The following is a 144,179-nucleotide window of genomic DNA, read 5'->3' on the forward strand; positions in this document are numbered from 1 at the left end:
TTTTAAAAACTAAGATCTCACCATTGTTATATTAATTCAACAAATGGAAAACTGATGTACAGGGGAGCTTCAAACTTAAAAATGGGTTCTACATGTAAAATGTACTTGTAAAGTATTTTCATTTTGTCATTCAAACATCACTCAATCATACAAAAATATTTATTGAACAAAATTTAGTAGGCAGGCACTGTACTAACTTCTGGGATTGTATTTAGAATATCATTAATTCTACTGATCAACTTGGGGAAAACTGGTACCCTTACTACACTGGGTCTTCCAATCCATGAACAATGTCTCTCAACTAATTTAGGTTATTGACTTCTCCCACCATAATTTTGAAGTTGAAAGGTTATTTAACTATAAATTGAAGTTCTTTCATTAACACGAACTTATTTAGATTTTCTGTTCTTGGGAGAGTTGTAATAGTGTTTTAATATTTTTTAATGTCTTTAGGATACCCTAAAGTAGTAATGTCACCTCTTTTACTCCTAATTAGAATAATTTTGTCTTGTCCCTTTTTTTCTTGAAGATTTTGGCTGGTATCAAATGTATTGGTTTAAAAAACTTTTGCTTTTGTTAATTTCCCTTTATTGTTTCCCACTTTCCAATTTATTGATTTTTTGCTCTCATATTTATTATTCATTACTGTTGCTTGCCTTCACTTTAATTTGTTTTTTCTAGCTTTTTCAAGGGAAAGTTTCAATTGATTTAAAACCTTTCTTTAATTCCAATATAAGCATTCAATGTTAAAAATGTCTTAGTTCTGTGTTAGAAACATCCCAGTTTTGATATTATATTTCCTTTTTATTCAGTACAAAACATTTTCTAATTTGCACCAAAATTTCTTAGACCAACCAGCTTTTGGACAGGTTGTTGCTTACATTCCAAATATTGTGGTAATTATTACGTTTCTGTTATTGATTTCTACTTTAATTCCATTATTGCCACAAATAATGCTTTCTGTGATTATATTAGATTTGATCAGATTTTCTTTTGGTCAGGTATATGGTGAATACTGCTGAATATTTCAAGCTACTGTTGTGGAATGGAGTGTTCCATAAATGTCATTTAAGTCAAGTTGATTGATAGTGTTCAGACTTCCACATCCATATTTTCCGTTTTAATAAATAAAAATGAGACAGTGAATGAATAATAATAATAAAGTAATGAATAATGAGAGTATAGCTAAACTCTCCAAGAATAATTTTGGATCTATTTCTTTTTTCATTTTTTGTTTCATGTATGTTGAAAACCTGCAGTTAGTTGCAACCAAATTTAGGAATAACTTAGGAAATTTTCTCATTCCACCCTTCTTTTGATTCATGTTCACAAGATTTATCATTTTTCTTCCTGTTACTTGTAATATAACTTAGTTATTCTATTTAAAGTGGTATTCTTAGGACACCTGGGTGGCTCAGTCAGTTAAGTGTCTGCCTTCGGCTCAAGTCCTGCGTCAGGCTCCTTGCTCAGTGGGGAGCCTGCTTCTCCCTCTGCTTGCTGCTCCCCCTGCTTGTGCTCTCTCTCTCACTCTGACAAAAAAATAAAATCTTAAAAAAATAAAGTGGGTATTTTTTTCTGGGTGATTTATATTTTTAACAAATTTAAATAATTATGGAGACACAGAATATTGCAAAAATAGTACTGAAAGTTACTCATACCTCTCATCTAGTTTTCCCCACAACACTTTACCATAACTCTAGTACAACATCAAATCCAGAAAAGCAATGTTGATACAAAGTGTGTGCATAATTCCGTGCTATTTTATCACATATGTAGATTGGTGTAGCCACCATAGCAATCTAAATTCAGAAATATTCCATCATTACAAAGATTTCCCTTGTGCTATTCCTTTATAATCACACCCACCAATACCCTCTGTCATACCTAACAGATGACAAGTAATAATCTGTTTCCATCTGAATAATTTTGTTAAGCAATCATGCATATGTGACCATTTGAAACTAGTTTTTCATTCACTATACTACTCTTGAGAAATATCCAAGTTTTTGTTTATGTCAACAGTTCATTCTTTTTTGTTGCTGAGTAGTATTCCATGGTATGGATGTACCACAAAATTTTAACCATTCACCTGTTGATGGAAAGGTAGATTGATTTCTGTTTGTGACTATTCCAAATAAAACTGTTGTAAATATTTAAATACAAGCTTTTGGTTAGATACTTTTCATTACTCTAAGATAAAAACCCATGACTACAATTATTGATTCGTACTGTGTGTTCAGTTTTAAAAGAAACTTCTAAAGTGTTTTTTAAAGAGTGGATTTGACATACCCATCAGGAATGTATGAGTTCCAGTTTCTCCACATCTTCCTCAGAATTGTGTATGGTCAATGTTATATACTTTAACTCTTGTAACAAGTATGTAATTTTATGTCATCATGGTATGTTTGGATTTCCCTAATTGCTAATGATCTTCAGTATCTTTCCATGTTCTTAGTGACATTTCTCTAGCCTCATCAGTAAAATGCTTTTACATGTCTTTTGCCCAATTTCTAACTATAGGGTTTGCATTTTTATTGAGTTTAAAGGTTATTTATGTATTTTAGGCACAAGTCCAATGACATATTAGTGTTTTCTGAATATTTTCTCTGAAACTGCAGATTGTCTATTTTCTTCATAGGAAACTATGCAGAGCAAAAGTATATAAGTTTAGCATAGTCCAACTTACCAATTAATTTTCTTTAATGGGTTGTACTTTTGTTTTCATGTATTAAGAACACCTTGCCAATCAGGGAAATCCAAATCAAAACCTCAATGAGATACCACCTCACACCAGTCAGAATGGCTAAAATTAACAAGTCAGGAAAGGACAGATGTTGGCAGGGATGCGGAGAAAGGGGAACCCTCCTACACTGTTGGTGGGAATGCAAGTTGGTGCAACCACTCTGGAAAACAGTATGGAGGTTCCTCAAACAGTTGAGAATAGAGCTACCATACGATCCAGCAATTGCACTACTGGGTATTTACCGCAAAGATACAAATGTAGGGATCCGAAGGGGTACGTGCACCCCAATGTTTATAGCAGCAATGTCCATAATAGCCAAACTGTGGCAAGAGCCAAGATGTCCACCGACAGATGAATGGATAAAGAAGAAGTGGTATATATACAAAATGGAATATTATGCAGCCATCAAAAGGAATGAGATCTTGCCATTTGCAACGACGTGGATAGAACTGGAGGGTGTTATGCTGAGTGAAATAAGTCAATCAGAGAAAGACATGTATCATAAGACCTCACTGATATGAGGAATCCTTAATCTCAGGAAACAAACTGAGGGTTGCTGGAGTGGTGGGGGGGTGGGAGGGATGGGGTGGCTGGGTGATAGACATTGGGGAGGGTATGTGCTATGGCGAGTGCTGTGACTTGTGCAAGACTGTTGAATCACAGATCTGTACCTCTGAAACAAATAATGCAATATATGTTAAGAAAAAAAAAGAAGATAGCAGGAGGGGAAGAATGAAGGGGGGGAAATCGGAGGGGGAGACCAACCACAAGAGACGATGGACTCAAAAAAAACTGAGGGTTCTAGAGGGGAGGGGGGTGGGGGGGACGGGTTAGCTTGGTGATGGGTATTAAAGAGGGTACATTCTGCATGGAGCACTGGGTGTTATGCACAAACAATGAATGAACACTACATCCAAAACTAATGATGTAATGTATGGTGATTAACATAACAATAAAAAAGAACACCTTGCCAAGCCTTAGATCCTATATTTTCTCTTATCGTTAGGTCTAAATGTTTTATGTTTTGCATTTACATTTAAGTTTATGATCTATTTTGAATTAATTTGGGTAGAAGATACATGAGGTTTAGGCAAAGGTTAGTTTTAAAATTTATAAATATTTGACCCAGAACCTAGTATTGAAAATACCATCTTTCTTCTATTGAACTGGTTTTAGAAATTTGTCAAAAGCCCAAAAATAGGTATATTTCTGTGGGTCAATTTCTGGGTTCTCTATTACTTGATATGTCTCTTTCCCTTCATCAAAACCATGCAGACCCAATAATGGTGACAATTCAATGTCTTAAAATCAGGTAGAGTGATAACACTTACTATAAAAATCTTTTAATAAATTGTTTAGGCCATTCTAGTTACGTTGTCTTTCCTAGAGGGACATCTTAATTGCTTCTAAGTTTGGGCAATTATGAATACAGCTGCTACAAATATACATGTGCAGGTGTTTGTGTGGACATAAAATTTCAAATCCAATGGGTAAATAACAAGTACAATTGGTGGGTCATATGGCAAGATTATGTTTACTTTTTTTTTTTAAGATTTTATTTATTTGATAGAGAGAGACACAGTGGGAGAGGGAACACAAGCAGGGGGAGTGGGAGAGGGAGAAGCAGGCTTCCCACCAAGCAGGGAGCCTGATGCGGGGCTCGATCCCAGGACCCTGGGATCATGACCCAAGCCGAAGGCAGATGCTTAACGACTGAGCCACTTTACTTTTGTAAGAAGCTGCTGAAGTATCTTCTAAAGTGGCTGGCTGTACCACTGTGTATTCCTACTAGCAATGTATAAGAGCTCCTATTACTCCAAACCCTCACCAGAATTTGGAGTTGTGTTCTGGATTTTGATTAATTTAATAGGTGTGTAGTAGTATCTTCTCATTTTAATTTGCATTTCCCTGATAACATATAATGTGGAGTGTCTTTCATGTGCATATTTCCCATCTGTGTATCTTCTTTGGTGGGATGTAAGTTAAATTCTTTGGCTCATTTTAAAATCAGATTGCATTCTTACTGTTGATTTTTCAGAGATCTTTGTATATTTTGGCTAATAGTCTTTTCTCAGATGTCAGTGCTTGCAAATGTTTTCAGTGTCTTTTATCAGTGTCTTGCAAATATTTTTTCTACCAGTTTCTGGCTTGTTTTCCTACTCTCTTGGCATTGTCTTTTGCAGAACACATGTTTTTAATGCTAATGAAATCTAGCTTTTCAATGATCTCTTTCATGGATTGTGCCTTTGGTGTTTTCCAAAAAAAGTCATTGCCATATCCAAGATCATCTAGGTTTTTACCTTCTAGGAGTCTTACAATTTTGCATTTTACATTTAGGTCTACGATCAATTTTTAAATTTTGTATAAGGTGTAAGGTCTGTGTCTAGATTCATTTTTTTCATGTGTAAGTCCCAACTGTTCCAGCAACACTTGTTGAAAGTACTATCTTTGCTCCATTGTATTGCCTTTGCTCCTTTGTCAAAGATCAGTTGCCTATACTGGACTTTCTATGCTATTCCGCTGATTTGTCTATTCCTTTGCCAAAACAACACTGTCTAAATTGCTGCAGCTTTGTAGTAGGTGAAGATGAGTATCTTCAGTTCTGACTTTGCTCTTTTCCTTCAGTGTTTGTGTTGGTAATTTTGTCTTTTGTTTTTCCATATAAATTTGGAATTCGTTTGTCAAAATCCACAAAATAACTGCTGAGATTTTTACTTGGATTGCATTGAATCCATAGACCAAGTTGGGAAGAACTGACAACTTGGCAATATTAAGTCTTCCTATCCATGAACATCAAATATTTACTTATTTATTTCATTCATCAGTGGTTTGTAACATACTTTCTTAGATATAGACCTAATTATTTCATTTCAGTGTGTGTGTGTGTGTGTGTGCGCGCGCACACACGCTAACATAAATGGTATTGCTTTTAACTTCAAATTCCACTTGCTGATTACTGATATATAGGAAAGCATTTGACTTTTAAATATTAACTTTGGGGGCACCTGAGTGGCTCAGTTGGTTAAGCATCTGCCTTCAGCTCAGGTCATGATCTCAGGATCCTGGGATCGAGTCCCACATAGGGCTCTTGGCTCAGCGGGGAGCCTGCTTCTCCCTCTCACTCTCCCTCTCTCTCTCAAATAAATAAAATCTTTAAAAAAATATTAACTTTGTATCATACAACCTTGCTATAATCACTTATTAGTTCTATAAATTTTTTGTTGATACTTTGGAATTTCTACATAATGATGTCATCTCTGGCAAAGATAAATGCCTCCTAATCGAACTGTATAACTATTATTTCCTTTTCTTGTACTATTGTTGGACTCCCAGCATATTTTTGAAGTGATGATGAAATATCCTTGCCTTGTTTCTGCTCTTAGCAGAAAATTGGCATATACCATCATTAAATATAATATTGCCTGTAGGTTTTTTGTATAAGTTGTTGATCAAGTTGAGGATGTTATGCTCTATTTTTAATTTACTGGGATTATTTTTTATCATGAATGGGTTTTAGATTTTGTGAAATGACTTTTCTACATTTATTGATATGATCATATATTTCTTTTTTTAGCTTGTGATGGTAGATTATAGGAACTGATTTTTGAATGTTGAAACCATCTCACACACATAATCTCATATGGTTGTGGCATAAAATTTTTATACATTGTTGAATTTGATATGCTAATATTCTGTTGGGAATTTTTTCATCTGTATTCATGAGAGATATCGGTTTGTAGTTTCCTTATACTGTCTTTGTCTGGTTTTAATATATAGTAATGATGATTTCATTGTATGAGTTAGGAAGTACTTTTACAGCTTCTATTTTCTGAGACTGTAAAGTTGAGGTATAACTTCTCCCTTAAACGGCTGATAGAATTCCCCAGTGAATCCATCTAGACCTTCTGGTTTTCTTTTGGGAATGTTATTGATTTAATTTAATACGTAAAGGCTTTTACAAATCGCCTATTTCTTAAGGAATTTCACTATATTTAAATGATACTAATCTGTAGTTTAATTATATTTTTACTGCCTTTGCCTTTTGTATAATAACACTAGCCTTACAAAATGAGTTAGGAAGTGTTTTTCCTATTTTCTGGAAGACATCACATACAAATTGGTGATAATTCCTTAAATACTTGGTTCAATTTTCCAGTAAAACAAACTGGGCCTAGAGATTATTTTCCCAGGAGTATTTAAATTATAAATGTAATTTACTAAGTTGGTATTGAGTATTCATTTTCTTTTGTAAGTTATGATAATTTGTGTCATTTGAGGGATTGGTCCATTTTATTTAACATGTCGAATCCAAAGATGACAATTACTCAGTTTTCCCTTATTATCCCTTTAAGGTCTTTATGATTTATTGCTATCTCATTTCACTTCTGTTATTAAGGTTTTGTGGCTTCACCTTTTTGCCAATCTTAGTAGGTTTGTGAATTTCAATCTTTTCAATGAAACAGCTTTAATTTTTTCCATTGTTTCATTTAATTCATTTAATTTTAATGATTTTCTGATCTTATTTTCATTTCCTTCATTCTTCTTGCTTTGGACTTAATTTGCGATTTCTTTCCCAGTTTCTTAAGGTGTTTTGTTTACTGATTTGAAGTTTTTGCGTTTTATAAGTATTCAGTGATATAAATTTCAGCACTGATTGGGCTGTGTCTTTATATTTTAAATGTAATTAATTTTCATGTTTTTATTACTGTTAAGACACCATCTTTGACTAATCGCTTGTTTAAAAGTATGTTGGTTAGTCTCCAGGTGTTTAAAAATTTTCCTGTTATCTGGGCATGTGGATGGCTCATTCGGTTAAGTGGCCAACTCATGGTTTCAGCTCAGGTCATGATTTCAGGGTCCTGGGATTAGAGCCCCATGTCAGGGTCTGCACTCAGCAGGGAGTCTGCTTGTGGCTTCTTTCTCCCTCTACCTCTGCCCCTCCTCCCAGCTCCTGCATGCATGCACTCTCTCTCTCAAATAAATAAGTCTTTTTAAAAATAATTTCCCGTTACCTTTCAGTTATGTATTTCTACTTTGATACTGTTGTGGTAAAAACACTATATATGATTAAAACTCTTTCCAACATGTTGAGGTTTTGTGACCCAAAATATGATTTTCTACATGGCCTATGTGCATTTGAAAAGAAAGTACTTTGGTATTACTGAATGGACTGTTCTACACATGTCAATTAGATCAAGGTAATTCATAGTTTTGATCAGGTCTCTATTTTCTAACTATTGTGAGAAATGTTGTACTTATCAATTCTATTTGTTAATTTTATTATTTCTGTATCTGTTATTGCTTTCTCTATTCTGGAGCTCTGTTGTTTGATGCATAAAATTTAAAACTGTTATATATTCTTAGTTGTTTTGTAATGCAACCTCTTTCTGGCCTCCACAGTTTCTGATGACAAATCTGTCATTTGCATTTTTTCCCTACAAGTAATGTATTTGACCCCCTCTGGCCACTTTCACAATTATCTTTTGTTTTCAAAGCTTTCATTATTAATGTGCCTCAGACAGATTTCTTTGGGATTCTAGGGTTTAGGGTTCAGTAAACTTTGTGAATCCATACGTTTATGTACTTTCAAACATTGGAGGAATCTTTGGTCATTATTTTGTCAAACACATTTTGGACTTACCGCTTTTTCTTCCCCCCTTTTACAACCCCAATGACAACAATGTGGACTTTTTTTTTTTATGGTCTCTAACACCATTGAGGCTTTCTTCATTTTTTTCGTTTGCTCTCTGTTGCTCAATCTGAATAATTTCAATTGCTTTAAGTTCACTAGTAAGTCTTCTCTGCCATCTCCATTCCATTTAGTTACCTATTATATTTTTCAGTTGTGAAATTAAACACTTGTTTTTTCATATCCTCTTTCCTGAGACTTTCTGGTTATTTTGTTTCAAGTGTTTGTAATTGCTTGTTAAATCATTCCCATAAGGACTGCTTTAAAATTCTCATCAGGGGGGTGCCTGGGTGGCTCAGTCGTTAAGCGTCTGCCTTTGGCTCAGGTCGATTCCAGGGTCCTGGGATCAAGCCCCGCATCGGGCTCCCTGCTCAGCGGGAAGCCTGCTTCTCCCTCTCCTGCTCCCCCTGCTTGTGTTCTCTCTCTCTCGCTGTGTCTCTCTCTGTCAAATAAACAAAATCTTTAAAAAAATAAAATAATAAAATTCTCATCAGGTAATTCCAACATCTGTGTCATCCTAGTTTATTTAATAATGGGTGATTTTTTAATCCTATACTAGACATTCTGGGTATTCGAGACTCTGCAATTAATTTGAATCTTCTCTTTTTACAGACCTCCTTTGAGACAACTCTGGTAAGGGAGGGAGTTTCTACCATCTAAGTACCAGGTAGGGGTGAAAGTACAGATTCTCCCCTTGGCATTCTTTAAACTGAGTGAGGAAAGGCTCATTGCTGCTGGCCATATGTAGGTATGAGAGAACAGCATTTTTTAATTTTTTAAATTATATCAAAATCTTTTGTTTTTTTAAAGATTTTATTTATTTATTTATTTGCTAGAGAGAGAGTGAGAGCACAAGCACAGGGAGCGGCAGGCAGAGGGAGAAGCCGGCTCCCCGCTGAGCAAGGAGCCCGATGTGGGACCCGATCCCAGGACCCTGGGATCATGACCTGAGCCGAAGGCAGCCGCTTAACCAACTGAGACACCCAGGCATCCCGAGAACAGCATATTTTATTAATGCTCCTCACCATATGTCCTCCCCAGGTACCAAGATGGATGGACCTTAATGAGAGCTGGATGGTCAAAGTACCAGCTTACCACATGCATCTGAAAACCAACAGGGAGAGGGAAGGGCTCTTCATTTTGCTGGATGTGAATATAAATCCAAGATGTCCGCAAGGCCTCTACTTATGCTGTGATGGGATTAATGTTAACACTGTGAAGTAGACTTTGCTGTGCAGTGGATTTTCTCCGATACCATCCTGACACTGGTTGAGGGGGCGATGAGAAGCTCATTATAGCTTGGCAGTGCTGAAGTCTATGATCTCCACTCAGCCTTTGCTGATGGCAGTGTGGATTGAGTGATTTTTATCCTGAAGTTTGAATGGAGTAGGGCAATATTATCTAAAAGTTATTTGATGGGTTGTCACTGTCTAGAGAGAACCCTTTCCCTAGGGCTTTGTTCTGTTTTGATTTTGGTCTCTGCCTGGAGACCTATTTGCCAAATTCTCCAACACTTAACCTGAGATATATTAGGAAAAAGAAAAAAAAAAAAAACAACAAAACCCGGCAACTCAGCACCTAGTTTTCCCTTGGGTCCCATTTGTCTCTTGCTGATGTCCACTCATTTCTTCTTCTTCCTATTTACTTATATTTGTTATAAGTAGGCTCCACACCCAATGTGGGGCTTGAACTCATGACCCTGAGATTATGAGTTGTGTGCTCTACTGGCTCTATCTGGCTCTATCTGGCTGGCACTCCTCCATTCATTTCTTTTTCAGTCTTCTTATATGTCTTTTATATATAATGTCCAGGGTTTTGTTTTTTTTTTTGCAAATATGATAATGCATTTATTCCACTAATCTCGAGCCAAAAATTATAGACCATGTAGAATGAATGGATTTGGTTGCTATATGTCCATTCTTTTATTATTTATCTCTCCACTTTCTAAAACTCCATTTTTATTCTTTCTTCTATTCCTTTGGATTATTTGAATATCTTGTAGTAGTCTACTTTAATAAATTTTTTAGTATGTCTTCATATTTTTGAGAGGTTTCTCTAAGGATTACAATACACACACCTTATATTTTCCTGTCTACTAAACATTAATATATTACTACTTAAAATAAAACCTACAAATCTTAGAACCACATATGTCCCATTACTATCTGTGTCATAAGCTGTTAACTGTGATTTTGTCATACATGCAAGCTAAAAGCTTGTTACAGTTTTATGAATTCTGGCAGAAGAGCTAAGAATCATGCATCAGTGACAGAAGATTTTATTACTCATGACACAGTAAGAAGCATGAGCATCTTCACATTAATTTCAAGAGGAGTCTACACTGGTTCTTCAAGCCTCCCAACACATTCCAAGAGGGCAATGAGAAGTGGTCTAGGTGGATTATGCACAGGTAATAGTTTTGCATCAGGTGAGGAATCCCAAGTTTAGGAAACCTGAATATTTTGGCTTCTCCATATACTGACTTTTCCAGTAGGCCCAAGGGATTAATCCAGGTACCACAGGATGTATTAGTGATTGCAGAGGCTTCTGCTTTTGCCTGCAAGTTGGGACCCTAGGTCAATTCTATAGTCCAAAACAATCCTGGCCAATGAGTTGAAACTGACCTGACTGCCTTACAGGGACTAGATGAAGGAATCTTAGTGACTTAAGCACCCCATTGATTCAGCTTTCCTTGATGCTTTGTTTCAGGTGGGGGAGCAGGAAATAAAGTTTCCCAGAGAGGGATAGCTGCAACATTTTTAAGCAATGAGATAACCCTAGGGCCAGGTTTTCTGCATTCTTAAAAACACTAATGTCATCTGACAAACAAGGTTTGTTGGACTCTTCTCCCAAAATGGGTAATCTGTATGTTTTAAGAGGTTTTGGACATTCCCTCTGTCCCAGAAAGAAACATTATTATTTGGAAATTTTAAAAACAAAACTAAAAAACCTGCTCTCTGCTAAAGTTACCTACATAGGTGTTTTACCTATGTGATAATTTTCACGTATTTTACCTATAAATATATTGAAATCCCCCCTCAGACATTATAATTTTGTTTCCAAGAGTCATGCACACATAAAAGGAATTAGTAGAAAAGGTTATCCTATTTGTCCAGACATTTACTACTACTGTTGCTCAAACTTTATCCCTGAAGTAACAAGTTTCTCTGTGGTATCATTACCTGAAGAATATCATTTTTTTTTAAGATTTTATTTTCTGTGAGAGAGCAAGCGAGTGCAAAGTGGGGGCGGGAGGGGCAGAGGGAGAAGCAGACTCTCCACTGAGCAGGGAGCCTGATGTGGGACTCGATCCCAGGACCCTGAGATCATGACCTGAGCCAAGGCCAACGCTTAACCAACTGAGCCACCCAGGTGCCCTGTCATTTCTTTTAGAGCATTTCCATGATGAAAAAAATCTCTAGTTTTTCCTTCATCTGAGGGTAACTTTATCTTGAATTCATTTTAAAGGATATTTTTGCTTGTTATGGAATTCGGGATTTATTCTTTACCTTCAGCACCTTAAAGATGTCTTGTCTTCTGGACTCTATAGTATCTGACAAGAAATACAATCATTCAAAATTAGTTATCCTATATGTAATACAGTGATTTTTGGTAGGAACTTTCAAGATTTTTTCATCATTCACTTTCATCAGTTTGATTACATTGTGTATTGGTATACATTTAGGTTTATTCTCTTCAAGGTCACAAGTCTTCTCAAACATGTACATTTGTCTTTCACTGAATTTTAGAAATTCTTTCCTCAAATTTTTTTTCTGTGCCTATCTCTTTCTCCTATCTTTTTGGGACTCCAACCACACAAATGTTGAACCTTTTGAAATTGTCACATAGATTCTTGAAGCCCTAATTTTTTTTCAAAATGTTTTTCAAATTTGATAGTTTCTAATTTTCAGGTTCGCTGATCATCTGTCACCTTAAATCTGCTATTGAACTCATTCATTTTTTACAAGAAATCTTAGACATTTTATTTTTCAGCTTAATAAATTCCACCTGGTTCTTTTAAAGTTTTATTTTCTGAGAACTTCTATTTTTTAATTCATCTTGAAAGTATTGACATATCATGGAATATAGTAATAACGGCTGCTTTAAAATCTCTAGGATAGGGATGCCTGGGTGGCTCAGTCGGTGAAGCGTCTGCCTTCGGCTCAGGTCATGATCCCAGGGTCCTGGGATCGAGCCCCGCGTTGGGCTCCCTGCTCAGCGAGGGGCCTGCTTCTCCCTCTCCCACTCCCCCTGCTTGTGTTCCCTCTCTCGCTGTCAAATAAAATCTTAAAAAAATAAATAAAAATAAAATCTCTATGATAATTCCAAAATCTCTAATATCCTGTGTCTGGCACCTATTCATTGTCACGTATTTCCCCTAGTTCTTTGTATTTTTGGATTGTTGGGCATTTTGCACATTTTGTTGTAAGAATCTGATCTCTTTAAAAATCTCCTGGACAATGTATGTGTGAATGCCCTTTTAAAAAGGCAATCAATTCAGTTAGGTTCAGACCACAACTTCGATCTCCCCTTTTATGAGAATTGTTTCCAATATCTAGTTTTCAGTCTTTACCATGATGATTTGGGTCTACCTCACATATGATTCTCTGAGTTCAGTCTGTAACATGGATGGGGCTTCATATTATAAATTCCAAAAGCTATTTCTATGTTTTATTTTGGACTATCTCATACATGTTCACATTGAAGATGAGCTCAAGAAACTGCTTCAGTTCATATACAAAATAAGGAGATCCCCTTCTTCACCTCTCTCATCTCTAAAATTACTCCAGCTCCAAAGGGCTTCTTTTTCTCACTCCAAAGTAGACTAGATGCATGCCTTGTCTGGATATTAAGCCACATTTGTTGCCATGAGATCTGCACAAATGGAGTCACCCTTGGGAAGAGCAAAAAATGGAGAATTAACAGAATTAACAGAATTCTATGCACTCTTCTATTCGCAAGGGTCCCCTTTTGCACGTTGCTCTAATAAAGATGGCTTTTCCTCCTGCAGACTTCAGTCCCTCTGCCATCACCATCATGCAATTCCAGAACTGTAGCTGTCTTTAGGGAAAATCCAGGAGGAAGGACGCCAGAAGGAAGGGAGAGAGATGGGGATGGAGAATAAATATGAATAAAAGTATTTCCTATATACTTCAGCTTACAAGTACCCAATAGCCAGTGAGCTGGCCAGAAAGATAAGGGCTCTCTAAGATTTTCTGTCTATGCTCATTTACAGTTCTGTACTAGTGATGCCCTCAGACCAAAGCCAGAAGTAATTTATACATTTTTCCTAGGTTATACAATTTGTTGGCATATAATTGTTCATAGTAGCCACTTAGGATCCTTGTACTTTTGTGGTATCAGTTGTAATGTCTCTTTAATTTACTGAGTCCTCTCCTCTTTTTCTTGGTTAGACTATCCAGTTTGCCAATTCGTTCTTTTAAAAAAGCTCTTGGTTTCATTATCTTTGCAGTCTCTATTTTATTTATATCTGCTCTTTATTATGTCCTTCCTTCTTTGAACTCAGTCTTAGTTTGTTCTTTGTCTAATTTCTTAAGGTATAGAGTTAGGTTGAGATCTCTTTTTTATTAATGTAGGAATTTATTGTTATAATTGTCTCCCTTGGAGCTGCATCCTATAATTTTTGGCATGTTGTTTTTGTTTTCGTCTCAAAATATTATTTCCTTTGGATGTTTAGGCTAATATTTTTCATAAAACATTGTAGTTTTCAGGTATCACTTCTACAAATGTCATTTTCTAGGTTTCCCCCTCTATTTCTAACACTGGCATAACATACATGTTAGTACGCACAATGGCATCCCACATTTCTATGAAACTTTCCTTTTTCCTGTATTCTTTAAATTGTATGTCTGTCAATCTGTATTCAAGCCCACTGATTGTTTATTCTGACAATTCATATTACTGTTGAAACACTCCAGTGATTTTTGTTTTCTATTTGTCTATACTTTTCAACTCCAGATTGTCCCTACGGCTCTTTCTACAATTCCTACTTATTGATACCATTTGATGAAACACTATCTTCATACCTGTACCTTTTAAAGCATGGTTTCCTCTAGTTCTTTGAACATATCTTTAACAGCTGATTTAAAATATTTACCTGCTAAATCTGATATGTAGGCCTTTAAATGTGGGTTCTGCTGCCAACCTCTTTTGCTTTATGGTGACATTTTCTTCTTTCTTTGCAGGTCTTGAGATTTTTCAGCTCAAAAGTACGCATTATAAATGATATATAGTAGCAATACTGGCTAGTTAACCACAAGATGAATCCAGGGCTGGTAGTTACTGTTCAAATTTTTAATATGTTAAGTGACTGACTGGACTTTTAGTGGTCTCTTTCTCCCATGATATGATAGGAGCCTATGTTACTGCTCCTCAGAGGGCACAGCCCCAGAAATGTCGTTATCCTAGGATGGCAGTGCACAATTTCTATTCTTGTACATACTGAGCTGCTAACCTACACTAATTGTAAGTTAATTTTCCTATCACTTATAACAATGCTCTGGGGGCATATCTTACTGTATATTCTAATCCAATTAAACTCGGGCCATTTGCAGGGGCAGTTTATGATGCCAGTCTTTGTTCTGACAACAGGAATGCTATTCTTAACTCTTTACCTGGTTCTCTGTGGCAAATTAGCCTAGCCTAGGGACAATCTGGAGTTTAGCAAGTTGCTCTCATTAAACTACCAGCTAATTACTTAACACCAAATTATCATTTTTTAAGACTGCCCATAGGCCTGAACATCCCCCTGCTCTTTTAAATAAAATTTCATCAGGGAGGGCTTCAGAACTCTGTTCTCATGTTCTGCCTGTTCTACTCAGCAACATTTATCATCCAGATGCACTGAGCTGTGCGTGGCGGGGGGATGGGCGAAGTGACTACCTTGGCTTAAAGTAACAGCCCAAATTTATAGGGATTAGCCTGTTCTCAACTTGCCTCACCTGGTATGGTGTATCAATGGTCCAAACAACCTGGGGTGAGGATAAGAGTATTCTGAGCATATCAGGCCTGAGGAAGAGCTTCTGCTCTATGTGTCTGGGTTGGGAGAACAGAAGTCCTCTTCCTATCAGCTACAATTGCCTGGAAGTGAGGATCTACAAAACTGAGCTGTGGGGATATGGAATTTTAGCATCACTCCATTCTGGACAATAGACCTCAACTGTTAGCTAAAAGAGAGGGATCCCTGTATTCCTCACTGCAAATGCTTGGAGTGGTCCCACTGTCTTGCTGAATTGAGATGGGAGAACTGAGTGGTGGTTCAAATGCCAGAGAGTCTTGTTTTTATTCTGTTTTAGTACAATTCTCAAAAGTTTTTCATTTGCTGTATGCCATTAGAATTTCAAGAGGTGTTAAACTGTTGTAAATTTTGCTCATCTCACCAGTTGTATTTGTTTCCCTGGAGAGTAGATTCAAAAATCCTTACACTGTCATTTAAAAAATGGAAACACCTCAATTTCACAAGTTTTTATTCTTATCATTGTCAATTCTTTGATACTTTATTCTTTCAAAGCTATTATCTTTATCCAAGGAATTAATCAAATTGGCATTTTAAGTTTAAGGGGGGGGGCATTAGATAGGTGTTTTAGATTCCCAAACTAGAAATGAATTCCTTCTTTGGTAAAGCAAACTTGTCTTTTGAACTTCTTTTTCTTTTTTTTTTTTAAGGACTACATTACTTACGTTTATTTTAATATAAGTTCTATGCCCAACTTGGGGCTCAAATTCACAATCCCAAGACCAAGAGGTGCACTAAGGTGTCTCAATAAGTAAAGGACAGAGCTTGCTTTTCCCCCCAACTTTTTAAATCTTTCATATTTCACTCTTAAAGCTACTGTTGTCCAACAACATTTATGTATCACAGTACTTACTTATTGCAGCATACCCTACAATGCTTCCTTTTCTTAATTATTGAATTCCATCATATGGTCAAATTTTACCATTTTTCCTATTCCTTAAAATTAACTTGCACTTGGGGCGCCTGGGTGGCTCAGTCGTTAAGCGTCTACCTTCGGCTCAGGTCGTGATCCCAGGGTCCTGGGATCGAGCCCCACATCGGGCTCCCTGCTCCGCGGGAAGCCTGCTTCTCCCTCTCCCACTTCCCCTGCTTGTATTCCCTCTCTCGCCGCGTCTCTCTGTCAAATAAATAAAATCTTTAAAAAAAAAAATTAACTTGCACTTGCTAATAAATTTCTTCCCTTATTAACAAAGACAGTAGATCTAACCAAATTTCTAGATTACTTTAAGAATCTCACCACAGTGGGAAGAAAATAACCTAAGCAATCCAGATACTACGGAATTTCTAATAATTATATAAGCAATAGATAGAGAAGACTGCACATATATCAAATGAAGTGAATATGGACCAAATATAATGCTATGCTAATGTTTTTCTTGCACAGTAATGAGTAATGACTGGTGAGTGGTTTGCAAGACTCACTGTAATTTACGTTACTTTTACAATTTGTACTATTTTTCAATTTTCTTGTACTAATACTAGTGCCCACACTCAGTATCTATTGTACACTTTCACATTCATACAAAACACAGAACATCTGTCACATTATCACATTTGATTCACATTTAAATCATTAGAGTTCATCCATGTATGGATGAACACATGAAACAATGATTTAGGAGAAAAGAATAGGTATGTAAATGGTTAAAGAGCTTTTGCCTATCAGATAGTGCAACCAACTTAATCAAAAAATAAGGAAAATGGTAACCATAATAAACTTTAAGTGCCCCACAGGTGTTCATCAAAAAAGAAATAATAATTCCACTTTTGGAAATGATTGGAGAATATATAGTACACTCTGGAGAGGATCTTCAGTAATTGGTATTTTAATGTAGTTTTAAAATTACAAAATCTTATACACAGAAGACAGTATAAATTATATGTATATTTAAAGACTAATTTGATGAGCTTAATGAAGAAAATATTTCTAGTATCACTAAAGTGGCATGTATTCTACTTTAATTATATTTTCAACCAGAGGAACCACTTTCTTGAATTTTGTTAATACATTCGGCTTCTTTGCTGAAAAGAATGTGAGATACATGCATAATGTATAGTTACAGTTCATTATTTTTCATTGCCATAATCCACTAAAAGAAAACACCACAAAAATTAATATATCTATTCTGGTGATAGACGTTTGCATGTTTTCCAGTTTAGAGCTATTATGAATAGTGATGATATAGACATTAACACGTCCTGAGGTGAACATATACGTATCTTTGTGGTCATATACATGTAAGTTAAATTTTGGAATCACAGGATATGTGCATGTTCATTAAAAGGTCTTCTAACATGACTTTCACCAATCATACTCCCACCATTACTCTATGAAAGATAATTGTTAGCAAAATACTCACCAATATTTGGCATCCTCAATCCATTTCATTTTAGCCTTTCTAGAGGGTATCAGTACTGCTTATAGTTTTTGTTATTTCTCTGTTGCCAAATGAACTTGAGGCCCTACAGCTGTGTTTTATGTGGAAAATGCTCAAGTCTTCAGCAATCTCCTATGGGATCGACTCCCAATTTCATATTGATCCCAAGAGTTTAGAAATTCAGAAAACTCAGCATTTTGCAAAAAGTTAAGATATACCTATTATAGTCTTTAGATAATCTCATAAAATTTTAATTAGTTGTAATAAATATATTGCAAATTACCTTAAATAGACCCAGACCAAGGATTAGTAAACTACACCATGCAAGCCAAATCTGGCTCTCCACCTATTTTATTTTTTAGGTAACTAATTCCTTTAATTTTTTAATGAGGTTAACACCCACATACACAAAATTCACCATTTTATTAAAAAATTTTTTACTTAAAAATTTTTTAGTTTACACACAATGTTACATTGGTTTCAGGTGTAGAACAAAGTGAGTCAATGCTATACATTATGCTATGCTCACCACAAGTGTAGCTACCATCTGTCACCATACAATGCTATTACAATACTATTGACTATTCCCTATGCTGTAACCATTTTAATAATTTTAAATAGTACAATTCAGTGGCTTTTAGTACATTCACAACCTTGTGCAACCATCACCATGGTCAACTATTTTAATAAGGCAGTAGAAAACCCAAGACTTATTAAGCAGTCATTCTCCATTCCCCATACCCATACTTCTTGACAACCACTAATTTGCTTTGTTTCTGTGGATTTACCTCTTTCATATTTCATGTAAAATGAATTAGGCCCTTATATGTTTGTTTTCATTCACTTAGCATAATGATTAATAGGAATATCCATGTTATACTGTGTATCCATAATTCATTCAACTATAAAGTTGAGTAATATTGCATTTTTTGGATATACCAATTTAAACATATAGTACATCATTAGTTTTTGATGTACTGTTCAACGACTCATCAGTTGCATATAACACCCATGCTCATCACAACACGTGCCCTCCTTAATGCCCATCACCCAGTTACCCCATTCCCCGACCCACCTCTCCTTCCGCGACCCTGTTTGTTTCCCAGAGTCCAGAGTCTCTCATGGTTTGTCTCCCTCTCTGATTTCTTCCCATTCAGTTTTCCCTCCCTTTCCCTGTGGCCCTCCACACTATTCCTTATATTCCACATGAGTGGAACCATATAATTGTCTTTCTCTGATCGACTTATCTCATGTAGCATAATACCCTCCAGTTCCATCCACATCAATGTAAATGTAGGTATTCATACTTTGAGGGCTGAGTAATATTCCACTGTGTATATATATATATATATAAACACCAAATCTTCTTTATCCATTCATCTGTTGAAGGACATCTTGGCTCCTTCCACAGTTTGGCTATTGTGGACACTGCTGCTATGAACAATGGGGTGCAGGTGCCTCTTCTTTTCACTACATTTGCATCTTTGGGGTAAATACCCAGTACTGCAATTGCTGGGTCATAGGGCAGCGCTATTTTTAACTTCCTGAGAAACCTCCATACTGTTTTCCAGAGTGGCTGTACCAGCTTGCATTCCCACCAACAGTGTAAGCTGGATATACCACTTTCATCATCTCATGAATACTGGAGTAGTCTCCACCTTTCAACTATGATGAATAGTGTGGCTATACACATTTGCATACAAAAATTTTATTTAAAAATGGATTTCTTTAACTTAGGGACATAACTTGGTATGGAACTGCTGGGTCATCGAAATTTTATATTTAGTTCTTTTTTTACTTCTTAGTACCAAGCACTGTGTTAGGTTATTTATTTTATTGAAGTATAATTAACTCACAGTGTTATATTAGTTTCAGGTGTACAATATGATGATTCAACAATTTTACACATTACTCAGTCATAAAAAAAAAATGAGATCTTGCCATCTGCAACAACACAGATGGACCTAGAGAGTAAAATGCTAAGTGACAAGACAAATACTATATGATTTCACTCATATGTGGAATTTAAGAAACCAAACAAATGAACAAAGGAAAAAAAAGGGACTCAAGCAAAGAGAACTGCTGTTTGCCAGAAGGTAGGTGGGCAGGGGATGAGTAAAATGGATAAAGGGGAGCAAGAACATACTTACTGTGATGAATACCAAGTAATCTCTTTATTTCTGAGGAACCACCATCCTGTTTTCCACAGCAGCCTCACCATATGACAGCTCCCCATAGCAAAGACCAAAAATTCCGATTTCTCCACACCCTTGCCAATATTTACTATTTCTCATTTTTCATGTAATAGCCATAGTACTGAGAGTGAAGTGATAGCTCATTTATTCTAAATTGAATTTCTCAAATAAAAAGTAATGTTAAAGATTTTCATGTACTAATGGCTGCTGGTGTATCAACTTTCGAGAAATGTCTTACTTAAGCTCTTGGTGCATTTATAAGTTGGATTTTGTTTCTGACTTTTTTTTTAAAGATTTTATTTATTTGACAGAGAGAGACACAGTGAGAAAGGGAACACAAGCAGGGGGAGCAGTAGAGGGAGAAGCAGGTTTCCCCGCTGAGCGGGGAGCCCGATGTGGGGCTCAATCCCAGAACTCTGGGATCATGACGTGAGCCGAAGGCAGACGCTTAACGACTGAGCCACCCAGGCACCCCTTGTTTCTGATTTTTAATTGCAAATGTTTATATATTCTGCAAGCTAGTACTTTCTCAAATATGTATTTTCCAAGTATTTTCTATTTTGAGGGTTGTCTTTTCACATTCCTGACAGTGTTCTATGGTACACTATGGTTTATAAGTTTGATAAAATCCAATTTAATCTATTTTATCTTATCATGATTTTACTTTCAGGGTTATACCTAAGAATCAACTACCAAATTAAAGATCAGGAAAATTTAACTATATTTTCTATTAATATTTTTATAGTATTAGCTCATACATTTGATTGATTTTGAGTTAATTTTTGTAAAGGGTATAAGGTAAAGGCAACAACATTGTTTTCTAAGTTGCTATCCAGTTGTTGAAGGACCATCTGTTGAAGACATTATTCTTTCATAATTGAATGCTCTTGGCAACCTTCTAAAAATCAATTAGCCATAGATGTATGGGAGTATTTCTGGACTTCTAGTTCTATTCCTTTAGCCTATATATCTATCCTTATACAAATACCACGCTGTTCAGATTACTATAATTTTGTTGTAAGATTTGAAAAAATTAAGTGTCAATCTGAAATTGTTTTTCAAGATTGTTTAGGCTATTCAGGGTCCTCTGCAATTAGGTATCTATTTTAGGATCAGTTTTTCCATTTCTGTAAAAGAGACAGTTAAGATTTTGATGACTGTATTAAATCTGTGTATCACTCTAAGGGCTTACACCATGCTAAATTATGCTTTCCAGTAAATGAACACAGGATCTTTCCACTTGTTTAATTTTCTTTCAACAAAGTTTTGTAGACTTAAATTTACAAGCCTCCCACCTACTTGAATGTACCCTATTTTATTCTTTATGGTAATATTGCAAATGGAATTGTTCCCATATTTTCCTTTTTGCATTGTACATTGCCAGTGTATAAAAATACAACTGATTTTTGTTTATTTTGCATATGCTCTGAAACTGCTGAATTTCTTTTAAGCTCTTTTTCATGCAGATTCTTTAGGACTTTCTACATGTAAGATCAGGTCATCTGAGAACGCAGTTGTACTTCTTCCATTCCAATTTTATTCTTTTTCTGGCTAGAACTTCTAGCACAAAGTTATTTACCAGTGGCATCCTAGTTTTATTTGTGGTAATCAAGGTACAACAGACTTTTCCCATTAAGTATGTTAGCTCTTTTTCATAAATGCCTCTCAAATCCTGTTGAGGAAATTCCATTCTATTCCTAGTTTGTACAGCTTTGTATATCATGAAAGGGTGTGGATTTTGTCTAACGGTTAATCTGAAACACATTATGTGGTTATTTTCCTTTGTACTATTAATGTGCTGTATAAAATTAATTTACATATGTTGAACCACCTTTTCAATTCTGGAAAAAATCCCATTTTGCTCATGGGGCATAATCCTTTTAACATGTTGCTACATTTAGTTTACTTGTACTTTATTAAGGTTTTTGGCATTTATAGTCATAAGGTACACTGACCTATAGGTTTTGTCTTTATGTTTGTCCAACATTGGTATCACAGAAATGTCTCAAAATGAGTTAAAGTGTTCCCTCATTTCTATTTTCTGAGAGAGGTTAGAGAGGTGTTAATTCTTCAACATCTGAAAGAACTTACCAGTGAAACCATGTGGTACTAGGCTATTTTCTTTTGGCATATTACATTTTAAAACATAATTTCCTAATGTGAAATCTATGTAACATTAAAGTAACAATTTTAAAGTAAACAACTTAGTAGCATTAAAGCACATTAACTCAATCTAGTTGCAAAATGTTTACCTCACTCAAAAGTAAAACACTATAGTCATTAAACAGTTTCTCCACACTCCCTCTCTTCCCAGGTCCTGGCAGCCACCAATCAAAATTGTTTTTCAAAGGAATTATCTATATGTATGGAATCATACAACATGTGAAGTTGTGTGTTTAGTTTCATTCACTTAGCGTAATGTGTTGTAACTTCATCTACACTACAGCATCTATCAGTAATTCATGACTTTTCATGACTAATATTTCCTTTTATGCATATACCAAAATTTTGTTATTTTGTACATTTGCACTTTATTCTACAATAGCTGAACCATTTTAAATAGCAGTTATGTAGACAGGTTTTGATATATGCACATTTTTGCCAACGCTTACTTTTTTCATGCTTTTTATTTTTTTTATTTTTTTTTATTTTTTTTCTCCTTTTATAGCTTCAAGAACCTAAAAACTATATAGCCCAAATCTTCCTTATGTTTCAGATGAGGAAACTGAAGCTCAGAAAAGCCAAGTGGTGGAGTGCCTGGGTGGCTCAGTCATTAAGCGTCCGCCTTCGGCTCAGGTCGTGATCCCAGGGTCCTGGGATCGAGCCCCGCATTGGGCTCCCTGCTCAGCGGGAAGCCTACTTCTCCCTTTCCCACTCCTGCTGCTTGTGTTCCCTCTCTCTCTCCGTCTCTCTCTTTTTATAATAAAATCTCTTCGCTTGACTATTGAATCCCTTTTTCTCTGATTCCGGAATTGTTGAAGTCTGGCTTTTAAAAGGGATGGAGGATTGCGTTGGATATGCAGCAGTAAAATCTTTCTGTAATTTGTTGGCATGGCTGGAACATTTTTTGTCAGGGTGTTGGTCTTTGTGTGTCGAGTTAACCATCTTAGCAAAGTTCTGTGACATGTTCCATTTGTCTGATGAAAAACTCTACTACATGTTCTTCTAAGTACCTGTGAAGCCAATGAGAGCGGGTGCAGCCCAGGTGTGAACAGAGCACTGCCCAAATGTGTCCTACTGGCAAAGTTCCTTGTGTCAATGTTCATGACAGGATGTCATGGGCCTAGAATCTCTTTGGGTCTCCCTGGGCTGAATCTGGGTTACCCAGCCTTCTCGTCGCTCTTTTTCATGCTTTTTAAATTACAAACTAGTGGATGTGAAATGATCTCATTGTGGTTCTGATTTGCACTTCATTTATGTCTAATATGAAGAATCTTTCATGTTTTTTGTCCATTTACTTTGAAAAAATGCCTTCAAAATGTTGCCCATTTTTATTTTTTTAAAGATTTTATTTGAGAGAAAGAGAGCACAGCAGGGGGAGGGGCAGAGAGAGAGAGAGGGAGAAAACAGACACCCCACTGAGTAGAGTTCAACGTGGGGCTCAATCCCAGGACCCCAGGATTATGACCTGAGCCAGACGCTTAATGACTGAGCCACCCAGGTGCCCCAAAATGTTGCCCATTTTTTAATTGAGTTGTCAATTTGTTGTTGAGATGTAAGCAGGTTTTAAAAAAATACATAATATATTCTTGATACAAGACCCTTATTTAGTATATGGTTTGTAAATATTTTCTCATCTTCTGCATATTGTCTTTTTACTTTCTTGGTAATGTCTCTTGATGCATTAAAGTATTAAATTTTGATAAAATTGAATATGTCTCTTTTTGCTTCTGCTTTAGGAATCACAATTAAGATACCATCATCAAATCCAAGGTCATTAAGATTTATTCCTGTTTTCTACTAAAAGTTCTAGAGATTTAGCTCTTGTATTTGGAATGTTGATGCATTTTGAGTTTTGCAGAGGGTGTAATGTAAGGGTTCAACTTCATTTCTTTGCATGTTGACATCAGGTTGTCCAAACACTATTTGCTGAAGGGACTGTTCATTCCTGTAAATCATCTTGGGACCCTCATCAATAATGAACTGAATATAGATGTATGGATTTATTTCTGGAACCTCAATTCTATTCCAGCTCTATTCTAATCTTTGAAAGAAAAACTTAAGTCCTCTGACTTTATTCTTTTTCAAGATTGATTTGGGTATTCAGAAACCCTAGCAATTCTATATGAATTTATGGATTAGCTTTTTCACTTCTGCATAAAAGGCTGTTCAGCTTTTGAAAGGTATTGCATTGATTCTGTGGATTACTATGGGTGACACTGACATCTTAAGAACATTGTATTACAATGCATGAACACAGGATGTTTTCCCATTTATTTATATGTTCTCTAATTTATTCCAGTAAAATTGTTTTTTGTTTTTTAAGTAGGCTCCACGCCCACCACAGAGCCCAATATGGGGCTCAAACTCACGACCATGAGATCAAGACCTGAGCTGAGATCAAGAGTCAGACGCTCAACCAACTGAGCCACCCAGGCACCCCTATTCCAGCAAAGTTTTGCAGTTTTCACTGAACATGTATTTTACCTCCCAGGTTAAATTTATTCCTAGGTATTTTCTTTTGTATGCATGAAATTATTTCCTTAATTTTTTTCAGGCTATAATTAGCTAAAAAAATGCAACTGATTTTATGTATTGATTTTTTACCCTTTAACTTTGCTGATTCTGTCTTAAACTGTGCCCTATAGGTGTTACTGAGGTTGAAACTAGCAGAAAATTTAGGCAGAGAATTTAGAACTTGTGTTTCAGAGAACTGTTTTCCTCTGATAGTCATTGTGTCTTTTCAGACCCCAATAACAAATCCACTAGCTGTCTCTGCAGAAGCCTGGACTTTCAAAAGTCAACTGATATGGTTCCAACCTATGAACATGCAAAGTCCTACATTCCTTACCTAAGATAACGAGCCCAAGATCCTATCTAGTTTGTACCAGTTCTGAGTGCATGCACAGAGCTCCTTTTCCTTGTCTTAACCTCCTGACCGTCAGGGTTTGAAGTCGGCCTCATTCTCATGTTAAATCTCCACACCAAAGTGAAAAGTGAACATGGATGTATGTTCCATATGTTTGCTCAATGAGCATGTTCCATCTTTCCTCATGAATAGTCACAAGTTTCCCCAACCATTTCATCAATATATATGTAATCTCAACCCTTATGATTATAAAAAACTTGTTCTCTCCCACTTTGGGGAGGCGGATTTGAGGCTTGCCCTCCTGCCTCCTCATTTGGCTGCCTCTCAAATAAACCCTTTCCTCACTGCATACTTTTATTATTTTAAAAATGCATGGATTCATCTAAACAGCACCAACCAAAAACTTCCATAACCAACAAAGTAACTTGTCTACACTCATTTCATACTTAACCTCAGGAAAACATCAATTTCTTCTGTGTTGTTATACTTGGCTTTTACCAAAACATCATCTTTGTGTAGGCATTTTCAACATAGATTCTTTCACCTACCAAAATCCATTTGAAATTCAACTATATTGCTCATGTATCAATAGTTCATTATGCATTATTGCTTAGTATTAAATTATATGGATGTAGCATATTTTATTCATTCAATACCCTTTTCAGGGTCATTCAAGTTCTTCCCAGTTTGGGCTGACAAAAAAAAAAAAACTACTATGTTGAGATGGTACACAACACTAATAAGCAGTTCTGTTATTATTTTAACTTGGATAAATACCTACGAAAGTAACTGCTTGGCCATACAATGTGCTTGTATTGTATGCTTGGCCATACAATAGATGTAGGTTTAATTTTGTAAGAAACTGACAAACTGCTTGTACAAAGTGCATGTTCCATTTGATAAGCAATGCATTTAGCAGCACTTGGAAATGTTGGTTTTCTCTTACTCAACCATTCTAGATGTTTAGTGATATTACAGTAAATTTAATTGCCATTTCCTTAATGACAAATGAATGCTAAGTATTTTTCTATTTGCTTATGCATTTTCTTTAATAAAATGTATTTCTATCTTCTGTACATTTTATTGTGACATAATTCATATACCATAAAACTAACCCTTTTTTACTACCCACTTATCACTCTTTCTAATCTCTGAAAACTACTTGTGTGTTCTCTTATCACATAATAAATGGCATTTTGTGTCTGGCTTCTGTCACTTGTGTAATATTTTCAAATTCATCCATACTGTACCAAGTATCAGTACTTTATTCTTTTTATTATAATTTCACTTTCTTGACATGTCTTGCTTCAAGCATAAAAGTTATTGATTTTGATGAACTTTATGTATTTTGCCTTTGGCTGTCTGTGCTATATGTCATTTCAAATCCAAGGTCATGAAGATGTACAAATGTTTTAAGAGTTTGGTAATTTCAGATCTTAAATTGATTCATGTTGTCATCATTTTTACAGTGTTAAGTCTCTGGACCAACTTCATTCATTTGGAACGGGGATATCCACTTGTCCCAACATTATTTGTTGAAAAATATATTGTTCTCCACCGCGCTGTCTTGACACGCTTGTCAGTAATCAATTAATCATATATATGTGAGTATATTTGTGGACTTTCAAGTCCATACTTCCATATGCCTATGTAACCTATATGTCTATCCTTACAATATTACTATTCTTAATTACTGGATTTTTGTACTAAATTTTAAAGTGTTCTCCATTGTAGTCTTTTCAAGATTGCTTGTCTATTCTGTATCTGTATTTCCATGTGAATTTTAGAATCAGCTTGCCAATATCCACAAAAATGCCAGTTGGAACACCAACATGAGACTCACTAAATCTCGGGATCAATTTGGGGAGTAGTGCATTTGGGGGGGGGTATTCATTTCCTAGAGCTAACAAACTACCAACTAGAAAGCTTAAAACAAGAAAAACTGGTTCTTCCACAGTTCTAGAGACTAGAAGTCTGAAATCAAAATATTCATAGCCATGCTTCTCTTGAAGGCTTTAGGGGAGAAAACATTCCATTATTTCTCTAAGCTTCTGGTGTAGCTAGCAACCCTTAGTGCTCCTGGATCTTGCAAAAACATTACTCCAATCTCTGCCTTTGTAATCACATGCCATTTTCCCTGTGTATCTCTGTGTCCTCTCCTATTCTTATAGGGACACCAGTCACATTGGATTAAAGCCCCAACCTACTCCAGTGTGACCTCATATTAACTTAATGACATCTGCAAAGCCCCTATTTCCAACTAAGGTCAAATTCATAGGAAACAGAGGTTAGAAAGTTCATGTATCTTTTAGAGGTACATAATTCAACCAATGACACCACCTTAACATTACTAATTCTTCCAATTCATAAACAAGATCTCTGTCAATTTACTTCTCGAATTTCTTGTAATGTGGTTTTCACTGTAAAAGTCTTACACACTTTTGTTCAATTTATGCCTAAATATCTTATTCTTTTGGATACTATTGTAAATGGAATTTTCTTAGTTTGATTTTCAGATTCTTCATTGCTACTGTACAGAAATACATCTTATTTTCCCATAGTTTTCTTATAACCTGCAATCTTTCTGAAATCATTTATTAGATCTTATTTTATGTGGGTTACCTAGGATTTCCTACATAAAAGATCTTTTCATCTGTGAATATAGTTTTTCCTCTTCCTTTCCAATCTAGATGCAATTTGTTTTTCTTGCCATAAATAGAATTTCTAGTATAAAAAAAGTAGTGAGAGCAGAATTCGTGTCTTGTTCCTGATCTCAAGAGGAAAGTACTCAGAACATTTAACATTAAGTTTCTTAACTGCAGGTTATTCCTTAATATCCATTAACTGGTTGAGCAAATTACCTTCTATTGCTAGTCTGTGAAATGTTTTTAACACAAACAGGAGTTGGATTTTGCCAAGTGCCTTATATGCATCTACTGCACTTATGTGTATTTTAAAAAGTGGGCTAATGGGGCACCTGGGTGGCTCGGTCGGTTAAGTGTCCAACTCTTGGTTTCAGCTCAGGTCATGATCTCAGGGTCCTGAGATCAAGCCCCGAATCTAAGTCTGGCTCTGCGCTCAGCAGGGAGTCTGCTTGAGATTCTCTCCCTCTGCCCACCCCCACTCACGTTCTCTCTCTAAAATAAATCTTTTTTAAAATAACAAGTGGGCTGCAGCTTTTAATGCTGTTGAGTTTTAAAGTATTTCATATATTCTACACAGGTATTTATCAGATAAATGTGTTGCAAATATACTCTCCTACTCTGTGGCTTTTCATTTTCTTAGCACCTTCCCTTGAGAATATAGTTTTCATTTTGATAAAGTCAAATTTACCTATTTTTCTCATTTATGGAGAATGCTTTTGGTGTCCTATTGAAGAATTCATTTCCTAACCCATGGAGTTTCTATTTTACTGCAAAAGCACCACAGATTTATTTACTTTTACATTTAGTATATGATCAACACTGAGCTAATTTTTTATAATGTGCATTAATTTTTTCTAGGTTAATTTTGTCAAGGTTGACTTTGTATTATATATAGCCAGTCAGTACCAGCATCATTTGTTGCAATGACAACTCTTTCATTAAATCAACTTCAAACCTCTGTAAAAAGTATCTATGGACCATATTTGTATAAGTCAACTTGTAAACTGTCTTCTCTGTTCCATTAATTGATGGCTTTATCCTTAGGCAAAAAACACACTGATGTCATGACATAGATTTGTACACAGGATTTGAAATTATGAATTTTTTTTAAGATTTTATTCACTTTAGAGAGAGAGAGAGAGCACAAGCAGGGGGGAGGGGGAGAGGGAGAAGGATAAGCAGACTCCCCGCTGAGCAGGGAACCCAACGTGGGGCTCGATCCCAGAATCCTGGGATCATGACCTGAGGTGAAGGCAGACACTTAACCAACTGAGCCACCCAGGAGTCCCTGAATTGTGTTTTCTTCAACAGTTCTACTTTGAGATTTTGGCTCTTTCAATGATGATGACTTTCCATATAAATTTTAGAATCATTTTGTCAGTATCTAGAAAAATACCTAATCTTAATTAGGATATTATTAAATCCATATAAATCTATTTGGGAGAATAAACAATATTGAGTTTTCAACTCATGAATAATCTGTTGCTCCAGTTATTTGGGCAGTGTTTTGTACTTTTCAGCACACATACACAGTGTATCTTTCACTGTATTTTTACTTTCCTATAGATAGTATTCTCTTTGTGGAGTTCTAATAGTCACAGATTTCTGTTACGATGCCTTAAATAAAGTTTGAAAATACCACTCAAATTTCAGTTACAATGGTGTAGAAACTGAGTAAATGGGTAAAGTAAAAAGATTCCCTGTTATCTTCTTTCCAAAAATTATGTAAATAACTAATGCACATCATGTTCACTGACTACTCCTGTCACTTCTTAAAGATAAGATTTTTTTTTTCTGAGTTGATGCGGGTTCACAGAAAAATTGAGGGGAAGGTACAGATATTTCTCATATACATGCTGTCCTCATACATATCCTCCCCCATTATCAACATATCCCAACAGAATGGTACCTTTGTTAACAACTGATAAACCCACACTGCCATATAATCACCCCAAATCCCCAGATTACTGTATGGTTCACTCTTAGTGTTGTATATTCTTTGGCTACATAAAATGTGTAACATTATCTATCATTAAGATAGAGTATTTTCATTGCCTTACAAATCCTCTGTGCTATACATATTCATCGCACTCCTCCCTAACCCCTGACAACCAGTGATCCTTCAATTTTCTCCACAGTATTCACCTCATATAGTTGGAACTATTATGCAGCCTTTTCAGATTGGCTTCTTTCACTTCATAATACGTACTTAGAGCTCCTCCATGTCTTTTCATGCCTTCATATTTCATGGTTTTAGCAATGAATAATGTTTGTCTGGATATACCACAGCTTATTCAGCCATTCACCTACTAACGGACATCTTTGTTACTTCCATCTGGGCAATTATGAATAAAGTTGCTATAACCATTCATGTGCAGACTGTGTAGACATAAGTTCTCAACTTTTTGGGTAAATACCAAAGAACAGGATTGCTGGATTGTATGGTAAGAGTATGTTTGCTTTTTTAAGAACCATTCTGAATCTCTACCAGCAATGAAGGAGTTACTGATATTCCACATTCTTACAGTGCTTGATATTGTCAGTGCTTCAGAATTTGGCCATTTCGATAGGTCTGTAGAGGTATCTCATTGATGTTTAAATTTACATTTCCCTTTTCTTATGTTTACATCATATCTGTATATTTTCTTTGGTGAGGTGTCTGTTAAGGTCTTTGGCCCATTTAAAAAATTGGGTTATTTTCTTATTGTTGAGTTTTAAGAACTCTTTGTATATTCTGGATTAACAGTCCTTTATCAAATAGGTCTTCTGCAAATATTGTCTCACAATCTATGGCCTGTCTTCTCATTCTCTTGACATTGTAGTTCACAAAGTAGAAATTTTTAATTTAATAAAGTCCAGCTTACCAATTATTTCTTTCAAAGACCATGCCTTTGTTGTTTTATCTAAAAAGTTACTGGCATACCTAAGATCATCTAGGTTTTCTCCTATATTATCTTCTAGAACTTTAGATTTGCATTTTAAATTTACTATAAAATGCTTGGGAACCATTGAGTTAATTTTTGTAAAAACTGTTTTAAGGTCTGTGCCTAGATTCATTTTTCTTCCCTATGCATATCGTTGTTCCAGCACTGTTAGAAAGACTACTTTTGCTCCATTGTATTGCCATTATTTCTTTGTCACAGATCTGTTGGTAATATTTATTTGGGTCTATTTCTGGCTATCTATTCTATTTCACTGATGTATTTGTCTATTTTTGGATAATACCACAGTCTCTTGATTACTGGAGCTTTAAAATAAGTCGTGATGTACAGTAGTATCAGTCCAGCTCTGTCCTTCTCCTAGAGTAACGTGTTGGAAATGTAGGATCTTTTGTCCCTGCATACAAACTTTAGAAGTAGTTTGCGGATATACACAAAAATAAGTTCCTGGGATTTTGATTAGGATTACCTTGAGTCTATCAATCAAATAGGAAAGAACAGACTCTTGAAAATATTGAGTCTTCCTTATCCATAAACATGAATCTCTCTCCATTTATTTAGTTGAGTTCTATCATCAGAATTTAAAAATTTTCCTCAAATAAATCTGATATATATTTTGTTAAATTTATACTTAAGTATTTCATTTTGGGAGATGTCAAAGTAAATGGCACTGTGTTTTTAATTTCAAATTCCACTTGTTTAGTGCTGGTATATAGAAAAGCGATTGACAAAAACCTTGTATCCTGTAACCATGCTAAAATCATTTTAGTTCCAGTTTGTGTGTGTGAATTTGGATTTTCTACATAATCATGTCATCTGCAAAGATAGTTATATTTTTCCTTCCCAATTTGTATTCCTTTAATTTCTATGTTTTGTCTTATTGCTTTAGCTAGAATTTCCAGTACAATGTTGAAAAGAAGTGGTGAGAGGGAACATCCTTACCTTTTACCTGATTTCAATGAGAAAGCTAGTTTCTCACCATTAAGTATGATGTTAGCTATAGGTTGGTTGTAGACAGATCATGTTTATGAGGCTGAGGTAGTTCCCCTCTAATCCTAGTTTACTGCAAGATTTCTTATCACAAATGGGTGCTGGATTTTGTTAAATGCCTTTTCTACATGTGTTATTATGATCATTTTTTTTAGTCTGTTGATATGAGGGTTTACATTAATTTTCAAATATTGAAATACCTTGCATACCAATTCCAAATTCTACTTAGTTACCATGTGTAATCATTTTCATACATTGTTATACTTGACTTGCTAATTTTGTTGAGGATTTTTGCATCTATGTTTATGAAAGATATTGGTCTGTAGTTTTCTTGTAATGACTTTGGTTTTCACAGAAGGGTAATGCTAACCCCATAAATGAGTTAGGATAAATTCTCTTAGCTTCTATCCTCTGAGATTGTTGAGTATCAGTATCCTCCTGTCCTTTAGAGTTCAGAAGAATTTATCAGGAAGCCACCTGGGACTGGTGCTTTTGGTTTTGGAAGGTTATTAATTATTGATTCAATTTTTTCATAGATATAGGCCTAATGAGATTGTCTATTTTTATTGCTTTGGCAAATTGTGTACTATCAGACAACTGAAGTTGAAAATGTTCCTTTAGTATCTACCATATTCGTTCCTCTTTTCTATTTGTTGCCCTTTTTCTCTGTTTCTATTTTGTCTTCTAATCATTTTCTGCTTTTTGTGGTTTTAAAGGAGTATTTTTTTTTTTTAAAGATTTTATTTATTTGAGAGAGAGAGAGAATGAGAGATAGAGAGCACGAGAGGGAAGAGGGTCAGAGGGAGAAGCAGACTCCCCGCTGAGCAGGGAGCCCGATGTGGGACTCAATCTCGGGACTCCAGGATCATGACCTGAGCCGAAGGCATTCACTTAACCAACTGAGCCATCCAGGCGCCCCAGAGTATTTTAGACGATTCAGTTTTCTCCCCTTTATTAGCATATCAGTTACACTTCTTTTGTAACTATTTTTTAGCATCTGTCACAGTTTGCAATATACTTTTACATTTACAATTAATCTAAGTCTGTTTTCAAACACCACCATATCATTTCCTGGGTACTGTATCTCATAATAACAAAATAATCCTAATTCCTCCCTTCCACTCCTGTATCACTGCTTTATTTCACTTATATGTAAGTATATGTAAGCATATACATATGTGCATATGTCAAAAACATATACATATATGTAAATTTATTGTTAATATTAGCAAACTATTTACCTGTTGGATCAAGAATAAAAAAAAAGTTTTTATTCACCTTCACTTATTTCTTTGATGCTCTTCCTTACTTTATGGGAAATCTGAATTTAATGCAAATGTAATTATAACATAACTGGCTGACAATGGGAATGATTACATTATCATAATATGAGACCTCTACATAAGCACCTGTAGGAACTTATCAATATAAATGAGAATAATAATTGTGCTGAAAAGAATGAAGATGTCCAATAGGGAGTGACATCAGCAAAAAGAAATTTTATACTAAAGAAAATTTCATAAATACATGACATTGAAAGCAAGATAGATGAAATGTTGAAAGGAAATCTGAATTCAGAAAGGGAGAGGGCCAATTCAGCAAACTGTAAGATACTCCTTATCATAAGTTTAACAGGAAGAAAGCAAGCGCTATTAAAACTTGGTAATTTTTAATGAAATAAAGTACTCTTAATTTTAAATGATTCTAATGTTTCATATTGTAATATGAAAATTACTTTAAATAGTATTCTCATTTCCCTATACATTTATAATTAACAGTAAGAGAATTTTTTGTATTTTGACAAAAAATTTTTCAGGTAATGGAACTGTTATTTTTCCATTAATAAATATTGATTTGCATGGTTTCAGCTAGCAGTCATTTTTACAGTCCCACAATATTCTGCAAAACAAGACTTACCCATATCTCATGGGGTTTTTTGGGGGGGAGGGGGTGATACTGTAAATTAAATTTTGATTTCTAAATATACATGGCTAGTATATCAAAATACATGCTCTTCATTGTTTTTTCCTACCTTACGGTCCTGGGTAGAACTTCCAGTGCTAAGCTGAATAGCAGTAGTGAAATCTGAAATACCTGCCCACTTCCTGTTCTGAGAAAGAAAAAACAATCTTTAATAATTAATATAACATTATCATCAGTTTTTGAGATTCTGTTTATCACATTAATAAAGTTGCCTTATTTTCTAAATTTGCTAACAATTTTTATAAGGAATGGGTTTAAATAATGTCAAATGTTTTTCTTTTTTGCATCTATGGAGATATGTTGCCTCTTCAGTTTGCTGGTATGATGAATTATATAAATGACTTCCAAATACTCAATTACTCTTTCAGTTCTGAACCAGACCAAATGCCGTCGTGTATTAACCTTATTATATATTGCTGGATACAATTTGGTAATACTCAGTAGAGAATTTTTATGTCTATGTTCATGAGTAATATTAGTCTACAGTCTTTATTTATGATACCTTTCTGTGGTTTTGATATCAGGGTAATGCTGGCCACATGAAATGAAGTTGGAATATAACTTTCTCTTGTACTACTGGGTGCCTGGGTGGCTCAGTCATTAAGCATCTGCCTTCAGCTCAGGTCATGATCCCAGGGTCCAGTTCAAGCCCTGCATAGGCTCCCTGCTCAGCGGGAAGCCTGCTTCTCAATCACCCATCCCCCTGCTTGTGCTCCCTCTCTCTCACTGTCAAATAAATAAAAAATCTTTAAAAAAAATGCTATTATGTCTTCCTTAAATATTTAGAAGCATCCATCAATGAAACAATTATGGTTAGGAAATTTTGTTAGAAATATGTACCTCAATTTAATTTCTTAAGAATGATAAAAATAGTCATGTTTATTTCCTGTGAAGTGAGTTCTGGTAGCTTCTGATACTTAAAAAAAAAGGGGGGGGTCAGCAATGCCTGGGTGGCTCAGTCAGTTTAAGTATCTGCCTTTGGCTCAGGTTATGATCATAGGTCCTGGGATCGAGTCCCGCATGGGGCTCCTTATTTAGCCTGCTTCTCCCTCTGCCTGACGCTCCCCCTGCTTGTATTCTCTCTGGCAAATAAATAAAATCTTTATAAAACATAAAAATAATATTACCTCTACAAGGAAGAAGCTTTTGGCTTAAGTGATTTTTTTCAGTTTTTTTGTTTTCAATTTCATTGATCTCTGCTCTTTATCATTTCCTTGTTTGCTCTGGGTTTTAGTTGCTCTCTTTTCCTATTTTCTTAAGGTAGAAGCTTAGATTAATGGCTCAAGACATTTTTACTTTTACTAACATAAACATTAAATGCTGTAAGTTTCCCACTAAAGTACTGCTTTAGATGCGTCACAATAGTTTGATATGTCAGACTTTCATTCCTGTGAGGCTTCTTTTGTGTACTGATTTTAGAAATCTGTAGTTTAGCTTTTGAATATTCAGAGATTCTCCAAATATTCGTTATATATATCACTTGTTTAAATCTGTTATGGTCACAGAACATATCTCACATTATGTCAACTATTTAAAATCTGTTAATGTCTGTTTATAGCCCAAAATAGGGTCTATCTTGTCTAGGGTCTATGTGCACGTGAAAAGAATATATTCTACTGTTTTCAGTAGACTATTCTAACATACCAATTAGGTCGATTGCTGGTAATTTTTTTCTAGTCTGTCAAATACTGTTAGCAATATAGATTCTCCAGTGTAACCACAGATTTGTCTGTATTTTTCTTCAGTCCCACCAGTTTTACTTCATGTATCCAGGATCACTTTTATTAGGTACATGTACATCTATGATTATTGTCCACTCTGTCCATTTATCATCAGGAAATAACATCTCTCCTTAACATTAGTAATAACCCTTTATCCTGAAGTAAATTTTGTCTGATATAGCCACTTAAATTTTTTTTTTAAATTGAAGTGTAGTTGACATACAATGTTGTATTAGTTGGAGGTGGACAAAACAGTTACTCAACAATTTCATACATTACACTATGCTCAACATGATAAATGTAGTTAGCATCTGTCACCATATCATGTTACAATATCATTGACTGTATTTCCTATGCTATATTTTTTTCATCCCTGTGACTTTATTTTATACTCGGAGTCTGTAACCTTTTAATCCCCTTTGCATATTTCGCCTATCCCCCCACCCCCTTCCTTCTGGCAACCACCAGTTTGTTCTCTGTATTTATGATTCTTTGCGGTTTTTTTGTTTTTCTTCATTTGTTTTCCTTTTTAGATTCCATATATACATGGAATCATATTAACTGTCTTTCTTTGGCTGACTTATTTTACTTAGCATAATAACCCATAAGTCCATCCATGTTGTCACAAATGGCAAGATCTCATTCTTTACAGCTAATATTCCATTGTATATAAATACCACATCTTTATCAATTCACCACCTATTGAGAGACATTTGGGTTGCTTCCATAACTTGGCTGTTGTAAATAATGCTACAATAAAAACAGGGGTGCATATAACTTTTTGTTTCTGTTTACTTTAGTAAATACTCAGTGGTGGGATTACGGGATCATACGGTATTTCTATTTTTTTGAGGAGCCTCCATACTGTTTTCCACAGTGGCTGCACCACTTTATTTCTAATCAGCAATGCACAAGGGTTCCCTATTTTCCACATCTTCATCAACGCTTGTCTTTTTTATATTAGCCATTCTGACTGATGTGAGGTGGTATCTCATTGTGGTTTTGATTTGCATTTCCCTTATGATTAGTGATGTCAAACATATTCTCATGTGTCATTTATCTGTATGTCTTCTCTGGAAAAATATCTGTTCAGATCCTCTGCCCATTTTATAATGGACTGTTTTGTTGGTACTTAGTTCTTTATATATTTTGGATATTAACCCTTTCTCAGATGTATCATTTGAAATATTTTCTATCATTTAGTAGGTTGCCTTTTTATTGCATGGCTGGTTTCCTTTGCTGTGCCCAAGTTTTTTATTTTGGTGTAGTTTCAATACTTTATTTTTGCTTTTGTTTCCCCTGCCTTAGAAGACATCTAGAAAAATGTTGCAATGCTGATGTCTAAGAGATTACTTCCTATGTTTTCTTCTAGGAGTTTTATGGTTCCAGGGCTCACATTTAGATCTTTAAGCCATTGTGAGTTTATTTTTGTGTATGGTATAAGAAAGTGGCCCAGATTCTGGACAGCTACATGTAAAAGAATGAAACTGGGCTAGGGGGCTGGGGCTTGCTGAGGCAGCAGGCCATTTAGGGTGCCCAGACCCTGCTACTGTCTGCACTACCAAAGTGGAAGGAAATATAAACAGTAGTGCTCCACCAGCCCTTCCAACCCTGAAGAGAATTCCAGCAAGCCACCTACCATTTGGTGGAGGATTAGTTCCCTTATATTCTAGTTGCCTTTTTCAAATATAGTTTTTCTGTGGCCCAGGGCAGATAAATCTGCTCCTGGTCCCTCAGTACTATACTTCTCTACTGCGGTTGTTAAGCATCAGGGGTGGGTTTCTCAACATTACTGTGTCTCTTCAACTATTCTCTATGTTGTCTCTATCCTTTGTTGTGCAGAAGCCCTCAGTTGTTTTTTTTTTTAAATTTTATTTATTTATTTGACAGAGAGAGACAGCTAAAGCAGGAACACAAGCAGGGGGAGCGGCAGGCAGAGGGAGAAGCAGGCCTCCCGCTGAGCAGGGAGCCTGATGTGGGGCTCAATCCCAGGACCCTGGGATCATGACCAGAGCCAAAGGCAGACACTTAACGACTGAGCCACCCAGGCGCCCCCTCAGTTCTTTTTCAGGGGGAATTATTCTATATCTAAGTACAGATTTAGTGTCTGTGAAGGAGGTGAGTTCAGCATTACCCCGTGTCACCATCTTGGAACCTTCCCCCAACCTTTTTTTGATTGGTGTTTACATGCTATTATCAAGTTCTAATCTTTTACCTTAACATATCTATGTTAGGATATTGAAAGAAGGTATCTTGTAGATAGCATATAGTTGGGTTATGATTTTTTAAATCAAATCTGACAGGCTCTGAGGTTTGCTTGATCATTTACATTTACTCTAATTATAGATACGTTTGGATTTATGTCTACCACATTACGATATTTTGACTGTCTCCTGCATTTTGTATTTCTTTACATGTTTTAAACATTCTGTTTGTGTGACTTTTGGGTTACACTTCTTTGGGGAATTAATAATTTAGAGATTTTTTTTTAAGATTTTTATTTATTTATTTGAGAGAGTGAGCACAAGCAGAGGGAGCCACAGGCAGAGGGAGAAGCAGACTCCCCACCAAGCAAGGAGCCTGACGTGGAACTCAATCCCAGAACCCTGGGACCATGACCCAAGCCGAAGGCAGACACTTAACCGACTGAGCCATCGAGGTGCCCCTAGAGATTTTTTTTTTAAGATTTTATTTATTTGAGAGAGAGCGCGCAAGCAAGGGAGCACAAGCAGGGGGAGCAGCTGAGGGAGAGGGAGAGGCATACTTCCCACTGAGCAGGGAGCCCAGTGTGGGGCTCGATCTCAGGACCCTGAGATCATGACCTGAGCCAAAGGCAGACACTTAACTGACTTGAGCCACACAGGTGCCCCTAATTTAGAGATTTTTTTTTAAACTTTAATTAAAAATATAATCTTTGTCAGTCTCTTCAACAAATGGTGTTGGAAAATTGGACAGCCACATGTAGAAGAATGAAACTAGACCATTTTCTTACACCATATACAAAAATAAACTCAAAATGGATGAAAACCCTAACTGTGAGGGGCGCCTGGGTGGCTCAGTCAGTTAAGCGGGTGTCTTTGGCTCAGGTCATGATCCTGGGGTTCTATGATCGAGCCCCATGTCCGGCTCCCTGTTCAGCGGAGAGCCCGCTTCTCCCTCTCCCTCTGCCTGCCACTCTGCCTACTTGTGCTCTCTCTCAATCTATCTGTCAAATAAATAAAATCTTTAAAAACAAAAAACAAACCTAACTGTGAGACAGGAATTCAACAAAATCCTAGAGGAGAACACAGGCAGCAACCTCTTCAACCTTGGCCAAAGTAACTTCTTGCTAGACATGTCTCCAAAGGCAAGGGAAACAAAAGCAAAAATGAACTACTGGGACTTCACCAAGATAAAAAGCTTTTGCACAGCAAAGGAAACAGGTGGCAAAACCAAAAGACAACCTACAGAATGGGAGAAGATATCTGTAAATGTCTTATCAGATAAAGGGCTAGTATCCAAGATCTATAAAGAACTTATCAAACTCAACACCTGTTAGAATGGCTAAAATCAAAAAGACAAAAAAGGATGTGGAGAAAAAGGAAGCCTCCTGTATACTGGTGGGAATGTCAACTGGTACAGCCGCTGAAGAAAATAGTATGGAGGTTCCCCAAAAATTTGAATATAGAAATACCATATGATCCAATAATCCCACTACTGGGTATTTACCCAAAGAAAATGAAAACACTAATTCAAAAAGATGTGTGCATCCCTATGTTTATTGCAGCAATTTTTACAATAGCCAAGATATGGAAGGAATTCAAGTGTCCACCAATAGATGAATGCATAAAGGATAAATATATATATATATATATAATGGAATATTAATCAGCCATAAAAAAAAGACTGAGATCTTGCCATCTGCAACAATATGGATGGACCTAAAGGGTATTGTGCTAGGTAAAATAAGTCAGACTGAGAAAGACAAATACCGTATGATTTCACTCATATGTGGAATCTGAAAAACAAATGAATAAACAAAAAACAGAATCAGACCTATAAATATAGAAAACAAACTGATGGTTGCCATAAGGGTGGGGAGTGCCATAGGGAATGAGGGGATGGGCAAAATGGGTGAAGGGAAGTGGGAGGTAACAGGCTTCTAGTTATGGAATGAAAAGTCATGAGAATAAAAGGCAGAGCAGAGGGAATATAGTCAATGACGGAAACAATAAAGAAAACTAAAAGGCAGCCTACAGAATGGGAGAAGATATTTGCAAATGACATGTCTGATAAAGGGTTAATATGCAAAATACATAAAGAACTTATTAAGCTCAACACCCAAAAAACAAATAATCCAGTTAAGAAATGGGCAGAAGACATGAATAGGACCTTTCCAAAGAAGACATCCAGATGGCTAACAGACACATGAAAAGATGCTGAACATTACTCATCATCAGGTAAGTACAAATCAAAACCACGATGACAAACCACCTCGCACCTGTCAGAGTGGCTCACACAAAGCAATAGGTGTTCGTGAGGATTCAGAGAAACGGGAACCCTCGTGCACTGTTGGCAGGAAAGCAAACTGGTGCGGCCACTCTGGAAACCAGTATGGAGGTTCCTCAAAAAGTTAAAAATAGAACTACCCAGGCACCTGGGTGGCTCAGTCAGTTAAGCTTCTGCCTTCAGCTCTGGTCATGATCCTAAGGTCCTGGGATCAAGCCCACATCGGGCTCCCTGCTCAGCGGGGAGTCTGCTTCTCCCTCTCCCTCTCCCCGTGGGCTTCTGCTCTCTCTCACTCATTCTTTCAAATAAATAAAGTCTTTAAGAAAAAAAATAGAACTACCCTACAATCCAGAAATTGCGCTACTAGGTATTTACCCAAAGGATACAAAAATACTGATTCGAAGGGGTACATGCACCCCGATGTTTACAGCATTATCAACAACAGCAAAACTATGGAAAGAGCCCAGATGTCAACTGGCTGATGAATGGATAGAGAAGATGTGATGTATATATACGATGGAATATTATTCAGCCATCAAAAAGTATGAAAGGTTACCATTTGCGACAATGTGGATGGAGCTAGAGTGTATTATGCTAAGCGAAATAAGTCAGGGAAAGATAAATACCATATGATTTTACTCATGTGGAATTTAAGAAACAAAACAGATGAACATATAGGAGGGGGAAAAATAAATGGAAACAAACCCTAAGAGTCTCTTTTTTTTTTTTTTCCCTAAGAGTCTCTTAACAACAGAGAACAAACTGAAGAGTAATGGAAGGAGGTGGATGGGGGAGGGGCTGGATGAGTGATGGGTATCAAGAAGGGCACTTGTTATGATGAGCACTGGGTGGTGTACTTAAGTGATGAATCAGTGAATTCTACTCCTGAAACCAATACTGCACTGCATGTTAACTAACTTGAATTCAAATAAAAATTAAATAAAAATAAAAAAATAAAAAATAAAGGAATACAGTCAATGACATTGTAATAGCATTGTATGGTGGCAGATGGCACCTATACTTGGTAGTGAGCACAACATAATGTTTAGAGTTGTTCAACCACTTTGCTGTACACCTGAAACTAATGTAACATTGTGGGTCAACTATATTCGAATAAAAAAATTAAATAAAAAAATTAAAAGTCCTAAAATCAATTGTATTTCTTTACTAGCAATAAAATATCCAAAAATGGAATTAAGAGAACTCCATTCTGAATAGCATCAAAAAGAATAAAACATTTAAGGATAAATTTCACAAAAGAAAAAACAATTTACATATTAAACACTACAAAACACTGCTTGGAAAAAGCAGTATTATTATACAGACAACACCCACCAAACTGATCTATAAAGTCAATAAAATCCATACGGAAATCCCAGCAGGCTTTTTTTGTATTAAAAAGAAAATGGGGGGCACCTGGGTGGCTCAGTCAGTTGGGCATCTGCCTTCAGCTCAGGTCATGATCCCAGGATCCTGGGATTAAGCCCCGCATCGGGCTCCCTGCTCAGCAGGAGAGTCTGCTTCTCCCTCTCCCTTTGCCCCTCCCCCTACTCATGTTCTCTCTCTCAAATAAATAAAATCTTAAAGGAAAAAAATGGCAAGCTGATCACAAGTGCAAGGCTTACAGAATACCCAAAACACTTTTGAAAAACAATGTAGTAGGTCTTTTGTTACCAGATTTTAAAACTTACTTTTAAAGCTACAATAATCAAGATAATATAAAACTGATGAAAGAGTAGATATAGAAAATAACTGATAAACTGGACCTCATCAAAATAAAGAAAGTGTTTCAGATAGACACTATAGAAAATGAAAAGACAAGTTACATAGTTAAGAAAATATTTGTAAATCATTATTTTTGATAAGGGACTTGTGTTCAAAATACATTATGTGTATATATAAAGAACTCCTATAATGCAGTAAGAAAAAATTAGAAATGGAGAAAAGCTTTAAAAGATATTCCACCAAAATTATATGAATGAGCAATAAGCAAATGAAAAAATGCCCAATCTCATTAGAGCTTAATTAAGGAAATGTAAAATAAAGCCATAACGAAATATCACTTCACACTAACTAAACTGGCTATAATCAAAAAGACAGATAATAACAAATGATGAAGATGCAGACAAATGTTAACCCTCATATATTGCAGGTGGTAACATAAAATAGTATAGCCACTTTAGAAAACAATTTGGCAGTTTCTTTAAGTGCTAAGTAAGTATTTACCCTATGACCCAACTATTCCATTCAAGAAAAATGGAAATCATACAAGGACAGGTACATCAATTTTCATAGCAACATTTATTAATAATAGCCAAAGGAAATAAAAGGAATATAAGTCAAATTTCTGTCAAGTGCTGAACTATGAAACAAAAATGTGGTATATCTATAATACTGAGTAATATTCAGCTCTAAAAAATATATATATACAAATACATGCTACCACAAGGATAAACCTCAAAAAAATTGTAGTAAGTGAAGGAGGTCAAATTCAGTATCATGAATATTCTAAATTTCATTTATATGAAGTATCAAAGAACGGCTAAATTTTATGTAGAGGTCAGTAGTAACACAGGACTGAGGATGGGAATAGGACTGACTATAAATGAGCTTGAGGGAATTTTGGAAATAATGCAATGCCTTATAACTGGATTGTGGTAACAGCTGCACACTATACAAATTTACTAAATGAATAAATGAACTGTGTACAAAAAAAGGAATACATTTATTATATGATATTTTATCTCAGTAACACTTAAAAAGAACCAAATTGAAATTCTTAACTAAAAATAAAATATCTATGATTAAAAAAAAATTCACTTGAGGGGGCAACTGGATGGCTTAGAGTTGGCTGAGCATCTGAACTCTTGGTTTCAGCTCAGGTCATGATCTCATGGGTCCTGGGATTGAGCCCCCACGTTGGCTGCATGCTCAGCAGGGAGTCTGCTTGAAGATTCTCTCCCTCTGCCCCTCTCCTCAACTTGAGCACTCAAGCTCTTTCTCGAATAAATAAATCTTTATTTTTTTTAAAGACTGATTATTTGACAGACAGAGAGAGAGAAAGAGAGAAAACACAAGCGCACAAGCAGGGGTGTGGCAGGCAGAGGGAGAGGGAGAAGCAGGCTTCCCACTGAGCAAGGAGCCCGACACAGGGCTCGATCCCAGGACCCTGGGATCATAACCTGAGCCAATGGCAGTCGCTTAACCAACTGAGCCACCCAGGCACCCCTAAAATAAATAAATAAATTTAAAAAAAAAAATTCACTTGAGACCTCAATAGCAGAATGGAGACAAGAGTCAATAAATTTGAAGACAGATCAATAAAAATTACCCAATCTAAGCAACAGAACAACAAAAAGTTTGAAACAAAACAGTCTCTGAACTTATGAAGCAATATTAAAATGTCTAGTATACAAGTCATCAGAGTACGAGGAGAAAAAAAAAAAGTTTATAGGAATATTACTGGAAAACTTCCCTAACTGATGAAAGATAAATCCACATATTGAACTACCTCAGCAAATCCAAACAAGACAAACTGAAAGAAAAACACCCAGAAATATCACTTTCAGCAAACTGCTAAAAACCGAAAATAAAAAAATTTGAAAGCAGCTACAAAAAGCAACACAGTTCAGATAGATTATCAATGACTCAAACTACCGCAAACTTCTCATCAGAAACCACGGGGAACAGAAATGGTAGAAAAACATCTTTATAGAGTGCTAAAAGAAGAGGGGCACCTTGGTGGTTCAGTCAGTTAAGTGTCTGACTTTTGATTTCGGCTCAGATCATGGTCTCAGGGTTGCAAGATGGAGTCCCAGGTCAGGCTCCAGACTCAGTGGGGAGTCTGCTGGAGATTCTCTCTCTCCCTCTGCCTGTGCCCCTCCCTGCACTCTCTCTCTAAATAAATCTTTAAAAAGTTAAAAAATTTAGGGCGCCTGGGTGGCTCAGTTGGTTAAGCCACTGCCTTCGGCTCAGGTCATGATCCTGGAGTCCCGGGATCGAGTCCCGCATCGGGCTCCCCCTTCTCTGTGGGGAGCCTGCTTCTCCCTCTGCCTCTGCCTGCCACTCCCACTGCTTGTGCTCACTCTGTCTCTCTCTCTCTCTATGTCAAATAAATAATAAAATATTTTTAAAAAAAAAGTTAAAAAATTTAAAAAAAAAAGTGCTAAAAGAAGAAAAAACTTCTAGCATTTTATCCAGCAAAAAAGTCCTTCAGGAATGAAGGTGAAATGAACCCATTCTTAGATGAAAGAAAATGAAGAGAATTCATTTTAAAAGGAGTTGAGATGAAATAATAGAGTTCTTCACTCTCGGGCGCCTGGGTGGCTCAGTTAGTTGGGCGACTGCCTTTGGCTCAGGTCATGATCCTGGAGTCCCGGGATCGAGTCCCACATCGGGCTCCCTGCTCAGCGGGGAGTCTGCTTCTCCCTCTGACCCTCTTCCCTCTCGTGCTCTCTATCTCTCATTCTCTCTCTCAAATAAATAAATAAAATCTTTAAAAAAAAAAAAAAGAGTTCTTCACTCTGAAGGTGAATGGATACCCAGGGGAAGCTAACATCTTTAGAAATGAAGGAAGACCAGAACTGGTAAATGACTGAGAAAATATAAAAGCTCATTTTTCTCCTCTTAGGTTCTTTATATAGGACTCTGAAAAGCAGAAATCATAACACAGTCTGATGGGCTTTCAAAATACATAAATGTAAAACACATGGCAACTATTAAAAAAACCATTTAAAAAAGTATGGCTTTTGTTTTACTTGAAGTGGTAAAACATTACATCTATATAAACTGTTAGGTGATTACTAGGTATGTTTATTGTAATCCCTACAGCAACAACAACAGAACATACCAAAAAATTTAAAAGAACATTAAAATGGAATACTAAAAATATTCAAACAATGCAAAAGAAAAAAATGAAAAACAGAGAAACAAACAATAACAAAGACAATGAAGCTCAGACAGAAAGCTAGAAACATCATCACTACATCCTTAAGAGAAGAAACGGGCCTGACAACTGCAAATTAGTGACTTTATTAACCATAGAAGTGAAGTCATAGAGTAAAAAATTACATAGAAATTTAGAGAAAGGTAGGTACCTGCAGAGAAAAACAGAATCTGAGCATTTGATCATTGGAACAAATGCCACAAAAAGTGGCAAGAAAGTAGGAAGATATAACTAAAAATTAAAATATCCTGCTAAAGGCCAAGTGTAGGCTATCATGAGAATGACAAGCCTTTGGGGGGAGGGGCGTTTCAAAAAAACAGGGAGTGCGTTGTACCCACCTGCAGATTTTTTTAAAGATTTTTTTTTAATGATTCATTTGAGACACAGAGAGAGAGAGAAAGAAAGAGCATAAGCAGGGGGATAGGCAGAGGGAGAGGGAGAAGCAGGCTCCCCACTGAGCCAGGAGCCCAATGTGGGGCTCGATCCCATGACCCCAGGATCAGGACCCGAGCCGAAGGCAGACTCCCAACCATCTGAGCCACCCAGGTGCCCCCCACCTGCAGATTTTACAAACAGGTGGCCACAGGGAAGATCACAGAGAAAGATTCCCTTGGTGCTACTTGGTGGAGGGGAGCAGCAAGTATGGCTGAAATTCTGCCCATATGTATTCCTCCCATCTCTCTTACCAAAACAAAACAAAAACACCCAAACAAAAAACCCACAAAAGTTCCTAAACTAAAAGCAAGATCATTAAAACCTATACTCTGAAGCACTGAGTAGAGGATTAGATGGCATAGCATTATACCTGAAGGTGCAAGAAGACTTGTGAAGACCGTATCCCAAAACCCAGATTCACAATGTCTGCTTAAGACTGAGTCTCAATCCAAACATTAGAGAATGTTCCCATTTTCTACCCCCAAACACATGCTGGCAAGCACTGAGTGAAATTAGAAGATGACACAGAGGAAAGCTGAAGAAGACAGACCCTCTCTGAGGAGCAGTGCAAAGGGACAAAAACCACACAGGGACACAACAACAAAGTATCATTACATGGTTCCAAGTCTCTGGTACAGAGAGAAACCATAGTAACAAACACTAAATCCAGCCCAATACTGAGTAGGTTGACACAAAATTCTACATAAATAGCCTAGAAAAAGGGAAGGCGTGCTTTTCTCAAAGAATAAAAGTATTTACTTCAGGAGGAGGGGGAAGCTGGTGGAGTAGGAGGACCTTAAGCTCACCCTATCCCACATTTACAACTCGGTATCATCTGCATCCAAGCCAATAAATCGTAGAACAAACTGAAGACTGACAAAACAGACTCCACAAGTAAATATGGAGAAGCTGCTGCATCTGAAAGGGTAGGTAGGTCAGAAAGGCATAGAGAGGCTGCCCGCAGGAGGGAGGGAGCTGCATGCATGCAGAGAGGGCAGAGAAATAGGCCCTAACACCAGGGAGCTCACACAGGAAAGATTAATCCCCCCGGCCATAATGTTTGGCTTTAAAAAACAGATGGGCTGGTGCAGATGAGTCAGGAGAGGTTATCAAAGATGGTATTTGGCCAAATCCATTAGAGTACTACTTGGTTCCAAATATGGATGATGAAGGGGAAGGAGAAAATGATGATGACGACGAACAAGAAGGATTGGAAGATACTGATGAAGGGGCGCCTGGGTGACTCAGTCGGTTGAGCATCAACTCTCGGTTTCAGCTCAGATCTCGGAGTCGTGAGATGAAGCCCCTTGTTGGGCTCTAAGTTCAGCCAGGAGTCGGCTTGAGGATTTCTCTCCCTTTCCCTCTCCCCCTGCTCACTTGCTCTCTCTCTCAAATAAATAAATCTAAAAAAAAAAAAAAAAAAGATACTGACGAAGAAGTAGATGATGATAAAGGTGAAGAGAATGAAGGGGAGAAGGAAGGACAGGAGGATGAAGAAGAAAAACACTGATGGATTCCAACCTTCATTTTTTAAATTTCCTCCAGTCCCTGAGAACAAGTTGCAGTCTTTTTTTTCCTCTTCTTGTGCTCACTCACCCTGTTTTTTGAAGTCATTTTTCTCTCTCTTTATAACATGGTTTTCAACTTATGTTGGGGGCGGGGGAATACCGTGAGCAGAATACAATGGGAAAAGTCTCTACCACTTTCCTTTCCAAATTCATTTTTACCCCTTCCTGTCTCAACAAAAACATACACGACCATGCTCTGTGGGGAAAAAAAGGAAAACCTGCTCCCTTACCTTTGCTGGAAGCTGGAGAATGCTAGGCCCCTGTATAGCAGTGTACGGAATTCTAACTTTTTTCCTCCTTTTTCTGTATATTGGGCTCAGAGATTACACTTTGTCTCTCTGTGAATATGGACAGTTAGCATTTGCCAACATGTGTCTTTCTACTTTCTCTTACTTAAAAAAAGAAAGAAAAATTTAAAATGGAATTACAGAAGATCAGCAAAGGGTAGGTTTGAGATCCCTGGGTGGGTTAAATGGGCACTTTGACAACATGGCTTCTCCTTTAGTATGTTTAACTGTGATGTTTAATGGACATCCTTGCAGTTTAAGATGACATTTTTAAAATTATATTCTCTACCTATGATGACTAGAGCCCTGCCACTCAGCAGGAGATCAGCAGAACCTATACATATGATCTTACTTGGAACTGACATTTCTTATTACAATTTTGCTCCTTTTTATTTTTAAATGTTCTTTGTGTTTCACTGGAAAGGAAAGATCATGCTCAGTTTTAAATGCTAAAAGTGTACAAGTTGTTTTGTTACAATAAAACTACCTACCTACCTACCTGCGTACAGACATACACACCAAAGGGGTTGAATTCCATCAGTTTGTAAAACCAGTAGGACTGGGAGCCTGGAGCTTTACAAGTCAGCTGACTCAGCACTGGGTAAACCATGAGAGCTAGTTACAGCTGGGTCACTGGCCTTAAAGAGACAGCAGCCCATGTGAGGAGGCAACATAAAAACAGCAGTTTACACAACACCAGGGGCAAATAGCAGACAGATCTGTTCATACTGATTTCAGAGTGTGTTGGGGGACTTCAAAAACAAGGGGGGCTGGAAGCGCCATTTTCCTTCCCTGCCCCCCAGCATAAAACACGGAGCCATCTGTGGGAGGCAGGGCTACACAGACACTTGTTACCTTACCTGCTAGCAGTGCACCCTGCCCAAAAGGTCTCCTGAAGAGTCCCCCACTCCAAGCCTGCTAGCTTCAGCCCTGGCCTCAGGACAAATTTTCTTAAATCCCTGTGTTCACCCCACCCGTGCAGCCACAGGGTGCACAGCTGCTGTTTCAAGCCACACCCATCCACCACACCGTGCCCAGCCAATGTGTCCCCAGCCACCATCATGCACCACACCCACCTGCATGCCCCCCCCCCACCCCAATCACTGAGTTCAGCCCCTAGCTGCCACAGGGCTTCGGGAGATCCGGCAAAGAACTAGTGGCCCAGTACAAACTTTGCTAACACCACTACCCTGCCCCCAAGTTCCCTGGTGGGCACGCCCACTCAAAGCTGGCCTGCCTGGGACCAACTAACACCACAAAGAGCAATTACAGCCCACAAGAGGCAGACAGAGAGTCGGCACAGACAACTGCACTAAAAGGAAAAATGACTCAGACACAGCAACAGGGCATATGTAACACGCATAGGACACTCTCCTGAAGTGCCAGGTTTTGGTGAACAGCATACCACTGCAGGACACTCCAGGACCTCTTCTTCATACAGTCACTACTTTCAAGAACCGAAGACACAGATGACTTTCTTAACATAGAGAAACAGACACAGAAAAGCAGACAAAATGAGGAGACAGAGAAATTTATCCCAAAGGAAAGAACTGGACAAGACCACAACCAGAGATCTAAGCGAAAGAGATATTAGTAAAATGACAGACAACTTAAAGCAATGATCACAAGGATATTCACTGGATTGAGAAGAGTGGAAGACAAGAATGAGACCTTTAACACAGAGATAAGGAATAACACAGCAGTGATAAAGGGCTTGATATGAAATGAGAAACATACTTGTTGGAATGAAGAGCAGGATGGAAGAATCAGAGGAATGAATTAGTGACCCAGAAGACAGAAATGGAAAGTAATCAAGGTGAGCAAAAGACCGAAAAAAATTATGCAAAATGCGAACTCAGGGAACTCAGTGACTCCATTAAACCTAACAACATTCATATTGTAAGAGTCCCACAAGAGGAAGAGAAAGAAAAGGGAGCAGAAAATTTACCTGAAGAAATAATAGCCAAAAACATCCCTAATCTGGAAGGGAACAGATATCCAGATTGAGGAGGCAGAGAACACCCATCAAAATCAACAAAAGTAGACCCATACCAAGACATCTGATTATGTAACAAAACATAATTAAATTTGCAAAATAGAGATAAAAAAATTTAAAAGCATCAAGACAAAAGAAGTCATTAACTTACAAGGGAAAACCCATACAAATAGCAGATTTTTCAACAGAAATTTGCAAACCAGGGGCGCCTGGGTGGCTCAGTTGGTTAAGCGACTGCCTTCGGCTCAGGTCATCATCCCAGGGTCCTGGGATCGAGCCCCGCATCGGGCTCCCTGCTCGGCGGGAAGCCTGCTTCTCCCTCTCCCACTCCCCCTGCTTGTGTTCCCTCTCTCGCTGTCTCTCTCTCTCTGTCAAATAAATAAATAAAATCTTTAAAAAAAAAGAAAGAAAGAAAGAAAGAAATTTGCAAACCAGAAGGGAGTGGTATGATATATTAAAAGTGCTGAATGGGAAAAATCTACAGCCAAGAACATTCTTTCCAGCAAGGTCATCCATACACAATAGAAGGAGACATCAAGTTTCCTAGACAGACAAAAACTAAAGGAGTTCATGACCAATGAACCAGCGCTGCAAGAAATATTAAACAGGACTCGCTGATGGAAAGGAAAGATGAAAAAGATAGTACAAAGTAAGAAATAACAAAAGCAGTAAAAATGAATATGTCTGTAAAAAATCAGTCAAGGAACTAACCAATAAAAAAGGATATGAAAATAATAACATATACCTAAAACATGGGGAGGAAAGGAGTAAAGAATGGGTTCATATTTAAATGACCATAAACTTAATATAGACTGCTATCTGCAGATGAGGTTATATACAAACCTACTGGTAATGATATATCTAAAACCACTAATATATAGGCAAAGAATAAAGAAAAAGACATCCAAATATATCACTAAAGAAAATCAGCAAAACATGAAAGACAAAAAAAGCATCAGAGAAAATCTTTAGAAACAGCCACAGAACAAGTAATAAAATGGCAATAAATATTTATCAATAATTATGCTGAATGTAAATGGATTAAAGGCTCCACTCAAAAGATACAGGATGACAAAATGGGTAAAAAATGCCTATAGGAGATTCATTTTTGACCTAAAGACACCTGCAGATTGAAAGTGAGAGGATGGAGAAGCATCTATCATGCAAATGGACATGAAAGAAAGCCAGAGTAGTAATACTTATATTGGACAAAACAGATTTTGAAAAAAGACTGTAACAAGAAACAAAGAGGAACACTATATAATCATAAAGGGGAAAATACAACAATTAAGATGTAACAATTGTAAATATTTATGCACCCAACAGAGGAGCATCCAAATACATAACACAGTTAATAATGAACATAGTAGGGAACTTAACACTTTACTTACATCAATGGACAGATCATCTAAACAACATCAAGGAACCAATGGCTTTGAATGACACACAGGAGAAGATAGATTTAAGAGATCTAGGCAGCAGCTCTTTCTGTCCATGGGTTCTGTCCCCGTGCTTTAATAAAATCACCTTTTTGCACCAAAAAAAAAAAAAAAAGATTTAACAGATATATTCAGAACATTCCATCCTAATCAGAATACACATTCTTTTCAAGTACACATGGAACATTTTCCAGAATAGATCACTTACTAGCGCACTAATAAAAAAAACCTCAACAAATTCATTAAGATCAAAATCATACCATCCATATTTTCTGATCACAATGCTATGAAAACAGAAATCAAAAACAAGAAAAAAATCTGGAAAGACCACAATACATGGAGATTAAATAACATACTACTAAACAACAAATGGGTCAACCAGGAAATCAAAGAAGAAATAAAAAAATACACAGAAACAAATTAAAATAAAACACAATAATCCAAAACCTGTGGGATGCAGTAAGAGGTTATAAGAGGGAAGATTATAGCAATACAGGCCTACCTCAAGAAACAAAAACAATCTCATGCAACCTAACCCTGCATTTAAAGGAGCTAGAAAAAGAACAATAAAACTAAAACCAGCAGAAGGAAGGAAATAATAAAGATTAGGGCAGAAACAAATGATAAAGATTTAAAAAAAAACACACACAATAGAATAGATCAATGAAACCAGGAGCTGATTCTTTGGGGGAAAAAAAAAAAATCAATAAAATTGATAAACCTCTAGCCAGAAATATCAAGGAAAAAAAGAGAAAAGACTCAAATAAATAAAATCACAAATGAGAAGAGAAATCACAACCAACACCACAGAAATACAAACAATCAGAGTATTATGAAACACTATATGCCAACAAACTGGACAACCCAGAAGAAATGGATAAATTCCTAGAAACGTATAAACTACCAAAACTGAAACAGGAAGAAATAGAAAATTTGAACAGACCAACAGATAATCAGCAAAGAAACTAAATCAATAATCTAAAAACTCCCAACAAACAAAAGTCCAGGACCAGACAGCTTCACAGGTGAATTCTACAAAACATTTAAGGAAGAGTTAATACCTATTCTTCTCAAACTATTCCAAAAAGTACAAAAGGAAGGAAAACTTCCAAAATCATCTTATGAGGCCAGCATTACCCAGATACCAAAACCAGATAAAGACACCACAAAAAAGGAAGTAACAGGCCCATACCCCTGATGAACATGGATGCAAAAATCCTCAACAAAAATACTAGCAAACCAAATTCAACAATACATTTTTTAAATTATTTTTAGATTTTATTTATTTATTTGACAGATCTCTCCTAGATAAGAACACAGGCAGTAACTTCTTTGACACATTGGTTGTACCAATTTCTTTCTAGAGAGATCTCCTGAGGCAAGGGAAAACGAAAGCAAAAATAAGCTATTGTACTACTGGGTATTTACCCCCAAGGATATAAAAACACTAATTCAAAGGGATACATGCACCCCTCTTGTTATAGCAGCTTTATTTACAACAGCCAAGATATGGAAGCAGCCCAAGTGTCCATCGATTGATGAATGGATAAAGATGAGGTGGTATATACATACAATGGAATATTATTTAGCCATAAAAAGAATGAAATCTTGCCATTCCAACAACATGGATGGAACTAGAGAGTATAACGCTATGTGAAATAAGTCAGTCAGGAAGGACAAAAACCGTATTTCACCCATTCACTCAAACCATATGATTTCACTCAGAATTTAAGAAACAAAGCAAGCAAAGGGAAAAATAAGAGAGACAAATCAAGAAACAGATTCTTAATTATAGAAAACAAACTGATGGTTACCAGAGGGGAGGTGGGTAGGGGGATGGGTTAAAGAGGTGATGGGGATTAAGGAGTGCACTTGTGATGAGCACATGGGAATGTGATGTATGGGAAACATTGAATCAGTATATTGAATACCTGAAACTAACATAACACTGAATGATAACTAACTGGAATTAAAATAAAAACTTAAGAAAATACTTCAGGATCTACTGTCTTACATAATACGTCTTCCAGCAAAATTATAATGTAGATAAAAACAAAGGGACAAAAAACAGTGTGAAGAAAATCCAATCTTCAAAACCAGATTCAGATATGAGACGTAGAAACTAACAGAGAATTTAAAATAACTAGGATATGTTAAAAAACATAGACAACAGGCCACATCACGTAGGTAATATCAGAAGAGTTGGAACTATAAAAAAGAATCAAATAAAAATGGTAGAAATTGAAAACACCTTAACAGAAATGAATATGCCTGCCTTTAAGGGAGCTTATAAGTAGACTCAACACAAATGAAGAATCAGGGAACTTGAACATAGGTCAACAGCAACTACCCAATCTAAGATGCAAGCAGAAAGTAGAGGGGGAAAAATTTAAAACAGAACTACGGAAGCAGTAAGATCAGTGGTTGCCATTAGTTGGGGGCAGGAGGAAGGGAATAAATAGGTGAAGGACAGAGGATTTTCAGGGCAGAGACTGTGTAATACTTTGGTGATGGATACATATCATTATACATTTGTCCAAACTGTGAGCCCTAATGTAAACTAATGACCTTAGATGATGATGTGTAAATAATGAAGGTTGATCAGTTGTAACAAATGTACCACTCTGGTGGAGGATGTAGATAATGGGAGAGGTGATGCATGTGTTGGGGGAGGGAGTATATGGGAAATTTCTCTACCTCCCTCTCAATTTTGCTATGAACCTAAACTGCCCTAAAAAGAAACTGTTAGAATAAAAAAAGTTGCCCATACTTTAAGAAATAAATTTATCAATTAGCATTAGTATTGTGCCTTCAGCGCTCTTTCTAAAACTGTAGAGGTTTTCCTGTGTCTTCTTCTAGATGTCATATAATTTCTCTATGATTCATTTGTATAATGAGTGAAGTATGTGTTCACACTTTCTTTTGGCATGTGGTCCTCCAATTCTTTCGGCAGCTTTTGTTAAAGAGATTAGCCTCTGAACATTGAAGGGTCTTTGCATCTGTGTTGAAAATAATTAGATTTCTGTGGATCTATTTCTGTCTCTGTTTCACTGATCTTTGTCTTTCTCCTTTCACCAATACCAAATACTACTGACTACCATTTTTATCGTAAGCCTATAAATAAAATATACTGTGTCTTTTCAAACTGTTTTTTTAAGATTTTATTTATTTATTTATTTGAGAGAGAGAGGGAGAGCAGAGAGGGCAAGAGAGAGGGAGAAGCAGACCCCCTGCTGAGCAGGGAGCCTGACATGGGGCTCCATCCCAGGACCCTGAGATCATGACCTGAGCAGAAGTCAGACGCTTAACCGACTGAGCCACCCAGGTGCCCCTCCTTTCAAACTTTTTATTTTTACTTTTTTAGAACTGTTTTGGTTATTCTAGTTTCTTTGCATTTTCATATAAATTTTAGAATAAACTAGCAATATCTACAAAAAGACCTTGCTGAGATTTTGACTGTGACAACTACTGAATCTACAGATGAAATTCGGAAGATTTGATATCTTACCAAATCTTCTGATTCAGGGATGTAGTATTAATCCCTATTTATCTAGATCTTCTTTTATTTCACTAATATTTTGTTATTTTCAGCAAAAATTATAAAAAGCAGCAACAGAAAAAAACACACAAGTGACCCAAAGAATCTTCACTCGTGATTTCTCATGAGAAACAATGAGGACCAGAGGCAGTACTTGGTATACCCAAAGTGCTAAAAGAAAAAATGAAAAAATGACAAGGAAGAAGCTTATCTCCAGAAAACTATCTTTCAGTAATGAGGAAAAATTAAGACTGACAAAAAAGGACTAAGAATTCAGTTAGTCAACCTGCCTTAGAAGAAAAAAACAAATTCCTTCAAGCTGAAAAGAGATTACTTTAATTCAAATCCATATGAAGAAATAAAAAAGAAGCGCATATGAAGAAATAAACAGGCTCAGAAAAGCTAACTACATAAATAAATGTAAATGACAGAATAAATATAATTTTTACTCTTTTCTTCTAAAATAATTCAAGAGAACTGCATAAAAGATATAAGTATTGGGGCACCTGGGTGGCTTAGTCATTAAGCGTCTGCCTTTGGCTCAGGTCATGGTCCCAGGGTCCTGGAATCAAGCCCTACATCAGGCTCCCTGTTTGGCGGGAAGCCTGCTTCTCCCTCTCCCACTCCCCCGCTTGTGTTCCCTCTCTCGCTGTGTCTCTCTCTGTCAAATAAATAAAATCTTAAAAAAAAAAAAGATACAACTATTATGCACATTATAATCTCTTAAACAATTTTAAAATGAACTAAAAAATACACTAGAAATGAGAGTTTCCTATTGCTAGCCAGCAATTGGTATTTTCAGGTTTTTAAACATTTTAATCACTCTAATATGGGTATGAGGATTTCTCATTTTTTTTAATTGAATTTCTCTAATTGCAAATGAGCATCTTTTCATTTGCTCATTGGCCATCTCTGTATCTTCTTTGGTGAGGTGTATGTTCAGATCTTTTGCCCAATCTTCTGCCCAATTTCTAACTGGGTTGTTTTCTTATTATTGAATTTAAAGAGTTCTTTGTATATTAAAGTCTTTTATTGGATATGGGTTTTGCAAAATTTTTTTCTAGTCTGTGGTTTGTCTTTTCATTCTCTTGACACTGTTTTTTCAGAGCAAACATTTTTAATTTTAATAAAGTCCTGCTTATCAATTTCTTCTTTCATGAATTACACTTTCGATGTTGGATCTAAAACTCATCACCCAACCCAACTTCACATATTCTTTTATATTTGCTTTTAGAAGTCTTACAGTTTTCCATTTTATATTTAAGGTCTATGATCCATTTTGAGAGAAATTTTGTTAAAAGTGTAAGGTCTCGGGCGCCTGGGTGGCTCAGTCGTTAAGCGTCTGCCTTTGGCTCAGGTCATGATCCCAGGGTCCTGGGATCGAGTCCCACATCGGGCTCCCTGCTCAGCGGGAAGCCTGCTTCTCCCTCTCCCACTCCCCCTGCTTGTGTTCCTGCTCTCACTGTCTCTCTCCGTCAAATAAATAAATAAAGTCTTAAAAAAAAAAGTGTAAGGTCTCTAAGTAAGTTCACTTTTAAACATACAATTGATTCCAACACTATTTGAAAAGACTACCCTTTCACCACTGAGCACTCTTTCTGCCTTTGTCAAAGATCAGTTTGCAATATTTGCATGAGTCTGAGTTCTCTATTCTGTATCTATATGTCTGTCCTTTTACCAGTGGCATGCTATCTTCATAACTGTAGTTTTATAATGTCTTGAAACCAAATGGCGTGAGTTCTTCAACTTTGTGCTTCTTCCACACTACGTTACTTGTTACAGTGTTTGCCTTTCCATATAAAGCTTAGAATCGGTGTCACAAATGATGCCAAAGACATTAATAGGAAAATGAAGTAATACCACAAACAACTATATGCTCATGAATTTGATAAATAAGATGAAATGGAACAATTATTTGAAAGATCACCAAAGCTGACTCAAGAAAACTTGAACAGCCCTATACCTAGTAAATAAATTGGACTGCAAGTTACATACCAAAAGATGAAAACTTCAGGCCTAGATAGTTTCATTGGTAAATTCTACCAATCAAGTAAGAAATAATGCCAATTCTACACAATCAATTCCATTAAAAAGAAGAGGAAAGAACATGTCCCATTTATGAAGTCAGTATTATCCTGTTCACAAATTGAGAGAGAAATATTGCCAGAAAAGAAAATTACAAATCAGTATCTTTAATGAACACAGATGTAAAAACTGCCACAGAATGTTAGCAAATAAAATGCAGTAATATGAAAAAATATATATCACAATCATATGGGTTTCAACCAAGAAATATAAGGTTAGTTCAACATTCAAAAATCAATAAAATTCAGGGTACCTGGGTGGCTCAGTCAGCTAAGCCTCCAACTCTTAATTTCAGCTCAGGTCATGATCTCAGGGTCCTCTCTACCCCATTCCACACTGTACTGGAAGGCCTACCAGTTCAATAAAGCAAGAAAAACTATTATAAGGCACACATGTTAGAAAGGAAAAAATTAATTTGCAGGAAACATTGTCCAAAAAATCTCAAATAATCTACCAAAAAAAAAAAACCCTCTAAGAATGAAAAAGTGAGTTTAGCAAGGTAGCAGACTATAAGGTCAATAGACAAGTCAATCATATTCCTATATATGGCTATAATTGGAATTCAAAATGAAAAAAATAAAAATTATAAAATTTATAATAGCAACCCCAAAAATAAAGTTCTTACATATAAATCTAACAAAATACATGCAAGAACTCTATGTGGAAACAACAAAATATTAATGAAATAAATCAAAACAGATCTAGATAAATAGGGAGAAATACTATGCCCATGAACTGGAAAACTCAGTAAGATATCAAATCGCCCCAATTCATCTATAGACTCAATGCCATCCCAATCAAAATCTCAGCAACTTCTTTTTACAGATTTTTTTAAAGATATTTTTGCAGATGAGAGGAACACTAATGTAAAAAGAGACATTCTCTGACACACAGCACAAAGGAAAAACTTAACCTGAAGCTGAAATAGTCCTTTAGGAAAACTAGAGGCTACCATCCTAGCCAAACAATTCTGTTCCCTAAGTGGGGGTGTCATGATGAGAAAAGCAAGCCATTTCCCCTCCTCTGGGCCCCAGAGCAGCAGTGTAGAGGTTTTGCCAAGGGGCAGAGACAGGTTGTAACAGAGAGAGCTCAAAAGGTATCCCCAAGGGAACAGACTTAATTTGGAATACCCTGGGGGAAAAAAATCAATCCTAAGAGTACTCCCAAAAACAACAGAAATTTTGTTGGTAAGCAGTTAAATGGAGACTGGTAACCACATGAGAGCAACAAGCTAAAAAACACCAGTTAGAAGTTTACCAGAGAGAACCAGGGAAAAAGATAACAGCATCCCTCCCGTGGTCTGTATATACACTCTAAGACGACAATGGAATTAAACCAGAAATCAATAATAGAAACATAGCTGGAAAATCCCAAAATACTTGCAGATTAAACAACACACTTCTAACAATCTGTCAAAACTCACAAGGAGAAACAGAGAATCTTATTAGGCCTGTATCTATCAAAGAAATGGAATCAATAATTAACCCTCCAAACCAGAAAGCATCAGACCCAAATGGGTTCACTGGTGAATTCTACCAAACATTTAATAAGATATAATACCAATTCTCTAAAATCTCTTCCAGAAAATAGAAGCAGAGGAAATACTTCTTCATTCTATGAGGCCAACATGACCCTAACACCAAAATGAAAAACACTGTAAGAAAAAAATACCGCACATCAACATCTCTCATTAGCAAAGATGCACAAATACCCAACAAACTAGCAAACTGAATCCAAATACGTTAAGAGAAGAATTATACACCATGACAAAGTGGGGTCTGTCTCAAGTATGCAAACCTAAGTCAACATTAGAAAATCGATGAATGTAAACCATCACAACAACTAAAGAAGAAAAATCACAAGATCATATCAACAGATGCAGAAAAAGCATTGGACAAAACCCAACACCCATTCATGATAAAAACTCTCAGCAAATTAGGAATACAGAACTTCCTCAACTTAATCAAGAGCCTCTACCAAAAAAAAAATACAGCTAACATACTTAATGGTGAGAAACTGGAATTCCCACAAAGATCAAGAAGGCAAGGATGTCTATCTCTCACTACTCCTTTTTGAATTGTACTAGAAGTCCTAACCAATGCAAATTGTGTAAGACTGTTGAATCACAGACCTGTACCTCTGAAACAAATAACACATTGTATGTTAAAAAAAAAAAAAAAGAAGATAGTGGGAAGGGAGAAATGAAGGGGTGGAAATCGGTGGGGGAGATGAACCATGAGAGACTATGGACTCGGAGAAACAAACTGAGGGTTCTAGAGGGGAGGGGGGGTGGGGGGATGGGTTAGCCTGGTGATGGGTATTAAAGAGGGCATATACTGAATGGAGCACTGGGTGTTATACACAAACAACGAATCATGGAACACTACATTAAAAACTAATGATGTACTGTATGGTGACTAACATAACATAATAAAATAAAATAAAAAAAAAAGAAAAGGAACACAGACTGGGAAGAAAAAAATATGACTGTCTTTGTTCGCAGATGACATGATAGATGTATAAAATCCTAAAGAATTGACTAAAAAACCCAAACTGGAACTAAGAAGGAATTACACCAAGGTTGCAAGATACAGGGTTAATATACAAAAATCAATAGTTTTCCTATAAGCCAGCAATAAGTGGAATTTGAAGTTAAAAACAATACTGGTTACATTCACACATTCACACTACCCAAAATGAAATACTTAGGTATAAATCTAACAAAATATTTGAAAGATCTATATGGGGAAAACCACAAAACCCAGATAACAGACATCAAAGAACTAAAAAATGGAAACATATTCCAGGTTCACAGATAGGAAGACTAAATACTAATCTTTGTCGACTCATGATGAGGTTATGTCCCCAAAAAAACTCACCGTAAGTTGAAAATATAAGTCAAAAAAGCATTTAATACATCTAACCTACTGAACATTATTGCTTAGCCTCTGAACATGCTTAGAACACTTATACTAGCCTACATTTGGGCCAAGTCATCTAACATAAAGCCCATTTTATAATAAAGTGCTGAATACCTCATGTAATTTATTGAATAATGTTCGGAAAGTGAAAAAAACAAAATGGCTGTATGGGTACAGAATGGTTTTAAATGTACTGGTTGTTTATCCTCATGATCTCATGGCTAGCAGCTCACTGTCACTGCCCAGTATCACAAGAGAGTATCATACTAGATATTGCTAGTCCAGGAAAAGATCAAAATTTAAAATTTGAAGTACAACTTCTACTAAATGTATATCACTTTTCCACCATCATAAAGTTAAAAAATCTAAGTTGAACCATCGTAAATTGGGGACCATCTGTACTGTCAAGATGTCAGTTCTTCCCAATTTGTTTCAACATACTCAATGTAATCCCAATCAAAATCCCAGCAAATTATTCTACAGATTATCAACAAACTGATTCTAAATTTTATATGGAGAAGTAAAAGACCCAGCATAGCTAACGCAATACTGAAGAAGAACAATGTTGTAGGACTGACACTATCTGACTTCAAGACTTGCTATAAAGCTACAGTAATCAAGACACTGTGCTATTGCTGAAGGAATAGACAAACATATCAACAGAATACAGAGCCTAAGCCCAGAAATAGACTCACAAGGACATACTCAACTGATCTTTGACAAAGGAGCAAAGGTAATTCAGCAGAAAAAAAGTCTTACCCATAAATGGTGACTGAATAACTAACTGGACATCCACATGCAATAAAATGAACCTAGACACTGACCTTATAGTCACAAAATTAACTCAAAATGGATCACAACCTAAATATAAAATGCAAAACTATGAAATTCCAGAAGTGAACACAGGGGAAAATCTAGATGAATTTGGGTATGGTGAAGACTTTCTAGATATGCCAAGATCTATGAAAAAAATGTTTGATAAGCTGGACTTCATTAAAATTCAAAACTTCTGTTCTAAAAGACACTATCAAAAAAAAAAAAAGGACACAAACTGAAAGAAAATATTTGTAAAAGACATTATCTGATAAAAGACTATTATCCAAGGGCACCTGGGTGGCTCAGTCCGTTGAGTGTCTGCCTTCAGCTCATGTCATTATCTCAGGGTCCTGGGATTGAATCCCACTGGCTCTCTGCTCAGCAGGGAGTCTGCTTCTCCCTCTCCCTCTGTGCTCTCCCTCTCTCTCTCTCAAATAAATAAAATCTTAAAAAAAAAAAGATTATTCAAAATATACAAACACCCTTAAAACTCAAGAACACCCAATTAAAAAATGAGCAAAACACCTGAACAGACACACTTTACCAAAGATAGGGGCTGACAAATAATCATATAAGATGCTCCACAACATATATCATCAGGGAAATGCAAATTAAAATAACAATGAGATACCGCTCTATACCTATTACAATGATCAAAATCTGAACCTCTGAGAATACCAAATACTAAAGAGGCTGTGGAGCACAGGAACTCTCATTCATTGCTAGTGGGGATGCAAAATGGTACAGTCATTTTGTAAGACAGTTTGGTAGCTTCTTACAAGACTAAACATACTCTTATAATACAATCCAATAATCACACTTCTTGGTATTTACCTAAAGGAGTTGAACACTTACACCCACACAAAAACCTGCACACAGATGTTTATGGCAGCTTTATTCATTGCCAAAATCAGGAAGCAATCAAGGCATCCCTCTGTTAAGTGAATGACTAAACTGGTACACTGAGATAATGGAATATTCAGCACTAAAAAGAAATGAGCTATCAAGCCATGAAAAGACAAGCAGGAACCTTAGATGTGTATTACTAAGTGAAAGAAGTCAATTTGAAAAGACTACATGATGTATGATTACAACTATCTGACATTCTGGAAAACACGAAACCATCAAGACTGTAAAAAAGATCAGTGGTTGCCTGATGCTAAGGGAGAGAGAAGCACAAACTGGCAGAGCACAGGGGGATATTTAGGGCAGTTATGGGAAAACCAAGAAACTAGACTGACCAAAACAGTTTTAGGGGGCAGGGGAAGAAAACAATTGGAGCACTCACACTACCTGTTTTCAAGACTTATTTCAAAACTTATTCTGCAGCATTAGCAAAATGATAGACACAGAGATTAGTGGAACAAAATGGCCTATCTAGAAATAGACCCACACGTATATATGGTCAATTAATTTGTGGCACTGATATAAAAAGAGTTCAAGGGAAAAAACACAGGATTTTCAACAAACAGTACTGGAATTATTAGAGAATGAGGGGAAAGGGCTAACTATAAAGGAGCATGAGAAAAAATTTCAGGCTATTAAACAATTTTATATCTTGACTACAGTGATAGTTATACTGTGAAGTCCTTCGTGAAAACTCAGTAAGTGTAAAACTAAGGAGGGTGAATTTTACATTATTCAAATTACACTTCAGTAAACCTAAAAAAATATTTAAAACCTAGATACTGGGCGCCTGGGTGGCTCAGATGGTTAAGCGTCTGCCTTTGGCTCAGGTCGTGATCCCAGGGTCCTGGGATCGAGTCCCGCATCGGGCTCCCTGCTCCTTGGGAGCCTGCTTCTCCCTCTGCCTCTCTCTCTCTCTCTCTGTCTCTCATGAATAAATAAATAAAATCTTTAAAAAAAAAAAACCTAGATACTACGTAGTAAAAATCGTGATACAAATATATTAAGATAATGGAAAGGACCAGCAGTTGAGTATGTATATAATACAGCTGAATTCAGGGTGGGAGTTAGAAGGGTATATGGATTGGGGCACCTGGGTGGCTCAGTTGGTTAAGCAACTGCCTTCGGCTCAGGTCACGATACTGGAGTCCGGGGACTGAGTCCCACATCGGGCTCCCTGCTCAGCAGGGAGTCTGCTTCTCCCTCTGACCCTCCCCCTTCTCATGCTCTCTCTCACTCTCTCTCTCAAGTAAATAAATAAAATATTAAAAAAAAAAAAAAGAAGGGTATGTGAAGGAGAGTTAAATATCATCCAGGGTGGGCAATCAATAGATAACAGCTAAAACTTAAAAATTAAAAAAAAAAAAAAGCTACATTAGCGTATGATTTGGATACACAGATCTAACAGAAAAATTGAGATTTCAGCATGATTTGGTTGGCTCTGAGAATGGAAAATTAAGGAGGGAAATCAGACAACTGTGTTTTTATTTAAACAAACCTAAAAAGCTATACAACTCTACTATATGATAGATCTTTTATTTTTAAATTTCAATCAAAAGAAGTACATCTACATAATGAATGTGTGCAATTAGTTCACTGGTAACATTAAACTATTGTTTAGTTAATTTATAAACTGCATTTTACATGAAGTTTAGAATCACTTAAAAGATGCACAAGAAGATGGGGATGCGAGGCTTCTAAATATGAAGGAACAGCATATTCCCTAAGTCCAAGCATTACTTAAATAAACAGCTAAGTAGCCATCTAGTGTAAAATTTCAACTTAATCAGCTGAAGTCTCTGAGGCTGGGCATTGACTACAGGAGTAATTCTGGCGCTCTACTCCCTACCAATTGGGAAGACTGAAAATTACTTCACTACAGAAACCTGATATGTAATATGACAAAGGTGGGCCCTGATCACCTATGCTTTCACCAAACTGGAGCTTTCCTCTAACCTCCCATTCTATGACTAGCCTTCATTCCTGTTAGGAGTCTTGCCCTGTACCTCAATCTTTTGGTTTGGGTCCTGCACCAATCTAAACCAACCATCAGGGCATGATAATGTGCTAGTATGTCTGCCTGAGTAACATAACTACCTAGAAGTTTCCTGCTGAAATGCTCTACCCACCAATTTGGATCCCATCCCTCTGAATGCCAGGCCAGATCAGACATACATCTGCCGTCCCCTACCCCCAAACAACACGCACTTTAGACCAGTGGTTTTAAAGCTGTTAGAAGAGTTTACACTCTTAACACTTTTCGACAAAACAAAGAGCTTTAGTTGACTTATTTACTATAAGAGAAAGTAAACTAAAAAGCCTTCTAAATATTTAAAATACCTAATTAGTCAATTTAATGATTAACTTGGTTAACTTAAATGGTTGATGTTTTATTTACTTATAATCCTGACCCTAAACCCAATACATCACATACATAATAAATTTAACATAACAAATTTCTGTGCAAAATTACTGTACTTTCAAAACCAAATAACCCTAGTGATGAATAGCACTGTCATATATATATATATATATATATATGTTTGCAATTCTCCTTAATGCTTGGTTTAAATTTTTTTTTTAAGATTTTTTTTTATTTATTTGACAGAGAGAGACACAGTGAGAGAAGGAACACAAGCAGGGGGAGTGGGAGAGGGAGAAGCGGGCTTCCAGCCAAGCAGGGAGTCCGATGCGGGGCTCAATCCCAGGACCCTGGGATCATGACCTGAGCTGAAGACAGATGCTTAACGACTGAGCCACCCAGGTGACCCAATGCTTGGTTTAATAGAAGACAGCTGGAGCCTCATATCTGCTTCTCCATTCAAGCTATTATGAAATCTTTTGCTTGAGTGGAAATATATGAAGAAAGTCCTACCTGATACGAAGTTGAAAAAGAAATAAGTATATTAATATGAATATTCTTCAATGGTACTATACCAAAACTCAACAAGTGGTAGTTTCTCAAAGATCAGCTGAAATGTAGGAATATAAAAACGTATCTGTTATCTTAAAATCCTCTGGTCTGTCTTGCCCTTTCAATGCATATTTAACCCATGCGTGATTATGGAACATCCTACAAGGGTCATTTAGAAAATACTGGTCTACTGAGTCATGCAGAACCTCAAAATGTTACATATTTCATTGGATGATATTTTAAAAATCATATTCATTAAAATCTCTGATGTCATCAGAAAAATCTAAGTATTGATGAAACTATAAAGCTCACACAGATGGACATTAAGTTCACAAAAATTCTAAATTTTGTTTGAAAGCTAAAATTTTAAATGGGCAACAAACACTATCAGTTGGTTTCCTTGAAAGTATAAGCTCACTTATTTACTCAGAAAAAATATACGCCTAATACCCAAATATGAAAAACCAGTTTGTCTATCAGTTATTCTTCTAAGTAAACTGTTGTTAAGTGAAAAAAGTGAGTAGCAGTTTTCTATGATGTTACAGGTGATTTTCCAAGGCAATCACCGTAACTCAGTTTGCAGAAGTGATTCATGCTTGCTTCCCTTTTTATCACACAATACTAAAACATGTACTCATGGGTCTATATTTAATATAATTAGTTATATAATTGACATTTATTGCTCAATATTTTTTTAAGAAAAATTGATTTTTTTTTTTTTTTTTTTTTTTTTAGTACAAGTACATGGTGAAGAATACAATGACCACTGGTACAGTTTGGTACCACTACCTTCATACTCAGGCAGAGGCAGATTTATTTTCTGCTGCTTTGACACCATCAGTGCAGATATCAACACAGTAAAAGTAAAGTAACAACTTCGTACTATTCTGAAAATATCTTCCACTTTGCAGTTCCCTTGAAAAGCCCACACACTGAAAATTTTATCATACTGTTGGCCACCACCTCAGGTGTTAATGTCCCCCTAGATGTGCCAACTACCCTGTTATGGCTTATTGCCCTTTCCCAACAGTACTACTGACATCTACACCAATCTAAGCAATAATAACTTCACTATTATTTAACCTGTTTTGTAGAAAACAAGGGACAAAAAAACAAAACAAATACCACACTTCATTTCCAAATCAATAAGGGTTTCTCACTCCTCCCAGGAACTACTAAAGCTGTGTCTTCTGAATAGCTTAGTTTTCTCAATTAGATGAGGGTTTACACCACATGCAAACTTTTTTTTTTGACTTTAGTAGAGAATCCTAAAATGTGTAACATACATTTCTGACTAACAAAACAGAAGATGTAACTATAACTTAACATTTTCTGGATGCCCTCTACATTGTATCGTCCCAGATGACTCTATTTTATATATATTTGCTTCCTTACCTGCAGTCAGGTTATGAGCTGCACTTGTAGTAAAGATCAATGTATCATGCTATGGACTTGGAAACCAGATTTATTAGAATTACGTATTAAAGGCTCCAAGTGAGAGATTCACTGAAATGAATTCAATATGAGCTCTAGTACAGACACTGCTGTACCTCTTTTAGCTATTCAAAATACTTTTATTGTACTTTTGAGCTGTGTACAAAACACTTTAACTGGCTAAACAGTTGAGTTTCAGACATTAAGATGATACTGTACCTGCATTTAAAATGAAGCCTTGTCCAGACAACTTGATGTCCACAAAAAAAGTCTTGATAAATCAGTAATTCAAGACCAGAGTTTTTTAATTAAACTTGTAAGTTTAAGATAAATGTACATTCATATGCAGTTCTTAGAATACAAAGATAACCCTTTTACTGTTGACCCACATTACTCCAACAGCAATAGCTTACAAAACCATACTACAACATCACCACCAGGATACTGTCATTGATAGTCAAGATGCAGAACCTTTTTTTTTTTTTTTAATTTTATTTATTTGAGAGAGAGTGCACAAGGGCGTGCATGTGCGTACATGGAGGGGAGGGGCAGAGGGAGGAGGAGAAACAGACTCCCTGCTGAGCAGGGAGCCTGATGCAGGGCTCAGATCCAGGAATCATGACCTGAGCTGAAAGCAGAGGCTTAACAGATTGAGCCACCCGGGTGCCCCCAGGGCATTCTCATTAACACAAAGATATTTCATGCAATCTTTTATAACCCATCACCCTCCTCAACCCAACCCCATCCTTGAAACTTCACCACCACTACTCTATTTTCCACTTCTATGATTTTGTCATTTTCAGAATACTATATAAATGGTATCTTCCGCAACTGGATTTTTTTCACTTGGCATAATTCTCTGGGGATTCACCCAAGTTGTATCAACTTCATTTTTTAATCCTAAGTGGTATTACGCATATCAAGAATTTAGCTAAGCTTCTCCATGGTATTGCTGCCTTGGCATCCATTTTGTTTGGCTAACAGGCCTGAAGAGGCCTTAAACTGACATCAGCTCTTCATGCAAACACATACCCTAGATAACAGCCTGCATAGTCACAACTATGTTAAGTCCTGATACAACTTCCCCAATGGCCCTTGTGATAGTCTCCCTTGCCTCCCAGAGCTTTTCCCTTGTGCACCCCTTATATTGTAACACTGAGAAGCTTACCAACACCTTGCTTTTCTTGGTTTGAATTGACCAATCCAGTCTTAGCCCAGAAACCCCAAAGCACTACCTACAGACCACAACAAAGGCATGTGCCCCAGGTCCTGACCTGCTGTCTACCTGCACCCTGCCTTGACTTCTTCATGTGGTTCCTCAAAATGTGCAGTGTACTTACCTCCAAGGACTTGTGAGTGATGAACTTTCCTATTTCCAATTTTCCTTGTGGTCTCCTATAGTACCTAGGCTCACCATCAAACACCTCAAGGGGCTTTACTTAACAAATGTTAATTTGGGGCACCTGGATGACTCAGTCAGGTAGGCATCCCACTCTTGGTTTCCATTCAGGTCATGATCTCATGGGTTGTGGGACTGAGCCCCACGTGCCCCACGTGTGGTTCCGTGCTTGGCAGGGAGTCTGCTTGGGGATTCTCTCCTTCTACCCCTCCCCTGCTCTCTCTCAAGTGATTAAACTAATATTTAAAAAAAAATGTTAATTTAACAACTTGCAATGAACATACCACAATTTGTTTAGGCATCCAACCATTAAAAGACATCTGGGAAGGGGTGCCTGGGTGGCTCAGGTGGTTAAGCATCTGCCTTTGGCTCAGGTCAACATCTCAGGGTTCTGGGATCCAGCCTCGCATCAGGCTCCCTGCTTAGCAGGGAGTATGCTTCTCCCTCCCCTTCTGCCCCTCTGCCCCCACTGCCCGCTCATGCTCACTCGCTCTCAAATAAAATCTAAAAAATAAAAGAATTTTAAAAATAAATTAAAAAAATAAGACATCTGGGAATTTCTACATTGTTACTATTATAAATAAGATGCTATGAACATTCATATACAGGTTTTTGTGTGACATAGATTTTCATTTCTCTGGGATTTATTTTTTACACTCAAGAGTGTAACTGCTGAGTTATACAGTAGTTGCATTTTTAATATAAGAAACCCATAAACTTTTCCAGAATGGCTGTATCATTTTACATTCCCAACAAAAACATGCATAGTCCAGACTCTGCATCCTAACCAATACTTGATGTTACCACTATTTTTCATTTTATTATTTTTATAGGTAAATATATTTCCTTGTGGTTTTAATTTGTATTTCAAAAATGGCTAATGATGTTGAACAGCTCTTCCTTTTCTAATGTGCCATCTGCATATCTTCTTCCTTGAAATATCCCTTCATGTCTTTTGTCCATGTTCTAACTGGATTAACAGTCTAGTTTTTTACTATCTGGTTTCTAGTTTTTTAATGTATTTATTACTAAATATACTAGTATTTACATGCAAGATACACAGTTTACAAATAAATTCTTGCCACTCTGTAGTCTCTCTACATGCTTTTACCAGAGTCTTTAGCAGAATAAGAGTTTTTAGTTTTCATGAGGTTTAATTCTTCAATTTTTCCTTTTACAGGTCATGCTTTTGAAGTATATGAACTCCTTGTCTACCCCAAGATTCTGAAGACTTTCCCCTGTTTTCTTCTAAAAGTTTTATAGTTTAAGTTTTACATTTTGCTTAATTTGTTTTCAGCTCATTTTTGTACAAGGTGTGAAACTCAGGTCATCTTTTTTTCCCCCTATGGATGTCCAGTTGTTCAAGCACCACTACTGAAAAGGCTCTTTCCCTACTGAACTGTTTTTCTGCTTTTGTCAAAATCAGGTGGGCATAACTGTGTCTATTCCTCAGTTCTTGATTTTGTCATATTGACATGTATGTGTCTATCCCTCTACCAGTGTAACACCGTCTTGATTATTCTAAACATATACTAGACATTAATAATAAGTAGAATGATTCCACCAATTCAGTCTTTTTCAAGATGGTTTTAGCTATTCTAGGGCCTTTGCTTTTTCATACAAATTTTTATTTCTTTATTTTTTAAAGATTTTATTTATTTATTTATTTGACACAGAGAAAGCACAAGCAGGAGGAGCAGGAGAGGGAGAAGCAGACTCCCTGCTGAGCAAGGAGCCCGATGCAGGGCTCGATCCTGGGACTCTGATATCATGACCTGAGCCAAAGGCAGACGCTTAACCGACTGAGCCACCCAGGCACCCCAAATTCATTAATTTCTTACCTTATTATTTCCTTCCTTTAGCTGGTCTGGGGTTAATTATGCTTTTTGTTGTTGTTGTCTTTTTTAGTTTCTTGAAGTGGGAAGTAGATTATGGAATTGACACCTTTCCTCATTTCTAACGAAAATATTTAGTGGTGGGATGTCTGGCTGGCTCAGTCAGGTTAAGTGTCTGCCTTCGGCTCAGGTCATGATTCCAGGGTCCTGGGATTGAGTCCTGCACCAGGCTCCTTATCAACGGGAGACCTGCTTCTCCCTCTGCCTGCCGCTCTCCCTGCTTGTGCTCTCTTCCTCTCTTTCTTCTGACAAATAAAATTAAAAAAAAAAAAAAGTATTTGGTGGTATAAATTCTTCTCCATATAATGCTTTAATACTTTGTCTCACCTATCTTGATAGCTACGCTTATATGTTCTTTCAGATACATATATATATATGCATATATATAAAATTTCCCCCCCTTGAGACTTTTAACTTTGACCCATAGATTATTTAAGAGTGTTGTTTAATATCCAACTGGTTAGAGTTCCTAATTTTCAGTTTTTAGTTTGAGTCTATTATAGTCTGAACATACTCTGTATGATTTCAGTTATTTTAAATTTGATGAGATTTGTTTCATGGCTAAAGTTTGGTCTATCGTGGTAAATCTCTTTTTTAATTTGACAGAGCGAGCCCATGGGAGTGGGGTGAGGGGCAGAGGGAGAGAGAAACTCAAGCAGACTCCGCGCTGAGCACGGAGCCCAATGCGGGCTCGATTTTATGACCCAAGATCACAACCTGAGATGAAACCAAGGGACGCTTAACTGACAGCCTCCCAGGCGCCCCTAAATCTTCTAAATTGCACAGAAAACACTAAAAAATAGTATGTATTTATTATTCAGCAACAAAAAGAAATGAGCTATCAACCCAAGAAGGTATAGAGGAACTTTAATACATATCGCCACATGAAAGAAAGTGAAAAGTCTACATAATGTATGATTCCAACTGTATCACATTCTGGTAAAGGCACAACAATGAAGACAGTAAAAAACATCAGTAGCTGTCAGGAGTTTGAAGGGTGGGATGGATGAAAAGGTGGGAGTACAGGGGATTTTTAGGGCAGTGTTAACTACTCTGCATGATACTGTAATGGTGAATGCATGTAACTTTAAATTTATCAAAAACAAATATAATATATAATGCAGAGTGAACCCTAATGTAAACTATAGATCAGAGTTAATACAGTATTGGGGCGCCTGGGTGGCTCAGTTGGTTGGGCGACTGCCTTCGGCTCAGGTCATGATCCTGGAGTCCCGGGATCGAGTCCCGCGTCGGGCTCCCTGCTCAGCGGGGAGTCTGCTTCTCCCTCTGACCCTCCCCCATCTCATGTGCTCTCTCTCTCTCAAATAAATGAATAAAATCTTTAAAAAAAAAAAATAATATATCAGTATTGGCTCAATTATAATAAATGTACCATACGAATGCAAGATAGTAATAATAAAGAAAACTGGGTGCCTGGGTGGCTCAGTTGGTTAAGCAACTGCCTTCAGCTCAGGTCATGATCCTGGAGTCCCAGGATCGAGTCCCACATCGGGCTCCCTGTTCAGCAGGGAGTCTGCTTCTCCCTCTGACCCTCCCCTTCTCGTGCTCTCTCTCTCACTCTCTCTCTCTCAAATAAATAAATAAAATCTTTAAAAAAAATAAAATAAAACTGGTTTTATTTGGGGGTGTTATGAGAGGATATATAGAAACTGTATTGTCTCAATTTTTCTGTAAACTTAAAACTCTAAAAAATAAACCCTATTAATTAAAAAATAATAATGTATATTCTTCAGTTGTATGAAATGTTCTATAAATGTCAATTAAATCTTGTTGGTTTACAGTACTTTTTAAGATTTTATTTATTTATTTGACAGAGAGAGAGTACAAACAGGGGAGCGGCAGGCAGAGGGAGAAGGAGAAGCAGGCTCCCTGCTGAGGATCCTATGACTTTGGGATCATGACCTGACCCAAAGGCAGATGCTTAACGAACTGACCCACCCAGGCGCCCCACTGCTGAGTTCTTCTATACACATACTGATAGTTTTGTCTCATTGTTCTGCCAATTGTGAAAAGACTGCTGAGTCTTACAATTCTGTTGTTTGGTACATACACTTTAGAACTGCCGTATCTTTTTTTTTTTTTGAGAGAGAGAATGAGAGAGAATGCGCAAGTGGGAGAGTGGAGGGGGGAGGGGCAGAGTGAAAGGATCTTAAGCTAACTCTGCACTGAGGGAAAAGCCTGATGTGGGGCTCGATCTCATGACTTTGAGATGGTGACCTGAGTCGAAATCAAGAGTCAGACACTTAACCAAGTGAACCACCCAGGCGCCCCAGGACTGCCATATCTTATAAGTGAATTTTATCATTACAAAATGTTTGTGTGTGTGTGTGTGTGTGTGTGTGTATTTTTTTTACTTTATCTGATAATAAAACAGTCACTACTGGGGCACCTGACTGCATCAGTCGGCTAGAGCATGTGACTCTTGATCTTGGGGTTGTAACTTCAAGCCCCATGTTGGCTGTAGAGATTACTTAAAATTAAATCTAAAAATACAAAGTCACTACTGCTTTCCTTTGATTGAGTTTTGCATGGCATATCTCTGCCTACAACTCTACCTCCAATCTGCTTATATAATCATATTTGAGTTTCTTATTAACATATAACTGGGTCCTGGCTATTACTCTACTCTGATTGTCTCTTGTCTTTTAAGTGACAGTCTCTTGTCTTTAAGTGACTTAACTGCATTTAGACCATTTAAATCTAATGTAACTGTCAATATGTTAGAGCTAACCTCTGCCATTCTATTTTTCCTTTGTTCTCTTAGTTTTCTATTTCTTTCTTTTACATGCTACACACACATTACTTACAACAGTCTACTACTATCAACGTTTTACTAGTTCAAATCAAGTGTAGAAACCACCCCTCCTTTATGACCCTTGACCCTCCCCCGATTATACCATATTTGTCTTAAGTATTACCTTTAAGTACAATTTACATACAACACCAAAACCATGATCCACGAAAGAAATAACTGGTAAGTTAAACTTAACTAAAATAAGTCGCACTGCTTTGTACAAAACAGTACAAACAAAATGAAAAGACAAGCCAGAGACTAAGAGAAGATTTTGCAAAACACTATCAGATAAAGGATGTGTACCCAAAATATACAAAGAACTCTTTTTTATAAAGACTGTATTTATTTATTTGAGAGAGAGAGAGAGCACGATTGAGAAAGAGATAACATGAGCAGGGGGGAGGGGCAGACGGAGAAGCAGACTCCTTGCTGAGCAGGGTGCCTGACGCGGGGCTCGACCCCAGGACCCCAGGATCATGACCTGAGCCAAAGGCAGATGCTTAACTGATTGAGCCACCCAGGCAACCCCATAGAAAGAACTCTTAAAACTCAACAATAAGGAAACAAGAAACCTAGTAAAAAAAATAAGCAAAACATCTGAACAGTGACCCAAAGAAAATAAGGGGATGAAAACATGTACAACATATGTCTTAAGAGAACTGCAAATTAAAACAATGAAATAGCACTACACACCTATCAGAATAGCTAAAATATTTTTAAAAGGCAGAAACAAAATTGATAATACCAAATGCCAGCAAGGACAAAGAGCAACAGAAACTCATTCATTGCTAGTGAAAATGCAAAATACCACAGCCACTGTAGAAGATAGTTTGGCAGTTATTATAAAACTAAACATACTCTTACCATACAATTCAGCAGTCATGCTTCCTGGTACTAGAACTGAAAATTTATGTCTACACAACAACCTGCACAAGGATGTTTATAGCAGCTTGATTTATAAAGATATGGGTTTACTTAATAATGTATCAATTGTCAAAAATTAGAAGCAACTAAGATGTTCTTCAGTAAGTGAATGGTAAGTAAACATCCAGACACTGAATTATTATTCTCTGTTAAAAAGAAATGAGCTGGGGGCGCCTGGGTGGCTCAGTCATTAAGCATCTGCCTTCGTATCGGGCTCCCTGCTTGGCAGGAAGCCTGCTTCTCCCTCTCCTACTCCCCCTGCTTGTGTTCCCTCTCTCGCTGTCCCTCTCTCTCTGTCCCTCTCTCTCTCTCTCTCTGTCAAATAAATAAATAAATAATCTTAAAAAAAAAAAAAAAGAAAGAAAGAAATGAGCTATCAAACCATGAAAAGACATAGAGGGATCTTAAAAGCACACTGCTAAGTGAAAGAAGCCAGTCTAAAAAGGCTACATACTGTATAATTCAGACTACATAACATGGAAAAGGAAAAACTATAGAGACAGTAAAAGGATCACTGGTTGCCAGGGACTTCAGGGAGGCAGGGGAAAGGAAGAGATGAACAGATGATGCACAGGGGAAACCATTTTCTATAGTACTATAATGTTAGATACATGACATCATGCCATTTTTCAAAATTCTTAGAACTGTAGGACACAAAGAGAGAACCTTAATATAAACTATCCTTAACAATAATATGACTATAAGTTCATTTATTGTAATAAATGAACCACACTAATGCAAGATGGGCAAACTGTATGATGGGGAGGGTGTAGTATGGGAACTCTCTGTACAAGCTGCTCAACTTTTCTATAAGTCTAAAACTATTCTATAAATAAAATTAATTAAATTAATTAATAGATTTAAAGACGTAAATGGGGCGCCTGGGTGGCTCAGTCATTAAGCATCTGCCTCCGGCTCAGGTCATGATCCCAGAGTCCTGGGATCCAGCCCCGCATCGGGCTCCCTGCTCCACGGGAAGCCTGCTTCTCCCTCTCCCACTCCCCCTGCTTGTGTTCCCTCTCTCGTACTGTCTCTCTCTGTCAAATAAATAAAATCTTAAAAAAAAAAAAAAGACCTAAATGTAAGAGGTGAAATGATAAAGTAAGAAGAAAACATAGACTATTTTTTTTACTTTGGCATAGGAAAATATTCAGTAGATTAAAAACATGGACCCACAACTACATGGTCAACTAATCTTCAACAAAGCAGGAAAGAATATCCATTGGGAAAAACACACTTTCCAACAAATGGTGTGGGGAAACTGGACAGCAACATGCAGAAGAATGAAACTGGAACACTTTCTAACACCATACGTGGAAATAAATTCAAAATGGATGAAAGACCTAAACATGAGACGAGGAACCATTTACAATTCTAGAGGAGAACACAGGCAGAAACCTCTTTGACATTGGTCTTAGCAACTTCTTACAAGACACATCTCTGGAAATGGGGGAAAAAAGCAAAAATTAACTACTGGGTCCTCATTAAGATAAAAAGCTTTCCTTTGCTTCTACACAGCAAAGGAAACAATCAACAAAACTAAAAGGCAACCTACGGAATGGGAGAAGATATTTGCAAATGCTGTATCTAAAAGGCAACCTACAGAATGGGAGAAGATACTTGCAAATGCCGTATCTGATAAATGCCATAATATCCAAAATCTTGAATTTATAAAACCCAAGCACAAAAGACAAATAATCCAGTTAAGAAATGGACAGAGGACATGGATAGGTATTTTTCCAAAGAAGACATACAGATGAACAACAGACACATGAAAAGACACTCAACATGACTCACCATCAGGAAAATAGAAATAAAAACTACAATGAGATACCACCTCATACCAGGTGTTTGCAAGGATGTGGAGAGAGGGGCACACTCTTACACTGTTGTTGGGAATGCAAATTGGTGCACTCTAGAAAATAGTACGGAAGTTCCTCAGAAAGTTAAAAATAGAACTACCCTACAATCCAGCAATTGCACTACTAGGTATTTACTCAAAGAATACAAAAATACTGATTCGAAGGGCTACATGCACCCTGATGTTTATAGAGCAGCATTATCAACAAGAGCTAAATTATGAAAAGAGCCCAAATGTCCATCAAATGATGGATAAAGAAGATGTGGCAAATATACACAACGGAGTATTACTGAGCCATCAAAAAGAATGAAATCTTGCCATTTGCAATGACGTGAAGAAGCCAGAGTGTAAGCAAAATAAGTCACTCAGAAAAGACAAATACCATATGATTTCACTCATATGTGGAATTTAAGCAACAAAACAGATGAACATAGGGGAAGGAAGAAAAAAAGACAGGGAGGCAAACCATAAGGGACTCCTGACTACAAAGAACAAACTGAGAGTTCCCGGAGGGGAGGTGGGTGGGGGATGGGCTAAATGGGTGATGGGTATTAAGGAGGGCACTTGTGATTAGCACTGGGTGTTATATGTAAGTGAAGAATCACTAAATTCTACTCCTGAAACCAGTATTACGCTATATGTTACCTAACTAGAATTCAAATAAAAACTTGAAACAAACAAAAAACAATAAAGTACATACCATCTAAGAAAAAAACTTTATGAAATGGATTTCATCAAAAAACTTCTGGTCTTTGGGATACGTGGGTGGCTCAGTTGGTTAAGCGTCTGCCTTCAGCTCAGGTCATGATGCCAGGATCTTGGGAGGAAGTCCCACGTTTGGCTCCTTGCTCAGCAAGGAGCCTGCTCCCCCTGCTTGTGCTCTTTCTCTCTGACAAATAAATGGATGAAATCTTTAAAAACAAAAACAAAAGTTAAAAAAACAAAAAGCAAAAAATCTTCTGATCTTTTAATGACATCCTTAAGAAAACCAAAAAGCACCCCAGGGAACGGGAGAAAATACTGAAAATACATATATCTGACAAAGGACTTACACCTAGCAAATATGAAGAAACATTCTATGTCAATGTTAAGACAAGCAACCCAATTAAAAATGAAAAAAAAATTTTGAGCAGACATTTCACGAAAGATATAAATGTCAAATAGCACATGAAGAGATATTCAAGACCATAATTACTGGGAAAATACACATTAAAATGACAAAATACTACCAAACACTTATTAGAATGGCTTTTTAAAAACATTATGACGTGCTGGTGAAGGTGTCGAACATCTGGAAATTCATACATTTCAGGTGGGAATGTTAAACAGTAAAGCTTTTTTGGGAAAACTATTTTGCAGTCTCTTGTAAGGTAAGATATAGTCTTACAATATGACCCAGTTATCCTACTCCTAAGTATTTACCCAAGATAAAACTAAAAATACATATCCATACCAAAACTGGTGTGAAATATTCAGGGGCTTTATTCACCACCAAAACCTGGAGACAGCCAAAAAGTCCTTCAACAAGTGAACAAATAAACTAAGGTACTATCAATCTGAATTTATTTATAAATTATATCTTGATGTGGGAAACAAAGGCAGAAGAAAAATTTATTAAATTTCCTTACTACCTACAGCCCACTGACAAGTCCCTGAAACAGGCAGAGTGACATTCCTCTAGGGACTCAACTGCCTCGATGTTAATACTTTGCTAAGGGCAAAAGGCAATCCTAGTCTGACCACCACCCCCATCCTGTAAGTCTACTTTAACGTATAAAAATTCCTTTGGAAACTTCCTTTATCTCTAGACCCCCAAGTTACGTGTTGGCTATCATCCCCCAAGCGTATGGCCCACCGAGATACATCTGAAGGGTCTCATGACTAAGGTTTTATTAGACGGTAATAAATGACCTTTTCCCAACAATAGCTAGCCCCCTCAAGGTCCCGGAAACCTTGCTTCCAAATTCCTTAGAGACTTAACACTATCCCTAACCCCCTCCCAACTTGAAAGTATATAATGGGCCACTCCTCATGACCCCATTACAGCTCTTTCTGCTCACGGGTCCTGTCCCCATGCTTTAATAAAATCACTTTTTTGCACCAAAGACATCTTAAGAATTCTTTCTTGGCCGTCGGCTTCGAACCCTAATGTCTTTCCTACATCATCTAAGTTGAAAAAAAAGGAAGAAAGATAATTAACAAACTCAAGAAAAATATTTGTAATTTATCTCCACATAGGGCTACATTCCATTAAACATAAAGAATTCTTTAAAATTGCAGAAAAATTATCAAAACTCTAACAGATATAGGAAAAAAGGGAATTAACTACTTGCAAAAGAAAAGCCTATAAAAATGATACTTAAGGGGCGCCTGGGTGGCTCAGTCGTTAAGGGTCTGCCTTCGGCTCAGGTCATGATCCCAGGGTCCTGGGATCCAGCCCCGCAGCGGACTCCCTGCTCGGCGGGAAGCCTGCTCCTCCCTCTCCCACTCCCCCTGCTTGTGTTCCCTCTCTTCGCTGTGTCTCTGTCAAATAAATAAATAAAATCTTTAAAAAAAAATGATACTTAAAAATGAGAAAAACTTTAAACTCACTCCAAGTTTTTAAAAATACAAATTTAATAAACACTGGGATGCCATTCTTCACCAAATTGGCAATATTTTTTAAATATGAAAACTAGGAAAAAATAAAAAGAGCTAAGATGGCGGCACAGTAGGAGGACACTAGGCTTGCCTCATCCCTCAAACACAGCTAGATAACTACCAAATCATTCTAAATACCCAAGAAATCAACCTGAGAACTGTCAGAACAAACTGTACAACTAGAGGGATAGAAGAGACCACATCGAGGAAGTTGGGAAGTGCCGAGAGGTGCTTTGGAGGAGAAAGGGACTGTGGGTGCTGTGGCGGGGAGGGAGCCCTGGTCTCGGAGAAAGGCAAGAGAGAGTGGTACGCACAGGGATATACACAAGAACACTTCTCCAAAGCCACTGACTGGGAAAACCAGATAGGCTGATTTTCATGAGTTTTTATAACCAGCGGGGCTTAAAGCCTTGAGTTTTACAGGTCCACAGGTTTGGCTGGGATAGAGACCTGGGGACACTGCCCTACTCCTGGAGAGAAGGCCGGCAAGCAACCCGGGGCAGATGGCACCATCTGAGGACTGCCCATGGCACATGGGGACAGACTGTTCACTCTTCCTGGAGCGTTATCTGCGAGAGGTGACTTTGCCTCTCCGGGGACAAAAGGGACAAAAGAGCCAAGGCCACCATTCCCCCCCCCCACGTCCCTCAGCATAGGCACAGAGACATGGGCTGAGGGTGGATAAATCAGACACTGGCTGTTTAGCCTGCTTTACCTCTGCACTCTTGCGTGACTGCCCTTCTTGATCAAACCTGCATTAGTTCCAGTGGAGTGAGACCCTACCCCAGAAGACCATCGCAGGTCCCCAGCACACCTAGTCCCTAAAGTTTGGAGTTCTGAAAGTCAGCAGCCTTGGCTGGGATACAACCCAAAGTGCAATGAACTGCTCCAGGAAGGCAAGCAACCTGGAGACAGTATGAAAACAGTGATCTGAATAAAACATGGGACACACGAGGGGAAATTATTCACTTTGCTGGGAGTGCTTCCCTGAGAGCAGCAAGCACAGACTCCCTCTCCAAGGGAAAAAGGACTGGGTGGCGCCATTTCCCTCCACCGCCTCTCAGCACAAACCAACTTCAATAAACAGCACAGCGCCAACACTGGCTGCCTGGCTGCCTAACCTGCTTACCTGCTTTCACCAAGTCTCTCCTCCCCAGCCCCCGTGCACTTCTGCTGCTAATGCTTGACTCCAGCAAGTGTGCATAAGGGAAAGCACAGCAGCCCCTTCCCCAGAAGACCAGCAGAAAGCCCTGCATGCACCACGTCTACCATAGAGTTTTTTTTTTTTTTTAAGATGAGAGAGAGAGCGCGAGAGTGAGCACAAGGAGGGGGGGAGGGGCAGAGGAAGAGGGAAGAAGTAGGCTCCCTAATGAGCAGGGAGCCTGACGTGGAGCTTGATCCCAGGACCCTGAGATCAAGACCTGAGCCGAAGGCCACCACTCAAGTGACTGAGCCACCCAGGTGCCCCTCGACCACAGAGTTCTGCAAGGCTTCAGTTCTAATGGAAGTAGCATCAGGTCTCATGTAACAAGCGGACCAAAGCACACCTAGTTAATACTCGTCACATTCTGGCCAAGATCCAAACACTGCCCACTGCAGGCAAGGCGGACCTCTGCAGATGACTGACCTGAGGGATAGAGCAGCAGAGTGCTGCAAAAGGGAGAGAAGAGAGAGAGTGCTGCATGATATATTCAAAGTGCTGAATGGGAAATATCTGCAGCCAGGAATACTCCATCTAGCAAGGCTATCATTCAGAATAGAAAGAGAAAATTTCCCAGACAAAAACTAAAAGAATTCATGACCATTAAACCAGTCTTGCAGGAAATATTCAAGGTGACTCTCTGGGTGGGAAAGAAAGACCAAAAGTGACAAAGACTAGAAAGGGACAGAGAAAATCTCCAGAAACAATGACAAAACAAGTAATAAAATGGCACTAAATTCTCATCTATCAATAATCACTTTGAATGTAAATGGACTAAATGCTCCATTCAAAAGACACAGGGTATCAGAATGGATAAAAGAAACAAGACCCATCTGTATGCTGCCTACAAGAGACTCATTTTAGACCTAAACACACCTGCAGATTGAAAAATGAGGGAATGGAGAAATACTTACCATGCAAAGGATGTCAAAAGCAACCCAGACTAGCAATACTTACACCAGAAAAACTAGACTTTAAACCAAAAACTATAACAAGAGATGAAGAAGGACACGGTATCATAATAAAGGGGACAATTCATACAAAAAGATCTAATAATCATAAATGTATCTGCCCCCAACTTGGGAGTAGCCAAATATATACAACAATTAATAACCAACATAAAGGAACTCATGGATAAAAAGACAGCAAAGAGTAGGGGACTTTAATACCCAACTTACATCAACGGACAGATCATCTAAACAGAAAATCAACAAGGAAACAATGGCTTTGAATGACAAACTGGACCAAATGGACTTAACAGATAAATTCAAAACATTTTATCCCAAAGCAGAACACACATTCTTTTCAAGTACACATGAGACATTCTGAAGAATAGATCACATATTAGGTCACAAATCAGGCCTCAATAAGTACAAAAAGATTGAGATCATACAATGCATCTTTTCTGACCACAACACTATGAAACTTGAAGTCAAGCACAAGAAAAAATTGGGGAAGACCACAAATACATGGAGGTTAAACACCATAAATTGGTCAACCAGGAATTAAAGAAGAAATTAAAAAATACAAGGAAACAAATGAAAATGAAAACACAACGGTCCAAAGCCTTTCGGATGCAGCAAAAGCCATCAGAAGAGGGAAATACACAGCAATACAGGCCTACCTCAAGAAGCAAGAAAAATCTCAAATACACAACCTAATCTTACACCTAAAGGAGCTAGAAAAAGAACAACAAAGAAAGCCTACAGTCCTCAGAAGAAGGGAAATAATAAAAATTAGAACAGAAATAAATGATACTGAAACAAACAAAAAGAACAGATGAATGAAACCAGGAGCTGTTTCTTTGAAAACATTAATAAAATTGATAAACCCCTAGCCAGACTTACCAAAAAAAGAGAAAGGACCCAAATAAATAAGATCACAAGTGAAAGAGGAGAAAGAACAACCGCCACCACAGAAAACCAATTATAAGAGATTATGAAAAATTATGTCAATAAATTGGACAACCTGGAAGAAATGGATAAATTCCTAGAAACATATAAATGACCAAAACTGAAACAGGAAGAAATAGAAAACTTGAACAGATCAATAACCAGTACAGAAACTGAATCAGTAATCAAAAATCTCCCAACAAACAAAAGTCCAGGGCAGGATGGCTTCACAAGGGAATTCTACCAGGTGTTTAAAGAATTAATTCCTATTCTTGTGAAGCTGTTCCAAAAAACAGAAATGGAAGGAAAACTTCCAAACTCATCCTATGAGGCCAGTATTATCTTGATTCCAAAACCAGACAAAGACTGTACTAAAAAAGAGAAATACAAGCCAATATTCCTGATGAACATGGGTGCAAAAATTCTCAACAAAATACCAGCAAATCAAATCCAACAGTACATGAAAAGAATGAATCACCATGATCAAGTGGGATTTATTTTGGGGCTGCAACAACAGTCGTTCAATATTCGCAAATCAACATGACACACTACATTAATAAAAGAAAAAGAATGAGACCATACGATCCTCTCAATAGATGCAGAAAAAGCATTTGACAAAGTACTAAGATCCATTCATGATAAAAACCCTCAAGAAAGTAGGGACAGAGGGAACATAACTCAACATAATAAAGGCCATATACAAAAAACCCACATCTTCCATGGCCAAAAACAGAGCTTTTCCTCTATGGTCAGGAACAAAGACATGGATGTCCACTCTCACCACTGTTATTTAACACAGCATTGGAAGTGCTAGCCACAGCAATCAGACAACAAAAAGAAAAGGCATCCAAATAGGCAAGGAAGAAGTCAAACTGTCTCTATTTGCAGATGACATGATACTTCATACAGAAAACCCAAAAGACTCCACCAAAAAAATTGATAGATGAATTCAGTAAAGTCGCAGAATATAAAATCAACAAACAGAAATCTGTTCCATTTCTGTACATCAACAATGAAGCAGCAAAAAGGGAAATCAAGGAATCAGTCCCATTTAAAATTGCACCAAAACCATAAGGTACCTACAAATAAACCTAACCAAAGAGATAAAAGATCTGTACTCTGAAAACTAAAACACTGATAAAAGAAACTGATTTTAAATATGACTCCAACAATAACACAAAAATACAACCACTATGAAGTTATTCACACCATTTTATGTAATAGTGAAAAAACTAAAAAGTTTCATTAGGAGAGGCTTGGGGGTGCCAGGGTGCTGGGATCAAGCGCCACATCAGGCTCCGGGCTCACAGGGAGTCTGCTTGTCCCACTCCCTCTACTCCTCCCCTCTGCTCCTGCTCTCTCTCTCTCTCCCTCAAATAAGAAAAATATTTAAATAAAAAAGGAGAGGCTTGTTTAAATATGGTAAACACATATAGGGGGAAAAAAGAAAGAAGCCATTGCAAATATATGCATAGGTGTGCACCTATGCATTTTGTATGCATGTGTATACACTTATGACCGTCGTTTATTGTTAAATGCAAAAAACACAGCATGTCTGGTAAAATCTTTCATTTGTTTAAAACTACATTCAGGGGTGCCTGGGTGGCTCAGTAGGTTAAGCGTCTGCCTTTGGCTCGGGTCATGATCCCGGGTCCCAGGGTCCTGGGATGGGGCTCCTTGCTCAGCGGGGATGCTGCTTCTCCTTCTCCCTCTGCCTGCTGCTTCCCCTGCTTATGCTTGATCTCTCTCTCTCTCTCTCTCTGTGTCAAATAAATAAATAAAATCTTAAAAAAAAAACAACCACATTCAATTGGTGAGGCTGTAAGAACATAGGTACTCTCACACATTGCTGGTATGAATGCAAAGTGTACAATCATTTGGAGGGATATTTGGCAATACTTAACAAGACAGCCTTTAAAAGCAATTAACAACTCTTACAGAAGTCTATACCAGAGATACATCTTCAACAATACAAAAATACATATAAACAAAGCTATTCTCTAGTCTTGTTTGCAACTGGAAAACACTGAAAAGAATCTAAATGCCCATATACATAAGATTAGTTAAAATATAGTGCATCCAGGGCGCCTGGGTGGCTCAGTCGGTTAAGCCACTGCCTTTGGCTCAGGTCATGATCCTGGAGTCCCGGGATCGAGTCCCACATCGGGCTCCCTGCTCGGCAGGGAGTCTGCTTCTCCCTCTGACCCTCTTCCCTCTCATGCTCTCTATCTCTCATTCTCTCTCTCTCAAATAAATAAATCTTTAAAAAAAAAAATAGTGCATCCAACAACAAAGTAAAATGCAGCAGTAAAACAAAAAAAAAAAAAAATGAGGAAGATCTCTATTACCTGATACAGAGTGACTTCTTCCAGGATATACTGTAAATGGGGAAAAAAAAATCAAATTCCAAAAGAATAGCTGTAGTATACAACCTTTCATGTAAGAAAAAAATAGGATATGCAAAAATATGCATGCATCAGTTCATTTCTGCAAAGGAAATTCAAGGAGTATAAAGCAGAAACTACCAAGACTGATTATATACGGGGGGTGGTTAGGAATGTTCTTCCTATGTATAATACATGAGGAAGGGAGTGACACTTCTCTTTATAAACCTTTTTGTGTAGGTCTGACACTTGGAACCATGGTAATATTTCACATAACCAAAAAATAAATACATATTTTCAACATAACCAACACGTGGGGGGAAACCCAAAATGGAATACAAAAACTAACAAACTGAATTGTAAAACAAATGGGTAACATGAACAAATTTAACTGGGCAGATTAAGAACTGACTTAAGTAACTTCAGAAACAGTATTTTTGACTATATACTATTAAGACTAAAGACATACTGTACACAAATACTGTACTCTAGTTAGGAAATTTGCTCTTCAGAGGGGTATGTTTTGGTAATTTTAAAACTCTGTTTCAAATATAGAAACAATCAAAAAACTTCTAAAATTAAGCAAAGTATACATATCAAGGATAATGAGAATGAAGTTTTTAACTTTCATAAAAAGGAATTACAGTGAAGAAAAATGGGAAGACTAGAAGAGAATGAACCCTGTGCTTTTATTTGGAATCACATATATTAATACGAATTCATGGTTTTACATACACACAACCACACATACACATATGTACAGAATAACACTTCTAGAAAGAAGGATGTCTACATATGGGACTATAAACATATATTTCCTAACTGTTGACTGAGAGGACCTCAAAATAATGATACCACAAAAACATATGTGTTTTTGTGTACACAATACTGAGTACACAATCAATACACAAATACTGTTTTCTAAAAACCATTCTCCAATAACAGGAATCGGGATTCCTTAGAAAAATGGTTGATTCCAGAGTTGGGTGGGGAAAAAAACAAGATGTGTCTAATACATAATGTGGTGTGAGAAAGAAGTACAATGCCCAAAAAACATGGGAGCATATCAAAAGGACAAACCTGAAGAAAAGCCCAGTGGCTAAACCTGAGAACCATTACAACAAAATGATAGCATTAAGATTATAACCAAAAGAATGAAATAAATATCAATGAGTCTATACTAATAAATACTTGATTAAGTAAATAAAATAGGGAGAAGGGACAGCTATTCCTTACAGACTTTCAACTATTAAACACAGAAGGAATAATGGAAATCCCAAATAACCTTGAAACAAACACGAACACAATCACTGTGGAAGGTAAAAGGCATGGATGGATAAAATCAGTGGGTAAAAGTATGATGAGAAACATGACATTTGCATAATCTTAAAGTATATCCCCACAAGATACAGATAAAGTTGAAAGGAAAAAGCAGTAACTTTACAGTAGAAAACTTTGGTACAATTTAACCAAGAGATGAAAGTTAACATCACATGTATTAACACGCACTGACTACATATACGTATGGTGCACAGAGAATGGCACAGCATTACTTCTGTAGCATTAATGCTGCATAACATGAATTAAATCGTGAAAAATGCCAACAAGGGGCTACTGGGTGGCTTAGTCAGTTAAATGTCCAACTCTTGATCTCAGGGTCATGAGTTCAACCCACACACTGGGCTCCACGCTGGGCATGGAGCCTACTTAAAAAAAAAAAAAAAGCCAACAAGATGACAGTTCTTAAAACTATCTGATAAAGACCTTAAAACAACTATTTCTAAAAATGCTGAGGGGCGCCTGGGTGGCTCAGGTGGTTGAGCGGCTGCCTTCGGCTCGGATCGAGCCCCACACTGGGCTCCCTGCTCGGCGGGAAGCCTGCTTCTCCCTCTCCCGCTCCCCCTGCTTGTGTTCCCTCTCTCTGTCAAATAAATAAAATCTTTAAAAATAAATAAATAAATAAATAAATAAAAATGCTGAAAAAATGTTGAGATAAGCAATCACAAACTTTCTTGCAACAAATATTGAAAGTGAAAATCTTGTCAACAGGCAATCAAAAAAGTGAAAATTTTAAAGTTAAAAATACAGTTAACTAAAGTTAAAAAATAAATGAACAGATTGAACAGCACAATGGAGATGGCAAAGGAATTTAAAGACATAAATAGAAACTATCCAATACTAACAGAAAATATTGAACATAAATGTACAAAGGCTCAGGGAACGATGAGACAATAACAGATGATGAGACAATAACAGAAGGATAAGAGAAAAGAGAGAGACTGGGGGCGCCTGGGTGGCTCAGTTGGTTAAGCAACTGCCTTCTGCTCAGGTCATGATCCTGGAGTCCCAGGATCGAGTCCGCATCGGGCTCCCTGCTCAGCAGGGAGTCTGCTTCTCCCTCTGACCCTCCCCCCCCATGTGCTCTCTCTCTCTCACTCTCTCTCTCAAATAAATAAAATCTTAAAAAAAAAGAAGAGAGACTGAAAATATTTGAGAAAATCAATGCCTGAAAACCTCCTAAATTTTGCAACAGACAAAGACTTACAGATTCAAGAAACTAAGAAAACTTCAAAAAGGATAAACACAGAGAAATCCACAGCCAGATGTATCATAATAAAACTGCCAAAAAGCGAAGCTAAAGAAACTATTATATAAGCAGTAAGAGAAAAATAAAATACTACCACATAGAGAAATAATGAATCAAGTAACTGATTTCCCATCAGAAACCACAGAAGCCAGAAGAAAGTGGCACACATGTTTAAATGGTTGAAAGAAAGGAAATGTCAGCCTAAAATAACCTACCCAGAAAAACTACTAGCAGGAATGAAAGTAAAATAAAAACATTCTCAGATTATAGAAAACTAAGAATATATAGCCCCTGAGAGCTTCCCTGTAAGAACTGCTACAAAAAAGTTCTTCACGTAGAAGGGAAATACCAGAAGGAAACCTGAATCATCAATAAAGAGCAATGGAAATATTTATCTGAATGATGCAACAGATTATGTCTCTTAATTCTTTAAATTTGTTTCAAGGTTGAAAACAAAAGATATGAACATCTTCTGATAGTTTTCAATGTATGCCAATGCAATACATGACATTATAGCATAAAAGAGAGACAGTTAAAGGACCTAAAAGATGTTAATGTTTCTACATTCCAAAATTAGAGGGTAAAACAGACAGTGAAAACTTAAGTACATACTGTGTAACCCCTAAAGCAAATACTTAAAAAGCCTACATAAAAAGATACAGTCAAAAATAATAAAATAAATGGAAAACTAAAAAGTATTCAAATAACCCAAAAGACGGCAGAAAGGGGGGGAAAGAGGAACAAAAAAGGAACAAAGAGAAAACAAAGAATAAAGTAGTAAACCTAAATCCAAACATACCAAATTTACATTAAATATGAATTGCCTAACCAGTAAAACTCAAACACAAAAATTGTCAGAATGACCAAAAAAAAAAAAAGAAAAAACCTAAACCATGACACAATATCCTGTCTACAAGAAACAGACTTCAAATATATTGATATAGGCAGACTAAAGTAAAGGAATGAGAAAATACACACCATGCAAAGACCAAAGAACAGGACTGGCTATATTATACATTAAATGCAAAAACGTATTATAGAGCAAAGAAGGACCAATTCAACAAGAAGCCACAGCACTGCTAAATGTATATGCACCTAACAGAGCTTCATACTACATGCAACAAAAACTGACAAAAGAAATAGAAATCAATGGTATAAACACTCAGTCTAACAGCAGGATTCATTCTTTTTAAGTACATAAGGAACACTCATGTAAAGCAAAGTCTAACATACATTTAAAAAAAACTGACAGTATAGAAAGTATTACCTCAAACCATAATATAATTAAACTAGAAATTAATAACAAAAGATGGGAAACTCCCTCAACATTTTAAAATCAATTATACTTTTCATTCTCAGAAGTTGAAATTTTTTATATCTTTCATACTTCAACTTAACATTTTCAGTCTTTCCTCTATATTCATAGTAAGTTTAAAATCCTTAAACCATTAATTCTATCATCTATGTCATTTTGAAGTCAGCTTCAATTGATAAGATTCCTCTCCTCATATTCTCCACATCTATGCAGGCCTGACATTATTTTTTTAATCTGCTTTTTTCACTTTTCAAAGTAAAACTTCTGTTACCTTCCCACTCTTTTCCAACATATTGGGAGCCAAAAATTACTGGCGTAAGATAGTTACACAATCCAATGTTAAAACTGGGCAGAATATCTGAATAGACATTTTTCCAAAGAAAATGTCCAGATAGCCAACATGTACATGAAAAGACGCTCAACAATACTAATCATCAGGAAAATGCAAATAAAAAACCACAATGAGATATCACCCTCACACCTGTTAGAATTATTATCATCGAAAAGACAAGAAGTAACAAGTGTTTGTGAGACTGTGGAGAAAAAGGAACACTTGTGCACTACTGGTGGGAATGTAAACTGGGGGAGCCACTATTGAAAACAATATGGAGGCTCCTCAAAAAATTAAAAATAGAACTACCGTATGATCCAGCAATTCCCCTTCTGGGTATATATACAAGAGAATTTAAATCAGGATCTCCGGGGCGCCTGGGTGGCTCAGTTGGTTAAGCGACTGCCTTCGGCTCAGGTCATGATCCTGGAGTCCCGGGATCGAGTCCCGCATTGGGCTCCCTGCTCAGCAGGGGGTCTGCTTCTCCCTCTGACCCTCTTCCCTCTTGTGCTCTCTGTCTCTCATTCTCTCTCTCAAATAAATAAATAAAATCTTTTTAAAAAATAAATAAATAAATAAAAATAATAAATCAGGATCTCCAAGAGATGTATGTACTTCCATGTTCCACTGCAGCATTATTTACAATAGCCAAGATACAGAAACAACCTAAGTGTCCACTGGAGGATGAATGGATTAAAAAAGGGTGGTGTATATTATACAATATTATTCAACCACTAAAAAAAAAAAAGAATGAAATTTTGCCATTTCCAACAACATGAATGGACCTCAAGGGCATTATGCTAAATGAAATAACTCAGAGAAAGACAAGTACTGTATTGAGCCCTCTTGTATGTGAAAGCTAAAACAGCAATAACAAAACCAAGCTCACAAATACAGACACTGGTGGTTGCCAGAGGTATGGGGACTGGGGAGGAGGTGGGCAATGGGAGGCAGGGATGGGTGAAGGGGATCAAACAGTAAAAAAGGAAAAAAAAGAAATTCAATACTAAAAACACATTTGAAAATACAGCTCTGTGGCCCATCTTGATGGATATAAAATAACACTGTATGAAATATCATTAAAGAGGGAAAACGAAATACAAAATGGTATTTTTAAGACAAGTTGATTATAACTACACAGAATGTGTATGTGTACATTAGTAAAGATAAATTATTTTGAAAAAATGGTTTAATATTTATTATTTTTGGTAAATTTAAGTTTGGAAAGAAATTAGAATGGAAGAAAGAGATGTGCAGAAAGGTCTAATACAAAAAAATTATTTGCATAAGATAGTTGTAGTTTTCCTCATACATCAGTCACCAATATTTTTGTTCAGTGCGTTTTCTGCCTTTCAACTTGGTAAAATGGTAAGATGTAAAAAGAATATTTTTATTCCATGCTTAAGAGGAATGCTATAGCATAAAATCTTTTCTCAATTATTGCTGATGAGGGGGTGGTGGTAGCATAATGTAAAGTTACAGGTACAGGGATGTTTAAGGGTAAGCAAAACCTGATGAAGAGTTGGTTAGTAAATATTTTAGTCTTTGCAGGCCACATGGTTACTGTCTTAATTACTCAATTCTGCTGTTGTAGAATGAAAGAATCCATAGACAATGGGCATGCAGGTTAAGTATAACTGAATACCAGTAAAACTATTCATGAACACTGAAATTTGAACTTCACGTGATTTTCATGCGTTAAGAAATACAATTCTGCTTGTGAATTTTTAAACCCCTTAAAAATGTAAAACTACTGATAGTTGGCTAGTCATACAAAATCAGACAACAGGCCAGATTTGACCCACAAACCATACTCTGAATAACTTTAGGACTCAAATCATACAGATAATGTTCTCCAACACAATAAAATTTTAAAAAACCAAAACCAAAAGAAAAATTTGGAATTCCACAAATATTTGGAAATTAAACGATACATTTCTAAATTACCCATGAGTCAAAGAAAAAAATCACAAATTTTTTTTCACAAGCAAAATTAATAGAAAGTACTGTGAACTGAATTATAATAAAAATCACAGTATCAAAATGTATGAGCTGAGAGGACACTAAAAATGGTGGAATAGGGACCTCCTAGGATCCAATTCTCCACTGAAATTATTAAGGTGGCAAAAAAATGTAAGAATCAACTTTTTCAGAACTCTAAACCTAATCAGAAACTTACTACAATCAGGACAGTGCTTAAAGAAGAAAGGGGCTGTAAATTTTGTCATTTAAAGAAATCTTATCAGGACACTGCCTAACAACAAAGATAATGGAATGGAGACTTTAGTGACCACATATGACAAGGAATATAGTCTGCAAAAATAGTTTAGACTTTAAACAAGTGGCCTGTCATTAAACAAGTGGATGACTGCACCCCACAAGAAGCAACAACACAAACCCTGGGGAGGGGGGAAATATTCTGATTTCCAGAGCCACCATACTATAAAATTCAAGGTGCCTACTTATCAAGACAGATTTTCATTAAAACTTTATTAGGCATGTAAACAAACAAGTAAGTATGGCCCATTCACAGAAAGAAAAAAGTTAACAGAAAGTGTCCCCAACGAAGCCCAGACATTAGACTTTCTAAAAAAAATCAACTATCATAAATATGCCAAAGAGCTAACAGAAACCAGGGATAAAAACTAAAGGAAACCAGGAGAACAGCATATCAAAAAACAGAAAATAACAATAAAGAGACAGAAATTACAAAAAGGGGCCAAATACAAATTCTGAAACTGAAAAGCACAATAACTGAAATGAAAAATTCCCTGAATTTTAGAGGGGTTCAACATAAAATTTCAATAGGCTGAAGAAGGAATAAATGACCAGGAAGATAGGTAAATTACGATTATCTAGTCTGAGGAATGGAAAAAGAAAAAACTGAAGAAAGATGAAAAGAGCCTAAGAGACAACATCAAGTGTACCAACATATGCAAAATGAGAGGTCCAGAACAAAAAAGAGTCATAAAGAATATGTGAACAGCGGCCAATCTATGAAACTTAAAACAATTCAATGAACCCCAAAGAGAATAAACTCAAAGACATCCACAGTGAGATGTAGTATAATCAAACCTGAAATCCCCAAAAAGAATCCTACAAGCAAGAAAAGAGAAGCAACCCATCATCAGACATCATGGAGGCCAGAAGGCAGTGCAATGACATATTTAAAGTGCTGAAAAGAAAAAAGCTGTCAACCAACAAATCTATATCTGATAAAAAATGTCTTTCAAAAATAAAGGAAAGAGAGCAACTTATGGCATGACAGTATGAGGAGCTTGCGTGACCTGCTGCTCCCCACTGAAACTGATGAAAACTGTTTTTTTAAAAAGCCATTTAAAGCCTCCGGAAACTGATCTAAGGACAAACAGCAAATGAAGAAACATATATTCAAGAACAACTTCAAAAATTCACTAAGAAAGATGAGTCTGTATCTGAACCAAAACCACTGCCTCCCTCCCTCTCTCATCTCAGCTCAGGGAAGGGGAATCTCCTCCACTCCAGATTCCTGCAACCAAGAACACAGGGCTCCCTTTCCACCCCTCCCCTCCAGGTCCCATTCAGAGGGCTTTCTTCCCAGGAGAAAGAGAGTTTCTCATCCAGCCCCGAGTTGCCTGTTAAAAGGGTTGAGTCCTGAGCAAGTGTGGTTGAGAGGCAGGTGTTCCAGCCCTTCCAGCCCCCACTGGTGGAATGTATACTTTATTGGGTGTGGGGCATGGAAAAGACCAGGACCCTGATCATCCCAGCCCTGGGTTAGGAGGAAAAGCAAACCCAGATGACCTCTGGCTACACCCTCCCCTCCACAAAATACTGTCACTCAGAGAGAAACTTGCCATTGTTCCTACCCCACCTCCAGAGACCCAGCTCAGAGCTTTTGTTTGAGGGAAGCAGCAGACATTAAAACAGATGGCTCTTAATTTCTTCCCACAGGGACTGACTTCATTTGCAAGAGCATGGAGAAGGTCAAGCCTAAAGGAGTCCTAAAAAAACAAGGTTGTAGCAAAAGCCAATTAGCTGATTCAAGATACAGAGGCTAAACTGTAGGTAAGCTAGTTTGCAGGAGAGAAAGGACTAAAACAACTGGGAAGAGCCCACCTAGGGTCAGAACAAATATCAAACACTAATCTCAAAAACTATTTCTTCAAAGGACCCACATTTTGATTGGATTAACTTTGAGTAGTTTATGCCCCAGGGCATTATGGAAAACAATTAAACAATAAGTTCCCAGCAAGGGGATCCTGGCTGCTGGGTGTGATGAGGGAAAGACAGCCCTAACAAAACCAGCCATCCCAGGGTGATTGTGGGCATATTCAAATTGCCCCTCCCTGAGGACCACCATCTGAGGACTAACCTTGTGGGAAAGACGACTACAATGAGATACGACTTCACATCCATTAGGATGACTAGAATGGATGAAGTCAGATAATGACAAGTGTTGGTGAGAATTTAGACAAGTTAGAGCCCTAATACACTGTTGCTGTGAACGTAAAATGGTTGCAGCCACTTTGGAAAAGAGTTGGGCTGTTTCAGCAACAATTAAACATAGCTACATAAGACCCAGCAAAAACACTCTTAAGTATACACCCAGAGAAATGAAAACATATGTCTACAAAGAAATTTGTACATGAATGTTTTAGCAGAATTACTCTTAATAGCCTAAAGGTGGAAACAACCTAAATGTCCATCAGTGAATGAATGCATAAACAAAATGTGGTATATTCATAATACGGAACATTATTCAGCCACAAAGAGAATGAAGTACTGATACATGCTACAACATGGATGAACGCTGAAGCATGCTAAGTAAAAGAAGCCAATCACAACAGACCACGTATTATATGATTCCATTCATACAGAATGTTCAAAACTGGAAAATCTTTAGAGAAAAAAAGTAGATTAGTGGTTGCCTAGGGCTGGGCGGATAGGGTTCAAGGAGATATGGGGTTATGGCTAATAAAATGCACGGACTTCTTGGGGTGATGAAAATATTCTAAAATGACTGTAGTGATGGCTGTGCATAGATTAAAAACCACTGAACCCTAACCAGTTTAGGGTTTAACCCAGTTAAACAGGTAACTGTATGGTGTGTGAATTATATTTAAATATATCTGTCAAAAGAACTGAAAGGAGAAATTAAGGCATTTGCAGATAAGGAAAATATGAGGGAATTTGTTGCTAATAGACCTACCCTACAAGAACTGCCAAAGGGACTTCTTCAGGCTAAAATTAAAGGAAAATAGAAAGTAACTCAAAAGTGTATGAAAAAATAAAGAACATGGGTAGAGATAACTACATAGATAAATATAAAAGCCAGTACTATTGTGTTTTTGGTTTGTAACTCCTCTTATTTTTTCTTCGTATGACTTAAATAAATGGACAAGCTGATCCTAAAATTCCTATCAATTGCAAGGGGCTTAGAAAGCCAAAACAACCTTGAAAAAGAAGAACAAAATTGGAGAGACATTTTGCAATTTTAAAACTTACTACAATCTACAGTAATCAAAGTAGTGTGGTACTAGCATAAGGACAGATACTAAGACAAACAGAATAAATTTGAAAGACGTGAAATAAACCTATATATCTGTGGCTGATTTCAACAAGGATGCCAAGACCATTCAACAGGGAATGAACAGTCTCTTGAACATATGGTACTGGGACAACTGGCTATGTGCATGTAAAAGAATGCAGTTGGACCTCACACCAAATACAAAAATTAACTCAAAAATGGATCAATGACATAAATACAAGAGCTAAAACCATAAAACATTTAGAATACACAGAGATAAATCTTCATGACTTTGGATTTGAAAAAAATTCTTAGATTTGACACCAAGAGCACATGCAACAAAAGAAAAAAATTGACAAACTGGACTTCAAATTTAAAAAAAAAATTGTACACCAAACCAAAGGACATCATAAAGAGTGAAAAATACCTACAGAATGGGGAAAAAACTTCCAAACCATATATATAACAGTTCAGAATATATAAAGAATTCTTAAAACTCAACAAAAATACCCAAATTAAAAAATGGACAAATGACCTGAACAGACATTTCTGCAAAGAAAATATACAAATGGCTAACAAGTACATGGAAACATGCCCCAAATCAGTCTTTAGGAAAACGCAAATCAAATCCATGACATACCACTTCAAACCTACTAAAATGGTTAATTTTCTTAAAAAAAAAAAAAAAAACAGGAAGTAACAAGCATTGCCAAGGAAGCATGGTAATTCTACGTTTAACCTACAGCGATATTGCCAAACTATTTCCCACAGCAGCTGCACCATTTTATATCCCAAGAGCAATGTACAAGGTTCCGATTTCTCTACTTCCTTACCAACACTTATTTCCTGTTTTTTTCTTTTAATTAGATTCTGCCTTCAACTTAGAAGAATCTTCAAATGGCCCCTGTTTCTGTAATCCAGGTAACAGGCACTTAAAAATTCATCTTTTTTATTGACTTTTCTTTTAAAAATTTCTCTTCAAAATTTATTTTAAAAAAATAACCCATCTTAGAAGTAGTTCACACGTCACAAAAGTTTAAGAAATGATGGGAAATATAATCACTGTTTAAAATAATGGTTACCTCTGGGTATGAAGGAAGAAAAGAGATGAATCCAGGAATGGGTACGCAGAGAACTTCAACTATCATAGTTATGTATTATTTTTACGTCTGGATGATAAAACAGAGGTTCACTGTATTTTTTTTTTTTTTTGCATCTCTCATTGTGTTATTCTTTGTATGTTTGTATATCTTAAGTACTTATTTCATAACAGATGTGGAAATCCCCTCAAAAAAGACAGAAAAAAAAAGTTAATCTTACATTCCCTCATCACCCCTCCCACCAAAGACACAGGATCATACTAGGTATCTGCAACTTACTTTTCTCACATAACAATCTAACATTCTCTAGATCAAAAGTGTGTAACGAGGTAAATCTGTTTCTACAGCTGCAAAGTATTTCATAACACCAATGTCCCACAATTTATTCAAACATTCTTTAGATGGATATACAGATTTCCAGTTACTCGTCATAAAAAAGTTGCAAATTTTTTACTGTCTTCCCCAAACATGTTATGCTTAATATAACTTTTATTTTCACCAAGAGATTTGAACACGGAAAATCTAGTTCTTTTCCTACTCAGTGAGAAATCAAGGTAATAATCCAAAAAATAACGTAACAATTCCCCCAAAGATTACCTGTACACAGACGCACATACCTACCTCTGAACAGAACAATGTGCTTCCAGAACAAATGTTAATATTACAATGCCCAGAGGTCTTCATCTGAAACATAAAGGGCATTAAAAAACCTTTTTTTAATCTAGCCTATGAGTATGCTACAGACTGATTAGTTTATCAAAACTATAACGTTTGCACGCGAAATACAGCACGAAGAAAGTAAGAGAAAGTAGGTCCAACAGGTTAGGCTGTTCCTGAAAGCGCCCTGGGGACACAAGATCTTTCATTTTGGGCCCGCATGGTGTCAATAAAAACCCATTTAAACGAGAAAAAATGAGAGGAAAACGGCTCAGAATTCCTCCTACGAGCTAATATCCGCAACCGTCTAGCTTCATCAGTGGTGGTAAGGTGACTAAAAAAAGAGAAATTACTCTTCGATATTTTATAGAGAGGCGAGAGAGAAAAAGGAAGAACAGGCCGGCTCCTCCCCGAACTCAGGCCGGCCACGCGATCCCGAAGTGGGGAGCCTTACTAACGGACACTTTTCTAGCTGATGTGAACCTCAGCACTCACCACAAAACAAAAGTTGGCGAGCTTCTGTACTTCCCTCAGATTTGTTCATTGGCTGCTTTCCACACCTGGTACGCCAGCTGTACTTTCCCTCAGTACGAACGCCGCCATTTTAGGGCTCAGATGAGCTCTAGGGGATAGGGCGATAAAAGCCTGGAATGGGCGTCACAGCCAAATAGGTCCGCGCCCAACCGCCGTTGCAATGCTGAAATGGCTCCGCCGGCAACGTGACCCAGCTTCCCTGCGGCCCCTCCCCCAGTTTTCCAGAGCGATTGCGCTTCCTCTTACAGCCTTTATCTTCTTCGAAATTGCCTCGTTCTTCCTCCTTCGTTTTTTTCTTTTTCCACCCCAAATTTCTTTTACCTTTGCCTCCACTCCTTTCTTCTTTCTACATGGTATATATCTCTCGTTCTCCTCGACTTTCAGTTACCTCACAGGTGTACGGCATTTTATGACAAAACTGTCGTTCTGTTATTTTGCCAAATTATTGTAATACTATAAGGTAAGCTGGGGACTGATTTTCCCAATTTTATAGATGAGGAAACTAAGGCCCGGAAGAGGTGAACCAATTTTCCAAAAGCTGCAACAGCTAGTAAATGGTAACAGCTAGTAAGTTCTAGTTAAGAGTGGACAGAACCTAATTCTTTTTGCTCCAGTGAGCCCCGTGCTGCTAGTGATCAAGGTCTACTTAATCCAACTAATTGAAAAGGTGGGAAAACTGAAGACAGAAATAGGAAGGGTTTGGGCCTAAATTCATACAGTGAGTCAGTGACAAAACTGGATTCAAAACAAGTTGCTTCCTTGTTTAATTCCGTAATAGTAAGCATCTTCATAAAGGGGTTGGGATGCTGTTCTCCAGCCTAAAGCTCCTTTCTCTACTGACTGATCAGCCCTGACTCCTTTAAGAAGCCTCTGTATTTATCAAAACGTTTATCTTTTTCTGGCCCTCTCCATGAGGAAAAATACACTAGCTGGATGTGAGCCCCCAAAACACGTCTGAAAAATGAGGCTGAAACTTCTTTGTGAAGCATTGTGCCTGAATGGTGTGAAAGATTAGTAAGGGAAGGTTTGTGCTGCCTAAGTATGGAAAAGACAATTTAGCGGTCCTAATCCCTTTCCAAAGGTTCTCTCTCCATTCTAATGTTATCTCTAGCTTTGTAGAAGAACCCGCATAGAATATGCTTATTCTATATCTTTGCATCATTACTTTTGCTTTTTTTGTTTTGATAATTGTCACCTTCAAATAGAGGTTAATCGTAGAGAATTGTGTAAACTTCCAGGCCTTGATTTATGGCCATTCTTGTGTAAAACATTGCATGGAGCCAATCTGTGTTGTCAGTAATCTGTGTAGTGAGATGAGGTCTTAGTTTAAGCTTGAGGTGTGTCATTGCCTGGGCTTTAGACAAGTGTGAGCACATCTTGGAAACTGGTAGGGCAAACACCAGGAGTCAATTGCAGAAGGAACTCCTGACCTCTTGAGAAATAACTTATCCCAAGAGAGGAGGGAGTCAGGCAAACAACCTAGGATAAAGGGAAAATCAATTCTTAGTATTGCAGGGGATTTCGTTGTACTACAAAGTGTATTTATTTTGAGCCAGTTACACAGTATCTCTCTACATCAATTTAAGGGTAAGTAGAAAAATGGAGAGCATTGAGTGAAACCTATTTCAGTTTTGCTCTGATGACTCACAGGACTTTTTCTTTCTGGAACAAATGACAATTTGGATTTTAAAAGAAATACATATAAATAAAAAGCAGGAAGCATTAGTAGAACAATAGGCTTTTGAAGGTGCTAGTCAATTTTAGGGGGGAAAACCTGACGCACTGTTTTATTGAGTGGTGTTTCAAATTGAGAGGTGCTAGACCCAGGGACCTAGGGGGAGAAAAGCTCTATTAAGTCACAGTAAATGTAGAAACCCCTGCTTCTACTCACTCACATTTCTTCTAGTCTACCTGCTTTGATCCCAAGAAAAATGCCTCCAGAAAACACCAGAGACAGAGTTTGGTGGCTAGGCTATAATATTTGCTCTTCAAGGCTGATCCTATTGACTTCCTGGACTCCTGGTCCAGTCAGTACCTGTTCCATTCTCTCTGAGAGCCCAGTTTTCCTCTTTCATTGTAATTGTTTGAAAAGAAAACTGTCTCCTGCAAGGATATAAAATCCAAATAGGCAAAAGAAAAGTTGGGATTTCACCATCATCCGGCCATATTTAGCAGACTCTCAGTTGGAGAATTTACAAGCATAATTGCACAGGCAATGATCTCTGTACAATAGTTTCTCTTACCTTTGCATTTATTTTGTAAGACAAACAAATGAGTAATGAATCTATAAATGACAGTCCAAATAATAGATGCATGCATAGTTAGACTAGAATACATTAATTTGAAACATGAATTGGGGAAAAGTACAATTTGATGTGGCAAATGAGAGACCAGATATAACAGAATTTATTCATTCATCACAAACTTGCATGTAGGGGTGCCTGGGTGGTTCAGTCAGTTAAGTGTGGGACTCTTGGTTTCAGCTCAGATCACGACCCCCACGTCAGGCTCTGCGCTCAGCATTCTGCTTGAGATTCATTCTCTCTCCCTCCCCCTCTGCCCCTCCCCCAGTTCATGCGCAAGCATGTGCTCTCACTCTCTTTCAAGTAAATAAATAAATAAAATCTAAATAAAAAGAACTTGCATGTAAAAGAATAGGGCTACACAAGAGGGTGGTAGAGAATACAAATGTGAATGAAACACAGTATTGGTCCACAAGATTAGGTTCAGTTTGGGGAGGGGGAAATAAAAGGAGTTTAGAAGAATTATAAGCAGTATCTTTGTATCAGACACTGTACTATGTATAAGGTGGGAATAAAAGTGAGGTTTGAGTGTGCAAAGAATATGAGGATGAATCTACCATGATTCTTAGCCCCAGGGAATTTACGGATGAGTGGAGAAAAATAAAACATGAGGGTTGAGTACTGTTTTTTATTAGGGGACTCAAGGAGGTTAAAAAGCATTTAATACATATAATGCATACATTTCACACCTAAAATGATTTGTAAGATCATACATTTGCAAGGCACTGTACTAAGTGATGTAGGGTATGAGAAGAACGAGAAGAAATCTATAAATGTACTTTGAGCCATTGAAGGAATTGATATAGAATGAGGTTGTATCATGAGACATGTAAAATCACACAGCTTTGGGGCGACTGGGTGGCTCAGATGGTTAAGCGTCTGCCTTCGGCTCAGGTCATGATCCCAGGGTCCTGGGATCGAGTCCCGCATTGGGCTCCCTGCTCCTTGGGAGCCTGCTTCTCCCTCTGCCTCTCTCTCTGTCTCTCTGTCTCTCATGAATAAATAAATAAAATCTTTAAAAAAAAAAATCACACAGCTTTCTCTGTGTAAAGTTGAACTGTCCTGAAGGTCTTTTTTTTTTTTTGAAATGTAATTCCCATACCATAAAATTCATCATTTCAAAGAGAATGATTCAGTAGTTGTTAGTATACTCACAGATTTGTGTAACCCTCACCACTATCTAATTTCAGAATATTTTCATTACCCCAAAAAGAAATCCAATACCCATTATCACTCATCCCCTCTCCCCACCACAAACAAGTCCCTGGCAAATTCTAATTTATTTTCTGTCTTTATGGATTTATCCCTTCTGAAAATTTCATATAAATTATACAGTAGGTGGCCTTCTGTGACTGGCTTTTTTTGTTTAGCATAATATTTTCAAGTTTAATGCATGATATAACATATATCAATACTTTATTCCTTTTCCATTCCTTTTATGATTAAATAATATCCCATTGTATGGATATACAACATATTGTTTATCCAATATGTGTGTTTGAATGGTTTCCACTTGTTGGTTCTTATAATAATGCTGCTATGAACATTTGTGTACAAGTTTTGTGTACACATGTTTTCAGTTACCTTGGGCGTATACCTAGGTATAGAACTGCTGGATAATATGGTGGCCCTACGTTGAACCCTTTGAAAAAACTGCAAACCGTTTTCCAAGGTACTGTACCATTTTACATTACCACCAGCAAGTATCAGGGTGCCAGTCTCTCCACATCCTCACTAACATTTGTCATTTTAATTATAGCTAGCTTAGTAGGTGTGAAGTAGCATCTCATTGTGTTTTTTATTTACATTTCCCTGATGGCTAACAAGGTAGAGCATCTTTGTATGTACTTATTGGCCATTTGCCTATCTTCTTTGGTGAAATGTCTATTTAAATCCTTTGCCCATTTTTCAATTGGGTTATTGGTCCTTTACTATTGAGTTGTTATATATACCTGGATATGTGTTCATTATCGGATATGTGTTCATTATCAGATATGTGATTTGCAAATTTTTTATCTTATTCTATGGATTTTTTTCAATTTCTTGACATGTCATCTAAAGCACAAAATATTTTAATTTTGATTAAGTATAATTTATCTGTTTTTTCTTTTGTTCCTTGGACTTTTGATGTCATATCTAAGAAACCATTGTCTAACCTAAAGGCATGAAGATGTACACCTAAGTTTTCTTCTAAGACTTTTATAGTTTTAGCATTTACACTTAGATCTTTAACCTAATTTGAATTATTTTTTGTATATTGTGGAAAATAGGGATCTAACTTCTTTCTTTTGCATGTAAATATTCAGTTGTTCCAGCACCATATGTTTAAAAGACTAGTCTTGGGCGCCTGGGTGGCTCAGTTGGTTAAGCGACTGCCTTTGGCTCAAGTCATGATCCTGGAGTCCCGGGATCGAGTCCCGCATTGGGCTCCCTGCTCGGCAGGGAGTCTGCTTCTCCCTCTGACCCTCTTCCCTCTCGTGCTCTCTTTCTCTCTCTCTCAAATAAATAAATAAAATCTTTAAAAAAATTAAAATAAAAAATAAAAGACTAGTCTTTCTTCGTAGGAAACTGACCATAAAATGTGAAAGATTATTTCTGAACTCTCAATTCTATTTCATTTATTTATATTTCTAACCTATGTCTCTACCACAGATCTTGATTACTGTAGCTTTGAAGTGAGTTTTAGAATTACTCCATTTTGAAGTGAGTGCTACAACTTTATTCTTTCTTTCTGGATTGTTTTAGCTATCCTGGTCCTTTGTGGTTTCATATTAATTTTAGGATCACCTGGGCAATTTTTTGAAATAATCAAGCTGGAATTTTGATAGGGACTGTGTTAAATGTGTACAAAATTTGGGAGAGTATCAACATCTTAACAATATTAAGTCTTCCAATCCATGAACATGGAATGGATGTTTTCCCACATATTCAGGTCTTCTTAAATTTTTGTCAGTGACATTTTGTAATTTTTCTATGTACAAGTTTTATACTTTTTGTTAAATGTATTCCTAAGTGTTTTTAATGCCACTTTAAATAAAACTGTTTTCTTAATTTCATTTTCAGATTGTTCATTGCAAATGTTGAAAATACAAATGATTGTTGTATATTGGTTTTGTATTGTACAATCTTATCAAAATGGTTTATTAGTTCTACTTCTAGTATTTTTATGGATCCCTTAGGATCTCTGTATACAAAATTATGTCATTTGAAAGTAGATATAGTTTTACTTCTTTCTTTTTTTATTTAAATTCAATTTATTTAACATATATTATATTATTAGTTTCAGGGGTAGAATCCAGTGGTTTTACTTCTTTCTCAATCTGAATTTATTTTATCTCTTTGTCTTTCCTAATTGCCCTGATAGAACCTCTACTACAAGGCTGAATAGAAGTGGTAAGAGAAGGGGTGCTTGGGTTGGCACAGTCAGTTAAGTGTCCAACTCTTGGTTTCAGCTCAGGTCGTGGTTTCAGCTCAGGTTGTGGTCTCAGGGTCGTGAGATCAAGCCCCACATCAGGCTCCATGCTAAGCATGGATTCCACTTGGGATTCTCTCTCCTTCTCTCTCTGCCCCTCACACTTGGGCGCTCTCTCTCTCAAATAAATAAATAAATCTTAGAAATGGGGGGGGGGGCCGCCTGGGTGGCTCAGATGGTTAAGTGTCTGCCTTCGGCTTAGGTCATGATCTCCAGGTCATGGGATGGAGCCCCACATCAGGTTCCCAGCTCAGCGGGGAGTCTGCTTCTCCCTCTCCCTCTGCCTCTCTCCCGCTTGTGCCCTGTCTCTCTCTCAAATGAATAATATCTTTAAAAAAAAGAAGAAGTGGTGCAAGAAAACATCCTTGGTTTATTCCTGATCTAAGAAGAAAGGATTTTTATTGGTGTGGTATTGGCTTCCTATTGCCACTGTAACAAATTACTGCAAAATTAGTGATTGAGTGTAATACAAAGTTACTCTCTTAACATTTCTGGAGATAGGAAATCTGAAATCAGTTGTACTTAGTTAAAATCAAGGTGTCAGCAGGTCTGTGTTTCTTCTGGAGGTTCTAGGGAAGAATCTGTTTCCTTGCATTTTCTTGCATCTAGAGGCTGCATGCATCCCTTGGCTCATGTGCCCCTTCCTCCATCTCCAAATTCAACAGTGTAGCATCATCCCTAATCTCTCATATTCTCTCTTTGACTCTGATCCCCTGCCTCCCTCTTATAAGGAACCTTATGATTACATTGGGCCCACCCGAATAATCCAGCATAATCTCCACATCTCAAGATCTTAATCACATTGAAGTCTATTTTACTATGTGAGGTAACATGTTCACAGTTTCTAGGGATTAGGACAGGAGCCATTATTTAGCCTACCAAAGATGCCCTTTTTCAGTTTGTATAAGTTCCCCTCTATTCCTACTTTGTTTTGTTTTGTTTTTCATGAAAGGGTTTGGATTTTGTTAAAGTTTTTTCCTACATCTACTGAGATGATCATGTGGTTTTTGCACTTTATTCTATTAATAGGGTGATTGATTTTTATATGTTGAGCCAATCTAGTATTTCTGCAATAAATTCCACTTCTTCATGACATATAATCCCCTTTATGTTCCCAGTTTCAGTTTGATAGTATTTTGTTGAAGATTTTTGTGTTTATAATCATAGGAGATATTAGTAGTTTTCATTTCTAATGATATCTTTCTCCGGTTTTTTTTTTAAAGATTTTATTTATTTATTCATGAGAGACAGAGAGAGAGAGAGAGAGAGAGAAGCAGAGGGGGAAGCTCCCCGCTGAGCAGGGAGCCCTATGCGGGACTCGATCCCAGGACCCTGGGATCATGACCTGAGCCGAAGGCAGACGCTTAACCATCTGAGCCACCCAGGCGCCCGACTCTGGTTTTGATATCAGGGTAATTCTGGTCTCAGAGATTAAGTTGGAAATTGTTCCCTCCTCTTCTATTTTTGTGAAGAGTTTGTGAAGAACTGTTAATTCTTCTTTAAACATTTGGTAGAATTAACCAGTTAAGTCATTTGGGCCTAAGCTTCTCTTTATGGGCTTTTTGTTGATTACTAATTCTGTCTCTTCATTTTTAAAGATCTATTCGAAAGTTTTACTTTTTCTTGAGTCAGTTATTGATAGTTTGTGTGGTTATAATTTTGCATGCTTCTTAAAACTATTTCAGGGTGCCTGGGTGGCTCAGTTGGTTAAGCGACTGCCTTCAGCTCAGGTCATGATCTTGGAGTCCCTGGATCGAGTCCCGCATCGGGCTCCCTGCTTGGCAGGGAGTCTGCTTCTCCCTCTGACCCTCCCCCCTCATGTGCTCTCTCTCTCTCTCAAATAAATAAATAAAATCTTTTAAAAAAACTACTTCAGATAAAATTTATATAGGACTTATGTCATCAGAATATTTATAAGCCAAGTCATTGGCTTCTCTTTATAAATCAGAAGTATTCATAGACAATAACTTTTCTCTCGTTAAAAATTAAAATTTTGAGGGCACCTTCATGTAATTTTTTTATATCTCCATTTCAAATGTGAAATTAGGACATCTATAATTTTCTTAATTTCTATTTGATATGTTTTCTCTATAATAATAAAAACGTTTAGAAAAAGCTATGTGCTGCCCAATGCCTCTTGTGGCTTCTTCAGTAAGCTTTTTAAGTTACCTTTTACTGTTCTTAAAACTAGATCCTTCTGTGTCAAGGATGGCTATTTGTTTTTGATATGTCACAGTGTTGGACTTTGGCACAAATAGGCTGTGCTTTTTGAATTAGGTTTGAAAGCTTCGACCATAGAGTGAAAAGCAAAATTCTAAATTTAGTCATAATACCCTCACTCACATCTCAGGCTTTCCCAATCAGATCACTTTCACAATTTAAACTTATATTCTAGGCATACCCTAAAGACTGAGGTCTTAAAAGTCATCTCCAGGTTTACTCTCGTCACTTTTATACTCTTCCACTTAAACAAACAAACAAGAATTCTCTTTCTTGGTAACCACACAGAAAGGTCAGGCTTCTATTAAGGTAGATAGAATTTGATCTAGATAAAAAGAACATCCTAGCCTAGAGAATCTCTGGGTGGAATGGATTAAAGATGGTCTTGATATTCCAAGACTATAAATTCCCGGATGCTAAAATAACTAAAGCTTAAGAGAAGAACAGATTTAGATTTTTTCCCAAGATTTTAAAAATAGATTTTATTTATTTGAGAGAGAGAGCAGAAGCAGGGGGAGTGGTGGAGGGAGAGGGAGAAGCAGACTCCACGCTGAGCAGGGATCCCGATGCAGGATGACTTGGCTCATGACCTGAGCCAAAGGCAGATGCTTAACCAACTGAGCCACCCAGGCACCCCCCGAGATTTTTTTAAGTAATCCCTATACCCAACATGGGACTCAAACTCACAACCCCAAGATCAAGAGTCTCATGCTCTACCAACTGAGCCAGCCAGGCCCCCTGAAATGATTTAGATTAACTGGTATGTCCAAGGAAACTAAGAGGCAAAAGAGACTATAAAAAAGTTTCTGAAAAATTAAAAAAAAAGAAAAGAAAAAGAATAAAAGTTTCTGAGGCTTTATAACAGTGATAACCAACACTTATGTTGTATGCTGGGTGTTAGTCTAAGAGCTTTATATATAACTGCTCTTTTATTTGTTCAGAAACCCTATGAGATTGGTACTATTATCCCATTATTTAAATGGAGAACAAGGGGCACTGAGAGATTAAGCAACTTGCCCAAAGTCACACAACTGGCAAGTGACAGAGGTAGGACTGAAACATAGGCAACGGGGCGCCTGGGTGGCCCAGTCGGTTAAGGTTAAGCATCTGCCTTTGGCTCGGGTCTGTCCTGGGATAGAGTCCCACGTCCAACTCCTTGCTCAGGGGGGAGTCTGCTTCTCCCTCTCCCTCTACCAGCCACTCCCCCGCTTGTGCTCTCTCTCGCTCTCTCTCTCTCTCTCTCTTTCTGTCAAATAAACAAATAAAATCTTGAAAAGAAAAAGAAACACAGGCAACCAGGATCTAGATCCATGATATGCTTCACTATATATGGCCTTGCTAAAAGACTGGCTCCTCCTCTCCCCTTCACCCTCCCAAATAACAGCTCTCAGGTGCCTTGAACAATATATAAGTATATGTACATATATATGTATATACATAGCCCTTTGGCTTATGGCTTTATATTCTATTAAAATGAGTACAGTCCATTTTTAGAATGAATGGGTTTTGTTCCAAAAGCTTGATTTTAAGTTCTTGGGAACTCAAAATGCATTTTCGCATAGAAACAACATCATGCATAGTAATTAAGTTCTCAGGCCAGACTGCAAAAATCTATTTAACTTTTGTAGAACTGAACCATAGCAATAATAGGACTGATCTGAGCCTTAGGTCTTAGAAGAAGAAGGTCCTGTTCATGGGATGGAGTATAGGAAGAGAGTTACCTTCCCTTTCTTGAGCAGAGAGCCAGTCCATCAACAAAATATTCAAATAGTTAAGTTTGGTTTTTGTAGCCCCTTGCTTTATAGAACTCCTCTCTCCTGACTCTTGAGTGCCAAACCCCCAGGCTCATCTGAGCAGATCACCTAGGTACTAGTTTCTATTGCTAACATAACAAAGTAATACAAACCTAGTGGCTTAAAATAACAGCTGTTTATTAGCTCACAGTTCCCATGGGTTAGAGGTCTGGTATAGCTTAGCTGAATCCTCTACTCAGGTCTCACAAGGTTAAAATAAAGGTATTGCCCAGGGCCGCAGTTCTCATCTGGGCCTCCGGGTCTTCTTCCAAGCTCAATCAAGTTAACAAAATTCAATGCCTTGCATATGCGGAACTGAGGTCCCCATTTTCTTGCAAGCTGTCAATCAGGGGCCACTCTCAGCTCCAAGAAGCTGCTCATCTCAGCTCCAAGAAGCTGCTCACATTCCTTTCCATTTATCCTCCTCCATTTTCAAACTAACAACAAAAACTTCTTATGCATCAAATCCTACTGGTACTTCAAATCTCTGACTTCCTGTTCTGCCACTAGTTGGAGAAAACTTTCTACTTTTAACTAATGAATCATTGAACACAGCATCAAGGACTAATTATGTACTATACAGTGGCTAACTGAACATAAAAAATACTAATATTCCTTGAATATAGATATTCAAATTCAAAAAAATAAAAGAAAAATGAACTATAAAGGGGCGCCTGGGTGGCTCAGTTGGCTGAGCATCCAACTCTTGATTTAGGCTCAGGTCATGATCCCAGGGTCCTACGAAGCAGGAAGTCTGTTTTTCCCTCCCCCTCTGCCCCCCCACCCACTCTCGCACGCACTCTCTCTCTCTCTGTCTCTCTCAAATAAATAACATGAAATATAAAAAAAAATTTTTTTAAATAAAGATCTCATTGATTAGATCAGGCTTACCCACAAAATCTCTCTATTTTATGGTCAAGTGATTTAGGACTTTAATTTCATTTGCAAAATCTATTCACAGCAGCACTAGATTAGTGTTTGATCAAATAACTGATAAAAGGTGTGTGTACACAAGGAACCCAAGAATCTTAGGAGGCCATCTTAAATTTCTGCCTATCATACCACTAAAGTCTGCTAGGCCTCACAGAGTGACTTACCCTCTCCACCAGAACCCAAACTCCCAGTCCCAAATATCCCAATATTCATGCATCATGGGGCAAAGTAAGCTAATTATTAGCCTGTAGGCAATGGGTCATTATTTGGCACAGCTATACTAATAAATAAAAGTCTAGTAGCCACTCTAACTCTCCTTGAGGTATTTGTATACATAGAAAGAAGGTGCTTATTAATCTAAACATGATTTCATATAGTTTGTTTTCAGGCAGTATAACAAATTTATGAGAATAATTCAGGCTATTTGATGAAAGATATTTTGGGGCAGAGGTCAAGACCTATTTGGGAACCTGCTCCTACCTTCTTTATGTCCCCTAAGTTCAGCTTTGTCCCTTCCTCCCACAGATTTTTCTGAAAATTCACTTTATTTGCTTCTCAATGGCTAAACTGCCCGTTGCCTCAGGGGCCTTGGAGAAGAGGGAAGTAAGTAAGGAAGGGGAAGAGCAGAGATGACAGTAGATGCCTGTATGAAAGTGTCAACTGTGAATCAAGCATTTGTAAGTTAGAGACTGTACAAAATATAATTTTAGAGGTTTGAGAAAGGCTACTTGCCCTACAAATAACTTTGCATTAACAGTTTACGAATGCCCGAGAAGTCATAAGACCTCTCTTATCACCGTTAGAGAGCAAAGCTTGAATTCCTCCAGGACGCGTCATTCCCTGAAGAGGACTTGATTTCATACAAAGGCAGAGGACCTCTCTGTCTCTCTCTGTCTCTCTCCCTCACATTCAACTCAGATTTTCAGTTGTTTTTCACTTATCCTGAATTTTCAAGTGGATAGTGGGACCTCTTTCTGTCTCACATACCTAACATATGGCCACAAGCAAAATCAGGAATTCAGTTAATAAACTGCCAACTCCTCCTTCATATCTCTGGTCCTTTCATTTACACTGCTAAGCACTCTGGAGGTATTAAGACACAGGATATCTGGGTGCCTGGGTGGCTCAGTCGTTAAGCGTCTCCTTCTGCTCAGGTCATGATCCCAGGGTCCCTGCTCGGCGGGAGGCCTGCTTCTCCCTCTTCCACTCCCTCTGCTTGTGTTCCCTCTCTCGCTGTGTCTCTCTCTGTCAAATAAATAAATAAATAAATATTTTTAAAAAAAGATACAGGATCCCATTCTCATCTTGATGTAGCTTAGAATCTGGTAGAGAAGCTGGAACACGTGACAATATACTCGAGGCTGTAAATACCAAACAGCTGCCATTGCTTCCTGACTAAAGTCCAAGCTCTTTAGGGAGATCAAGCCATTCCTGTGTGCCTATGTCTGGCCCAGCCTCATTTCTCATTACCTCCCTCTACTTCACCTAAAACCAGTTGATATAGTATCCCATCATACTCATTCTGCGTATCTTTATTTTTGTCTGGGTTGCCCTTGCCCACTTCCCTTATTAACCACTCTAAATTTTACCCATCTTTTAAGACTTTCTTGAAAACTTTTGTGACCACAGCAATCTTTCCCTTCTCCGAACTATAATATTAACTATCAGTACCCCCTCATTTTTTTTAAAGATTTTATTTATTTATTTGAGAGAAAGAATGAGAGAGAGAAAGCACATGAGTAGGGGGAGGGTCAGAGGGAGAAGCAGACTCCCCGCTGAGCAGGGAGCCCGATGCGGGACTCGATCCCGGGACTCCAGGATCATGACCTGAGCCAAAGGCAGGGGCTCAACCAACTGAGCCACCCAGGCGCCCAGTACCCCCTCATTTTGTCCTTGGAATACAACTGCTTTGTGTGAAGCCTGTTTTTTATTCACTTTGGTCTTTCCTTCCTCTAGATCAGCAAGGGCTTACAAGTCTAAATTTTTAAATCTCTATTTGCCATAATATTGCCTGGCTCAATGCTCAGTTAAGACTTGGTTAATCCATTCATCAGAGTCGGGAGAGAGGAGTGAAAGTGGTGGTAAATTACTTTGTAAAGGACACTGAGGCCTCTTAGAGAATGTATCCACTACTTATGAAGTACCCCATCTAGGTAGCTATTTCCTTTTATTTTTTAAGATTTCTTTACTTATTTTTAGAGAAAGAGAGAGTGAGCAAGCATGTGCGGGGCGGGGGGGAGTGCAGAGGGAGAGGGAGAGAGAGAATCTCAAGCAGATTCCCCGCTGAGTGTGGAGCCTGATGCAGGGCTCAGTCTCACGACCCTGAGATAATGACCTGAGCCAAAATCAAGAGTGCATCACTTAACCAACTGAGCCACCCAGGCACCCCTAGGTAGCTATTTTAGATAAAATAACCACAACAGGGTCAAATTTTTCTCTCAGAAGAATGAGCCTATCTCTATAGTAAGTTTGGCTGGGTTGTCCTGAGGAAGCTATACCACCAACTTGATGCCATGTCTTCTCTTAATCCCTCACTTCCATTCCCCGGGAAAGACAAAGCTTAGATCTAAAAAAAGTTCATTTCTAGAAAGACAACAATTTTAATAGAAACTAAAAACTTGTCCTGTTATCATAGTAACTTGCACAAATGGGCCCAACCTGATGTTTGGAATGAAAGAGAGTAGACAGGGTCCCAGGGCCTTTCCCTTATTTATATCCTTCTATTTCTCTTGCCTTTAGGCACCTTTGACAAAACTTTAAGTTAATTGAGTGCAGAGGCCCTATCTTACTTACAGCTTTAATTTCCAGAGCAGGGCCTAGTACAGTGCCCTACAAATGTATTTTCACCACTAGCAAAGGCTTATTAAAATGAAAGGTTAAACATGGACACTTAGAAGTTACAGATAAATGATATCCAGTAATTGGAAGCAGGACAAAGTGGATATACTGGCTAATTAATTAACCACAAATAATTATTGAGTACCTCTGTGATTGATACTTCAAGGAATACAGAGATAAATAATACATGACCCCTGCCTTCCAAAAATTCATAGACTCATTGTGAAGACAAGACATACTCACAAATGAAACACTTCCAGAAAAACATCAACTTAGTATAGAAGAAAGGATAAGACTTGAAGTCAGGAGTAGAGCTGGGGGCCTATTGGCTATTCACATATTCATGACCTTGGACAAATAACCTCTCTGAACATGTTTCTTCTTCCTTGCTCCATCTAACTTAGAGGGTTATATAGGAGTTCAGATAAGTGAGAGTATTTACACATGTGAAAAAGGGTAAAATGCTGTACTAAAGCACCACATAGTTAGAATATCAAATTGCTATTGTGCTAAGTAGTGAGGCTCAGATTGTAGGTATGCCCTTTGACTGCACCATCACCTCAACAAGAAACCCAGGCAGGAATTTCAGCAGGAAAGAGGTCAGTTGCCTCCCCCCACCACCTTATTTACCACTTCTTAAAAACTATTTTCTGAGGTATGATTGACACACAAAAAGCCGTGTATATTTAATGTATACAACATAATAAGCTTGGAGATAAGTATACACCCATGAAGCCATCACCACAGTCTATGCCATAAACATATCCATCACCTCTGAAACTTTCCTCCCATTCCCTTATTTATTATTTTTTATGATAAGCTAATATAAGATCTACCCTCTTAGCAAATAAAATACAGTATTAACTATTGTATTGTGCACTATGCTGCACAGTAAATCTAGGATTTATTCATCTTGCATAACTAAGACTTTGTGCCCATTTCCCCCTCCCTTCAACCCCTGGTAACTACCATTCTACTCTCTGCTTCTATTGACTATTTTAGATTCCTCATATAAGTGGTATCATGTAATGTTTGTCCTTCTGTGTCTGGTTTCTTTTTTTTTTTATAAAGTCTACAGTTTTTATTTTTATTTATTTATTTATTTTTTAAGATTTTATTTATTTATTTGACAGAGAGAGAGACAGCGAGAGAGGGAACACAAGCAGGGTGAGTGGGAAAGGGAGAAGCAGGCTTCCCGCCGAGCAGGGAGACCGATGCGGGGCTCGATCCCAGGACCCTGAGATCATGACCTGAGCCGAAGGCAGTCGCTTAACCAACTGAGCCATCCAGGTGCCCCTGCTTCTTTTATTTAGTATAATGTCTTCTAGGTTCATGAGAATGGAGCGTTCTTAATAAACAGATCACTCTCTGTCTCCTCCATTCTCTTTTCTGGCACACACACAATTTATCTCCAGATGAAATAAATTTTTAATGAAGGTTAAAGGTAGTCTTTAAAAGTTGTGACAGGTAGTCACAAAAAGATACACCTTGAGGGATATGGATGGGAATTCCTAATGCCTTGTCCCTACCATTTCCTATTGGAGATAAAGAGATACTGAATCTGACTTAGTCCCTGCCCTTAAATAACTCTAGTTGGCCAACTACTTTCTGGGGTCCAAAGAAGTAATATAAATGAATTAAGATACCAGAAAGAAGACAGTAGGGAGTTGTAGAAACTATGAACAACTAGAGAATGTATGCTCCATATGATGACATTTTTATTTAAAAATTGGGGCAACAGTAAACCTGAACACTAAACCTCAAAAGACCTGTCCACTTACCCAAAAGGTCACTCTAGAAAGGTACCTGGTTGCCCTCTTGTCTCTTTCTTGTCCAATTGGCACACACACAGCCTAATCCCTTCCCAACTCTGCAAATTTTTAACTTAAAGAAAGTGGAGTTCAGCAGTGGCAATGAGGACCATACTGGATAGGAAAACTGGAAACCTGAATTTTTAGCCCCAGCTCTGACCCTGACTTTCCACACGCCTATTCCCAAGTACCTCATGCTTATTTCCAGGTACCCCAACCTGAATATTCTGCCCAGCAAGTGAGGGTATGTCTATGTCTTAAGTTTCCTTAACTATAAAAATAAAGGATTTAGATTTGGATCCCTAATTGCCTTTTAACTGAGACATTCTATATTTAAACTTGGGGTGAGGAAGGTAGAGTACTGATAGTTTGTTTTTTGTTACCTATGCCCAGAATTCCCTCCTTTCCCTGGTCTTGGGAACGGCCCAACTTAACTTTGGATTGGCTCCGACTTAGAAGAGTCAGCTTTCACTGGATAAAATTTTTTTTCCTTGCAACTTTGCCATCAGTCAGAGAAGAGGGCTACTCTTGCAGAAGACCAATCAATACCTCCTTGATCACCTGCTGCTGCAAGCAGTGGAGAGGGATTGGATGTAGAAGGTGAAAATGAAGAAGTGACACTTGAGGAAAGAAATGGTGGTGGCAGTACGGAAGATCTCTAAGAGATCTTTGGCGTTTGACCCCTTTGCTCTGCAGTCATGTGGCCCATATCCACCTCAGCCATTTCTTAAGTTTTCTACCAACTTTCACCTAGTGCCTATTGCAGAGTATCCCAACCTGGTTACCCCACCCAAAAGAAGCATGAAGATTGTTGTGCCGGGGGGAAGCCAGGTAAGGATTGCCCTGCGAATATGTGTATTTTGGGTAGAGAGACAAAAGGCAATGGAATTCAGGGGTCACCTCTCCTCACCACACAATGAACAATTAAAAGGCCTGGCTGATGGGGAGACTCTGCAGGGGGAAGGCAAGGGAATTTTACTGAGAAGGATGGCACCAATCAGGTTGAAGTGGGTGGTGAGTTCCCAGAGCCTGTGGGTAGTTTATTTGCACAGGAAACTCACAGGTCGGGGGTTAGGGCTGAAAGAGGGAATGTAAGTAATTGAGCCTGGTCCAGGGGGCAATAGCTCAGAGAGATGGAATAGCATTGCCTCCCCTCCAAACTCTACAGGTAGTTCAACTGCCTGGGGCAAACAAAGCTCTAACTCAGTAATGCTCTCCAACTCCAAGCTTCTGTTCTCCATGGAGGGGAGATGTATAACTTTCCCTACTGATTCTGTTCTATCCTGGGGCTTGGTTAAGAACTTTTTAGGAAAATCACCATTCTCCAAGATTTACCTGTCTTAGGATGGAACAAAGGTCTATTCAGCAACAAACAAGGCAATCCTTCAACCCAAGAAATTGACCTTTCTCCAAGGGCTCCTAAAAGGGAAGTCAAGAGCAGGGTAGGGTAGCATAAAGTGCTGTCTTTACCTTGTTGTACAGCTCTGGGGCTCAGCTTTCTCACTGATCCTTTTATTGGAGAATATGAGGCCAATACTGACCAGTGTAGCTCCTGAGGCTTTTCTCACCACTACCCTCCTCAAAAAACAGGGAACAGATGCCTCATGGAGAAGTTCTTATAAACTTCCTTTAGTTCCTCTTCTACCCTCTTCCCCTCCCCATCCTGAAATTCCTCTACTTTATTCCTCTTCTTTCTCTCTAACCTTTGTGCCTGTACTTCACATGAAGCCAAAACATCAAAAGAGGTGAGGCATTCCAGTCCATACCTTCTAAAGGAAGGGCAATCTCCCCAGATCTCCATGGGTCTCCCTCCCTAGAAAATCCATCCAATGATGTGAAGTCAGAGGAGAAAATCCCCTGAGGGAGTAAGAATGAGGTAAGGCAAAAGTATATTTTTTTTAGTCAGAAACGGCTATCTAGGAAAGACAGAACACACACACACACACACACACACACACACACACACACACACGTGCGCGCGCGCTCATTTCCCCCTCTGTATGTGTCTTTATCTGCCGTGTGTGAATATGTGTCTAATGTTTATATATGTGTGTAATAAAAGTATAGTGTATGTGGTTATGGGGAAAGAATCTTAAATTAAGTTGTACATAGCATTGCTTTCTTGGCACTTTATGAGTTATGTCAATCATTTTTCTAGGAAGTGATTAAATGGCTCCAAGAGTTATTTTTCTCAGGTTTTCTAGGTTGATACCATAGCAAGCTGCCAGAAGCTGGTAGAAGAAGCATTGCCAAGAGACAAGAGAGGTACTGTACTTGAATCCCCAAGGGCAGTGAGGGGTAGACTCACTGAGTCAAGCTCAGCCAACCCTCTCCCTTATGAAGCTTTCCTCCCTTGGACCTTGACTCTGGGTTGATTACTGCACCAAGATCCACTGAATTTTCTGTGACAGATCCATGGGGATCCCAATTATCTGGATACTATTTTGAGAAGTATCAGCCTAGACCTTACAACTCCAAGGGATAGCCAGGTGTCCATCCCTAAGACTAGACCAAAAGCAGGGTGCTGGTGGCACTGGGTAGGAAAGGAGAAGTGAGCTTCAGAAAAATTAGAAAGCAGGTGAAGCTAAATCCTTGCATCTCTCCTTTCCTGAGACATGCATCTCTCTCAGGCACCTTATCTACCCCCACCCCGATTTATTTACTTGACATCTAAAACCTAACCCATTTCCTGGCTATTAGTGAATGGAATGTGGACCATTTTTCCACTTAGACAGCTATTTCATATCTGAAAACTCTTAGAGATTGTGTGTCCAGTTCCCCCAATTCTTATCTAAGAAACTGAATTCTAGAATATGGACATGATTTGTCCAAAGTTACACAGCAAGTTGTAGAACTGCAAATGTCTCCTGATTCCTTTATCTATGTTTTCTATGACAACAACAGTGAATCTTGACCTCTGTTCTGTTGATTAGGTACCTTATATTTCCATTGGCTTTCCATGGGTGGGAGAACAGATCTATCTCCAGGTTCAGGATACCCCATTTATGTCTTTCAATGTAAGAGCTTGTTTTTACCAGTCTCCTCATTTTCTTACCTGTATGTATGTCACACTGGCTCCAGCAAAACTCATCTGCCTGTCAAGGCCCCAAGGGCCCAGTATGAGGAAGGAGGGAGGCTTTCCAGTCACAACCTGACAGGGTGACTGCCCTATATAACTCTTCCTATGGCTTGATTCCCAAGGGATTTAATGGACATGCCCTTGGAAGAACAATTGGTTCTGAAACTACAATAAATATGATAGTGAGTTGAAAGCCACCTATGGAGGCCCAGATACCTCAATATTAAGGCTGAGAACTGAGCAAGAAGGCCAGAGATTTTAGATGGGGAGCAGGAGGTATTTCCTGTTTAAAACCTCCTTGAGGGGCGCCTGGGTGGCTCAGTTGGTTAAGCGACTGCCTTCGGCTCAGGTCATGATCCTGGAGTCCCGGGATCGAGTCCCATGTCGGGCTCCCTGCTCAGCAGGGAGTCTGCTTCTCCCTCTGACCCTCTTCCCTCTCGTGCTCTCTATCTCTCATTCTCTCTCTCTCAAATAAATAAATAAAATCTTTAAAAAAAATAAAACCTCCTTGACATTGCTTATCCTTTATGCCTGCCCCACAAAGTATAAAAATGGTGCACTTCACTTTACAAAAGACAAAATAAGCTCCAAGAGTTTCAGTATATTGTTCACAGACACACAATGAAATTACAATTCCTATTGAATCCCAATTCACTTCCACTTCTCTCCAGACTTACCTCCTAATTCACTCATTAAAGGCTTTACCCATTGCTCATTAACCAAAAAAGTCGAGATGCATGTCTGTGTTCAACTATCCTTGATTCCTGTTTCTCCAGCTATTTCTTCATTTAACTTGAGTGGGTAGGTCATACTTTTCGCCAAAAATTCTAGATTGTTCCTTAGTGTTTGATGCCGCAACCCTGATTTTAGCAAATGATGCCACTTCTTTTTTTTTAAGATTTTATTTACTTATTTGAGAGAGAGATCAAGAGAATGAGCATGAGCAGGGAGAGGGAGAAGCAGAGTTCCCACTGAGAAGTGAGGGGCTCAATCCCAGAACCCTGGGATCACAACCTGAGCCAAAGGGAGACGCTTAACCAACTGAGCCATCCAGGTGCCCTGCAAATAACCCCACTTCTAAATGAAATCTGGAGAAAGAATGGGGAGGAGAGAAAACAGAAGAAAAGGTGAATGGGTTTGGAATATGTTTGTCTATCTTCTCAGATTGATCTTTTTCTGATGAAGAGAAAAATTGCTATTCAAGTCAGCTCCCACATAGGGCTAGAGATTTGGGATTTTGAAATGGGGGAAAGTAAGGGATGAGAAAAGATAAGAAAGAAAAGAGGAGTGAGTGAAGATAAGGAGTGAGTGTGGGTACAGGTGTGGGAAGTTAGTAGGGTAGAATGATAGGAGCAAGTGCTGAAGTAAATGTCTAAGAGTAGGAGGGGAGGTGTGGAGCAAGGAGCTCTAAAGTTTTAGTCCCAGAGCAAGTCCTGTACATTTGAGCCACTGTAGCTCAGAAGTATGCGTGTTCATGTGTGTGTGTGTGTGAGAGAGAGACAGACAGACAGACCAGACAGACAGAGACAAAGATAGAATTTAAAGGTTGGCATCCCAGAATTCACAGGTGCTCACTGGCACACTCAGGAATGAATCTTTATTCAGACATTTTCTCAAGAAGTAAAACAAGAGAAAATGAGTTAGATGAGTCTGCAGGGTTTTTTTTTTTTTTTAAGATTTATTTATTTGAGAGAGAGTGTGTGTGCGAGTGGGGGGAGGGGCAAAGGGAGAGGGAGAGAGAGAGAGAATCTCAAGCAGATTCCTCACTGAGTGCAGTGTCTGATGCAGGGCCTAAACCCATGACCCTGAGATCATGACCCTAGCCAAAACCAAGAGTCAGTTGCCCAACCGACTGAGCCACCCAGGTGCCCCAAGTCTGCAGTTTTTGATTAGAGATTTCCACTTCGGATTTGTCTCAAAAACTTCCAAAATGATATAAACCTGATCAGAGAATTAGTGGTGGAAAATATTCCATTTGTAAATGTAGCCATAACTTTCTAGAGAGGAAGTTGTTTACTGTTTGTTCAGACCAGCAACTACATCTATACCCCCTCAGCCAAGGAATTTAGAGGTGGAGAGTAGGCAAGAACATGCAATATGGACCTGTCAGGTATTTTTCTTCCTTAACGCAGTAAGGATAACTTGGCTTTGTCTTAGATTTTCTTCTCCCTACATTCCTACCCAGGATACCCCTACCTTCAGCTCTACAATTCCAACTCAGACATCTGGACAACATTGCCTATAAGAACTTCAGGCCAGAATCATGCTGCTCCAGGGGCATCTCTCTGGAGCCCAACCATATTTCATTTTACTTCTTTCCTTCATGTTATTTTATATATGCAGAACAGTAATGTTGTCATTTTCCCTGAGCAAATCAATTGTTCCCTCTCCTGGGCTGATGGGTTTGTCTGTGTCTACTCTGTCACTGACTGTGAGAGCTATGACCTCATGTGCCCCCTGTTTCAGAATAGTCACTTGATCAACCTGAGCCCCAACATCCCAACATTGGCTGGCAGCCAACAGGGGTGACATGCTGTGGAATCCCAGAAGGGATTTGTAGCTTCCCAGTGACCTGGATAGTATTTACTCCAAGCTCTCTGGCAGAGAGTATGTTTGATGCTTTCCAGAAGCTATGTCAGGAGGTTCACCACAGGCATATTTAGCCTGGCTGACAGGGCCAACAACAACACTTGGGTCAGTGGGAGGTGGCAGCACTAACAGTGTGAAGAGCAGCAATGGAGGCAAAGGGGAAAAACACAGGAGGAGGCTCCTTTCTCACACCAAGTCCACCAACATACACACAGGCCCTGACCTCTAAGAGCAGGGCATTTATTATCCATACCTGAAAAGTCAGAGATGGTGAGCTGAGAATTAGAGCATTTTCCTTTCTCTTCCTCTGTTACTGAACTTTCTAAGTTTATGGTTTTCTGCTCTTATTGGTTATTTCTTATGGAAGCAGAAACCCTCTGAGAGGATCCATCCCTTCATATCTCCTGATGCCTTTCCATCAGACTACATCTTCCTTTAGCTGGGAAAGGGTAGAATTGGGTCCCCTGAAATTGTCACTATTGCTCAGTACTTTAGGGAACACCCCACTTGTGGCTGCTCTTTAGGTCTTCTTTTCTCTTTTCCAAATTATTCATTTATTTCTTAAGTCAAAGGTATGACCTTACTTCTTAGATTTCATTTGATTTCATCTCTTCCTTTCCTCAAGATGATCCCAAGGGTCTCCTTTCCAAAACTGGTAAACAACTCAGCATCATGGTCGGGTGGTTCTGAAGTCATATTTTCCCCATTCCCCCCAAAGCCCTGTTGTGTTTTCTTGCTTCTGTTTCTTAGCTGTTTTTCTCCTGCCTATCACTCCTCCCAGTTTAAGTTCTCTGGGATAGGCATGATAAAATGAAGAGGAAAGCTAGACACAAGGCAGAATATTGCAATCATTCTTTAGCCTGGTAACAGCTAAATTTCTGTAAACGTGTGTATATGTGTGCATTTATGAAGGGTAGTATTTGGCTCTTGAATTTTGATATTTTCCCAAATAAGTGGATTCAAGAAGAGGAACCATTAAATGGCAAATATATCTTGTTTTTCAATAAAATACATTATAGCTTTACCACTATCTTAGTGAGTCTGTCAGTTTGACTGAAATGCTATTTTTATGGAAACTCATACAATTTTCATTACTGATAATAAATAAGAAGGGAAAGATGCTGAATAGGGTCCATTTGTTTATTTTTTTCAAGGTTTGAATTGACTTTATTGTCACAAGGAGGATCCTACCAAGCAGGGCCTTATAAACCAATATATGTAGTCCCAGGATGTCACCATGGAGAAATCAAGAGGTCATGATTGCAGAAAAGGTCACTATAATTGAAGGCCATGATCCAGGGAAGGCCAGCTAAGAATGCAGCAGACATGATCAGGACAGGCCAGAAGTGATCAGATTACAGGGTGAGGGACAGGACAGCACCCTTCACTCCCACTTCTTGTAGCTTTCCAGATGTGACAGGACCCAGCCCGATGGCAGGAGGAAACACAGGAATCAAGAAGTGAGCCCAATGACAACATCCATGGTCCTGAGCTGCTCCCATGGTGGCTAGGAATGGATCTAGGCACACAGTACCAGGAGCCTCCAGGCTAGGCCTGTCAGGCCCCTCAGCAGCAGCGGTTTCAGTACAGACATGACCACACAGAATAACTGCAGACAGTGGCCACAGGAGCCCAAGATTGGGAACCATTTCTTTGGTAAAGACTTCCTGCTTTGTGCCAGTCACTGGAACTGGAGCCAATGATATATTCAAATATGAACAAGCCATGGCTCCTGCTTTCAAAGACACATCACTGTAAGCATCCTAGAAATAATGCTATTTAAAACATTTTTTAAATTTTATTTATTCATTTGAGGAGTGGAGGGGCAGAGGGAGAGAGAATCCTGAAGCAGACTCCCTGCTGAGCACAGAGCCCAAGGCAGGGCTTGATACCAGGACCCTGAGATCATGAACTGAACCAAAATCAAGAGTTGGCTGCTCAACTGACTGAACCACGCAAGTGTCCCAACTAGAAATAATTTTTAAAATGCTAGAAGAGTCAAGAGAAGGAAACAATTACTCATGATGTGATCGTCAGAGAATACTACAAGGAGAAGTAAGACTTGAATTGGACTTTATATTCAAATGAGCACATTTCATGTAAAAGCATTGAAATAGAAAGATGTGAAGTTTGGCTGAAGTAGAAAGCACATATATGTGAAAAGTGGGAGATAAGTGAAAAAGGCGTCAAGAGCATAAGCTGGCAACTCAGAGCCCCAAGGCCTGTCTTATTCATGGTGTTGGTCCTTGCTTGGACAGGCTCTAAAGCTCCTAGGGTCATTACCATAAAACTTTGTCCAGCTCAGATAGGTGACAGAAACTGTAGTCTTCGGCATGAGCTCAGTGAGTGGAATATATAAGGGTAAGTAGAGGGTAAGGAAGAAGAGTATTTGCATAGAAGAGGGCATCTGATCTGGGACTAGTTAATAAATGCATTGGAGCCTAGGGTCCTGAAAACTAGAATGAAGGCTGGGGGTTAGAAGCAAAAGAAACATGAACTTTCTCAGTACCACACAGAAATGCAAGCAGCAAAGAAGATAGTATAAGGGGAAATAGGAAAACCGCTGTTCTGGCTTTGCTAGAATTTGCTGCATGACCCTGGGAAGGCCATTGCTTCCGTCTTGGCTTCGGTTTCCCCATCTGTGAAATGAAAAAGTTTATTCAGTAATCATTAAAATACCTTCCAGTTTTGACATTGTATACTGGGTACTTGGAGACCAGAGTTGTGATGGAGGTTGAGCCTGTCTACAATGGGAGTATAGGAGTGGGACAGAGCAGTGCAGAAAGCCCTGGTGCCTGCCTTAAATCCATTTTGTAGAGGACAAAGCCTTCCATTCCATTATCGTATAAAGATAATGTCAGAAAAATCTTTCCTGAAACTCTGAAGAGAGGGATAAGTCCAGAACATTGCTGCTTGTGTGGCTCAATGGGCAGGGAGCACCACAGGGAAGCCCAGAAATGAAAGTGTCTGCGTACGTAAATCAAACATCAAGTTAACAGTCTAGGTTTGGTCCCTTCTGTGATCCAATCAATCCCTCTACTGGTTATAGCAAGTCAATGAAGAGTTATCTGACTTCAACATGATTCCCAGAGCCAGGTGGTTGTGGCATACAACATCCTGTATCACAGGGTCAGCCCAAATATAGGAAGAATAGGAAGCCACATATACAACACCTATATCTGGAATTCCACCTCAATCAGGTTTTGCCAAAATGCAAATATTTTGGGGGCGCCTGCCTGGCTCAGTCAGTAGAGTATGCGACTCTTGATCTCAGGATCATGAGTTCAAGCCCCATGTTGGGTTAGAGCTTAATTTAAAAAAAAGTTACAAAACGCAAATATTTTATCTGAGAGTGGTAGGCAAACTTATTAACTCATGATTAGTCATCAAAATCTTAGCTCTATTCAAATTCTCTGATTTGGCTTGAGGAAATGGTGCAGAAAAGATGGGTACAATTTAATAGAGGAGTTGGGCTGAAGAAATGCCTGAAAGGCTCTGGAACGTGGGACATTGGCTGGGTTGGACAGTATGCCAGAGCACAAAATGGCATGAGGGAGGGGAGGGATTCCCCCCCCTAAAAAAGGGAAGCATTTATTTCTTTTTTGCATAACATTATAATTAATTTTGTAGACTGTCTTTCCAGCTGAGCTGTGAGTAACTTGAGGTTCTAATATGCTCATGGTCATTTCCACCAAGTGTCTAATCTGTTATCTCAAATTGCTGCTACTGAATTAGGAGATAAGCTTCTAAGATTCAGTCATGAATGCCTTTCATGGACAAAGGAGCTTGTACTTTATCTTGTAAGCAGGCTTAGAAATGGCTACTTCCCTTTCTAGGGGTGCTTATTACTGTCTCCTCTCTGCCAGATTTTAACTTCCTGAGACCTCTTCATTAATCTATGATCTGAATAAAGATATTAAGAGTAAGACTAGAAAGGAGAGGATGACCACAAGAACAGTTAGCAGCTTCCTACCTTGTCTACTTCCAATCAGTCCATCTTTTAAAAATATATAGCATATATTTATTTACTTATTTTTTTAAAATTCCACTATAGGGTGTTATATGCAACTGTTGAATTATTGAACATTACATCTGAAACTAATGATGTACTCTATGCTAGCTAATTGCATTTAAATAAAAAATTCCAGATAATTAATATATAGTGTTATAATAGTTTCAAGTGAACAATATAGTGATTTAACAGTTCCATACATTATTCAGTGCTCATCATGAAAACTATACTGTTAATCCCCTTCACCTATTTCACCCCCGCCCACTTCTCCCCTGGCAACGACTAGTTTGATCTCTATATTTAAGAGAGTCTTTTTTTTCTTTGTCCATTTGTTTTGTTTCTTAAATTCCACATATGAGTGAAATCATATGGCATTTGTCTTTCTCTGACTTATTTCACTTAGCATTATAACCTCTAGATCCATCCATGTTGTTGCAAAAGGCAAGATTTCATTTTTTCATGGCTAAGTAATATTCCTGTGAGGGTGTGTGTGTGTGTGTGTGTGTGTGTGTGTGTGTGTGTGTGTGTGTGTTTATCACATCTTCTTTTCCCATTCATCTATCAATGGACCCTTGAGTTGCTTCCATAAATTAGCTATTGTAAATAATGCTACAATAAACACAGGGGTGCATATATCTTTTCAAATTAGTGTTTTTGTTTTCTTTGGGTAAACACCCAGTAGTGGAATTACTGGGTCATATAGTAATTCTATTTTTAATTTTTTGAGAAACCTCTATGCTGTTTTCCACAGTGGTGGCACCAGTTTGCATTCCCACCAACAGTGCATGAGGGTTCCTTTTTCTCCACATCCTTCCAACAGTTGTTGTTTCTTGTATTTTTGATTTTAGCTGTTCTGACAGATGTGAGGTCATATTGCATTGTGGTTTTGATTTACATGTCTCTGATGGTGAGTGATGCTGAGCATCTTTTCATGTGTCTGTTGGCCCCATCTGTATGTCTTCTTTGCAGAAATGTCTGTTCATGTCTTCTTCCCATTTTTAGTTGGATTATTTGTTTTTTTGGTTTTGAGTTGTGTAAGTTCTTTATATATTTTGGGTATTGACCCATTATTGGATATAATCAGCCTATCTTGCCCGAAATGCCAGATTATTCACCCCAAGCACTGAAATCTGTTGATAAAAAAAAACCTCTTCTATACTTTTCCAATGTCTTCAGAATAAAGTTCATCACCAATTTCCAATAAAAGTTTTCAGGAAATGAGGAATAGAGGGGAACTTTCTCAACTTGATAAAAAGCATCTACAAAAACACTTATAGATGATATTATACTTAATGGTATAATGGTAATGGTTCCTAAGAATGGGAGAAAGGAAACGATGTTTACTCTTATCATTCTTATTTGATATATTACTGGAAATTCAAGCCACTGCAGTAGGACCAGAAAAAGAAATAAAAGGCTTTCTAATTGGAAAGAAAGAAATAAAACTGTCTCTTTTTCCAGAGGACATAATTATCTATGTGAAAATCCCGAGGAATCTACAAAAAAACCTCATAGATGGGCACCTGGGTGGCTCAGATGGTTAAGCATCTGCCTTCGGCTCAGGTCATGATCCCAGGGTCCTGGGATCGAGTCCCGCATCGGGCTCCCTTCTCCTTGGGAGCCTGCTTCTCCCTCTGCTTCTCTCTCTCTCTCTCCCCCCCCTCCTCCTCTGTCTCTCATGAATAAATAAATAAAATCTTTAAAAAAATCTCATAGAATTAAAGCGTTCAACAATGCATCAGGCTACAGAATCAACATACAAATATCAACTGAATTTCCATATACTGACAATAAATATGTAGCAACTAAATTTAAAACACTATAGCATTTATAAGCACTAGAAGAAAATAAATAATATTTAGGTATAAACTTAAACATTTGCAGGATCTGTATGCTGAATATTACAAAGTATTGATGAAAAAAAGCAAAGAAGACCTAAATAATTGGAAAGACTTACCATGACCATGAATTGGAAAATTCAACATAGTAAATATGTCAAGTTTCTCTAACTTATCTATGGGTTTAATAACATTCCTATCAACGTCATAGCACATTTTGTAGACGTAGAAAGATTATTCTAAAATTCATATGGGAGGACAGAAGCAAACCACATGTTTCACAGAGGACTAGAATATCTAAAACAATCTTGAGAAAAAATAGTCTACAAGTAATTATTCTACCTGATACATACCTACTATCTATCTAGAGTAATCAGAACAACATGGTATTAGCAAGAGAGACAGCTACATAGATCAGTGGAAGAGAATACAGAACCCAGAAATAGACACACACAAATACGTACAACCGGTTTTTGTTGAAGTTGCAAAAGCAATTCAATGGAGTGAGGATAACCTTTTTAAAAAAATTTTTTTTAAGATTTATTTATTTATTTGAGAGGGAGAGAGCACAAGTGGGAGGGGGCAGAGGGAGAGAGAGGGTGATTTTCAAGCTGACTCCACACTGAGCATGGAGCCTGATGTGGGGCTTGATCTCACGACCCTGAGATCATGATCTGAGCTGAAACCAAGAGTCATCCAACTGTGACACCCAGGCATCCCAAGGATAAACTTTTAAACACATGATGGTGGAACAATTGAATATAAATAAGCAAAATGAACCCTTGCCTGAGTCTCATATCTTTTATAAAAATTAACTCAAAATGGATCACAAAATTACTTGTAAAATGCAAAACTATATCACTTTTAGAAAAACATAGGGGAAAATCTTTGGACTTTAGGATGAGCCAAAGAGTTCATGTATTTGACATCAAAAGTATGACCCATAAAAGGAAATACTGATAAATTATGCTGCATCAAATTTTAAAACTTTTGCTCAGCCAAAGGCCCTATAAAGAAGACAAGCTACAGATCAGGAGAAAATATTTGCAAACCACATATCTCACAAAGAACTAGTATCTAGAATATATAAAGAACCCTCACAACTCAACAGTATAAATAAACAAAACCCCCAAATATTTAATTAGATAGTGAGCAAAAATATGAAAAGACATTTCACTGTGGTGCCTGTACAGATGGCAAATAAAAGTCTATGTAAAGATGTTCAACATTATTAGCCAGTTGTGAAATACAATTACAACGAAATATCACTATACACCTACCAACATGCTTAAAATAAAAACTAGTGACTATAGCAGATGCTTGTGAAAGGCCAGGGAAATTGGATCACTTATTTATTGCAGTTGGAATGTAAAATGGTAAATTACTCTGGAAAACACTTTGGCAGCTTATAAACTAAACATGCACTACCATATGACCTAACAAATCCATTCTTGGGCATTTATCCCAGAGAAATGAAAACTCGTGGTTACGTAAAACCCTGTAAATGAATGTTTATAACATCCTTATTCTTAATAGCCAAAAATTGTAAACAATTCAGATGTATTTCTGCAGGTGAATGGCTAAACAAACTGTGATACATCCATAGCATGGAATGCTATTAAGCAATAATAAGAATGAACTATTGATACATATGACAACTTGGATGAATTTCCACTGAATTATGCTGAGCAAAAGAACCAACCCCCAAAAGTTATATACCGTATGACTCCATTTATGTAACATTATCGAAATGACAAAATTATAGAAATGGAAAACAGATTAGTGGTTGCCAGGGCTCAGGATGTGTGTGGGGGGGGTAGGACAAGAAGGTGGCTATGAACAGAAAAGGACAACAGCAGCCATTCTTCAGGGGATGGAAATGTTTTGTATTTTGACTATGTCAGCATCATTTTCTGGTTGTAATATTTTACCAAGTTTTGCAAGATGTTACCACTGGGTGAACTGAGTAAATGGCACATTGTCTTTGTATTATGTCTCACAACTGCATGCCAATCAATCTATAATAATCTCAAAATAAAAAATTCGACATGAGAAACTCATTTAACTCTTTTTTAAAAGATTTTATTTATTTATTTATTTACTTACTTACTTATTTGAGAGAGAGAGAGGGAGGGAGAGAGAAAACGGGAGCAGGAGGAGGGGTCAGGGAGAGGGAGAAAGTTAATCCCCAGCCGACTCCACCCTGAGTGCAGAGTCTGAACTGGAGCTTGATCTCACGACCCTGAGATCACAACCTGAGCCAAAACCAAGAGCAGGACGTTCAACTGACTGAGCCACCCAGGCGCCCCAAACTCATTTAACTCTTATTTCCACTCAATTCTAAGCAGAAGGGCTATTCTTGCAACTAATGGTATGTTTAATGAATGATGCTAAAGAGCAGCAAAAAAGGTGAAGCAGGAAGTAACTTGTCAAGGAAGGTGCTTTTAAGGCTTGCAAATGGTTTTGGTTTTGCTTATTTTGAAAATGGAGGGGCGCCTGGGTGGCTCAGTTGGTTAAGCTTCCAACTCTTGGTTTTGGCTCAAGTCATGATCTCATGAATCCTGAGATGGAGTCCCACATCAGGCTCTGTGTTCAGTGGGGAGTCTGCTTGAAGATTCTCTCCCTCTGCCCCTCACCTCCTCTCTCAAATAAATAAATAAACAAATCTAAAAAAAAAAAGAAAATGGAAAAGAATTTCTGCATGGGAGAGTATAAGTTTGTCATGTTTCTGGGGAATTTATGCTTAAAGCCACTTGACTAATTAGAAAAAAACATTTTGGAGTACAAAAGATTTAAGTGAAACTGCATTGGAAGTGTTCTTTGGGTTTGCCTACTAGGTCTAGATCTGAGCTAGCATTCAGGGACTTAGGGTATTCTGTGACTAGGGGTCAATCCTAGAAATGTGTTTATTTAAAGACAGGATTTGAAATGGATGGGGAACTCCAAAATCTGAAGTCCTAGGAGGTAGGAGAGAGGAGCCCCAGTCCATTATAGTGACATAATCACCATGCTGTACCTTAGATCCTCAGAACATATTCATCTTATAACTGAAAGTTTCTACCCTAAGACCAGCATCTCCCCATTTCCCCCACCCCAGCCCCTGGCAACTGCCATTCTATTCTCTGTTTCAAAGAGTTTGACTTTTTTTGATTCTACATGTAAGTGATATCATACAGTATTTGTCTTTCTCTGACTTATTCCACATAGCATAATGCCCTACAGGTTCATCCATGTTGTTGCAAATGGTAGGATTTCCTTCTTTTTTATGGCTGAGTAATGTATGTGTACATGTATGTGTTGTGTGTGTTTACTGATATATACAATCACATTTTCTTTATCCATTCATCTGTTGATGGACACTTAGGTTGTTTCTATATCTTGGCTATTGTGTAATAATGCTACAGTGAACATGGGAGTGCAGATAATCTCTTTGAGAAATAGTGTGTATATATACCCAGAAATGTGATTGCAGGATTGTATGGTAATTCTATTGTATATATACCCAGAAATGTGATTGCAGGATTGTATGGTAATTCTATTTTTAATTTTTAAAAGTATTTTATTTATTTATTTAACAGAGAGAGAGACAGAGAGCATGAGTGGGGGGGTAGGGGCAGACGGGAGGGAGAAGCAGAAATATATATACCCAGAAATGTGATTGCAGGATTGTATGGTAATTCTATTTTTAATTTTTAAAAGTATTTTATTTATTTATTTAACAGAGAGAGAGACAGAGAGCATGAGTGGGGGGGTAGGGGCAGACGAGAGGGAGAAGCAGGCTCTCCACTGAGCAGGGAGCCCAGTGCGGAGCTCAATCCCAGGACCCTGGGATTATGACCCGAGCCGAGGGCAGATGCTTAACCGACTGAGCCACCCAGGTGCCCCTCTATTTTTAATTTTTAAAGGACCCTCCATACTGTTTTCCATATGGCTGTACCAATTTACATTCCCACCAACAGTGTGCAAGAGTTCCCTTTTTTTCTGGGTGTTGGAGTTGTATCAGTTTTTTATATATTTTGGATACTAACCCCTTATCAGATATGTTATTTGCAAATATTTTCTCCCACTCAATAAATTTCCTTTTAGCTTTATTGATTGATTCCTTTATTGTGCAGAAATTTTTTGTTTTGGTGTAGTCCCAAAAGTTTATTTTTGCTTTTATTTCCCTTGCCCCAGGAGACATATATAGAAAAATGTTGCTATGGCCAATGTCAAAGAGGTTACTGCCTGTGCTGTCCTCTAGGATTTTTTGTGGATGTTCCTCAAAAATTTAAAAATAGAGCTACCCTATGACCCAGCAATTGCACTCCTGGGTATTTACCCCAAAGACACAGATGTAGTGAAAAAAAGGGCCATATGCACCCCAATGTTCATAGCAGCAATGTCCGCAATAGCCAAACTGTGGAAAGAGCCAAGATGCCCTACAACAGATGAATGGATAAAGAAGATGTGGTCCATATATACAATGGAATATGACTCAGCCATCAGAAAGGATGAATACCCAACTTTTACATCAACATGGATGGGACTGGAGGAGATGATGCTAAGTGAAATAAGTCAAGCAGAGAAAGTCAATTATCATATGGTTTCACTTATTTGTGGAACATAAGGAACAGCATGGAGGACATTAGGAGAAGGGAGGGAAAAATGAAGGGGGAATCGGAGGGAGAGATGAACCATGAGAGACTATGGAATCTGAGAAACAAACAGGGTTTTAGAGAAGAGGGGGGAGATTGGATAGCCCGGTGATGGGTATTAAGGAGGGCACGTACTGCATGGAGCACTGGGTGTTATACGAAAACAATAGATCGTGGATCACTACATCAAGAACTAATGATGTATTGTATGGTGACTAACATAACATAATAAAATTAAAAAATTAATTATTTTCTAATTTTTTAATTTAAAAAATTATTATTTATTTTTTTAAGAGAAAGAGCAGGTGCACGAGTGGGGGGTGGGGTAGGGCAGAGGGAGAAGGAGAGAGACAGAATCTTAAGCAGGCTCCACACCCAGCACAAAGCCTGATGCAGGGCTATATCTCGCTACCCTGAGATCATGACCTGAGCCAAAATCAAGAGTCAAACACTTAACTGAGTCACCCAGGCACCCTTGGTCTAGGATTTTTATGGTTTCAGGTCACACATTTAGGTCTTAACCCATTGTGAGTTTATTTTTGTGCATGGTGTAAGAAAGTGGTCCAGTTTCATTCCTTTGCATGTAACTGTCCAGTTTTTCTAATACCATTTGTTGAAAATGAAAGCCATTTTTTAAAGATTTATTTATTTTTTGAGAGAGAGAGAGTGAGAGAGTAAGTGAGTGCACGAGCTGAGGGAGGATAAGAAGGAGAAGGAGAGAGAGAATCCTCAAGCAGACTCCCCACTGAACCTGGACCCTGAAGCCAGGTTCGATCCCAGGACCTTGAGATCATGACCTGAGCTGAAATCAAGTCAGCCGATTAACCAACCGAGCCACCCAGGCACCCCAATGAAAGCTATTTTTGAAGCAACTTTATGTAACACTTGTTTTCTGTTACACTGAGTTGGCATACAGAGCATACAACACTAAATCTCAAAAGACCAGGGGGTTAAGCTAGGATGATTGTGTCACATGTTACAAACTTTGTAAAAGTGTGGGAAAATCAGAAATTAATCTTGGTTTGGGCCTCCAAGGAAGCATTCTTAGACAAGGTAAGATAGAATTATGTTTTATGGGGAGGGTATGTGCTATGGTGAGCACTGTGAATTGTGTAAGACTGTTGAATCACAGACCTGTACCTCTGAAACAAATAATACATTATATGTTAAGAAAAGAAGAAGAAGAAGAAGAAGAAGAAGAAGAAGAAGAAGAAGAAGAAGAAGAAGAAGAAGAAGAAGAAGATAGCAGGAGGGGAAGAATGAAGGGGGGAAATGGAGGGGGAGACGAACTATGAGAGACTATGGACTCTGAGAAACAAACTGAGGGTTCTAGAGGGGAGGGGGATGGGGGCATGGGTTAGCCTGGTGATGGGTATTAAAGAGGGCACGTACTGAATGGAGCACTGGGTGTTATAAACAAACAATGAATCATGGAACACTACATCAAAAACTAATGATGTAATGTATGACGATTAACATAACATAATAATAACAAAAAAAGAAATGGAAAAGAAAAAAAAAGAATTATGTTTTAAAAAGGTGGAGTTGGGAGCTCTGAATTTAAGATCTTACTTTGTCTTTTTTTCTTTCCTGACTTTAAGAATCCACAGTAGGGCCTCATGTGGCAGTTTGGTGTGGTTGGCACCCATGGGATAGGATAGGTTTTTAGAGACGATGTGAAGTAGTGCTTCTATCATGGACTCTGGCATTAAGACAGATCAGGTTTAAATGTCAGTACTTTCCATTTCTAGTTTGTGTGATCCTGGGCAGATCACCTCACATCTCTGAGATTGATTTCTGCATCTGTATGATGAAGACTACTTATAATGCCTTTTGTAAGCATCAAGTGGAATAATATATTTAAAACTTTTGCATGGAATACGTGTGCAATCAATGGTGGTAGTTATTATCATTGCAGAGAAAGGAACCCAACACAACTTGAAATAGTTCTGATGCTGCTGGTTTGCCGGACCTACCACTCTTTGAGAACCGCTGACCTAGTCTATTAGCCTATTAGATTGGTAGATATATAAAAAAAATAGCTATGTGAAACTGTCAGATATCACAATTTGAATAGAATTAATCTGAGAGGTGATAAGGAAGAAACTATATGACTCTGAGTGGCAAGTATGGCCATTCCTCTTTTACTACTGATTGCTTATGCTACTCAGAATTGGGACCGGGTCAATTTCTGGTGGATTATTTTATTCAGGGTTATGCTTATCTGTTGAATCCCTTTTTAAGAGGTGAGCTACAGGGGCACCTGGGTGGCTCAGTCATTAAACATCTGCTTTCGTCTCAGGTCATGATCCCAGGGTCCTGGGATCAAGTCCCACATTGGGCTTCCTGCTCAGCGGGAAGCCTGCTTCTCCCTCTCCCACTCCTCCTGCTCTCGCTGTGTCTCTCTCTGTCAAACAAATAAAATCTTTAAAAAAAAAAAAGGGGGGTGAGCTACAGTTTCTTCCTATTTCATCCTTTCTGAAGGAGTAAACTTTGATGTGCCCTCAAATCACCTGTGGCTACATTATGTTTCTATTTTTTTTTTTTTTGGCTTAAAACATCAACAATTCATTATTTCTCATGATTCTGTGGATTGACTAGGTTCATCTGGGCAGTTCTGATTAATGTGGCATTGTCTGGAGTCACTCATGCAGCTTCTTTCAACCAGGAGCTTGACCAAAACCCAAGATAGTTTTGGTCACTGGTTTTGCACCTTAGCTGGGGTAGCTGGAATGGCTGGAAGCTGCTGGACTTCTATCAGGATAATCAAACTATTCAAATGTCGATGACCTCCCCCATTTTTGCCAACATTTTCTTTTTTAAATTGTTATAAAATACACATATCATAAAATTAACCATTTGAACCATTTTAAAATGTACAATTCAGTGACATTTAGTACATATGAATATTGTGCAACCATGTCCAATATTTAGTTCCAGAACATTTTCGTGACCTTAAAGGAAACCTCTTCCATTAAGCAGCTCCCCATTCCCCTCACTCCCTCCAGCTCCTGGCAACCATGAATCTCCTTTCTGACTCTATGGATTTGCATTATCTGGATATTTTGTATAAATAGAATCTTGTGATATGTGGCCATTTTGTGTGTGCCTTCTTTGAATTAGCATAATGTTTTTGAGGTTCATCTACCTTGTAGCATATCTCAGTACTTTGTTCTTTTTATTGTTCAATAATATCCCATTGTATGGCTATACCACATTTTGTTGATGGACATTTAGGTTGTTTCCATCTTTTGGCTACTGTGCATAATATTCTTAATTTCCTTTTCAAATTGTTCATTGCTAATGTATAGAAATACAACTGATTTGGTATCCTGTATCATTGCTCATGTTGCTGATTTATTAGCACTAATAATATTTTTGATTGCTTTAAGATTGTACATATATATATCATCATGTCATCTATGAATAGAAATAGTTTTACTTCTACTTTTCCAATTTGGATGTCTTTTATATCTTTTTCTTGCCTAATTGCTTGGGATAGATCTTCTAGGACAATGTTGAAAGCAGTGGTGAAAGTGGGCATTCTTGTCTTGTTCTTGGTTTTAGAGAAAAAAAATTCAGAATTCTACCATTGAGTGTGATATTAGCTGTGGGTTTATTTTTTAAGTTAAAAAAACAAAAACAAATGCCTTATACCATGTTTAGGAAGTTCCCTTCTATTTATAGCTTGTGACTGTTTTTATGATGATAAAATGTTGGATTTTATCAAATGCTTTTTCTATATCAATTAAGATGATCATGATATTCAGGGACATCTAGGTGGCTTGGTTAAGCATCTGCCTTTGGCTCAGGGTCCTGGGATTAAGTCCTGCATTGGGCTTCTTGCTCAGCGAGGAGACTGCTTCTCCCTCTGCCTGCTGCTCCCCCTGCTTGTGCATGCTCTCTCTCTGACAAATAAATAAATAAAATCTAAAAAAAAATAAGAAAGATGATCATGATATTCAGATGTTGAAATACTCTTTCATTCCTGGGTTAAATTCCAGGTGGTCATGGTGTATAAACGTTTTAAATGGTGCTGGATTTGATTTGTTAATATTTTGCTGAGAATTTCTACATAAAGAATATTGGTCTGTAGCTTTCTTTTTTTTGTGGTGTCTTCATCTGGCTTTGGTGTCATAGAATGAGTTGGGAGGGTCTTCCTACTCTCGTTTTTTTGGAAAAGTTTGAGAATGATTGGTATTAACTTTTCCTCAAACTTCTGGTAGATTTCCCAGGGAAGCCCTCTGGTCCTGGGGGATTTTTCTTTGTTGGGAGGTTTCTTGTTACTGATTCAATCTCCTTACTTGGTTATAGATTTGTTTAGATTTATTATTTCTTCTTGAGGCAAATTTGGTAGTTTGTGTGTTTCTTGGAATTTGTCCATTTCATCTAGGTTATCTAAATTTTTGGCCTTCAGTTGATCATAAGAATCACTTATTACTATGTGAACATAGTGATCACTTATCATGTGATAATAGTAACCACTTATTACAACCTTACAAAAATAGAAAATGTAAGATCCTATATATAGGATCTTGAGCTAGTTCGAAGATCCTTACAGGGCACGGGACCCAACTTTTCTGTCTGATGATTCTCCTCATAGCATACCCACGAAATCCATAATTGGCTTTCCTACCTTCAGAGATTGGCATCTCACCAGTTTTGGGGGTAGTTTGTTCCATCTTTGGACAGCTCAGAGTATTCAGATATTCTTACTTATATAACGCTACACACAACAAAGCTCATCATTTTTCCCCCACTGTAGACATTCCTTGCGAATTGTAAAGAGCTCTTCTCCAAGTATACTCATGTCCATAATATGTCCTAGTTTCTTTCTGTTTTTCACTAATGATGGCTTTCAGGGCCCCCACCAGTCTGCTAATCTGACTCTGAATGCTTTATGAAAGTCCTCTTTAAGTGGCACTGCATTGAAGCCAAGCACAAACTCTCACTCAGGGGGACTGTTCAAATTAGAGGGATGTGAGTATTTTTCTTTCACTCTTTCTTCTGCTACTGAACTTATATGAATAAGATGTTTCCCCCTTCAACTCAGACCTTAGTTGGGGTTACTAAAAGACCTTGGCTCCTTTTCTGCCGTCTGGCTCAGTGTTTCTTTGATAATTTCATGCTGCCATCTGCTGGCTATGTCAGGTAGTTCTTGCCTTTTTTTGAACTGGTTGAGCAGGGGAGAGGAAATAGGGGTTAACAAAATGACAAGCCTAGAAGTAGAGTAACTGGTTAGAAAGAGGTCTTGATTCCTTCCCCCCATATAATTCCTGTTGTATTCCATGCATTTGGGGGCCCAAAGTAGAAGATGTGGACACAGCTAGGGTATGGGCACAGAAAAAAGCCAAGTAGTAGTAAAGGCAAAGGGAAGAATGTGAAGTAAAGGACTGAGGTCTGAAGGTGGGGGTGGGGGAGGAATAATTAAAGCCCAAAGGTGATAAATGACAGGAGAGAACAGGATTTCTCCAAAGCATGCACGATCTTAGGCAAAAATTTGGAGGAGATCTTTCTATGCAAGTAAGTCAACATATATTATAAAATTCATGGGCCCATGTGAGGTGTAGTAATTTAGCAATGAAGATTTAGAATAATGGGTAGAAAGAGGTAGTTACAGATTTTTTTTTTTATTCAACAGTTTATGTGAAGATTCTTCATAATGACCATGTACCACCTCTTCCTTTTCAGGTCCAGAAACCATTTCTTCAAGTTCTTTACTGTCAAATGCACCATACCTGGCTAACTTTATACTTCCCATTATAAGAAAAGGTAGCAACACTGTTATAACTTCCAGTGCAATGATTCTTTGGAAACTTTTGTATCAGAAGAATATCTATTTCTTGTTTCTGCAGTTCTTTTAGCCTGTGTGGGCTGTGGATCTTAGTAGTCTAGAGCCTGAAAATGTCCTGTGTCTGACGGGAGTGAGAGTCATCCAGAATCAGCATGTCGTCACAATTTTGGTGGTCTAATCTCACCCAATCCCATGAAAGAAATTACTGTGAGAGCCAATGGGAGTAATCTGCTAGCTTGGCTTCTCTCCAGGAACCAGAGCCTGGCTGCAGAACTCCAGGACAACCAGTTTATAGCTTGTCTTTTACCTTTTAAGGTGTTTTTGTGAAACAAAACGTTTTAATTTCAAAAAATCAGATTTATCAATCTTTTGTAGTTGATGATCTGAGTCTTGTTTAACAAAAATTTCTTTAACCCAAGGTCTAAAAAGTATAGAACATTACCACAATTGTAGAAAATTCTATTGGACAGAGCCGTATTAGGCAGGCCTAGTTACCCTAATGATTGGTAACCTATGCTAAAGACACAATAAGCTGAAACACATTAAATTCTATGGGGGGGGGGGTTCGGATTCTTGGTGATACTATTAGTTCATGTCCTATAGAAAAGGAGTTTAAGATTGGTTCAGGTGACCTGATAGTGTTGCTGCTGATGGTAGTTGGCTTGCTTTTTAAGTCCTACCGGTGAGTCCAGGCTGACAGCCCAGGTGTTAAGGGACTAGTACTCATATAATCATTGTTTTTCTCTGATAACTGAGTGATATCAAAGTGGTTGTAGAGACTGACTTTTACAGGTATGGTTGTTATTTTTGAAATACACCATGATCATTACGGTGATTTAGAACTCCACACAAATTCCACAATTCTCCCTAGAGAGATCTAATATACAAGGCAATGTTATCAACAGAATTATTTCACTAAAGTGCAACCAAAGCTATAAATCCATTGACCTCTACTCTGGGATCCTCATGCTGTCACTAGCTTTTAAACCAAATGCCAAAAAAAAAAAAAAAAATCAATATCCCTCAATCTCAATTTACCAACCTATACAATAAGACTCCTTTCCCCCTATTTCTTTCACTAGAAACTTGTGAAAACTTAAATTAGGGTGAGATCTTAAAGACATTCAGAATTATAATCCCATTTCCTGCCCCAAATCTGGGAAGCATAGCAGGTCTTGTTTGTAGGCTTTTGCTCTATAATTAATTTTGGGGTGTTCAGGAAGGTTCCCATGGAAAATTATCTTTCAGACTGAAATCCTGTTACTAGATTCTCTTTGTGTTAAGCATTGTCTTCCCAAGGGTACCACTTGTACAACACAATTTCCCTCATTTGGAATGACAAGTCAGATAATTTTTTTGTGTCTGAACCAAGAGCACTTAGAAGATGGAGTGTATCCTTTAAGGAAAAAAATTTTACATACTTTATTATTTTCTGGAGACTGGAGGGCAAGCTTACCTGATAGTATTTGGGTTAATAGTTACACTTTCTAGTTCAGCCAGTGGGAGGGCAATGTATCCTCTGACTTTCTAGGAGTCATTTTGATACTTAGTTTTCATTGTCTCCCTCTGGTTCTCCATTGTTTCTTTGATTAACAACACAGGACAGTTTATGAGATTAAATGCTTCTCACTGAAAGAGCCAGGTTCCTGGGGGCAACTTTGGCTTTTATATGAGATTTTGCCTATCAGCTACTGCCATTGAGTGAACTTCACTGCTGTGCCCTTATGATTGGTTCAATGTTGGGGGTCATCAGATTCATGGAGGAAAACAGGAAAATACTAAAGATTAAGGATTCACGGTTTAAAATTGCAAACAGGTCACAAACAGTACAGCTTCTTGATTATTTAGGAGCCAAAATGACATTCTGTGAATTACCTTCTGTTCCTTCCTTTCTCTTGCTCACCATTTGACTTGGTGGGAGGGATGGGGTGGCTGGGTGATAGACATTGGGGAGGGTATGTGTTACGGTGAGCAGTGTGAATTGTGTAAGACTGTTGAATCACAGACCTGTACCTCTGAAACAAATAATACATTATATGTTAAAGAAAAAAAAGAAGAAGATAGCAGGAAGGGAAAAATGAAGAGGGGGAGACGAACCATGAGAGACTATGGACTCTGAGAAACAAACTGAGGGTTTTAGAGGGGAGTGGGGTGGGAGGATGGGTTAGCCCGGTGATGGGTATTAAGGAGGGCACGTACTGAATGGAGCACTGGATGTTATATGCAAACAATGAATCACACTACATCAAAAACTAATGATGTAATGTATGGTGATTAACATAACATAATAAAATAAAAATAAATAAATAAATTTAAAAAAAAAGCACTTCTAGTCTCTATGACCAGGGGCCATACAAAGGTTAGAGTGCTGGAGTAGAAAATACACTGACTCAAAATCATGCCGTGTGACCTCATGCATATCATGTAACTGCTTCATTATCTATAAAACATAGGAATAAACGGGCACTATCTCATTAGATAATGGAAGGGAAAGTCCCTTGGAGAGGGTTCTAACCTTAATGTAGTGCCCTTCCTAGCTTCCTTGGTTCAAACGTTTGGTAGGGGAGTTATACATTCTGGCTGAAAGAGGTATTGGGATTCTTTATCAACATATCAAAGCTTTACCTCCCCCTTCTTCCCATTTCAAAACCAAATTAAATTAAAACCCTTTCACTTGCTATGCTGTTTGTGGAGAATTTTAGCCTCAGTTATCTAATTTGATTTACTCAACGTCCCTATTTTATAGATAAGAACCCATTGAAAACCCATTGAACTTGTGGTCAAGAAATGAAGCCTACTTCCAGTCTAGTGTTCTTTCTAACATGTTGCTGTTTTCTTGAAATCTCCCTTTTTCTTGTTACTGGTTAAATTTTGAACCAGTTAAACCACAAAGATGTCTGGCTTTCAATCTTCTAGGCCACTCCTCTTCTACTCCCTCCGCCCTCAGGTCCCCTCCCCCTCACTTCTTAAAGCACTGCAATTTGCTGCTGCCGCCATATTTCTTCCCTTCCCGGGTTGGAAGCTCGTTAAGAGTGGATATCTTTGCCCGTGTGGTTCTTTCTGGAACGTTTTCCAGCCCCAACCACGTCTTATGGCGTATTTCTTTAAGAAAATTCACCAAAATTCCATAAAATATTTTGATAATCCTAAACTTTCTTCGAGTGTTTTCTTGACACCTCCTCCCTATTTTTCAGGTATTTGGGATATTTTTAGGCAATTTTCAATTTTAAAGGAATTTTTCATTGGAATGATTTTTGGTTGATGTATCTTTTTTCGTGGTTTAGTTTTCTTTTTCCTTCTCTATTCTATATTTTGCCCATCGGGGCTGCGGATACCGGGTTTCATTATTATTATCATCATCATCATTATTATTATTTTTGCCCAACGGGGCTGTGGATACCTGCCTTTTTTTTTTTTTTAATTTGCCCATCGGGGCCGCGGATACCTGCTTTTATTTTTTTTTTCCCCTTAGCCCATCGGGGCCTCGGATACCTGCTGTGTCCCCCTCTCTCTCCCCAACCCCCTGGCCCATCGGGGCAATGGATACCTGCTTTAAAAAAAATTTACTTTTTGGCCCATCGGGGCCTCGGATACCTGCTTTTATTTTTTTTTTTCCCCTTGCCCATCGGGGCCTCGGATACCTGCTTTAATTTTTTTTTTCCTTGCCCATCGGGGCTGTGGATACCTGTTTAGATTTTTTTTTTTCTCATTGCCCATCGGGGCCTTTTATGGATGGAAGTGTTGGTTGTGCTATCTGGAATGTCTACAAATTTATGCTGCTAATCGTTTGGTGTTGTGTGAGTGGACCTACGGCTTTGGCTGGGAGATGACTTTGCAGTTAGGCTAAGGGGTTAGTTAGGTTGGGGAGGAAAGATGGCGGCCACTTTAGCCGGTCGGCTGGGGGCTGGTTGTTTGTGCCAACTATAAATTAGGGAGCTAAGATGGATAGCAGGACAGGCAAAGGCAGTTATATGCGTTGCATTAGCTAAATGTTTTGAATGAGCTGATTTGGAGCTTGTTAGGAGCTTTGCATGAACTGTGGTATCATGAGGTAGAAAAACAGGATGGTCTTGTGTCATGTTACAAGAGGCTGGTCGAAAATGATAGGGAGAAGACTTAGGCACAGGGCTCAAAATGGCGATTTTGGGTTTGCGGCATTGCTCAGCATGGCTCTCTGCTTTGTTAGAGTGTCCAAAATGGCGGACCCAATTTTGCCGCAGTGTTCATGTGGCGGGAAGGCCACATCATGGTGGTGTCTTTGTTCTAGTGCACAGCATGGCGGTGCAAATATTCTGTTACATAGTAAAAGATGGCGGCTGGTGTACTTGCCGCAGTGTAAAACATGGCGGGCGTTTTTCTTTGCCGTATGCATTTCCTGACAGGTTTTGCCGCAGGGACAATATGGCAGACCTTGTCATTTGGATATCATGGCAGTTTGTCACGTGGACGTCGTGGCGGGGATTTTTGCCCGGTACATTCTTGGCGGGCTTTGCACCAGGTGGGCCTGCCGCATTGTTAAAGATGGCGGGCGTTGTCGTGTTTGCAGCGAAAAATGAGAGAAAGGTGGGATGGACAATGTTGGATTGCCGCATGACCCACCCAATCAGAAAGGGTGGTAGAATTGGGCATAGCCAATTACTGGAGGATGGAATTAGACTGTGTGAGTTAGCATAGCACCTCACTGCCGTCTTTATTCAGCCAGTCAGGAGGAAGCAGAGGAGCCATGTTTGTACGTCTTCTCCTCCCAGTGGGTGGTACCCAAGGTCTTTCCAAGGACACTTGCCTTTACCACTTCCCTCCCCTCTCACTTGCTCCCTCCCCTCTGATTTGCTCCCTCTCCTCCAGCACTGCCTCTTGCAGTGTTGGATATTTGGCTCTGGGCTGAACCTAACCCCCATTTCCCTGCATTGGTGCCATGGCCTATGGCTAGTCTACCTCCCCACCCCGGGCCTTTGCTCTTCTGCAGTGTGGCCAGGGGCAGTGCTCCATGCCTGCCAGGTGTGAACATGGTGGTGAGTCCTGGCAAGAACCAGAATGGATCACAGATGATCGTTGGCCAACAGGTGGCAGAAGAGGAATCCCTGCCTTCCTCAAGAGGAACACCTACCCCGTGGCTAATGCTGGGGTCGGATTTTGATTTATATTTATTTCTTGGATGTCAGTCTTACATAGTTTGATTATGTGGTTTGCTAGTTTTAGTTTTAAGCTTTAAGTGACTATTCTGGGAATGTAGGAGCTTATTTGTAGAATTCAATTACATTAAATGAGTTTTCATTTTTGGGTTCCTTAAAATTCCTTAAAATTTTCAGTTTCTTTTTTACAAATTGCTTAAACTATTTTTTTTGGCTTTAGATATTCAAAGTCAAATCGGCATTTAAAAACTTTTTGCTACTTTTTTACTTTGAAATTGACTTAATAAACTACTTCCTTTTGGATTTTTGAAGTCATAACACAGAAATAATTAAAATTTTAACTTTATGATTAAATGTAATAAGGAATACTTGAAGGTCCACTCTGGTCCAGGCCTTGCTTTGTCTCCATCCTGAATGCTGCACTAATCAATAACACCTATCAGGAAACTTGACTTGCTGTGGACTTGTTCCTCTAGTGAAACATTGTTGAAAGTTAATGCCCACAGTTTCAATTTTCTGTGGTTCCTTGTCTCCACAGCCCCCAGTTCCTCCCCAGCCCTCCTCCCAGCAACCGCCCCCCTGACCATCTGGCACCAGCCCTTCCCCTGCCCTGTGTCCAGCCCTGCCCCAGCCCCAGCCCCAGCCCCAGCCCCAGCCCCAGCCGCCCAGCCCCAGCCCCAGCCCCGGCCCCAGCCCCAGCCCCAGGTCCATCCTCAGCCCCAGTCCCAGCCCCAGGCCCACGCCCAGGCCCAGGCCCAGCCCCAGCCCCAGCCCCAGGCCCAGCCCCAGCCCCAGCCCCAGCCCCAGGCCCAGCCCCAGGCCCAGCCCCAGGCCCAGCCCCAGCCATCACCCTTAAAGTCATTCCCAATTTGCATTGATTTGGTGCTAAAAATAAGTTGTCCATTGCTGGTCCATAAGACTAGAATACCCTATCTGCCTCTCTAGCATAGCTAATTTTCTGAGTTGACTACCTGAGTCATTTTCAATTAATGTTCACAATCCCATTTGTCCATTGTCCCATGTTAGAACAAACAGTCCACGTACCTTTGTGTTAATGTTAGAACATGTTATTTGAGAGCTTCATATCAGACACCTATTGTTCATAATTTTGGTTATTCATCATCTCTCCCCTGCCCTTCAGGAAGGAGAAACCATTCCTCCTGTCATTGCTGCAGTAGTCACAGTCCCAGTTTTCTGGGCAGTGTTCATAAATTGTGCTGATGATCACCTAAACTCTACACTGAGTGAAATTTTAATTGTCCATAAACCTGCCCATTGGATTAGATCCCAGTCCAAAGCCCTTGTGCTGAATTCAGGAGTGGGTACAGAAAACATGAGTCTTTAAACAGTTAACATGCTCAGTCCCAATTGTATCAGCCTTGTTCATTAAACAAAGGCGCCCTAACATTTTTGTCCTGCTTCTGGGATTAAAGTACCAAATTGTAATTGTACATTGTCTTGCCCAGTAATCAATGACCCTCCATCCCCTTTGCATTGCTACTAGGAAGTGCTGACTACCTGGGATCATATTCCTTGAATGAGTAATGAGTATAATCCCAATTGTCCACACCCCTGTTCATTACACAAATCCTTTGCAACTTCTTTGCATTATAGCAGAGGTGCTCATCCTCAAAGTCCTTTAACTTTAGGATATTAATGAGTACAATCATTATTGTTCATGGTCCTGTCTAAAAGACAAGACCCACCCATGCTCTTTTCATTACTCCTAGGTAGTGCAGACTGCTTACTACCTTGCATTAATATATAAAATCCTCATTGCCCATGGCCCTACCAGTTAGTTTAGGATATAACCTTATCTTTATGCCATTACTTATGAGGAGTTCTGATTACCTGAGGTCACTTCTTTTAAACAGTTGGTGTGCATAATTGCATATATCCATGGTGCTGTGCAATGAAAAATGAAATCCCACCCCATCCTAACCTCTTTGGGATATTGCTAGGGAGTGCAGGTTATTCAAGAACTCAGTTCTTGGACAGTTAATTTGCACAGTTGCAGTTGTGCAGAGTCCTGTCCATTTGAAAGGGCCACTGTATCCCATTTGCATGCTATAATGTGGGCTGATCACTCAAGGATCCTCTTGAATTGATAATTTTCATAATTGCATTGGCACGTGTTCTGTGAACTAGCCACATGCACTCCCTTTGTATTGTAGCAGGGGACCTTTACTAAAGAACTATACACTTAGGATACTTTGTGTGTACAATATTAATTGATTAGACTGAGCCTTTTGTATTAGGAACTGTGCACCATCTTTACATCTAAAAGGTGCTAATTACCTAAGGCTCTTATCCTAAAATTGTTCATGTGCAAAATGGCGATCTCCGATGTTTCCTGTGGTTAACCTAGAATCCCATTTCCACCTAACTCCCTTTGCATTACTGCAGAGGCTGCTTGGGCCCTTTAAGGGGCCTAAGGCAGTTATGGCCCCTTCTGTTAGTCTATGTTCTCATCCCCTCCTATTTCATCACTGCACTGACTACTTGGAAATGTTAATGTTCATAATTGCAGCTATAATCCCTTCTGTTAGTCTAGGATCCTATCCCTTTCTACTCATTTTGCATTAGCATAAAGTGTACATGGGACTGTTAATGTGCTTAAATGCAGCTCTGTCCCTTATGTTAGTGTAGGATTCCAACCTCTTCAACTCCCTGTGCATTACAGCAGAGGGTAGTTGGGATCTTTAAGGTCCTCAAAGGCAGCTATGGTGCCTTATTTTAGTCTAGGATCCCATCCCCTCCTACTTCTTTTGCATTTCTGCAGAGGATACTTGGGACTGTAATGTGGGTAATTGCTGCCAGAGTCCTTTCAGTTTGCCTGGGATCCCAGTCCCCTCTCTCTTACTGAATTTGCATTACACAGAGTACAAGGGACTGCTAAGGTGCTTAAATGGCAGCTATGATCTCTGTTAACCTAGAATCCCTTTTTCCCCATTTAAATGCAGAGGGTACTTGGGACTGTTGATGTGCATAATTGCAGTTATGGTCCCTTCGGCTGGATCCTATCCCTACCTACTCCCTTTGCATTATCATGAAGGGTACAATGGGACTATTAATGAGCTTAATTGTGGTTATAGTTCCTTCAGTTAATCTAGTTTCCCTTGCACTCCCACTTCCTTTGCATTACAGCAGAGGGTACTTGAGACCTTTAAGGTGCTTAAATGCAGTTATGGCCCTTTCTGTTCCCATCCCCTCTTACTTTGCATTACTGCGGAGGATACTTGGGACTATTAATGTGCCTCCTTGCCACTATAGTCCCTTCTGTTTGTCTGGGATCCGATCCCCTCCTACAGGGTTTGCATTACCACAGAAGTTACAAGGGACTACTAATGTGCTTAAAGGCAGCTATGGTTTCTTCTCTTAACCTAGGATCCAGTTCTTGTCTAACTTCCTTTGCATTATTGCAAAGGGTACTTGGGACTGTTAATGTTCTCTAAGGCAGCTATGGTTCCTTACGTCACTGTAAGATTCCATTCTTTCTAACTCCCTATGCATTACTGCACAGGGTACTTGGGCCCTTTAGGGTGCTTATATGCAGCCATGGCCCTTTCTGTTAGTTTATGTTCCTATCCCCTCCTATTTCCTTTGCATTACTGCAGAGGCTACTTGGGACTGTAAATGTGCTTAATTGCAGTTACAATCCCTTATGTTAGTCTAGGATTCCATCCCTTTCTATTCGCTTTGCATTAGCACAACAATGCATGGGACTGTTAATGTGCTAAATGCAGTTCTGTCCCTTATATTAATGTAGGATTCCATCCTCTCCAACTCCCTATGCATTATAGCAGAGGGTACTTGGCACCTTTAAGGTGCTTGAATGTAGCTGTGGTGCCTTCTGTCAGTCTAGGATCCCATTCCCCTTCTACACCCTTTTCATGGCAGGGCATTTGGGACTGTTCTTGTGCATAACTGCAGTTACAGTCCCTTCTGTTAGTCTAGTTTCCCATGCCCTCCTACTTCCTTTGCATTACAGCAGAGGGTACTTGAGACATTTAAGGTGTTTAATTGCAGCTATGGTCCCTTCTGTTAGTCTAGGATCTCATCCTTTAATTCCCTTTGTATTCCCTGGGATTGTCTTTGGCACTGTTAAAGTGCTTAGCTGCAGCTATGGTCCCTTTCCTTAGTCTGGGGTCCCATCCCTTCTTACTCACTTTGTATTACCTGGAAGTGGATTTGGGACTATTAATGTGCTTGTTTGCAGCTGTGGTCCCTTTTGTTAGTCTGGGGTCCCATGTGTTCCAATTCCTTCTGCACACAGCAAGGACTTCTTGGGACTATTAATATGTTTAATTTTAGCTGTGGTCCCTTCCAGTAGTCTAGATCCCCTCCACCTTCTATTAGCTTTGCATTAGCACACAGTGTACACGGGACTGTTAATGTGCTTAAATGCAGCTCTGTCTCTTATGTTAATGTAGGATTCCATCCTCTCCAACTCCCTGTGCATTATAGCAGAGGATACTTGGCACCTTTAAGGTACTTGAATGTAGCTGTGGTGCCTTCTGTCAAGTCTAGGATCCCATTCCCCTTTACATTACATGGCAGGGCATTTGGGACTGTTCTTGTGCGTAACTGCAGTTATAGTCCCTTCTGTTAGTCTAGGATCCTATGCCTTCCCACTTCCTTTGCATTACAGCAGATGGTGTTTGGGACTGTTAATGAACTTAATTATAGTTCCTTAACTATAGTTCCAGCTATAGTCCCTTCTGTTAATCTAGTTTCCCATGCACTCCTACTTTCTTTCATTTCTGCAGAGGGTACTTGAGACCTTTAAGGTCCTTAAGTGCAGGTATGGCCCATTCTGTTTCTGTTTCCAGCTCCTCCTACTTCCTTCGCATTACTGCAGAGGCTACTTGGGACTGTTAATGTGCCTAATTGCCACTATAGTTCCTTCTGTTTGTCTAGATTCTTATCCTCTCCTGCATGGTTTACATCACCAAAGAGGGTATAAGGGACTGTTAAGGTGCTTAAATGCAGCTACTGTCTTTTCTGTTAACTTAGGTTCCCATTCCCACCTAATTCTCTTTGCATTATTGCAGAGGGTACTTGAGACTGCTAATGAACTTATCGTAGCAGTGGTCCCTTCTGTTAGAGTAGGAACCCGTTCCCACATACTCCCTTTACATTATCATGGAGGGTACATGGGACTGTTAATGTGCTTAAATGCATCCACAGACCCTTAAGTTGGTGTAGGATTCCATCCTGGCCAACTCCTTGTGTATTACAGCAGAGGGTAGTTTTGACCTTCAAGGTGGTTAAATGCAGCTGTGGCCCCTTCTGTTAGTTTATGTTCCTATCCTCTCCTACTTTGCATTACTGTAGAGGATACTTGGGACTGTTAGCATGCCTAATCGCTGCTACAATCCCTTCTGTTAGTCTAAGATCACATCCCATTCCACACCATTTGCATTACCACAGAGGGTACAAGGGATTGTTAATGTGCTTAAACGCAGCTAAGATCTCTTCTGTTAACCTAGGACCTGGTCCCCACCTAACTCTGTCTGCATTATTGCAGAGGGTGCTTGGGACTGTTAATGTGCTGTAATGCAGCTATGGTCCCTTCTTTTAGACCAGGATCCCATCCCTACCTACTTCCTTTGCATTATCATGGAGCATACGTGGGACTGTTAATGTGCTTAAATGAAGCCATGGTCCCTTATGTTAGTGTAGGATTCCATCCTCTTCAACCCCCTATGCGTTACAGCAGATCTTTAAGGATCTTTAAGGTCCTCAGAGGCAGCTATGGTGCCTTCTGTTAGTCTAGGATCCCATCCCCTCCTACTTCCTTTGCATTTCTGCAGAGGATAGTTGGGACTGTTAATGTGCCTAATTGCCACTAAAGTCCCTTCTGTTGTCTATGATCCCATCCCCTCCCAAACCGTTTGCATTGCTCCAGAAGGTACAAGGGACAGTTAAGTGTTTTAAATGCAGCTACTGTCTCTTCTGTTAATCTAGGATCCTATCCTCTTACTGGGTTTCCATTACCACAGTAAGTACAAGGGACTGTTAATGTGTCGAATTGCCACTACAGTCCCTTCTGTTTGTCTAGGATCCTGTCCCCTCCTACAGGGTTTGCAATACCACAAAAAGTACAAGGGACTGTTAATGTGCTTAAAGGCAGCTAAAGTCTCTTCTGTTAACCTAGGATGCCATCCCCACCTAATTGCATTTGCATAATTGCAGAGGGTACTTGGGACTGTTAATGTGCTTAAGTGCAACTATGATCCCTTATGTTAATGTAGGATTCCATTCTCTCTAACTCCCTGTGCATTACAGCAGAGGGTAGTTGGGACCTTTAATGTTCTTAAACACAGCTGTGGTGCCTTCTGATGGTCTAGGATCCCATCCCCACCTAACTCCCTTTGCATTACAGCAGAGGGTACTTGAGACCTTTAAGGTGCTTAAATGCAGTTGTGTCCCCTTCTGTTTGTTTCTATCCTCTCTTACCTTGCATTACTGCAGAGGATACTTGGGACTGTTAATGTGCCTACTTGCTGCTATAGCCCTTTCTGTTTGTCTAGGATCCCATCTCCTCCTGCAGCATTTGCATTACTACCGATGGTGCGAGGAACTGTTAATGTGCTTAAATGTACTTATGGTCCCTTCTGTTAGACGAGGATTCCATCCCCACCTATTCCCTTTGCATCATGGAGGCTACATGGGACTGTTAATGTTGCTTAAATGCAGCTACAGCCCATATGTTATTGTAGGGATTCCATCCTCTCTAACTCCCTATGCATGAACAGCAGAGGGGGTAGTTGTGATCTTCAAGGTCCTCAAAGGCAGCTATGGTGCCTTCTCTTAATCTAGGATCCCATCTCCACCTCACTTCCTTTGCATTACATAGAGGGTACTTGAGACCTTTAAGGTGCTTAAATGCATTTGTGTCCCTTTCTGTTTGTTTCCATCCTCTCCTATTTTGCATTACTACAGAGAGTACTTGGGACTGTTGATGTGCCTAATTGCTGCTATAGTCCCTTCTGTTTGTCTGGGATCCCGTGCCCTCCTACAGGGTTTGCATTACCACCGAGGGTGTGAGGGACTGTTAATGTGCTCTAATGCAGCTATGGTCCCTTCTTACAGACCAGGATCCCATCCCTACTTACTCTCTTTGCATTATCATGGAGTGTACATGGGACTGTTAATGTACTTAAATGCAGCTCTGTCCCTTATGTTAGTGTAGGATTCCATCCTCTTCAACTCCCTGTGCATTACAGCAGAGGGTAGTTGGGATCTTTAAGGTCCTCAAAGGCCGCTATGGTGCCTTCTGTTAGTCTCGGATCCCATCCGCTCCTACTTCCTTTGCCTTTCTGCAGAGGATACTTGGGACTGTAAATGTGCTTAACTGCCACCAGAGTCCCTTTAGTTTGTCTAGGATCCCATTCCCTCCTACTCAGTTTGCATTACAGAGTTTACATGAGACTGTTATTGTGCTTAAATCCTGTCCCCACCTAACTCCTTTTGCATTATACATAATGTATATGAAGTCTCTTATATGCTTAAATGAAGCCTTGTCCCTTATGTTAATGTCGGATTCTATCCTCTCCAACTC

General features: G+C 38.2%; 1 long non-coding RNA gene and 1 pseudogene across 4 annotated transcripts; both read right to left on the bottom strand.

The window, feature by feature from the left end:
* Positions 1-12,670: 12,670 nt before the first annotated feature.
* On the bottom strand, positions 12,671-94,297 carry LOC113930623. 4 transcript variants are annotated; one of them, XR_003522556.2, is made up of 8 exons: positions 94,123-94,297; positions 93,592-93,654; positions 92,953-93,156; positions 74,715-74,925; positions 56,383-56,479; positions 50,459-50,594; positions 33,677-33,749; positions 12,671-13,326 (listed from the first exon to the last, which is right to left on the bottom strand). It is a non-coding gene; the product is annotated as an uncharacterized LOC113930623 (long non-coding RNA). The 4 variants fall into 4 exon arrangements; XR_003522554.2 differs by having other exon boundaries at positions 33,677-33,754; XR_003522557.2 differs by lacking the exon at positions 12,671-13,326 and adding an exon at positions 13,336-13,493.
* Positions 94,298-116,583: 22,286 nt separating this feature from the next.
* LOC113931528 lies at positions 116,584-116,793 on the bottom strand (annotated as a pseudogene).
* Positions 116,794-144,179: the final 27,386 nt, after the last annotated feature.

Source organism: Zalophus californianus, chromosome X, assembly GCF_009762305.2.
Source record: "Zalophus californianus isolate mZalCal1 chromosome X, mZalCal1.pri.v2, whole genome shotgun sequence".
In the NCBI taxonomy this organism is placed as follows: domain Eukaryota; kingdom Metazoa; phylum Chordata; class Mammalia; order Carnivora; family Otariidae; genus Zalophus; species Zalophus californianus.